General features: G+C 38.3%; 3 protein-coding genes across 11 annotated transcripts in view; all 3 read left to right on the top strand.

Annotated features, from left to right (window-relative positions):
• Window positions 1-6,297, top strand: part of EPCIP (exosomal polycystin 1 interacting protein) — a 16,283-nt gene extending 9,986 nt beyond the window's left edge. For 2 of the 3 annotated variants that reach the window (XM_081077473.1, XM_081077474.1), the window contains exon 2: window positions 5,377-6,291. In XM_081077473.1, coding sequence (XP_080933599.1) covers window positions 5,442-6,101 — 660 coding nt within the window. In that variant the 5' untranslated portion in view covers window positions 5,377-5,441 and the 3' untranslated portion in view covers window positions 6,102-6,291. Of the gene's footprint in view, window positions 1-5,376 lie in introns of all 3 variants that reach the window. The other variant, XR_013995190.1, reaches the window with a different exon arrangement.
• Window positions 6,298-25,768: 19,471 nt separating this feature from the next.
• Window positions 25,769-59,167, top strand: PAXBP1 (PAX3 and PAX7 binding protein 1). The gene is made up of 18 exons (XM_081026232.1): window positions 25,769-27,186; window positions 28,664-28,792; window positions 33,040-33,216; window positions 34,237-34,458; window positions 34,993-35,096; window positions 36,165-36,382; window positions 36,901-37,090; window positions 40,676-40,799; window positions 44,346-44,445; window positions 44,533-44,648; window positions 46,467-46,666; window positions 47,916-48,060; window positions 48,729-48,850; window positions 49,689-49,765; window positions 50,155-50,221; window positions 53,341-53,487; window positions 55,159-55,313; window positions 57,278-59,167. Exons 1-18 carry the CDS (start codon window positions 26,700-26,702, stop codon window positions 57,393-57,395), a joined length of 2,898 nt encoding a protein of 965 aa, XP_080882358.1. The 5' UTR covers window positions 25,769-26,699; the 3' UTR covers window positions 57,396-59,167.
• Window positions 59,168-64,334: 5,167 nt separating this feature from the next.
• On the top strand, window positions 64,335-143,107 carry SYNJ1 (synaptojanin 1). Of its 7 annotated transcripts, none has more exons than XM_081071224.1 (32): window positions 64,335-64,530; window positions 65,571-65,716; window positions 81,589-81,675; window positions 83,198-83,465; window positions 86,659-86,884; window positions 87,781-87,864; window positions 95,130-95,191; window positions 96,325-96,421; window positions 97,546-97,715; window positions 98,753-98,834; window positions 101,132-101,284; window positions 103,646-103,811; window positions 106,042-106,065; window positions 109,005-109,196; window positions 111,215-111,299; window positions 114,864-115,004; window positions 115,282-115,474; window positions 115,754-115,912; window positions 116,961-117,117; window positions 117,721-117,838; window positions 117,939-118,154; window positions 121,093-121,171; window positions 122,647-122,809; window positions 126,675-126,878; window positions 127,768-127,911; window positions 128,468-128,506; window positions 130,221-130,268; window positions 131,532-131,570; window positions 131,707-131,777; window positions 134,943-135,051; window positions 135,175-135,392; window positions 142,107-143,107. In XM_081071224.1, the coding sequence occupies exons 1-32, from the start codon at window positions 64,433-64,435 to the stop codon at window positions 142,914-142,916; spliced, it is 4,848 nt and encodes a 1,615-aa protein (XP_080927350.1). In that variant the 5' UTR covers window positions 64,335-64,432; the 3' UTR covers window positions 142,917-143,107. The 7 variants fall into 7 exon arrangements, with proteins under 7 accessions (XP_080927350.1, XP_080927352.1, XP_080927351.1 ...); XM_081071225.1 differs by having other exon boundaries at window positions 64,336-64,530; window positions 103,655-103,811; XM_081071228.1 differs by having other exon boundaries at window positions 64,513-64,644; window positions 103,655-103,811.
• Window positions 143,108-144,179: the final 1,072 nt, after the last annotated feature.

Here is a 144,179-nt window from a genome sequence, read left to right as displayed (position 1 = left end):
AGTCGTCCCTGTTTCTTCCTGCCCAATGCCTGATCTGTATCTTTAATAAGTATTCACCAATCACATCGTCGTATAATTAGTTGCTCAGTTGTTTGCCCTCAGAGTACAGGGTAAGCTTTTTGGGCAAATATCACGTTCCTTGAGGGCAGAGATGTCTACTTCCTTTTTAATTTCCCACTGCTTAAGGCCATTTCCTGGCACCATACAAGTGTTCTCTGAAAATGTTTGTTTCTCACTTTCTGTTGAAAAAAGAGGATGTCAAAAATCATACATTGCCAAAGAACATTAACACCTGCTGTATCAGTCAGGTCAGGTAACTGCTATGACAAACTTGAAAATACCAGTGGCTTAGGAGAGTCAAGTTCAATGCCTCCCTTATGTTACTGTCTAACACCATTTAAGGTGTGTGTGTGGGGGGGGGAGTAAGAATGGGGAGGGGTATGCTCTGTTCCTCACAGTCATTTAGGGACTTAAGTTTTTGTCTCAGGCCCTTGGGTTCTCCAGAGGATTTCCTGCCCATTTCATTGGCTGGAACTCAGCCACATGGTACCACCTCCCTGTAAGAAGCTGGGAAATGAAGTCCTGCATGGTGCCAAGGGAAGAGAGGAGAACATGGGTACCGGCAGGCACTAGAAGTTTCTGACATATCTAGGTTGTAAGACACAATGAATGGCTTTCTGCAACCATGGCCAAAGCTCGGGGGTGGGGAGGGGGGGTTCGATCCACCTAAAGTTTTCAGGCAAGACGCGGAAAACTGTGCATGATTATTCAATCTTTGAGCCTTTAAATCCCCGAACATGTTTAAAAGCCTGAGCTACTATTCAGAATATGTGCAAATATTATTTTTGTATTGCAGCTGAAGAAACCTTGATAGCAATTAAAACTAGCAACCAGCTGCCTGGAAGCAAAGGCGTTTGCATTAAGCAGATACAGACATCAGTTACTTCAAAACAAATTCCACACAGATTCCTCTCAATCTAGGATTACACCCAACATTTACATAATGTTTACACTTGGCTCCAAAAGGAATGTTTCAAACTGAACTAGTTCTGTTCATAAGAAGATATTATTAGTAAGGAGATACTGTGTCAGTGGGAGCACAGCATTTGGACCATGTGCCCCAAACAGATTTGAAATGTCATGAATAATGATATGTTGAACTCCACAGTCTTAACACAAAAGACAAGATTTTAGTTGTGGAACAATATAGTGACATTCTCCAAATCCTTACAGCAATTAAAAATCGAAAGCAATTTGAAATTTGAATTCAGAAATGAGTTTAACTTGAAATTAGAAGTGATTTTTATTTTAAAAGGAGAATGGCAGTTAAGGAAAAGGCTCAAGTGAGAAAACTGTGGAAATTAGAGAAGCCCAGAAGCTGATGAGATGCTGTCAGGAAGTAGATGATCTGACCTATCAATTTGAGCTACAGCACTGGAAAGAAAGGCACAAGAAAAACCAGTGTCTGAGCATCCCAAAATCCCACTTTGAAGCCAGGACTTAGGGAGTGAGGCCAGGCTGTCTCTCTCAAATGCAACCCCCAAAGTGTGTTCCTGCAAAAATCCTTGTAGATTTGGCAGAGGTGAAAATGAGAATTCCAGTGAAATAGGCCATTTGGAATCTTGGGTGTGTCCCACAAAGGAAGGCATATACTCACACTCCAGGAGTGTATTTTATCAAGAGGGTGCGCAATGTTTGCTAACCCTGACAGCAGTAAGAAGGCCTGGCTCCCCCATGGGTCTAATAGGCTGCCGTCATTATGACTACCTACCTTGCCTTTTTCTGGTAAAGCTCTCTGATTTCCTTTACTAGAACCAACCCATTGTTTCCAGTGTAGCTGATGCTACTCATTGGCTCCAGGGCTGAGCATGTGACTGAGCCCAGTGAATATTTGTCCAGTACTACAGGGAACCAGACATTTTTCTCTGGGGGTTACTTAGCTTGTAGAAGGGAAACCCGATCTACTGATGACCATTTGGTCTCCAGAAAGGGTGATTTGAGAATGAAGCCAACACAGAGGAAAACAGAGACAAGAAATGGACATTCCTAACAACCTATTTTGGAGCACCTGGATCAAGCCATACCTGACATCCTTCCATGTTTTTCAAAAATTATGTGACCGAAGTTTTTTTTTTTTTAACTTAAGACAGCCTGAATTGGATTTCCATAACAAGCAGTTAAAAGAGTCTTATTACACTGACATTTGATAAACTATGGTTTTATTTTTTTTTTCATTCAGTCAATAAACATTTGTTGAGTCCTTGCTGTGTGCAAGGCACTGTGCTGGAAATTGAGAATAGAAAGCCAGTTAGAGCTCCCTAAAGGGGTTATACCCCAGTGGAAGAGACACTTGAACCAATAATCACAACAATAACAATTTGTAGGGGGTGTTAAGTCTGCACCTAACTTTACCTGGGAGTAGAAGATGTCATGATAAGCTTTATGGAGAGATAATATCTGAGTAAGGGACTATCTCTTGAGTGAGAAAAAGAAAAGGAAAATTACCTATGTAACATGGAGTATCCAGAATTTGAAAACTCCAAGAGAGGTAGTCAGGCAGTGGGAGAGGGGAATTGATGGGTCTTGTCGAGCTGGAACCCTCTGGCTCACTCTGACATGTCATTTTCTCAGTGTGCTAGCTTGTGGTGTGCTCCATCATTGAGACTTTTCTCCTACACCCTAAATAAGCCCCTTCTTCACACTCAGGCAAGGACATAGCAAGGGGCAGAGGCAGCATAATGTATTTCTGCCCGTTCTGCTTATGCCATGATGGAATCTGCCCCCTCGTGGATAAACACATAGTGAAACTATGGTGTCACAACCCATGCTCAATAAACCTACAAAAAGAAGTTTGTGGTAATATTGAAGGAGAAAAATGTCCAATGGGCATGTCTACGGTCACCCCATAAACTGGTTCCCAAGGATATCTGTCCCCCTCTGTACACCTTCATGAGGTTCCTGCATCTGGCCTCCTGGCCCGCCCTGCGGGCTCCCTGGTGTCCAGAAGGCAGAGGCTACGCTGAGGTCCAGCCAGGGCCTTGGCTGTTGGGAATTTGCTCACAAATCCCTTTGGGGACTTCCAGCCCCACTCCTTCCTGCAAATCAATGTCGTTTCCTTTTTCTACCTGCTTTTTGCATGCATGCAGGTTTCTGTGTCTGAATGCAATGGACACTGTTCTCACCAGGTGCCAGTCTGGCCTGCAGATCTTCTTGCCTCCCCTCCCCCATAGGGCTGGGACCCAGCAGGCCCGTGGGACTGACAGCAGCAATAGTTCTGGGGTGGTAGTGGGATGATAGCGTTACCGGGACATGAAGTCCTAGAAACCTCCAGTGGAATCTGGGACAGCGGATCATCTAAAATTATCTTGTAATTAATAAATTATTCATTGTTCCTTACTAAATGGGCTAGTCACCACCACATTCTAACGCTGTTAAAACTGTTAAGCTTCTCATTGAGGGAGAATTCTGGTTCTATGAATTTTTACAAAATGAACCAATGAACAACTCCTTTAAGAGAACCCTGTGCCAACTGTAAAATAAATACAAAACACTATGAGGCGCCTTATTTGGTTCCAAAAATGGACTTTGATCTCCCCCTCTGCTGTGTTCCTATAGCCATATGCACGTTTGGTAGAGCCTTTCTCAGTTCAGCCTTATTTGTCTTCTTTTGCGCGTAAGCCCATAGAGAACAGGGCCTGGCTCTTGTTCCTCTTCATTTCTTCTGCTTGGTGTTTGGTACATGGCCCATGCGGAGCCCACTTGACTCCTGCCTTTGCCTCCCTCCCCGTCCCCACTATTGCAGGCTTTGTTCCTCACATGCAGGCCTGGCCCACCTTGGGCTCTGCAAGCAGAATCAAGCCCATTAGAACATAAGCTCTAGAAGCTCTTAGTCTTATTCTGGGCTGTATCCCCAGGGCCAGCAAAGGGCCTGCCACCTAGTAAACTTCCAATAAGCATTCGATGAATGAATGAATGACGTTCCAATGCAGTGCACCTTCCCTTCAAGTTTACTTGGCTGAGCTTATGTTTAATTTTCTGCTCTCCCACTGCCTGCTGCTGATGGCCTATCTGTGCACCTGATCTGGCATTGCAGCATGGTCCCCTTTGGATTTCTCCTTGCCTGGCCTTACTACCTGTCGCCTCATCTCGCTCCCTAAATGTTATATGTCTGCCTAGCCTCTTTCCTGCTATTAGTATCCTCTTTTTAATTCCCAAGACTGACGCCTCCACATATCCCTTCCCAGCCCTTCCTTCAGGGTCTCAGACCTCAGCTCTGGACTGTCCTAAACAGGAGTTTCATTCCAAGTTTCTCACCATACCCATCGGGCTCCATAAACACAGATGAACTGAATTGTATTATTTGGTCTCTCTCTCTCTCTTTAGTCATTATCTAACTCAGGGGAAATTTAATTATTTTTGTGAAACTAAAATCTGGCGCCCTGTTTCATAATATGTATCTTATTCCAATTCCATCCTAAGAGGAGACTGCACCCCTAATGTATGCCAGGAACAGTAGAGCGTTTTCCTCCCAAATTGGACATTGGTGTTGCTCTTTAAACTACGCATGCATGCCCACCTTATTGAGGTCTTTCAGCCGTGCCTGGTTTGGGAGCCCTACAGTAAATTATTTGATAAAATTTGTCCTGGAAAAGGAGTACATAAATACATTAATCAAGATTGTTGTGATTAACTGGCGTGTGACTAGTCTTTTCATTTCTAGTGACACAGTTAAAACTCACTCTAATCATTGTATTTCTAGGAGGCCAGGAAAAGTATGAATGGACCTATAGACAGATTAACAAGATGGGGGGGGGCATGTTTGTCTAGTTAGACATTAAAGTTTACCATTAACTAACTGCTTCACTGGTATTCATGTTATGTTGTTTAACAGGAAGGTCTTGGGCAGCTGAATCCAATAAGGAATTGTTTTGTCTGTGGTATTCCAGGAAATCAGATACGGAGGGGCAGGAGGGAATGTGCATGTTTATAGGGGCTGAGAGGTACTCAGTCCCCATAACTGGATGTTTGGAGAATGTGCACACTCACGTCACCCCAAATCCCTACCCACAGAAAGGATGAGCTGGGTCTCCTCTCCGGGGTCCTTTCCTGATCTCTCTTTGGTTTGTTAGTCTCACTGTCAGCAGACATCCCAGGGACTTTTATGGCCCAGAAGAGCAGAGGTCACGGGGTTGGCTGCCACCTCTCCCAGGACACAGAGAAAAGAGCGCCCCCTACCCTTGGCTCCTAGCATTGCCCGCCTGTGGTAGAACTGCAAGACAGAAAAGTTTACGACGGGTTATTCAGGGGGCGCCTTTTCCACAAGCTGCACATTTCTAATGAGAGGCTGTGGTGACAAAGCTGCATATTTTCTTTCAGGTGAGTTCCAATGAATTGGCTCACGGAAGGGGAACACGAGCACGCTGGCGCATGCTGGGACAAGAATGACACCACCTTCTGGGCATAGCTTCCTTCTGATCAGCCTGCTGGGCATCTTTGCATCCCACTGCTTCACAAGAGGTCAGAAGAACAGCACGCTAATTTTCACAGAGGAAAACACCATTCGGAACTGCAGCTGCTCTGCAGACATCCGGGACTGTGATTACAGTCTGGCCAACCTAATGTGCAGCTGTAAAACCATCCTGCCCTTTGCAATAGAGCGAACCAGCTACCGTGGCCACGTAACCATCTGGTTCAGAGACACGTCTGCACTGGGCTTTCTGCTGAACTTCACGCTGGTCCAGGACCTGAAGCTTTCTCTGTGCGGTACGAACACTCTCCCCACGGAGTACCTGGCCATTTGGGGTCTGAAGAGACTTCGCATCAACACGGAGGCCAAGCACGCCTCCCCAGAGCAGAGCTTACTCGTCCACGGCGCTGGGGAGGCGGAGCCCAGAGACAAGCCCTTGGCATCCCACACAGGCTGGCAAACTTGTACGTCTGTCTCATTCTTGGACATGGCCCTTTTCAACAGGGAGTCATCCCTAAAATCATTTAGCATTGAAAACGTTGCCGGCATGGCCAACAACTTTCCCTACTTTCCTTACTTGAACACCTTCCCAATTCTAAGCAACAAAAGCTATGTTGTCACGTTCATTTACTAACATTGTAACTGTGTCCAACCACCAGGAACTTTGGCCACCTGTGGATAAGTTGAAGGAGGAATGTGAAGATAAGGCCACGAGTATCTCTCCCCACAGCTTTGCCTCTCCCGCAGCCCCTCCCCCATCACGGCAGAGCCACACATAGAAATACCCAACCTACTCTACTCCTCTCCGTGCCCAACCATGGGAGCTGTTTAAAAAACAAAATAAAAAGAAACCAAAAACCAACTTGGTTCAGTCCAGAAACATGTCTTGAGGGCCAGGGAGAGGCTCAGTCCTCGCTGCTATGGATGGGTCTGTGTAGTAATGTTAGACTAGAAATGGAGAAAGCAGCGTACACCAGGGGCTGCTTAGTGGGGACTGGCATAGCGGATGACACCCCCAAGAAAGGTATCTTCCTTCAAAAGATGCCTGCATTATTTTCTGTGCCATGTTGTCACAGCACATGAAATACAGCACACTGATTCATCAAAGGGAGAATTGATAGATTTCAGAGGTTTCAGGACTGAGTCTCACAAGATAATTAGGTTCTCTTAGACTGATATTTTCCAAATACCTTGCTAAGAACAGATGTGTTGAGAAAGGAGAGTTTTGTGAATGTGTTTGGGGGGAGAGACGGAAGGGTAGAAGCTTGGAGACAGAACAGGCCTGAATAGTGTGGAAATTTAGGACCAAATGAGGGCACTGGGGTCTCGAGGAGGGAAAAATAGAAGCGCAATTGGGGGACACAACAATAATTGTGTATACCTTAAAATTTTGCTTAGAATCAAGAGACATTTTCCTCTTCTAGCCCTTCTCTTGTGTTTTCTTCTCTTTATTTGCCTCCTTCTAGCTCAGCTACATAATTTTCCCTACTTCTCTCATTTTCTTCATCCCTCTCGTCTTCCTTCTCCTGCTCCAGAAATCAGAACTTAGATTAATACCATATGAATGATGTTTAGGGGCTAGCCTGGGAATCTAATAATCACTCATACCGTGTTTCCCTGAAAATAAGACCTAGCCAGACCATCAGCTCTAATATGTCTTTCAGAGCAAAAATTAATATAAGACCTGGTATTATGTTATATATTATATTATATTATATCCGGTATATTATATTACATTATTATGTTATATTATATTATATTATATTATATTATATTAATCATATTATATTATATGACCTGGTCTTATATTGTATTAAAATAAGACCTGGTCTTATATTAATTTTTGCTCCAAAAGACGGATTAGAGCTGATGGTCTGGCTAGGTCTTATTTTCGGGGAAACACAGTAACATTATTCCTATGGGTTAAATGCTCATACTATTAATAGATAATTAACAAAAGAACTTTTAGGGCTCAGTCCATTGGGACGTTTCAGACTGGAAAGTTAAGACACTTGGTATGACATGGTTAACACAAAATGGTGTTATGTGTGTTGATACAAGGAACTAAAGCAACATTTTTTAAAAAGTTAAATTGATTCATCATTGCACAAAGAAAATTGTCCTCCACAGAGACCCAACATACTATTAAAGTGGAATATAAAGAATCGATGGTAATTATGGTACAGATGTCTAAACTCAGATTGCAAACAAATTGAAACACTATTGCATTCATGATCCCATTATGAAATAGCTTTCTTATGAAATAAGAGGATGGCTTGGGGTGGATGACTTTAGATGACATTCATCATATTTTTCTCTTAACCTTAACATGGGTTAACTGAAATAACCTGATATGTCTACATGTGGTTAATTGGTGAGGGATTTGGCCATTCAGGCTAATTGGCATGAGTCCATAAAGTCTGTGTTTTAAATAGGCCACAACTAAGACCAAAGTATGAATTTTAATAGAAAAATGTAATGACCTTATTACTGACATTCTCCTTGAGAGGTAAGATTAAGTGATAGAAAAAGACAAAGAAGGAAAGAAAAGGGAAGGAAAGGAAAGGCAAGAAGGACATAAGTGAAAAGATTAATAATAAATATATTTACTGTCATTAGTTACTGAAAATGTAAAAAATTGAATCTTACTGGATTTTCACGAGTAAAGTATAAAATTAAATGATGTTAGAAATTCCGAGTATCTTAATGTGCCTATCTTCCCTTTGGTGGCTTTTAATAGTGTTGAAGCCCTGTCACATATAATTTGAGTGATTCTTATAAGAAATAACTGTGAGTCAATGGGACTTAAGTCAATAGAAGAGGAACGTTAGTTTAATTATAAATCAAGCTTGAGGTTGCCAGATTTTGGACTGAAAATGTGGTTCAGGTTGCACTGACAGAGGATAAATAAGGAACAGAGAAAACTTTCCACTGTATGTACACAGGGAAGAATGGCATTTGGTGCTCAGCTGCAGAGCCAGGCAGTGGACAACAGGGAGTCGTGGAGATGGTGGCAAACTGAGAGTGGCCACTCTCCTTGAAGGGTCCATAGCAGCTCGGCTTTGGCTAAGTGTGCCATGAGAGAATACAATGGGGTCAGATCCAATCCTTCAAGAGAATTATGAATTCCAGGTTTTTATGAGAAATCTTAAAACTTGCAAATGTTGGCACACTGTTCCTCTTTTGGGTTTGTTTGTTGCTTTCAGTAACACTGTGTGGGTCAAACAAACTATGTCCATAGTCCCCATCAAGCCTGGGCCTAGCTGTTTGTCACCTCTGATCAGTGGTGTGCTGGTAAAAGTTTAACTACCAGTTCTCCAAAAAATTTTTAAAAAAACCAAGAATATATATGTATATGTTTATTATAAATTTTACTAATGTAAAGGATGTGTAGCACACAATTTACAAATGATAATAAAATATATGATAATCTTCATTATAAACTCCATGTACAGAATTCATTCTCAAAGAACTCTTTAGTTGATTTTAACCAAACTCTTTTATCCAAAGCCAACCTAGGGTGCAACTCATGAGTGAGTGTAGTCTGGCTTGAATGTTGGTTATTTTCATTTACATGAGGAGTAAGAAGAAAGTTAAACAAGAAAGATGTATGTGGGAATGTCACTTGCTGGTCAATGATGCAAACAAATTCTTTGCTGAATCAAATAATAGTTTTTAAGTACTGGAGTAATATTTTCTCGATTTGGGGGACTATTTACAATGTAAGAGCTGTAGACATGCACTTTTAAGTTTAATCTGCATGGGTAACATTTTCTGCATCACACTCAACAAAACAATAAAGCAAACCCTGATATGTGGCGTTGTCCAGTTTCAGTGGTGTGAATGTTGCCACCATCACCAATGTCAAGCTACCAAGAGAAGTCATTGAAGACAGAGTTGAGCAAAGATGCACAGAAGGACATGGTTATAGAGCATTTTGACCCTATAGACACCAAAGGCACAAGAAACCTCCGGAGCATAAATAATAGTAAAATGCAGTAGAATAATTAAGAAGTGATAAGTTCTGAGGAGTCCTTGTCTTTGTTTTTATAAAATTTATTTAATGGTAAGTTTATATAACTTAATTTTTAATAATGACTATTGAACAACCAGCTTGCAAAGTTCTTGAAAATTTAACAGTCAGCTCTGATGAGCAAGTACAAAGGTGTCTCAGCACACCACTAACTGGGATAGAAAGATGAAGGAACTGAGTGAAGACGATGACTTCAGGGTGTGGAGAGTCACTTGCAGTATTGAAATGCCCAATTTCAATTGCCAGAGTGAGAGGTGGGAATTTTAGGAAATTTGCATTCAGCATGAAGCAGCCTCACTCTTTAACATCCAGAGTCATGATCCTGAAAACCTGAGGTGGGACATGGGGGTGGGGATTGGTTGAGGAATTTAAGGTCTTATGGGAAAAATGAGACAGGGGTTAAAACCCTTAAGTGAACCTATTAAAGCCCCCTGAAAGTAAGGAAGAAACAAAGGAATGAAGAAAAGATATTAATAGCATTTTACACAATTTAAGTTAAAAATGGAAGTTGGGCAATCAATTTCCATTTCTCAGACTTGCTCACTAATAACTTCAGGATCTCTGTCTCTCTCTCTCTCTCTCTCTCTCTCTCTCTCTCTCTCTCTCTCTCTCCAGAATTTATAGGAGGATGTTTGTCAACTTGATATGATTTGTTATGGGAAAAAGCAATGTAAAAAGACCTTTCTGTTTTATGCTTAGCCTGTTCTCTTCAAATGTATAATGTGTTTTAAATTTGGCAGAGTCTCTAGTCACAACTCAGAATGATACACAAGTGATGTATGCTCAATCTAAACTTTAGGAAAGCACTGAGGGGAAGCTGGCTCTACAGAGTGGAGAACATACCATAAGTAATGGGTATCACCAATTCAAATGACAAAGGCACAACAACACACAGACAAACAAGTAAAGCAGTAAAGACAGCTCAAAAACAGACCCCAGATTTTTAAAAATTAGTATATGTTAAGAGTAAAATCACAAATCCATGGGAAAAAGGGAAAGTAATTCAATAAATGGTGTTTGAAGCCAATAAATAAATAAATAAAAAGATTAGAAGGACAAATACTAAAATAGTAACAGTATCTGGGTATTAGAAGTGATTTCTATTTTCTATTTCTTGAGCATCTTGATTTAAAACAATATTTTGGATAAACATAAATTCACTTTGTGATAGGGAAAATCCAATAAGATGTATTACTACATAAATGATGCTAGAAAAAGTGCTTACTACTTCAAATTACAGCCTTATCTCATAACAAACATCATAATATTCAGTCCGATAATATTAAAATGAAACTAAAAAACAACTTTAAAATATGGGTGTCATGCAGGGTATCAGCCCTTGCTCTTCGCACAAGAACACAGGACATGGTGAGACCAAATAGGAACACCAACGGAGCCATAAATAGGGGAGTCATACCATTATATTCTCACTGGTGGCTGGGTTGGAGACACAGGAAGCAGGAGCCACACTACCCTCAATCTGCCATCTGCTTCTCTGCCAAACAACCAACCAAACAACCCCCTAGCGTAGCCATGGCAATTATATCTGTGGCTAATGGCTCACTGGTTATAGCTGATGGTCACCCTTCCACAGCTGATAGCCATCTGATTACAGCTGATAGCCATCTAATAACCAAGCCAGCACGTTTCCACATGAGGCCAAGAGCCTGGAAACTGCTCTCTGGGACTCTGTCCCCACAGTGGGAAACAAAAATAAAAAGACTAGCTATTAGGAAAAACAAGGAATTGCATGTTCAAAACAGATGCAATTCACATGAAATGAAACCCAAATATCCAATAATTGAATAACAGTGTTACCTCTACAAGAGAAATGCAATGGAATACTAATATTTCATCCATTAGATTGGCAAAACATGTTACTTGATGTCAAGTTTTGTTATGCTTGTAGGCAAATAGATATTCTCATTTAATGTCGGTGGGAGAATAAAATGGCACAGCCACTTTGAAGCACACTTTAGGAATGTGTCTTCAAGTGCACACAAACTAGATCCAAGAGGACTGTATAGATAAACACTGTGCCCATGTCCTTCCGTGAACACATTAAAATTACGACTAAATAGAACAAACAACCTGGAGAACCATCTGAATTCTAGCCAACAGAAGTCCTATAATTGAAAATATAAAGAAGCCACGTTGAGACTGGCAGGAGGGGTGCCAAAGAGGCTCCAAACCTCTGTAGTGGTTGAGAATCAGGAGGGATATGTGGGCCATGAAGTTTTCTCCTGGAGGAGCAAGGGAGCTCCTCACACCAGGGTCCCCAGCCTGGAGTACTGGTGCCAGGAAGAGGAGCCCCCACAACATCTGGCTGTGAAAAACAGTGGGGATTTCAACCGTTTGGGTGGGATGGAGGCTACAAGAAACTCAAACATCCTCTTATATGGCCTGTCCACAGACTCATTCACGTGCAGACAATCACCTTGGGCTTCAGCGGAGGAACGGTGACTCAGGGGCCCTCAGAGACATACAGGGGGCAGAGTTAGGTGTGTGGTTTCAGGGGGAGGACTGGTGGACAGTTGATATTTTCTTCACGAGGGGTCCTTCTCTCAGGCAGATGGCAAGCAGGCATCATCTTTCCTATGTTAAGCCCACACTCACAGGCCAAATCTGAATCTGATTGGCCTGGTGAGCTTGGCTACTCTGCCCTGATGACTCAGCTGGGACACTTCCCACCCAACTTGCACACAGCTGGAGATACTTTCTCTATAAGCAGCCAGGCCCTCTCGAGTTGCAGTCTTTTTCTTGGAAAACTGTGGGAGTCCATGGACCCCTAGCTGGCAGCAACTGGCCTTGGTGTGCTCTGAGATTTTTGCTCCAGGCTTAGCACTAGCACCAAACGGGAGTCTATATTAACCTGATAACCTCAACTTTTCCTACTCTAGTGACTCCCTGAGACCCTGCCTCACCCAACTCGTGTACTACACAAAGCTTTATCAGTGGCTGAACCTTAAGGGAGCTGGCAGGTGGCAGCAGGACTCTGGGTATCCTGGTTTTTTGCAGAGTTACTCCAGGCCTGGTACTGATGGCAGCTCTCCTCAGTTCACATCACGGTGTCTCCCAAACACCTCCAGGGTTAGCACAGGCAGCAAACAACCACATATCACTTTGTAGCTCCTACTAGGTAGCCTCCAGCCAGTCATAGACAGTAACTGACCTGGGCCTGCACCAGAGTCCCTCCCAAGAGGCCCCAAAACCAACATACCTGAAGGTTACTTCAGACCACAGCAGAACACTGCCCCATTAGACCCAGAAATGGCACACATAAAGGACAGTCTCTACAGGCACCAGAGCCTGCAGGGGCAAATCCCATTCAGTGGCATAAACCTCCTACACAGCAGCCTGTAAGCTGTGGACATGGCCAAACCCCACAGCCAGTCAGACTGGGCGTCAATCACACCCACTGATGTGCTAATAGCAATCAAAGCTCAACTACAACAGGTAGCGACACACAACCCATATGAGGGACACCCCTGGAGTACCCAGAGCAGGTGACCAGGGAGACTGTGCCAGAGTCCCACAGGGTACCTATTACATAAGGCCACCTAGCCAAGACTGGGAGACATAGAAGATCTACCTAATACATAGAAGCAAACACAGAGAGGCAGCCAAATGAGGAAACAGAGAAATGCATCCCAAATGAAAGAACAGGAGAAAAATCCAGAAAAAGAATTAAATGCAAAGGAGGCAAGCAACCTACCAGAGACAGAGTTCAAAACAATGGTTATAAAGATGCTCAAGGAACTTAACGAGAACTTCAACAAAGAGATAGCAAGCATAAAAAAAGGTATAGAAACCACAAAAAGGACCAGTCAGAAGTAAAGAATACAATAATGGAAATGAAGAATGCACTAGAAGGAATCACTAGATGAAGCAGAGGATCAAATCAGTGATTTGGAAGACAAGGTAGCAGAAAACACCCAATCAGAACAACAAAAAGAAAAAAGAATCCAAAAAAGTGAGGACAGTTTAAGAGACCTCTGGGACAACATCAACCGTAACAACATTTGCATCATAGGGGTACCAGAAGGAGAAGAGAGAAAGAAAGCAACGGATTGAGAATCTATTTGAAGAAATATGAGTAATGACTGAAAACTTTCCTAACCTGGCAAAGGAAATAGACATACAAGTCCAGGAAGCACAAAAAGTCCCAAACAGTATGAACCCAAAGAGACCCACACCTACACACGTTATAATTAAAATGGCAAAGGTTAAAGTCAAAGAGAGAATCCTAAAAGTAGCAAGAGAAAGACAACTAGTAATTTATAAGGGAGCTCCCATAATATTGTCAGATGATTTCTCAACAGAAACTTTGCAGGCCAGAAGGGATTGGCAGGAAATATTCAAAGTTATGAAAAGCAAAGACTTACAACCAAGACTAATCTACCTAGCAAGGCTATCATTTAAAATTGAAGGAGAGATAAAGAGCTTCCCAGACAAGAGAAAACTAAAGGAGTTCATCACCACCAAACCAGTATTACAAGGAATGTTAGAGGGCCTCTTTAAGATGGAAAATAAAAAGATCAAAATTACGAATAATAAAATGGCAATAGCTACATATCTATCAACAATTGCTTTGAATATAAATGAATTAAGTGCTCCAATCAAGACATAGGAGGACTGAGTGGATAAGAAAACAAAACCCTTACATATGCTGCCTACAAGAGAAACACTTCAGATTGAAAGACACACACAGACTGAAAGTAAAGGGATGGGAAAAGATAATTCATGAAAATAGAAATGAAAAAACAAAACAAAAAAAGCAAAGCTGGGGTAACAATACTTATACCAGACAAAATAGACTTTACAACAAAGCCTATAAGAACAGACAATGAAGGACCTAGTAAAGCTCTTCAGGGTATTTATCTGAAGAAACAGATGGCCAAGATGTGGAGGTAGCCTGGGTGTCCATCGATGGATGAAGGATAAAGGGAGGTAGTACATATGCATACAGAAGGTGCCAAGAGGGTGACAAAAAATGCTCTTTCCAGGCAAAGAAGAAAACCAGATGAACTGCTGGAGGTCTTTCCCTTCACCACTTCTTCCATGCCTTCTGCTGACTGGGGTTGTAATGCTACAAAGCCCACTTCTGGATGGTGCCAGCACATCACGTGGAACTATATGTGAACCAGCTTTCATTTTTTTTCTGCCTTAATCAATTGATCATAGGAAACTCTTTAAGAGGCCATAGGTATGGTTTGAGAGACAGGTAGAATAAAAGTCACAACAAAAGTGAGAATGACAAAACACAGAGAGCAGGTGTTCCCCTCTAACTTGTTTGTGTCTTCGAGATCTGCTAGCATTCAATCACATATATACTATTCCCACTCATTTATAGAGGGCCGTTTTGCATGCACAACTATATATATGTATATATATCTATGTATCTATATCTATATATACATATATACATATACATATACATTTTAACATGGTAAGAGAAAAGTTTATTATAAAAGATAGTATACTCCAAAGAATTAGGAGCGAGCCAAGCACTAAGAAAAGCAGCTAAAGGCCACAACTTTATATTTTAATAGATCAAATAATTTCAGTTCATTTGGGGCAGCTAAGAGCATGTAGGCACTTGGTGTGCCATGTTTAAGCATTCGGTCTCTATCAGGGCTTTTCTGCAAGCCAGGAGCAATTTCTCAAAAGGAGACTATTTATTTGCCATTTGATTGAATTTAACCTTATACTTAACTGAATTCAACTTCGATTTACTACCTGATCCATATTGGTCACAGACCTAAGGTCATTCTTACTATGAGAGTATTTAAATCCACAGTAACACCTATGGCTAATACATAACACTCAACAAGAGAGTGACAAAGAGAGCCCAAGGTGAAACAATGAAGGACTTGAATACTTAGGGATTATTTAGAGGAGATCCACTAAAGGGCTGAGAGGTTAGTTAGTAAAGAAGTAACATGAGCCTGAGGTGTTTTTGAAGTAGTGGTATTCTGGTAAATAATCATCTCTCCAGGAAAAAGAATCCTAATTTAAGGTGTTTGTTGATTTCCATGGTGTAAATACTCCTATCATGGCCAATTTTAAGCTACAATGTGACATCACTGAACTAGAAGTTGAGAAGAGATGTGTACAATCAACTCTTGTAAGCCCAAATAAACCAGCTTCGGCACACCGATGGAGGGACAGTGTTTCAAGCAGGAGAGTGAGGTCAGTTGGGTTGAAGGCTGTAAATGAGTCAAATACGATGAACATAGTGTCCTCTGGATTTGCAAGAGGTGACTTTGATAAGAGGAGTGTTAGTAAAGTTGTGAGGAAGTCAGATTGGAGAGATTTTTAGGGATGAATGGGAGAGGCGAAATTGCTGGCAGTAGGTGGACACAAATGTGTGGAGAAGTTTGGCTGTGAAGGAGATCAGAGAAAAGGAGCAGTAGCTGGAGAGAGATATCAAAAGAAGTTCTAGGCTAGAACATACTAAAGTAGGTGTGCATGCTGATGGAAATGACACAGAAAGAACTGATGAGCCAGAAGATAGGTTGGCCAAAAGAATGAAGTTCTTGAAGGACTAGAATACTGAGCACAAATGGATGGATTGCTTTTTGATAGGAAGAAGGTCACTTTTTTCATTTCATGGATAGAGGCAAGGAAGAGGAGTACAGATGCAAGTAGGTTTGTAGATGTGGTTCCCTCTGATGGTTCTATCTTTTCAGTAAAGAATTATGTAGTTGGGGATAACATAAAAGGTTTGAGAAGAGGTGATATAATATCTCATGGTATGGGGAAGTAAACTTACCAAGGAAACATTGAAAACTGGATAAATTTCTTGCAATTCTTCATGTGCAGATGGCTCTCTCATGATCTTGCCACATGTGTATACATTTTAAAGCCTTGTTTCATTGGGGGTAAATGGAAAGGGAATTGATAAAACACATGGCCATTCCCACATCTTCATTAAAGTCTATTTAGCTCTGACTTAAAATCTTTCCTGCTTTTTTGCTTATTGGTTTAAGAGACATTAGGCTCTTCTAAGTCAGTTTTGTGAAATTTTTATTCCGCTAGAATACATATTTTCTGTAAATTTCAAATGTATTGTCACTGAATTCTATATAATATTTTCACATAATTATATTGATTCTTTCTTATCTCTGGTTATATCTAAAGTTGTGGGTGGTATGTGTGTTTTGTATTGTTTATTAGACTTAAAAAATAATTCCTATGTTTTGCATTTTACTATTTTTCTAATTTATTAATAAATATTTTATCTTTAAATATTCCTTCTCTTCCCCATTCTCTGAACTCTGTTGTTGGATTTTTTGTGTTCTTGTTTCTAAGGCTGGGTACTTTATTTCTGTTATTACCTTTGTAATTATAAACTTAGTTTGAAGTTATATATTATGAGTATCCTGTTAGCTACACACCACATATATTTATATGAAAATATCAACATTTTCATTAATTTCTAGAGTTCTTAGATAATTTATGTAATGTTTTTCCTCTTTGATTCAGAGATTTAGATCACCGTTCTTTAATTCCCAAGTAGTTACACTATTGTTTTTTTTTTTTTTTAATTAGGAAGTGTTGCTCATCTTTTTGAATTTAGCTTGTCATAAAACTTTTTCTTCGCTTGGAGAATGTGCCCTGTAAAATCTCCATTTTGAAGAATTTGTTAAGGTTTATTTTTGTTATTGCCAGGTTAATGATTGATATTTATAAATATTTCACAGATGAAGTAGATGATTAACTAGTCTCTGGAGAGTACAAATTTCTCTCCATCAAACTATCTATACATTTGAGCTCACTGTGTGTATTAAAATCCCATATAAACCTATATATTATTTGGTTACTTCATCTGTCTGAGGCGTATTAAAATAACACATAAAAAATTATGTATTTAGCATCCATTTGAAATCTATAATTTAAAACAAAATCAGGAAAGTTAGCTAATCATGGTCAGATACAGAAAAAGTCACAATCTGGATGAGTCCAATAAAGGAAGAGGGGTGAAGAGACTTGGAGTTGTTGCATAGGAAGTGTAATCTTGCCCCATGAAAGCCAACCTGGATAAGGAGGAAACAGAGGAGGAGAAAGAGGATGGTCAGTGAAGAGTGAGGGTTCTTTGGACTGGAGGTAGAGTAAGTGAACTGGAAGGAGGGAAGTGATGCAGGTACTTGAGAAGACACCTGGCAACTCTCCAGTAGCATGGAGAAGGTCCAAAGGCCTGTCATACGGAAGGAAGCTGGAGTGGAGAGGTGGAGATGATTATTAAATAAGAAGAGGTAGATAACAAACTCTAAGTACAATATGCACTGGAATGTTCAACCCACTAAGGATGAATGAATGTCCATAAAGAAATTCTAAAAGGAAATGCACCCCAAATTAAGTGATTCTTAATTAAGGGATTCTTATTATCTTCTGTGGAGACAGAGTCCCAGAGAGCAGTTTCCAGGCTCTCGGCCTCACGTGGAAAGGTGCTGGTTTGGGTAGTAGATGGCCGTTGGCTGTGGCTAGTTGGCCGTCAACTGTAACCAGTTAGCCAATTAGCCACTGATAGAACTGCCACGGCGGCGTTGGTTGGTGAGTCGGTCAGTTGGCAGGCAGAGAAGTGGACGGCAGGTTGCAGAATGTGTGGATCCAGCCTCCAGTGAGACTACAGTGGTATGACTCCCCTACCTATGGCTCCCTGGGTGTTCCTTTTTGGCCTAGCCATATCCTGCATTATTATGTGGGGAGCGGGCGCTGAGACCCTGCAGGCTGCCCCGCACGACAAATGGTGCAGCGAGCAGGGTACGGTGCTGGCCAAAACTTCCCGAAGGATGGTGGAGCAGTTTGTGCGTGTAAAAGCTCAGCTTTGGGAGGCCCGTGAGGAATGACACCGGGAGCAGGAGGCGCGGTCTGCCTGGGAGACTCAAGCGTCCAGCTGGCACACCACCCTCTTGGCCATGAAAGGCGTTGCCCTTATTTTGGTGATCTGCTGCGGCCTTAGGCTCCGAGGCTGGTGGACATCTTCTGTGGAGGCCTCCACCCACTCAGACACCTGGCACGGCGAGCAAGATTCCGACCAGGTAGGAATGGAGTCTGACTCTGGACAGGAGGACAGGTGGCCCCCACACAGTGTGTGGTGTTTGGTGGCCACTGTTCTCAGGAGTTGGACCCCCAAGGAGGGGTGGGAGGACGTGGACGGCTCTCCAGCCAGTGTGGAGAGGGTCCTGCAAGCTCTGGCAGAGTGGTTGCCGGAGGAGGAGAAGGCTACAGCCAGCCACGTTGGCTGGATGTTCCTCACGGCCTTGAGTTTCAACACGGAAAATGCGCTTAATGAAATGGCCCAGGTGCCAGACGAGGTGTCCCGGTTGGAAGCGCTGGAAGCTCGGGTCCACCTGTTAGAAGAAGGGCCCCACCATGGAGACTCTGAGGCAGAGGCGGAGGAAGCAAGTGGAGACAGTGTAGCTCCCAACCCCCAAGCCCAGCCAATCTTGAAGCAAAGGGTAAAGTGAGCAAACTTTGGGCCCCGGGGACGTTGCTGCCGGCAACCCAGCTGTGACTGAGTTCACAACCTACACCCCATATACTCCCACTGAGTTGCAGGAGCTGGGGGGGGCGGTACCTACAGCGCCCCGGAGAGCCCATCTCTGCTTGGCTACATTTATGGGATGAGGGAGCAGACAACATCTCTGCTCCCCAGGCGAGATGGAAAAGCTAGCCTTTGTGACAGTGCATCCGTCCCTGCCACAAAGGTTACAGAACTGCCATAGGTTGGCCCACAACCAGGGCAACCACTCTCTAATGGAGTGGCTCACTGCTGCGGTACACACAGTATGGGGACAGGCTGGAGAGCTGCCAGACACTGAGTCAATGGCAGTCATATACAGAACTTACGCAAATCATCCGTGAAATGGGTATGAGACATGCTATTTTTCAACCTTAACATGCAGGGGCCGGATGATGAGCTTTTTACAGCCAGCATGAGAGATCTGGTTTTGGATACTGCACCTGTGAGTGCTTTTGGATCCTTGGTTGCTATTGTTACACCCTATGTGGGGCGACGGATCCATGAAGTTACAACTACCATGGCCACCCTAGGAGATGTTGAAAGACGGAGGCAAAGGAAGTTAAGACAGGAGGTCCACACAGTTGAGACCTGGAAGCCCAAACCAAAGGTAAAGGGGCGAGGTCTCGGGCCTCAGAGAGTAATATGCACACAGATGTGGCATGATCTCATGGCAGCAGGGGTCGATTGGAAGAAAATAGACCGACAACCCAATGCACTCCTGCTGAAACTTTGGAAACAGTTGCGTCCGGAACAACAATTCCGGAGAAGCCTAAAGGAGAATCTGGGAAAGCGTGACCCGTGTCCCTCCAGGACTTCATGTAGCCGCCTGAGGCCAACTCCTTTCAGCTTGATTAGGGGTGGGGCCAAGGTACCTAGTCAGAGGGGACGAGCAGGGACCGGAGGCCCCACGTGGAACTGTCCATACATTGGTCCCTTCTAATGTGCAGAGGGTTTTGGCCCTAGTTGACATTGGCACAGACTGTAGTCTTGTTTATGGGAACCCAGAACTGTTCCCTGGACCAGCAATCTGCATCGATGGCTACCGGGGAAAGACTGTGACTGTGACAGCCGTTTCCTTACCACTGGGTATAGGAAGGCTTCCCCCTCGTACCTACAAGGTTTGTGTCTCCCCCATTCTGGAGTATATTCTAGGGGTGGACGTGCTACATGGCCTCAGCTTACAGATGTCAGTAGATTTCCATCTCCAGATCTGGGTGGTGAAAGCGGTGACACGTGGGCATGCTCACCACCCTCAAGTGTTGCTGCAGCCCCTACGCATGGTTACAGGGCCACAGTACCACCTGCCAGGAGGGGGCAGGAGGAGACTGGTGGTACCCTAGGAAGTCCAGGAAGTCTGGCTGTGCCCAGAAGGCTGGGTGGTGCCCTGAGAAACCCTGGCTGTGCCCAGAGAGCCTGGCTGTGTCCAGGATATTGCATTCACCTCCAGGCTCCTCACACAGGGATCCTCGGGGAAGATGCTTGTCGCATAGATTGTGAGGCGAGACCCTGTAGGGGTGGAGTGTGGGGACACAGTCCTTGAGAGCAGTTTCCAGGCTCTCAGCCTTACGTGGAAAGGTGCTGGCTCGGGTAGTAGGTGGCCGTCAGCTGTGGCTGGTTGGCCGTCAGCTGTAACCAGTTAGCCAATTGGCCACTGATAAAACTACAGTGGCTGCGTTGGTTGGTGAGTCTGTTGGTTGGCAGGCAGAGAAGCAGACAGCAGGTTGCAGATCGTATGGATCCAGCTTCCAGTGAGACTATAGTGGTATGACTCCCCTACCTATGGCTCTGTGGGTGTTCCTTTTTGGCCTAGCAATATCCTACATTCTTATGTGGACCAGAGATCCCGCAGGCCGCCTTGCACAACAAATGGTGCAGCGAGCAGGGTCCCCCACACGACATATTCTTTGTATTATTCTGCGTTTTCTAAATTTCTAAAATGTGTAGGTAGTGCTTTTATCATTAGAAAAAGGTTATTTTAAAAGTCCACTTAGTTTTTAAGGAATTTGAAGCTTGATTTGATTCTTCCCTCTGTAATGGTACTGTAACGTTACTATGTATTTATTGTACAACTTTGTTGCCCTCTAGAACTAAATAACACAGAAAAAAGAAACATTCTTACATCTTTTATAACCAGAAGAGATACTTATAACTGTTGTCTTAATAAAATGTATCTGCTTTTATTTCCCCCTTCACCCCCCCCCACAAGGATGGACACTATGTATGATATTGAGTGAAAATAGGTGAGTTCTTTCAGAAAGGATGCATTGCTATTTTTGCTTTTACACTGGTTGTATAGTTCTTAGATGTATTCATGAAGTACCCATTGTGAATATCATATAAATATCACATCGGTACCATGATTATGACTTACATTCTTTCACATATTAACACTAGAAGATGTGAAATACTGAACTGGATAAAATTATTTCAACTGCTCTTCATTTTACATAAAATATTCTAAGAAAAGTTTACTAAAGGAGACATCCTGGAGCTATTAATCATAATCACCTTGAAGGGAAATGTTGTGCCTCAATCCCAGAAATCTTCACATATTTACCAAGGATAAATTTAATTAAAGTTTATTGGGGTGACAATGGTTAGAAAAGTTACATAGGTTTCAAGTGTACAATTCTGTAATACATCATCTATGTATTACATTGTGTGTTTACCACCCAGAGTCAGTTCTCCTTCCATCACCATATATTTGATCACTTTTACCTTCATCTACCACCCTCTTCCCCCTTACCCTCTGGTAACCACTAAACTGTTGTCTGTCTGTGAATTTTTTCATCTTTATTTGTCTGTCTTGTTCCTTTGTTGCTTTCAGTTGATGATGATGATGATAATAATAATAATAATAAAAGATATTTAAATGGCCATTGGCACATAGGAAAAAATGAATCAAATTGAAATTTCTATCATTTTATATCTGTGGTTCTTAAGATGTAATATCCTATTGATGTCTTCATAATATTAACTGCCATTTTTGTTTATTCACTTATTATCTGTCTCCAGCACCTGACTACAGATTTAGGAGAAAGAACACATCTGTCTTGTTCACTATTATATTCCTATTGCCTAGAACATAGCATGCTCAATAAATTTTATTAAGTGGATAACAGAATTACCCAGTTTAAATAGCAGATATATTTTTAAAATACTGAATAAGTTCAAAATTTCCATGCAAGGAAATAAAACATTGTTTACTTCTATTATGACAGTCTAAATTTGGAGGAAGAAAAAAATTCCACTTTTTTTGTTGTTGGAGAAACTGTCCTTTCGGCAAATGAAGGAACAGCCATTACAGTTGAATTGCCAATACTTCATAAAAGTTGAGTAGCTCTCCACTGGGGATTTTGCAAAAATATTTTAAAAAATCAACTTTAAAAGTCTGAATTTTTAAAATCTGGATTCCATTAATAATAACAGTTTGGTAGAAAAGATAATCTTACTGAATTAGATACAGTGGCTAAATTTCAATGGAGTTCGAGAGAATTTAGAAATTTCACACCATTTTTAAATAGAACCATTCACATGCTCTGGATGAAGGTATTTGTCTCCCATTTTTCACAACAACTAGTATATACTTGCAAGATAAAGAGTTTTTTCCTTGCTTTTATCCACTGCTTAAATGCCAGTGAATATATCTGTATGGATATCTTTAAAAAAGAAAAAAAAAGCTCCTCTCTGAACAAAAGCTATAGCTGAAGAGTTATTAAGCTGTTAAATTTTTAAAAAATAATAGTATAATTGACACAGTAAAATTAACATTACTACAAAATTAAAATAACTTGGTTATTTTGTTAGAATTCTTCAGTTATTGTGTTCTTTGGTTCTTAACTAATGGAAACAAACTTAAGCTGCTTTAAGCAAATACACACACACAACAAATCATCATCATCAATAACAAAACAAAAAAGAAATTTATTCTAAGGATTCTTGGGGTATCCTGCACAGACAGGCACAGGGTCCTGCTTCAAGAAGAGTTGTGAACAAGAACTGGAAAGGCACGAGAATCCCACATGCTACTCTCTCGGTCCTCTTCTGCTTCATTCTTCTCTCCTGGTACACAGACTAATTTTCTCAGCTCCTAGATTGACATGGTAATTTATAGCTTTCCTTTGGCTTCTGAGTTCGCTGCAATTCCAGCCCCTCATTGTCTCTGTTTCAAGTGCAAAATCTTGGGAGAACCTGATTGGCCCACCTTGGATCAGGTGCCAATCCTTTGCCCAGCCAGAACCATTACTAGGCTTCCAGCCTTCTCACTATAGGAGGCAGTCCTAAAAGCAGAGGAAGGGTATTCATTACTACTTTAAAAACTAATCCACTGAGAAATTTATAACAAAGGTATTGTAATCTTGTGTTGGGAATAAAGGGATGCAAGCTGTAGAAAATGTTAATGTATATCAACATAGGGTAAAATATTTAGCACTAATTAAAGAAACAGATATTGTCCAGCACCACTCAATCAACTAATATTTATTGCCTATTGTGTGCCAGGCTCTATTGCAAGTACTGTGAAGACAGCAGTGAACAAAACATAAAATCTACTCCCCGACAAAGTGTACATTTTACCATAAGTTAATGCAGAACTGCTTTCAGCAAGGCAAGGTTTAAAATTTTTAAAATTAATTTATTCAGCTTTGTTTTCCAGAATAGAATTCTTGAGTTATAGTTTTAGAAAGAAAAGAAAAAAATTCCTAGATCAGGGATGCCTAGACTATCAGATTTTGCCTGCCAAATAAAAATTTTAGGTAAAATAAAAAATTGGGGTTAGACTCTTAGCTTTCATTATTTTTCAGTTTGCCAAATAAAGATGTAAAAACAAACACACTATCATCATTATTTCACAGAAGGAAAGAGATTTTAGTATCTTAACATGGAAAGAGAAAGACAATCTCAGAATAAAGGACTATTTTTTTCCCCAAGTAAGGACATCTGGCTACTCTACACAGACAGACTGTCCTTATTCTCATTTGGCAGCTGACTAAGGAAAACTTTTCATAGACCTGCATTTGGTAACCACTGTTCCAGACTACCGAGTCTAATACTGAGTCGGCAAACAACACAAACAAAACTGGTTTGGCTATTTTGTCTGAATTTATGGGTCAATTATTCCATGAAACTCTCAATTTAGTGAAAAAAATAATCAGAATTTTTGCTTGGAATGGTGACTTTTTAAAAAGAATTGCACCAACTTATTGATTCAAACAAAAATACTCTGTTTCCCTGAAAAAAAGACCTCGCCGGACAATCAGCTCTAACGCGTCTTTTGGAGCAAAAATTAATGTAAGACCCAGTATTATATTAGATTAGATTATATTATGCCCAGTCTTATATCATAGTAAAATAAGACCCAGTATTGTATCATATTATATTATATATTATATTATATTATACTACATTACATTATACCCGGTCTTATAGTAAAATAAGACTGGGTTTTATATTAATTTTTGCTCCAAAAGACCATAAGAGCTGATTGTCCAGGTAGGTCTTATTTTTGGGGAAACATGGTAGTTGATGTGACAGTTCTATGTAAGCAATCTTTGTCTTTCCAGAATATTAAAGACACTCCAATATTAAATGGTGATGACATACTACATTCAATAAACAAATCAGTTTAATACTTAAAGCACAGAAGTACTTTATAAAATAATGAATTTCTGATAATATACTGTTGACAAGCTATTCATTTTCAGGAATTTAATTTCCACAGGTCTATAACCTCTGGAAGGACCTCTGGCTTGCTTGGGCAGAAAGGTAACTTAAGTGTTTAACTTTGCCCTTTAATTATCTGAATAGGTAGACTGTCAAAATTATAACTACATTTGTTGTCTTTTAGTACCTTGGCTCACTTTAAAATGCAAGTGTTCTCCCCTATACCCATATTCAATCAACACTTTTACAGTGGAAGATGTTTTTGAAGTTTTAGGCCAACATATTAACATATTCTGCTTTGGACCTTATCTTTGTTACCTCTACCCTGATCACGTTACTGCTAATCTGTCTGTTGGCTCAGGTGTCTGCAGGCTGACCAGGCACAATTTGAATCTTTTGTGATGGGAATTGGAGTTCAATTTCACCAATGAAACACTTTGTTGGAATCAGAACTTAAATCAATGCTGAACAGCCAGAATATAAGAATTTAAGAGTAATGTGAATAGAATGGAAGTCAGATGTTATTAACTTTTCCTATTAAATAGAAGAAAATGTTACAGAGGACCAGTTTCCAAAAGTGAGTCCTGGTGGGCAGATCTCAAATCCAATCAAAGAAAACCAAAGAAAAAAGGCTGGTGTGTGTGACACAGAAATTCTTAGTGGGCTTAGGATTGTCTACTTCAACTTGGAATTTAACTTTTAAGTGAAATTTTGACAGGATGGTATAGGCAAATAGGCACTCTCATATTTGCCAGTGGAAATACAAATTGGTACAATTTCTATAAAGAGCAATTCAGAATCAGCAAAATTACAAATGCACACATGTGGATCTAGCAATTCCAATTCTAGTTCACTCTAAGGTTGTGACCATTTTTTGAAGCTTTTATTGCAACATTATTATACCAAGACTGGCAATAACCTTAATATCAATTTTTATGGGACTGGTTACATAAATTATGGTACATTGCAACAATGTAGCTGGGTAAAAGAAGAGGCAATGCTTTATGTATAGATATGAACTGATTTTCAATTTATATTAGACTAAAATATACATATGTATTTGCTTTTTTGTTCACAGAATATTCCCGGAGGATGAGAAACTTTTAATATTCCCATTGAACTGGAAGGCTTCTAGAGATGGGTGTTGTGTTTTTTTCTTTTTTTCACTATATGAATACCTTTTGAATTTTGAAACATGAACAAAAATTCACTTATACACGCACATGTGAAGATAAAGACCCCAAGCTTGGTGATGCAACGGGAAAGAAAGCCTGTGCGTTCAGCCTCAGAGGAAAGTACCCTATTCCGGCCTTGACAGTTAAGATTGTTACCTGGCCAGTTAAGATTGTGACGAAGTCTGAAATGTCACAACCACCCGCACCCCCAAGTCGATTTTCGTTTGTTTCTGAAATTGGCCATTTCAGAACTGCTAGCAAACTTGGCATTCTGTCGAAAGCAGTAAAAACACTTTTGCTTTCGTTGTATTAAAAGGAAGGGGGCTAAAATATCAGACCACGTAACATCTATCATATATGAAACACAATGGTTTTGAACGTACTCGGTAGCTATAATGCTGTAGAAATACTAAGTATTACTCAATATGGTTAGTGACAATCGCCATATCACACCTCAATTCAGTGTCGAGCATATCCCGCCCCCTGGAGCCCACGCTCCGGCTCCAAGGCCTGCGTCTCCCTCTGGCTCCGCCCCCTCTCCCTCTCCCCCGCCCACTTCTCTATTTGCTCCGCCCAGCGCTTGGCGGGAGGCCTCCTCGCGTGACGGCTACAGCTCTGCCTCAGTGCGGAAGACGCACTGCAGCACCGTCGGCTTAGGGACCACGGAGCTTACTCTTTCTTCTCGTCTCTATGATCCTCTTTGTGACCCGTCGGGTAGTACCGGGGTCCGAGAGTTCCGTGCCAATATTCCTCCACGCCAACAGAGGACAGCGCAAAAGCTGACGTTCTCGCGAGAGACGCGGAGTTCGCTTCAAGCATGGAGGGCGCTAGCGCATGCGCGCTCGGTGGTGCGCGGTAGCGGGAGGAAAGACGGGACCCGGCTGGAGCTTGGCAGAGCGCGCGTGCGCCGTCTGTCGCTCGGCGCTGCCGGGGCTGCCGTGTGGGTGCGGGTGTGAGACCGCCGTGCGGGCCGCGGGAATGTTCCGAAAGGCCCGGCGAGTGAACGTGCGCAAGCGGAATGACTCGGAGGAGGAGGAGCGAGAACGCGATGAGGAGCAGGAGCCGCCGCCGTTGCTGCCGCCGCCGGGCACTGGCGAAGAGCCGGGCCCCGGAGGCAGCGACAGGGCCCCCGGGGGGGAGTCGCTGCTGGGCCCGGGGCTGCCGCTGCCTTCTGCACTGACCCCGGGCCCCGGCGCCGAGGCCGGAGCCTGCTTCCCGGGCAGCGCGGAACCCGGCAACGGGCTGAAGCCGCGCAAGAGGCCGCGTGAGAACAAAGAGGTGCCCCGGGCCAGTCTGCTCAGCTTCCAGGACGAGGAGGAAGGTAGCCGCCGTGCTTCGGGCCCCCAGACCCGGGCATCCCGCCTGCAGCTCCCCAGACCCCCATCCCCCGGGTGCCCCGCACGCCCCGCCCCCGCGTCCCGGAACGGAGCCCCTTCCCGCCCGACCTGCTGCACATCTTTCCCCGCCTCCGGCCTTCTGCTCCTGCAGGGGACTCGTTCCCGCGCCGCCTTCACTAACCACCGCCCCCTCCCCGTCCTTCTGTGCATTTTCTACTCGGAGGGGCCAGAGCTCAGATCAGTCATCCCGAGTGTTTCAATCGGAAGTTCAGCGTCCCCTGTCCTGCGGATGTGTTTCAGGGACATCTGGAGTTGGGTCCCCTGACTGTTCTTGGCACGTTCTCCGTGCCCTCTGCAGGTCACTGTGCCCACGCCTCTTGGGTGCTCTGTCCAGACATCTTTGACCACCAGGCCTGGTTTGTAAAGAGGAGTAATACTAGGTCTGGAACAGAAACCTGAAGTTGAAGCTCTGGTTCTGAGTCACCTTGGGCCAGTCCCTTGCAATCGCTCAGCCTCAGTTTCCCCATAAAAGTAAATAGGGGTACAGATGTCCGTGTTTCTCATATCTACTTTTGGACAATGAGGAGAGACGGTGTGATAGTAATTCTAGGCAGTTTATCCAATCCGGTGTGAGAGGCCAGGTTGTAGGGAGTTTAGATTTCTGATCCTAAAGGAGCGTTAAATGTTTTTACTTTCTGACCAGTTGTTTGTGTGTTTGTATAACCCAGTTCAGTCATTATAAAAGAAGAAACTGAGACTTTGGAAAATCTCACTGTCCTCTTGACGTGAGATGCTTTTATGTTTCCAGTAAGGGAAACAGTGTATCTTCAGCCTTTCTGTGATTTTTGTTTGTTTGTTTAGGTTTCAGAGGAATGTAGCCAGATTTTTGTCTTTGATGATGTAAGAACTATTTGGTAAAGTTTTGTGTTTGACTTCAGAAGTTTGAAATACAAGACAATGGATACGTCATCAAAATTTATTTTGGAAAAGAGTTTTGTTCCCAGCTTCATCTTGAAATAACAGCATGTCAGTTTGTGATGATACAGCGTTACTAGGACTTGACAGCTGTGTTAACCAGTATCTTTCGATTTTGGATATTTTGTTTCAGATACCGTAATCATTTGGTGATTAAGTGCTCTTTCAATGATATTTTTTTCCCTCCTGAAATAGATGATTTAAGGAAGACAATAGGACATAGGAAAATTTTGTGTAATTTACATGTGTTGTGCCTTTTTAAAAAAAGTCTCAAATTCACATTATTTCAGATTAATTTATAAAGTTGACTTTAGTTTTTGAGAATTTATGACAGATTTGAGTTAACTTCAAATTATGTAATGCTTTGGAGTGTATGAGTATGTGTTTGGAAGAATTTGAAAAGCATATAACATGTGGAAGTTAGAAGGGAAGAAAAATATTGTCTGAAAATTGTTTCTACAGACTTTATTTAATTTCTTTTTTAAGAAACTGAAGAAGTTTTCAAAGTGAAGAAATCAAGTTATAGCAAAAAGATAGTAAAATTACTTAAGAAAGAATATAAAGAAGATCTTGAAAAATCGAAGATTAAGACAGAACTCAACTCATCAGCCGATAGTAAGTACCAAATTAATTGGATTCTTTTGAAATGAAAAAATGAGAACTCTCTCACAGCGATTGCATGGATTTGGTATATATATTGTGAATCCATTTAGTTTACTCTGTCCTTGTCAAGGGTCCAAATTGAGTTGCGATACATTTCTGTTATTTAATTGTAGCACAATTGCGTTGTAAATGTATTTTTTCAAAAGACAGAATCATCACACCTGTACTGTGTCTAATGCAGTGACGAAGTCCTCTCCCAATTTTCCTACTAGTGTTCAGACTGTTGTTGAACAGAGAAAGGTTTCCCACTTACACCTAAGACAGGTTTATTCCTGTTTGAGGGAGTACTGTGTAAATCCCTGTACTTAGTGTTTAATAGGACAGGTTTTCAGTTTCTTTGGTGGTATTTCTACAGTTGGTTCAATTCCTAGAGAATTTTTAGGAATGCCCTAAGTTTAATGTTGATACTCCCACTCCACACAGTCTTATTACACACCTGGATGAAGAGTCCCCAGTGCGAGGTACCTGCCTACATTGTATAGACTTCTCATGTTCTCTCACACCTAAGTTGAAAAATTGTAAGCAGTTAATTTGTCTTTGGGAAAGTGGATCCAGTATTCTATGTTATGGTCTGAGTTATTCTCATGCAAATAACCTAGTGAAATCTTTTTATTTCATGAAATTAAAGATAGAATGATCATTTCCCAGTTTCTCAGCAACAGGCTTAATGTGAAAAAGTATGTCATTATATCTCAAATTTACAGTCGAATTTTGGAGACAACATCACTTAAACGTATAATTGGACCCGGTGTTTGGCAAAATGTCCAATGAATTGTTTAAAGAGTAACTACACTTTAAGTGGTGGGAGAAGGAATGCTTCATAGATAAAATAGAATTTGAAGCTGGATCTTTGATAATTTGAATTCCAAAAGATAGAAGAGGGAGGGTATGGGGGTATTATTGCAGATTAAAGTGACTAAGGCTATTTGGGAAAAGAACAAGCACACCTGACAGGCCAAAGTAGGTGATTAGTAGACGAAGATGTTTAGGGAGAAAGGTCTGCTGTTGACAGATTGTGAAGGATGTTTAGTATTCAGTAAGGGGTTTAGAGTTGCTATGTTCGCTGGCTTGCCAAGATGGTGACATGATAAATGCCTTTTGAAATCTTAACCTGGTATTAGCATGCAGCATGGATTGGCATGAGGAAAGATTGGAGGCCTAAAAGCACTTTAAATGCAAGGGTCAGCTTTAATCCATTACTAGTGAGTTTTAAAAGGTCTCAGTTGAGCAAGACAGAGGCTTTTTTGGTCTTGGTGGAAAATTTTGGATGAATTAAAAATGTTTGCTGTGGGTCTATGAGAAGAAATGCAAAGAAAAGATTATTTGAGAAATGTCCCAAGGGTAGAATTGGTAGGCTCGATGTGTGCTTTAGCCATTGATTTAAAAGAAGTAGTCAAGTTTGAGCTTTTGTGCCAGGGTGACTGAGGGAATAATTATGTATTATAACAGAAATAGGGAGGGCATGTGGGAGGAGGAGTATTTTTAGGGGAACCAATGATCTTGGAGTCTTGGATACTGCTTCATTTTTTCCAGATTTCTTGAGAATCAACTTGTGTGATGAAATAAAACAAGAAAGGTCAGGAAAAGAGAGACCTGGGATAGGACCATTTAGATATTGAAGTAGGTATGAGGTTTATGAAGCCATCGTCTGTGACCCATCTTTCCACTTTCACATAACTCTCACCCGATAACTCAGTTAATATCCTCTCCAAAGGTGGAACCTCTATATTATAAATTGTCATCATTATACAAAAATGATGGTGCTTTGGAGTTCTTTCATTAATCAACGCACAAACCTGAACTCTTTCTACCCCAACCCTCCGTACATAGGCAGAGATGCATTAACTTCAAAACAAGGGTATTGACTTGGAAAACCTATTTGTGTGGTCTTCCTAAAATAATGAGTTCACTTTTAAACTTGAATTTGAATAGCCAGTGAACAGTTGGAGATGTAGATTTAGGTATGGTGCTTATTGAGATGATAATTAAAACACCAAAAGTAATGGAATTGATGAAGGAGCAGCATAAAGGAAAAATACCAGAAGACCAAAGACTTCTACCTGTAAAAAGCATGCACGTAGAGAAGAGAATTTACTAAAGAGATACAAGAATCATAAAGGCTAAAGGGGAAAAGACAGGAAAGTTTCAAGATGACGATGGTCAGGTGTATGAAATAGTTCTAGAAAGGTCAGGAAAAGTAAAGACCGAGGAAGGGCTAGCTTTTGGCAGGGTTGCTATGTTTTTTTCTGGAAGAGGACACGTGGCAAAAGAGACTGGTCCACTAGCCAAGCTCTGTGCCTATTTGGAGGAAGGAACATCTTTTGCTAAATTGTTCATTAATATTGTATGAATTAGCTGTGGCTGCAGCCATTGGGTTAGCTGGTGACCTTTGAGTGGGAGAACACAAAGGCCCTTTGCCAGGGTTGAGGCTTGCAAGTTGATGAGGAAGTAGAAGGCAGCCAGTCCACACTGCTTCTTTGGGACGTTTGACAGAGAGAAGTAGAGGACAATAGTTAGAGAGACCACTGGGATCAGATAGAAGTTATTTTGATAAAGAGAAGCTCTATGTGTCTTTGAAGACTAAAGAAGAAGAGAGGGAGAGCCTGATCAAGTTCAAGGTAATGAGAATACTTATGAGAGCAAGTTTCCTGAAGTAGTAGCAAAAAGTAAAATTGAGGGTGAAGAGGAGCCTAGAAAAAGGTTATTTAACATTTCTTTTTATAAAGATGTCTGGAGGCATTGTACGTGACCACCAACAAAAATTCAGCAGTCACTGTGTTTTGGACTAGTATTTGCTCAATCACAAGCAAATACATGTGAACTTAATGAAACACTGGATCTTTTAAAATCTTCGGAAATCATTATCTGAGCTTATCTGATTTGATAGACCTTTTGCAGTTCTGTTTTGTCTATTAAAAGCCATTGATTTAGCGTAGATTGAGAGCAGAAAGAAATGGGTAGTTTTTGACTCTAATTATATATGTCTGGTAAAATGAGTTTTCAAATCTCATAGCCTCAGGAAGCACTTCAGAAGGAAATCTATGGCTAATAAGGTAGGAGGGTAACTAGAAAAAGAGCCTAAAACAGAACGACCTAAATTTTCAGCTCAGTAAAGTTAAGGGGGGCAGCAGCATGGTTATTATCCCTAGGACTCTTGTTTAGGGGGGGTAGAATATGGTTTAAGAAGAATAGAGAACTTTGGAAGCAATATTTGGAGGAGAGCATGCTAGGGAAACAATAGAAGGATATCTTTCATATTTAGAACAGACTTTTTTAATTCTTTCATTATATTCATTGTGCCTCTTGTGTGCATTGCCAGGTTCAAGTGCTTTAAGGTGAAAAACATTTTGATTTTCTTGGTTTTATTTTGCCTGGGGTAGAGGATATAATGGGACTATCTAGTAAAGCAAACCACTTGGTGTAGATTAAAGGCTTAGGCTATAGGCTTCCTGAAAAGCAGGCCGGAAAGCAGTCTTGAAACTGGCCTGCGGAATGGCCTGAGAATTAGAACTGAGAGCTCTCTTCTCTGTCCACATGGCAGAATATGGCCACTGCACAGCTTCCTTCCTGGTATATGTGTGGCTGTTCTTAGTGCCCCTTGGTCTCTGACTTTGTGTCTCTGTCCCAGTTCTAGATTCCCAGAAAGAGCATCAGGTTGTCTCTGGTTCGGTCACAAATTTATTCTTAAATACTTAGTCATGGCAGTGGGTCAGGGTCGCCCAGTCTAAAAGTAACTTTTGGGTCTCACTCCTTCAGATGACAATTGACAAATGGTTATAAACTAAGAAGATACCTGGTCTGTAAACATTGTTCTTGATAAAAGCTGCCTGGAATGGGCTTAGAGTTTAATGAAATACTGACACATAAAATGAAATAATGCTTCAAGGAGGTAGGAACAGTTACCTATGGGAGTTTAGAGGAAGAAAGTTAATTTTGATAAATTAGTAAAATTTTGATAAAATTAACTAAAGGTGGGATTGAGAGGGGCCTCGAATGCATCTCTGTGACCCGTATATTATTTTTATATGATCTCCCAAATGTGTCTGTTGTTGTGATATTTCATTTTCATACATTAGTAGTTTGAGGTTTTTGTAAACAATTAAAGTAGTGCAAGCTTTAATGAATCAAACCCATAATCAAATAAAAAGTGCCTTGATGGATTCTGTTTTAAAATCATTTAAATTTTTCCAAAAATGTAGATGAACCACCTTTGGACAAAGTAGGACACGTTAAGGACAGCAGTCAAGAAGATGGAGTTGTTATTAGTGAACATGGTGAAGATGAAATGGATATGGAAAGCGAGAAGGAAGAAGAAAAACCAAAGGCTGGTGGAGCCTTTTCAAATGCTTTATCTTCTTTGAATGTTCTCCGTCCAGGTGTGTACTTGCGAATACTTCTCAACTGAAGTAAGCCCCCCAGATGGTTGATGGTTGTTAAGAAAGGAGTAAGTGGTGTTTCTTATGACATCCTTGTTCGAAGGCAGGGTGTTAACTTTTGCAGGTATAAAAAGTGAGAGAACTGGAAACTTCCCGACTTTCCAAGTCCATTGTCAGACAGGCGGTTTTTATCAAAGGGCTTCAAGTAGATGGATAAATGGTACTGAAGTCTTTTTTTTAACGTATTTCAGAAAAAGACTTGAACTTTTTTAGAACTGCTTCTAAGCAAAACTAACAGTTTTCTGTCCACACTTTCTTCGTTTTTACTTTTCTATTGGAAATAGTTTACATATCTCTTCAGTGGCTAATCGACTTTTGAATAAATAAGTGCTTAGTAGCCAAATTTAAATTATGAAGAGGTATCATTTAACTCATTTACGTTTGTAAAGTTTAAAAATGCTTACTTTGGGCTGGTAAAGTTGTGAAAAATTATATACGTAGATCTAGTAACATTCTAACTGGTGCAGTCCTTAAGAGAAGCTATTTGGCAATATGAATCAATAGATTTCAGATGTTCTTACTCTTTGACCCTGTAATTCCATATCTAGAAATTTATCCCAAGGAAATAATGTTTTCATTGTAACATCTTAATTTTTATTTTCTAGTTTAGTAATTTTCTAGTTTAGTAATGTGACTATTTTGATTTTATTTTTTTTAATGAAAAAAATTACAGTTAAAATAAAACTGCTTTTGGTGGCTCCCCCCCATACACACTCTTTCCCTTATATATTACCATTATATATTCTTATTAGTTTCCTTAGTGACTTAGTTTCCATTTAAAGTAAATTAAAAATCAGTTGGATTGCAGGCACAGTCTGGGAAGGGGATGTCACAACTAACATTAGAACTTGATTGCTGTGATAGGGATATGTTGGTGAGATTATTTCCCCCCTCATATTTTCAAGAAAGTAGAAACTTTATACTCTGACACATTTTATAATCCTTACCATTTGTTTCCAGGAGAAATTCCAGATGCAGCTTTCATACATGCTGCAAGGAAAAAGCGTCAGATGGCCCGGGAATTGGGAGATTTCACCCCTCATGATAGTGAGCCTGGGAAAGGCCGTCTTGTTAGAGAAGATGAGAACGACGCCAGCGATGATGAAGATGATGATGAGAAACGCCGTATAGTGTTTTCTGTGAAAGAAAAGTCACAAAGACAAAAAATTGCTGAGGAAATAGGTAACTTGATTTAATAAGATAATAAACCCATTACATTGCTAGTAAGAGTGATTTTATGTCAAAATAAATAGTCAAATAAAAAGTCCCTACATTTATTTAACTAATTTTCATGTTAGAGGACTCTTCTTGCTTGAGTAAAAGTGTCCTATTGGAGTTTTTTGAAAACCCCAGGATGACGGTGATAGCTAATGTTTATTGTGGCCAGTATTGTGCTAAGCACTCTACATGCATAGATTTGTGTAATTGGCTCAACGTTTTTAGGAGGCAATAGATTTTATTTTTCCCTTTGCTGAGTTGACGTCAAGCTCACTTAGACTGGGGAACCTCTCTAAGATTTTAACAATTACGTTAGTACTGACCTTTGCTTCAAGGGATAAGACAAGCAGAGTCAGGAGTATCGAATGAGAGAGAGGAGATCATAACAAATTTTAGTAAGGTTGAGTTAATATCAATAGTTTTGCTTAAGTTTTGTAAAATATCAGGTTAGCATCTCTCCCTGCTTTTCTGGTATTATTTTTTTGCTGCTTGCTGCAGGTATTGAGGGGAGTGATGATGATGCTTTAGTAACTGGAGAACAAGATGAAGAGCTCAGCCGATGGGAACAGGAGCAGATAAGAAAAGGAATTAATATCCCTCAGGTAAGAACTAAAGAATTAAACTTCAAAAATTAAAAAGTAAATAAAAAAACCTTTCTTGCTGACTTTGTTAAAGTAAAAACATTGCATGTTGAATGCAATCTTCGTCACTCATTCAAGTATCATAATTGAGAAAATTACATAAAGTTATGTATCCAGTAAGCTTTTAGAAGAAACTACTATGTTTTGTGTTTTTGTGTGTGTGGTGCTTTTTTTTTGTAGTCAAATAATGGAAGAATTTCTAGTTTCTTAGATCAGTGTTTCTCAAAGGGGTTCTTCAACCAGCAGCATCAGTATCATCTGGGAGCTTGTTAGAAATATAAATTGTCACCTTGCTGAGACCTAGAGAATGAGCCACTCTGGGGGTGGGGCCCAGCCATCTGTTAACAAGACCCTTCAGGTGATTCTCATGCACACTGAAGTTTGAGAACCTCTATAGAGAAAGTGTTTCTTTCCTGTATAACTTATTTTTCCTGACTTGGAAAATTATTTTGTAGAAGATGGATTTCTCAGTAATGCAAAATGTTACTATAGATGAAAAATAGGTTCCTAAGTAGTGACTTTTGTTTCAAAGAAGTAAGTAGTGCAGTGGAAATGTCGCATGAATGTAAACGTTTTGTTACTAGTGTTTTGATGCAGAATTTTGCACACCCGCGTGGGTTACGTTAAAGGGTGTAGTAGAGCAAGTCCTAGACAAGGTATCAGGAGTCTTAGATGCTGATCTCTGCTTATCTGTTTATTCTACAACCATGGCAAATAATTTATCCTCTTCCATTGATAAAATGGTGGCCTTGGATAGTTTTTAATGCCCCTTCCAACTCTACTGTGATAATTGTTTTTCTGAAAATTATTAGTAACAAATCCAGTAATCCCATAAGAGTTAGAACATTCGCCCAGCCCTACTTTTATTTGATTTTGAAGAATTATTTATTTTAATTACAATAAGTAATTGTAATTAAATGGGTATAATTTTTGCTGTTAGTTTTTTTTTCTTTTAATCCTAAAGGCATAATATTATGCTTTTCATAGTTTTAGCTACTAGTATTCATATACATCCTGTTTCTTTTGTAGGTGCAAGCAAGTCAGCCCGCTGAAGTGAATGTGTATTACCAGAACACTTACCAGGCGATGCCCTATGGCTCATCCTATGGCATTCCTTACAGTTACACAGCCTATGGATCGTCCGATGCCAAATCTCAAAAAACAGATAATACAGTCCCTTTCAAAACTCCCAGTAATGAGATGACTCCCGTTACTATTGATTTGGTAAAGAAACAGCTTAAAGACAGGTAGGGCAGATCAACTTCTTAAAGACCTGTCCTCTAGCTTTGTGTTCCCTCAGGCAACTTGTAGTCTGGGGTAGCAGATGCAGCATATCGGCAAAGAAGATTCACTGGCCCATCTTCAGACACTAAGCAGAGGATGACTTCATACTTTGTTCTGCTACCTTCTTGGATTACTTCTGTGGAAGCTGCGAAAAGTTTTTTAAAAATGTCACTCCATGATCTTGTTGAAGACGTTTCTGAGTTTGCACCTCTTGGACTCTGAAAAAAGTGTAGTCAAGATATGGGGGGAAAAGCAAAACTGAGATTTTGGTTAGCCCTTCACATAACTTTATATGGAGTCTGTAAACTGCCATTTTTTTTTTTTTTTTTTTGGAGAAAAAAGCAGTACAGATGAAAAGATGCCACTCCAAATCTTTTTATGTTCTAATAATGGAGCTAAATGCATTATAATATTGCAAGAGTCCTGACAGCATAGATTTTGGGGTGTAAATGTGTTATATTTATCCTTTTGTGTTCTTAAGGTTGGACTCCATGAAAGAATTGCACAAAACAAATCGACAGCAGCATGAGAAACATCTGCAAAGCCGAGTGGACTCCACCAGGGCTATTGAAAGATTAGAAGGGTCTTCTGGGGGTATTGGTGAACGGTATAAATTTTTGCAAGAAATGCGAGGGTATGTCCAAGACTTGCTTGAGTGTTTCAGTGAAAAGGTAAGAATGCAAAAATATTAATCTCTTTGAATAAGGCAAAATTAAGAAGGTCTAGATGGCCTTGCGTAGATCATTTCTGTATTTCTCAGAAAATATCCCTTGAATTCGACTTTAGAAGTGATGAAAAGTCATGCTTCATTTTCTTCACTTCATTAGCGGCATTCTATCTTGGGGGCAAATATACTTCCTTTGTTGAAAACAAAGAAAACTCAAAACACATTTAAATAAGACTTTGGCAAGTCCTACCTATAATTGTAGATTATTGGCCTGCCCTGGATTATTAGAATCTATAGGACTCATCTGATGGAATTTACTTTTTTATGGTTCAAGTCTAAACTTATCTTTAAACTGTTTGCACAAGTAATTCCAAATATGAATACAGTTGCAAAATTTTATTAGTTTTTATTTTTTACCCTAGATGAAGTTGGTCACCATTGCTGCTAATAGTTTTCATCTAAGTAAGCCTCTGCCTCATTCATTTCAGAAACCATTCATTGGCCATAATTTCTTTTAAACTCTCATTTCTACCAAGTTCATTTTTTTCAGTATGATAGATTTTTAGTATGAAGTTCAACTGCTTTATGTTTGCATTTTTAAAATTAGATGCATAGAGAATCCCTTTTTTCTCAAATGACCTCTTAATCAATTTTTCTTTAAGCGAAATGTTATTATTTGAAGAATTGGTTTATAAGCATTTGTGGACTTTGCAGCCTTATCTTTAAAAAAAGTTAAGATGGTAGTGCTGAACCTGTTGCCAAACTTTCAGTGATACAGGATTAGAAGACACTTTTTCCCTTATTCTTGGCTGTGTGAATTAGCATAGACTATAAGCGACTATATGTTTAAATGAGTATTTTAGCTTTCTGTTATCTCTGTTGATTACTTCAGTACCCTAAAGCCAAAGGCTGGCGGAGCACTTTGCCAGACTGTCTTCCTAATGGATTTTAATGGTTGCAGCCAGTCTGTGATTAGATTGAGGCTGAGATAGCATGTACCAGGTCCTCTGTAGGATTTATCACATTCTTGTTCTTATTACCTGATTTCTGGAGAAGTAACTGTAGGCTGAGCTATGGTGTATTCCTTGTGGCAGGTTAGTGGCTTAGGGTGACAAAGTACAGGGGTGGGAAAGAAACAGGTTTGCCTCTGTGCAGGGGTGTAGATGTGTCTGAGCTGGCGGTTGTGTCTTCTTCCTACTAGTAAAGCCCTTGTGAGCCTAGAGAGCATGGTGGGAGCTGGTCTAACCGTTTGTGACTAGAGAAGGGATCTTTGTCTTAAACCATACTTTGTAAGTGAGGTTTGTTCCTGTGGTGCTTTTTCTTGAAGCATCTTGGCCTTTGCTTTAAACTTGCTTGAGTAAACTTGTATGCTTTTAATTACAAACTGAATGCTTAGAAAATGCTGACAGTAATATGATCAACTAGATTATATAATTCTTGAGTTAAAGAGACTACTAGGACATCTAGTTCATGTAGTTTCCAATTTTGTATTCATTTTATAATCAGTTTTATAAACAACTAGTAGTGTACTTTATCTCTCCTTGATTACCCTGTTCCTAGAGAAGCCTACTTCAGATGGTGCTATTCAGCCTACTTCAGATGGTTTCACAGAGGCACTTAGATAAGTGTTTTTGGAGTGGATCTTAAACCTTACATGTTATACAGTGACTACATTTTAATTTAAAAAGGTAGATAGTTCCCTCTTTTAAAGATATTTTATTTCATTTTGACATTTTCATATGCATTCAATTTTATTAAGAGACTCCTGCCGAGTAAATAATATCATAAATTGTCATCTTGGAAATATTAGGAACAGTTGGATAGATTTAAATATTCATTTTAGTTATACTATGAAAATATTGTTTCAGAGTAAGTACATAAAAAGATAAACATTCCTTTGTTTTTTTCCTCTTGTAAAAGTTTAAGTGGTTTTGAACTTAGATTTTTAATTATTTGCAGATCATTTTAACTTTCCATTGTTTCATTTCCCTATGGTTGTCTTCCTTCTTGTGTTCTTCGCCTTATATTTGGTTTTGAAGTAGTAATAGTCAATAACAGTTTTGAGTTTGGAGACGGTAAAGAAATTGTTCATGGTGCATACTCTTGAGATAAATTAACGTTGTTAAGAAACATGAGTGAGCTGAAAATGTGTTCTGGAATTTTTATTCTCAGTAGAATTTTCCCTGGGCGTTGTTAAAGGCATTCCAATTACCTAAGCAGGAAAATGATATTATCAGAATTTTAACCAAATTGAATAATTCATTTCTGTCTGATGCAACCTTAGGTGTGTAGCTCTTACAGTAGAGGAATGTTAACGGTCTCCAGAATTAAAAGACTGCACCATAGGTACATCGGTATATTTGTCTTTAGTCCTGTGTGATTTGAAAAAACTGAGGGGGTGGGGAAGTGTAAGTCACAATGATTTGGTAGTAATCAGTTATGTAAATTTTAAAGATAGTCTCTGGGCTCAGCTCTTAAAAGATAATCAGTGCAGGTTTGGGGACATTGTTGCCCATGATTGGCATATTAAAGAATAAAATAACTATCAGTTTGACCTTTCTGTGAACATTTGCTGCTTTTACAATGGAATCATGCAAGTGTATAAAATTGTTTTTATTACAGACATCTTTGTATTCCACCTGCCTTTTTTTATTTTCCATTTGCAGTCTGTTCAGTTCAGGAAGATGCTATAATACTTGGTGCAGGTGTTCCCAAACTCTAAATAATGTGTTTTCCATTTGCATTAACCATCAGGAAACTAGAATTTCTGGTTTCCTCAGGTATGTGTAGTGGTTGTTAGTGTTTTGTGAAAGTTTTATATCTGTAAGCTTTGGTGTTCTATATAAACCAAGTGAATGCTTAGCCATTGATACTAACCTGGAAAAATTTATTGATTTTTGTAAAATGACATTTTATTTTATTACAAAATATGGAAAAGTTTAAACATTGGATAAGAGCTTTCTGAGTGAGTTTGAGCTGTATTGCTTTCAGACAGGTTAGTGATAGCTAGAAATTTTATTTGCCTTATTAATGTAGATGAGTGCAGTTTACACTTAAAATGTGTAATAGAGCTGCAAAACAGTAAGGTGCATATGAGTGGGAGGGCAATTTAAGTGTCAAAAATTGGGCAGTTAATAGACTCCTGTTCTTATCTAATAGAGTCATTGCATTTTTTTTTTTGGTATCACACAGTGGTAATAGTCTAATTAAACTATAAAAATTACGAGACAGATCATGCGCTGGAAAATTAAAAATAGACTTTAAAAGACTTCCAACTACTTTATTCTAAAAGAAAAGCACTAAAACTTTTCACTTTTTTTTTTTTAATCTAATATGGAAGTGTTAAGTTTTCTAACCAAACTTTTGCTCCAATAACTAGGCACTGGACATTTTAGCTCTAAATATGGATGAAAAGAAGTGATGTTTCCTAAATATTGTAAAATTGAATTGCTATTTGTGTGTTATTGGGGATTCATGATTATTCTGTCCATAGAGGGTACTTTTTCAGAAATCCGGAAATAGAATGGAACCCTCAAATAAGTAAGCAGCTGAGGAGTTTGGTGTTACGGAGTGTGTTGTATTTTTACAGGTGCCACTGATTAATGAACTTGAATCAGCAATACATCAGCTGTACAAACAGCGAGCTTCCCGCCTTGTCCAAAGACGACAAGATGATATTAAAGATGAATCTTCGGAGTTTTCAAGCCATTCAAGTCAGTCCATCTTGAAGGTTTTTATTATTCATTAAACAACCTTGTTTACTTAGCGCAGCCTAATTGAAAATTAGAGCTCTCAGAGCATCTTTTTTTTTTCTTGTTTTAAAATAAATGAGTTGTTTTGCTCTTGTGTTAGGTAGATCTGAAAAATTATAATGGCATGTACTTGGTTGTGTTTAAGAAAATACAGTTTTGCAAAGGAGCTCAAAAACATGCAGTAATATGCTATCAGCCTTATTCTTCTTTGTACATTTTTGTTTTTATTCTTTAGAGTTAGAAAAGACATCAGTATTTTATCTTAAAACCACTATCTGTTTGGTCCTAACTGATTTTCCCCCAATTTTCCTCCTGTTTATAACACCAGGACAAATGCTGTTATTGATTACAATGAAAGAGTGGGATTAGGGACAGGGGAATTTTGAAGGGCGGAAGGGGTTTTATTACGTAACAAATGATACAACTCCAAGATTAGGGGAGTTTGAGCTTCACCCCTTGGATAAAGTAAAATTTTTTTGTATTTAAATTTTTTTTTATATTTTCTAGTTTGTCTTATATGCTATACTGGGTTTTTTAGTAAGTCAGTTGATACCTACAGTTCTTGAAATATTAGTGTGAAAATCTAGAACTTGAATTTATATTCCTTTCATTATGATGTGTGTTATGGAAAACCAAAATTAATTGGAAAGTTCTTACTAAATAATTTAGCTGAGATTTAAGCAGATGTTTGCAGCCTTTTAATTCCATTTTTCCTCCATATTCTTGAATCCTCTAATGAATTTTTGTAGCATGGGTTTCTTGTGGCTTCTTTTGTCATCTCTTTGTTCCGTGTCAGCAATTCTCAAATGGAAGTGTGCATCACAATTACCCATGATAATAATTTAAAGTGCAGATTTCCTGGTGTTTTCCCCAGAGATTCTTGCTTGGTCTAATCAACTGGGCCTAGGTGTCCAGTCATCTGCATGTTAAACATGGATGGCTTGAGTGACCTCAGGTCATCTAAGTGCAAAGGGCCCTAGTGTTATTCTTTCGGAAAACAATGATTTGTCATACAGGGTGTCCTCTAAATTAAAGAGACATTGGGTTCTTGAGAAAGCATCCTTCTGTGTGCCAGGTTCGTTTTTGAGCATAATAACAAGGTGGTAATGTGGCCTTCCGAGCTGAGTCAGGCTGAGATGTGAGCCACAAAAACAGAGGCATTGACCTCTGTTTTTGCTATGGAAGTTTAAATTGCTTTGCCCTGTTGGGCACCTAAATGACGAATGCATCCCTCCCAGATCACTTTCGATCCCGACAGAACCAGAGTTCTGGGGCAGATTACAGGTAACCATTATACCTACGAAGGGAAGTAATTTCCTTTAAAGTTAAATGTTTTGTGTGAGCTGTACATTTCATCAAACACCGTTTCCTGCCTATAATCTGTTGTTTATAATTTGGAGCTATTTACTTACATGAAACTGGAAATGAGGGTTGAATGATATATGTTAATTAGGTTGAGAATTGGAAAGAAATTGAAAGGTAATGAGAAATTGAAAAATACTGCCCTAGTGGGAGTATTCATTAATTGCCAAAGATTTGAGGAAAATTACATGGGATTCTGAAGTATCATTTCCATTTCTGATCTTTTTAAAAAGAAACAAGCCTGAAATTCATGTCTCTTGATTTGTAAAAACTTACCACAATTACTGTATACAGTTCTCACAGAAATGAGGGAGGCTCTCACTTGATTCATCTACTCATGGCTTCTTCAGTATGTATTTTTATGAAATCTATAAATACAGCATTTAAAATTTTATAGTAATGAATAGTCTTTAAAATATTTCTTTAAGAATATCTCCTAAAGAGGCTAGAATCATTTCTGTAGTTTGGGACTTTTAGCTAATCTATGGCGTATAGTGAACTCACCGTTGAGGTTACGCTGGGACATCCTTCTTATGTACTGTACTACTCTTTATAATTTGTGAACTCTGGAACATACTGCCTTCCTAATATCTGAGCTATTTTGAAATAGTAAAAAACTCAGTAAGAAAGTCAACTTTAAAACTAGTAGGGTCTAGTGTAGTTAGGATACGCTGAAGTATAGAGACCTAATATTTGGTGTTACTTTTCCTGTTGCTCCTATTGCTAACATATCTTGGGGAAAAATACGCAAAAGCCTTTCTTTCGTTTTTACATGTGATTTCCCCCTCCTCCTATCCCTTGTTGTTTACTTCTCATTGCTATCCCATATACAACAGGTCCTCGAATAACATCCATTTCATTCGATGCCGTTCTGGTATAATGTGGATGAGATACTGTAGTAACCTAACTTTTGTTTACATGAATTAGCTTATGGTAAAACTTGTTTCACTTAAAGTCACAGAACCAATCAATCGATGATGTTAATTGAGGACTTACTGTATTAGAGAATATCTTCACAGTGTGGAACTAAAATGTAGAAATGAGTGGAGTATTGCAAACAAATGTTTCCCCCACTCCTCTGACCCTAGGCAAGAGATTAGAGGATTCTTCTGTAGAGACAGAGAATGAGTTCAGAGAAAAGACCCAGAGACAAAACCCTCTTGGAGCCAACCAACAAGAGTTGACTTTCTACCTACTGTTCTGATGGAGATGCCTCTGTGAGACAACTCCCACCATGTCCGCAGAACTTCCAGTCTAGCTTTTATATGAGGTAGTTACAATCACTAGACTAACACAAGCAGGTGAACCTAAGAAACTGAGGAAACAAAGACAATGCAGGTGGCAGAAGAAATTTTAACACATGATTGAGATCCTCAGGGAGATGATAGAAAATATTTTTCCCTCTTGGGAACTAAAAATTTGGTAACTGAAATAGAAATTTAAATAGGAAGGTTGGAAGTTAAAGCTAAAAAATGCCCCAGAAAGTTAAAAAAAGAGGGAGAGAGAGAAATGGAAAATAGGGGAAAAAAGAAATAAGGGATTTAAAGGAGTAATGCTTTAAAGGGGCAGTGTTTGAGAAAGCTTAAGTTGCTCATATTCAGATAACGGTTTTCAGTCTACATGTTGATTCTGCCTTTGTTCTAAAAATAGTAATAGAGAATAAATGTCTATAAAGCAAAATTAGAATTAGAAGAATAAATTATTAAACTGCAACAAAGCAGTTTTCTCATCCTACCTATGTTTCTTTCCTGTCATTTCATATCATTTAACATACGATGCTTAAGTTCTTCCTTTAAAAAGTAATATATTGTTTTTCCCTTTGCACAGGTAACTTAGATTTTTAATTTATTTGGTTGTCATAGTGGCATAAACTAGTTCTGTCACTTAGACATAAAAATAGTGATTAAGCCCAGTTGCCTTTGTGTAGGGTTGTTGAACTCCATTTGTTTTTCTATTCCTTTTCATGGGAACACAGAATAACACTGCTATTTACTCTAAACTAGAAAACTATCTGGTTTACCGATTATTGCAGAATCCTGATGTTGAGATTAGCAAGCAGTCTATCATTATGGCTTATTCTGTGCAAACTCTTTCCTCAAGATCGTTGAAGGAAGGTTTTTTATTTTAACCATTGTTATTTTACAGATAAAGCTCTGATGGCACCAAATCTTGATTCCTTTGGACGAGATCGAGCACTGTACCAGGAGCATGCAAAACGTCGGATTGCAGAGCGGGAAGCCAGGAGGTAAATCTCAAAATGCCTGCTGTTGGCTTGTTTGTGAAGGGAGGACTATCTTTTATCTGGTTTAGGAACTTGATGTTTGTCATTTAGGACTCGTCGTAGACAAGCCAGAGAGCAAACCGGTAAGATGGCAGATCACCTGGAAGGCCTTTCGAGTGATGATGAAGAAACTTCTACAGATATTACAAATTTCAATCTGGAAAAAGGTTAGACATTTATTTGGAAGTAAGATTTATTGTCAGTTTAGTTTCTGCTCGGGTGTGGTTTTTACTATGAAGTGATGGTTTGAAGTTTTATGATCTCTGTATTAGAACCAGACACCTTTTTCTTAATTGTAAAAACTTACACCCATTTTTATTACTGAATATCATGATATGTTCTCAAAAATAGTGGTAACACCTAGGACTTTCATAATAAATGACATTATTCTCCAAGGGCTACCATAATGCTGCCTGTCTGGCCTAGAAAGGTTAAAGCTTGTCAGTAGAGCACTCAGCCCTGAAGCAAACTCCTGATTTGGGGGAGCCCTGAATAATTTCAACCAAGAAGAATAGTTAGTACTGTTATGTGCCAGGCATTTCCAGAAGGATCCCTAAATAAGATTCTTCATTTCCCATTATTGGCTGGAATTATTTGGAATTATATTGGCTGCAAGCCATTTGGAACTTAATTGGAGAAGCTTATTAGGGTTCTTCTTTTTTATTGTGAACATCTCTAAACATATAGAAAATTTTAAAGCATAGGATAGCGATCACCCACATACATACCTGTCACCCAGATTCAGTAGTTCTTAACCATGATCTGACCAAGTTTGCTTAAACTCTTTATATGTGAATGTGTGTGTTTTGCAGAACCATGTAGACATCATGGCACTTCCTCTAAAAACTTTAGCATGTGTCTCCTAAAAACAAGGCTATTTTCTTACCTAATCACAATACCATTATCACACCTAAGGAAATTAACTCAATCTAAGGAAATTAACTTAATATCACGTCTGTGTTCATTTTTCCTCAGCAGCAGCCCTCCTTCCCTCCCCCAAAGTATCTTGGGATTGTTTTGATGGGTTCTGTGTTTTTCAAACCAGTATCCACACAAGGTTCCTGCTCTACATTTGGTTGTTACATCTTTTTATCTAGAATTAATGAATATCCACAAGTTCCTTACTCATACACACACCCCTATGATTTATTTGTTTAAGACATTAACTTTTTGAAGATACCAAGCCACTTGTCTTGCAGAACGTCCTACATTCTAGATGTCTGTTTCCTCATGGTATTAACTTGTTTTTCCATTCACTGTATTTCTTATAAACTGGACTTTAGTTCTGAAACCTTGATTAGATTGAGGTTAAACTTTTTTGTCAAGGATACTTCATACAAGATGCTGTTTCTTGCTGCATAATAACGGGTGATAAATGTTAAGATTGTCCCGCTATTAGCGATGTTAATTAAGATTGATTTTGAGAAGTAGGTTGTCACAAGTAGGTCTAGCCATTATTAAAATTCCCCTTTCCCAAGTCATCTGGGGCATCAGATGACCTTTTACTTAAAAATCCTACTAGCATCCATTGCTGATACTTGTCTATGTCCGTTATTGCAATCAATAACAGACTTTGAAAGAAGTGATATGATTGGTCATTGGTTATGATGTGTGTGTGTTATTTACACAATGATTTGTGAACTGAAGAATTACCAGCAAAGTTTGTACTTTAAGCAATTACTCAGTTAATACACCATGGTAACTGAAATTTGAACTGACTTAATTGGGGGACAGATTTTATTTAACAGAAAATGGTACAAAGGAAAGAGTGTCCATACTTTGGTTTGCATGATAGACGTTTGAAACCTAAACTTTTTTGTTTATCCTTTCTTTTAAATTGTAATTAACAATTAATTATTCCTTTGTTAATGAGCCTATCTCTAATTGATACTCAAGCTAGTAAGAAAATGCTGAAAATAATTGAACTGTTTTTTCTACCACATACTAAATTTCTCTGTGGTGGTTGTTGTTATTGTTGTATTTAGATCGCATTTCAAAAGAGTCCAGCAAGGTTTTTGAAGATGTCCTTGAGAGTTTCTATTCAATCGACTGTATTAAATCCCAATTTGAAGCATGGCGTTCAAAATACTACGTGTCCTACAAGGATGCTTACATCGGCCTTTGTTTGCCAAAGTTGTTCAACCCTCTCATAAGGCTGCAGCTTCTCACTTGGACTCCTCTTGAGGTGGGTGGCTTCTATCACTGTTTGAAAGCAGTATAATATGATGCCTGGGTAATTTTAATCTCAAAACTAGAGATGTAAGTGTAAGCAAAATATTTTTCAGGGGAGATAGTGCACAGGGCTATACTTGATACTATTGCTGGCTGTAATCTTAGGATCTTCCCTTTTATACTCCCCTCCTTTACAAGAGAGCTATCTATGGCTTTTCAATTTATATACAATGCCTTTCTCAGTCACCTAAATTATATATATATGTGTATCTATATATATTATATATACCAGGAGCCACACAAGATATACATATATACATGGAATATTACCATATATGGAATATATGGAATATATATTATATAATATATAATGGAATATTACCATTTTAATACAGTTTTTTCCTTTTTTACAATGTGTATACATTTCTTTGGCACCCTGTGTATATATAGTGACATTGGCATATGAACATGAATGAATAGGGAGAACTTGATCTTTTGATCCTAGAAAAACATAGAACCCCATGGGAAAGCTCAGTGAGGCAGGTATGAAATAGGGCCTGACCTAATAAATCAGTGGTAATTAAAATCGATAAATTCAGGAGATGGAGTCAGTGGGTCTTATTGGCCTTGTATTATATATAAGGGAGGAGATTAGAATTTACTCCATACGTCTAGTGGTCATATTTAGGATACAGTTTTGGAAGTTACCAACGTGGATGGAGCAGTGGGCGTGCATGAGATTCGCTGGGTTGGATGTGTAAGCTATAAGGAAAAGAGGGTTGAGGTTGAAGCCCTGGAAATGATTGAAAAAGAACATGAGCTCCAGGAACCATTCAGCTCCCAGCTCCCTGCTGCTCTTTGCCAGGCCTTGTGGTGTTTCACCCTGTACGTGTGTGTCTTATACAAAAGCCTCAAGGGCACTTCTGTGTGTTTTGGAGTTCTTTTTCTATGTAGCTCCTTTCTCTGCCCCATGGCTTTGGGCTGTCTCAACCTCCCTGAACTCCAATTTCCGTCTCCTCCCCTCAGCAAGCCTGTGCTCTGCGTGCTGTCCATGCCCTGCTCTCCTGATCAGCAGTTCACCTCATTGATTCCCTTCTTTCTGGGCTCATCGTTCTGTACGGCCCTTAGTCCATTGTGTGAAAACAGGCGTTTCATATGTTTTCTCCAGTTTTTACTTGTTTATGGCTAAATATTCTCTTGACTAGAAGCTGCAGTAGCCACTATTTTAAATGTGTTTGAGTAACCTTTTTAATATTTTCTAGGCGAAATGCCGTGACTTTGAGAATATGCTGTGGTTTGAATCTTTGCTGTTTTATGGTTGTGAAGAACGAGAGCAAGAAAAAGATGATGTGGACGTTGCACTATTACCCACCATTGTGGAAAAGGTGATTCTTCCTAAACTAACAGGTAGAGATTTCTGAATTGAACATTTAAACACATTGGGTTTCTCATGTCTATTTTTAAGAATTTTTAATCGGGGCATATTTCCTCATAGAAATTACATTATAAATGGAAAGTTGCTATTGGGCCAAAAGATGGCTAAATGCTAGATGTCTTTTAAGCGGGGATTTGAAGAACACCTTGGGGCGGGCCTGGAGGTGGGGGCAGTAATTGATCTCTTGGCGAATTTTAGAGACCCTTAAAGACAGCCTGAAGCAAAACTGAACACATAGTTTTTTGAGGAATGTGCATTTTTCTGGGAGCAATTTCATTACATCAATTTCTCACAAAAGATTGGGAATCATTGATACAGGAACCTATTTAAAATATTAAAAATAAGTTCCAAGTTTAGTTAGAAATTCTTAGTGGTGGGGCAATATCTCCTAGGATATTGAAATCTTCTTTACCACCCCCAGTCTTTATTTTCATTGATTAGCAGGAAATAAGAGGAATATGTCCCCCTCGCCCCGTTTGCCTAATGCTCGTCACTCCCACAGAGAATAGGACAAAGGAGACTGAAGTTTATACTCGAGAGGGAGAGAGAAATCAGGATTGGCATTTATAAGTTGAGGACTGCTGGACTTCTGATTTAAGTTATCTCTGTATCTCAACACATTCTACTTTTGTCTTAATAGTGATAGCTGAAAATATGTGGGACCCCTTTTCTACAACACAAACTTCCAGAATGGTTGGAATTACATTAAAATTAGTAAATGGATATCCTTCGGTGGTGAATGCAGAAAACAAAAATACACAGGTAATTTAATTATTATCTATGAAAGCTTTTTGTTTGTTTTTTTCCTCCCGGTCCTTTTGAAAATGAGCAAGACTTGAGAGATTGAGATTGATTATATTCTAAACCAACCAGAAAATCTGATTCACCAAATTGGGCCATATGGTCCTATATAAAAGCCTGAAATATAAAAATTTTGAGATAATAGATTTCAGTTTTAAAAATCGCTCCATGGAAGGATGATATTATTAGTCTAGATAGCCTCTCAATTTTTACTGTTCTCACCCTTTTTACCACCACCCGTCCCCCAACTTCCAATCAGACTAATCAAATATCCCTTTAAGAACTGTATTTTTTAGGAAAAAGAGACACGTAAAAGTGGTAGAATAAAAGTGTAGTAATTGATTATTTAAATGCTAAAACATTTAAACAGCCTATAAAACAGCAAAGTATTTTATAACTAGTTTCCAAACTTCAAATTGCTGTTGTCCCTCAGTGAACATTCTTATAAGCCATGGAGACTTAGGAAAGGTGTTCTTTATCATTGTTCTGTTTTCACTGACCTCATTTTAAGAAGAACCAGGTTATGTGTCTGACCTTAAAGCTTTACATATTAGGTTGAAGGGTTGAAAGATTTCTAAATAGCTTCATCACTTTGTAGTTGTTGACGGGTGAACTAACAGTAGTAAGTGTTAAAGACCTTAGGGCCTTCAGTAAGGAAAGGGAAAATTTTGAGAAGAGGGTTCCCTCAAAATTGAATACTTAAGTAATTATATGATTTGGAATATGGGTTTTTATTTCTTAAAATTTTAGTTTTATCACAACCCTTATTAAAATGTATGATTTATTTTAAACTCTTTAGGTGTACCTAAAAGCACTTTTATTGAGAATGAGAAGAACTTTAGATGATGATGTATTCATGCCCTTATATCCCAAAAAGTAAGTAACTCCTCAGAACATTGAAAATGATAACATTCTCCATTATCTTCCAGAGAAGGCTTCTTAAATTTTGGAAAAATGAATGGTAGCTTGAAATACAGACTTTATCTGTGTAGTGTACACCTGTAGCCTGAAGAAACTAGCTCAGTGGGGACATTGATCCCTAAGCGGAACAGAGCAAACAGTGCTCTTTGTTCTCCCTTAGTGTCTCAGAATAAGTTTCCATTACTTTTTAAACTTAATATCTTCTGGAACATAGTTGTTTGAAAATTTGAAAAAGTTACTTAATTCTTTTGTTTACCTATTTTATTTGTAGACATCTTTTCTTCTGGAAATCATGTGGTACTTACACATAAAAAACGTTTGATCATGGTGTGTTTCTCTTTTAGTGTCTTAGAAAATAAAAATTCTGGGCCTTATTTGTTTTTTCAACGACAGTTTTGGTCTTCCGTTAAGGTATGTATCTGTAGAGTATCTAAAAGACTTCAGATTTGGTTGACTTTATATATTTTTGAAAAGTATTTATATATATATACATATTACAAAGTCTCCATTTTGCAGAATAATTTTATTTCAGAAGTTTATATAGGTGTGATGTTTCCATAGGAGAAAATGAATTCTGAATTCCAAAGTAAGGTCTAAGCTAGTCAGCAAAATGCCTTGCTAAACCACAATTTACTCAAAAAATAGAGTACCAGTTACTCTTCTAAGTTTTGGGGAATAAAGCGCTGAATGATAGAGAAGTGGAGCCTTTGCGGAGTTTATAATCTAGCACAGTTCACAGATAGCGAACAAGTAATCCCAGATTGTGGTGAATTATGAAGGGAGAAATTCAAGGTTGTATGGGAGCTTGTGACCAGGGGCACAGAGAACTTGACTGGTGAGTCACAGAAGATCCGCTTCCACCCTGAGGAAGTGATACTTAGATTATTAGACCAGAGGAGTAAAGAGGAGTTGGCCCTGAGGTGAGGGAGAGCAGGGCACACTGCTCTCCCTCAGAACTGAGAAAAATCAGAACTGAGAAAAGTCCAGGACCGCTAGAGTTAGGGACGAGATAAGCAGTCCAGATGAGACAGCAGCTACTTACTAGGTCATGTGGAAAACTTTGGTCTTCATCCTAAAAGTTGTAGGAAGCCACAGAAGGATTTTTTTTCATTAAGATATAATTTACATACAATAAAATTCACTTTTTAAAGTACAGTTTTGATGAATGAATACAGTCATGTAATCACTACCCAAATCAAAATATATAACACTTCCATCATCCCTCCAAATTCTCCATGCTCCTTTGTAGTCAGGACCAGCCCTACACCCTGGACACCCCTTTTTGTTGTCCTGTGGTTTTCTTTGCAAGAATGTCTTAAGAATGGAATTGTGTAGGTGCCTTTTGAGTCAGGCGTCGTTCACCTAACATAATGCATTGGAGATTTCTCAGTAAGTTGTCAGTAGTTCATTGCTTTTTATTGCTAAGTAGTATTCCACTGGTTAGTAGACAGGCCAGTTTCTTTGCTTTGATTTTTGTTCATTCCTCAATTGAGGGTCATTTGGATCGTTTCCAATTTGGGCTAATTATGAATAAAGCAGCCGTAAGTGCACACAGTGTGTTTTCTGGGTCTATAAGTTTTCATCACACTTGAGCACATAACGTAGGCAGAGCTGTTTTCCAAACCAGCAGTATATTAGCGTTTTAGTTATTCGGTTAGTCCTCATTCTCACCACACACCACATTTGTTATTGTCAGTTGTTTTGGGTTTTTTTTGAAGTTATTCTATTAAATGTATCGTGGTATCTCAGTATGGTTTTAATTTGCAGTTCCCTAACGACTGATGGTGTTGAGCATGTTTTCATGTGCCACATGTGTTTGTTGTTTGCCACATGTGTATGTTGTTTGGTGAAGTACCTGTTCAAATCTTTTGCTCATTTTTTAAAATTGGATTTTCTTACTCTTGAACTTTGAGTTCTGTATTCTGGATACAAGTTCTTTGTCAGACACATGATTTGCAGAGTTTTCCTTTTTTCCATAGTCTGTGGCTTGTCTTCATTCTCTTCACTGTCTGTCAAAGCATAGATGTTCTTAATTTTGATGAATTCCTATTCATTGCTTTTTCCTGTTAAGGTTTGTGCTTTAGGTGTCGTATGTAAGAAATCTTTGCCTAAAACAAGACCACAAAGTTCTTCTCCTGTCCTTTCTTCTAGAGGTTTCATAGCTTTAGGTTTTATATTTAAATCTGTGATCTGTTCTTAGGTAATTTTTATAGAGGATGTGAGCCTGGTTTGAAGCTTGTTTGTTCCAGCACTCTTTGTTGGAAAGACTATCCTTTCTTTATTGAATTCTTCTTGTACCTTTGTTGAAAATAATTGGCCATATATGTGTGGATCATAAGAGGGTTTTTAGAGCAGGAAAGTGATGAATAACCCTATGAGCATGACACTATTATTCTCACTCGACTGGTGGACAGTGAGGCACAGAATAGAACCTGCTCAGGGTCATTCCATTGGTCAGTAGTGGAGACGGGAACCTAACTCAGACCAGTCTGATTCTTGAGCCGCTTTCCTCAACAGGGTAAAAGGATTATTACCTAATGCTTTAAGGCCTCCGTTGTATATAGTGAATTCTATCCTTTGCATCTAGAATGGCACTAACTGTGCACTATCCTTGGGGAAACTAAGTAATCACTCAAATTATTTTCTACAGATTTAATTCACTCATGCAACCTTGCTTGAGAAAGACTATTCCAGAGCTCTTAATCACTTGAATAACTGCAGGGTCCAGAAAGAGATACTGTATTTTGCCGTGTATAATGCGCTCCCATGCTTGCAGGGAAATGGAATTAGTACTACCCATGTATAATGTGCATCCTTATTTTCCCCTCACAAATTTGGGCCAAAAATGCACATTATACACGGCAAAATACGGTAATGATGGCTTAGATTGGGGAGGTGGCATAGGAAACTGAGAAATACACAGAATGATGGAGATGGAGTCAAACCCCATCTTGAGGGAGAGCTCAAGAATGACACCCAGGCTTCCGACCTGATCAGTTGGTTAGATGGTGTTATTATTTGCTGAGTTGAGAAATAACTAGGAAGCAGAAATTTTATGGTGGGATGTACTGGGGTTTCTCTTTTGTGTGTATTGAGCTTGAGTAGCTTGGGATGTCCAAGTGACATAGCTCACCAGGTTCTTGACGTCTGGTAAAAATGAATATTGTAGTTAAAGTTTACGTCTTTTGGGGAGGTCATAGGAGTAGCTTAGTCATGATTTTGAAAGGAGGACATTTATCTGAGAATCCGCACTTGCCCAATAGTACTTTCTGTGATGGTGGAAAATGTTCTATATGCATTGTAGCCACTAGCTACTGTGGCTATTTAAATTTTAGTTAATTAATTAAAATTTAAAATTCAAAGCCTCCATCATTCTAGGAAATATTTGCCCTTTAAAAGTGCTTATTAGTACTTTGGCAAGACAGGGTTCACTATATTTCATAAGATATTTTACTGTGTAACTGATTTGTCTCATACCTAATTTAATTGCTTAACCTTGCCTTTCAGTAATTTTTTTTCCTTCTTTCTAGCTATTAGGGAATTTTCTTCAATGGTACGGCATTTTCTCAAATAAAACTCTTCAGGAATTATCAATAGATGGTTTATTAAATAGATACATTCTCATGGCTTTTCAGAATTCAGAATATGGAGATGACAGCATCAAAAAAGCCCAAAATGTGAGTTAAATGACACATATCTTAGTTCTCAAAGCACGTAAGTTAAAATGAACTGTTTTCTTTGTTTGAAGAAAGATATGGGATTTTACAGAATCCCTTTTGATTATTGGACGTGGTGCAAGGTTGACCATCATTTTGACTACTCAGTAGTTGCATACCCCTATACGTAGAATTTTCTATGTAAAAATTTGTACTGTTGTATATTTGTAGATCTATTTATCTAATATCCATATATCTATATATCAGTATTTTTGCAGGTGTTAAAAGTTTTAATTTCAGGATAATTTTTTAACAGTCAAATGAATGGTATTTTGACTGTTATTAAGGAAATGGTTTCTCATGTAAGGAATACTTTTCTTTAATATTGTTTTGTTTTCTACTTTATACATAAGTTGCATAATTCAATCTTTTTTAAAAATAATTTTCTGAAACACAAAATTGAAAATTTGCAAGTGCAGTACAGTGTTTTTCCTGAACCATGTCAAAGTCTCTGACATGATACCCTCTCATCCTCAAATACTTTTGTGCTCTTTCCTAGAAATATGTATATTCTTCAATAATATAACCATCAACATCAGGAAGTTAACATCTGTATATTACTATAACCTAATCCATAGACCCCTCCTCAAGTTTTGTCAGTTATCTTCAATAGAATCCATGATTGGCAAAAAAATTCCCAGATCATCCCTTATATTTACTTGTCATGTCTCTTTAGTCTCCTTTAATCTACAGAGTTCTTCAGTCTTTTCTTGACCTTCATAACCTTGACATTTTTAAGAGGATAGACTAGTTATTCTGTTGAATATCACTCGATTTGGGTTTGATATTCTCGCATTAGATTCCAAATCTGCGTCTTTGGCAGGAATTGCCTCAGATTTCATCAGTGCCAGTCCCTTCCACTTCTGTGACCTTGCGACATGTCCTTTCATTCTGGGGGAGTACTTTCTTGCTTTGTGGCACACAATGTTCAGGCTCAGCTGCTACTTGCTCAGCCCCAGCCCCGGAATCAGTCATTTCGCCAACCTTCCATGGGTTCTTTAGTGGGGTGCCTTCTCTACCCACTTGGACTGACACCCCCGGTGGGCTGTCCTCCCCCATGTGGGAATCAGTCTCACCTCGCTTGGGTGTTGTACTTGCACCATGCCCTTTTCACCCTGCTTCAGCTCTTGCCCTCGGCTGCCCCTCTGGTGTGAGGCTCTCTTCACCCCACCCTAGGCCAGCATAGCTCCCACTGCCAGCATGGATGCCTGCTAAGTTGTTCAGTATGGGGAGAGGCTATAATTTGATATTTACACTACACATGTTTTTAAATCAAAAGCTGCTGATAAAGAACTCAGTTCATTCAGGGCTTCCTGGAAAACTGGAAAATGAAGCAATTGGTTATCAGTTTTATGTCTCTAATATTTTTAAATATTGGACAAATTGCTTATCTTTTGCTTTGAGTACCTGACCTATGTGTTGAAGTAAAAATTCAGATATATTGAGGAAAAATGTATAGTTAATGTAGGAAGTCAGGTTGAAAATAGTAATCCCTTCAAAGTGATTGGTTATGCAAAGCCCAGTAACAAGTCTTCTAGTTAAATGCATTGTACCTATTATCTAGACTCACCTTTTCGATATTTTCATTTATTCTGTTTTAACTCTTTTATTTTGCATCTTTATTCTCCATAGGTGATCAATTGTTTCCCCAAGCAGTGGTTCGTGAATCTGAAGGGAGAAAGAACTATTTCTCAGTTAGAAAACTTCTGTCGATACCTTGTACACTTAGCAGATACAATTTACAGAAACAGCATAGGATGCTCTGATGTGGAAAAAAGAAATGCAAGGTAATTATTTGTGATTATTTAATGAAACAGTGATCCAGAGTCTTTAGTTGCCAGATATAGTAATGTTAAAATGTTTTAAGTAGAGACATGTTTGTCTTTTAGTTTAAACTGTACATTGACTCAGTATTGATAAACATACCAAAAATACAGTTTTTATTTTGTGGTTTTACCTAATCTTTTTCAATAGGCTATTTATGAAGGTAGTAAGAAGAGACTTCTGGTAAGGACCAGCCCTAAGGGGAATGAACTAATCATTGTTTTCTGTCTCCTCCTTTGAAGAGTTGGGGAGATCTCAGGCCCTTAGAATGTCATGGGTCTTGGTCTCTGGAGATTCATTGTATCCATATAAACCCTGGAAAAAACAGTCACTGAAGCCAAAGTATATTGAAGGTTATATCCCAAACATCTGTGCTCTATGTGGAGTTTTTCTGTATCCACATCTTACACTAAAGGTCATCACTCAGGAATTTTGGGGAGCATCTTATACATTATTTCTGTCAAGCATTGGAAAGAAAGGGAGGAGGAAAGGAAGGAATCATTCCCTTTTTTTGGAAATTGTTTTGGCTGTTCACGTAACTTGGGGACAAATTGCTAGCATAAAAAGTAAATAATAACTAGTACAATTTGAAAGAATTTTTAAAAAATGTTTCCTTTCATATAGTCTTCCTAGTATATTTTCATTTTCATTTAGATCACACCATTACTATAACAAAAACTTTTCCTCATTTCCCTTCCATGAAAAGAAAACCTTGTTTTCTTAAGAGAATAATTTGCTATTTTTTATGGTAAAATGAAAAGCAAAGTAGATAATATAGATTTTAGTGGTAAAATCTTTGGCAAATGATTTTGGTTTATCAAAATTTTAATTTCATTCTTAATATGTCATTATGGTGTTGGCTGTTATTTATTGCCACTAATATTTCTTCTCATGGTGTTGTATCTTCTTAGATAAATCCTGTTGACTTTTTAAACTTCGATTTACATATATTTAATACTGTTTTTGTTTGGAGCTTGATATCAACAAACATATTTACTTTTCTACATAAAAGAACTTTAGCACCTGCCATGTGCAAAAAAACATTGCTTGCATTGGTTGCAAAGTTTTCCAAATTATAATCCTTCCCTAAAAGATAGTTAACTACAGTGTTGTAAAGAAGAAGGCAACTAATAATGTCACATTATGTGCTGTTTCTCACAAGTGGTTCGAATGAAGTGTTAGAATAGTCTATCTTAAAGTGCAGTCCTGGACCCGCAGCTTCTCTCAGCATCACTTGGGAGCTTTGTTATTATAGGAATGCAGATGCTCAGGCCCTACGCCAACCTACTGAATCAGAACTCTGGGGATGGGGCCTGGCCACATGTGTTTTAACAACTCCTAGCTTGTTCTGCTGTTTGCTAATACTTGAGGATTACCTAATGAGAAGGCAGAATTACTTCTAGCAGGGGTGATAAGGAAGCCAGGTTATGCTTCACTAGTGAATTTTGGAGGAATGGAACTTATGCTGAGTCTTCGTGGATTGGTGATGAATGATGAATCCTCACAAACGTAACCAATTATGTTCTAGGTATATTCTGAAAGAACTGGGACTCTGCTTTGGGAAGGAGTGGAAGGCAGGGCCTTGAAGTAGTTTGGAAATAGATTGCTTTTTTTCTTTTCTGGGTATTAATGAAAATTATTTATCTGAATGAAATTTTGGGGTGGTTTTGTTTTTGAAAGTAGGTCCTCTGTCTAGGGGCTGGTCATTTAAACATACACAGTTTTGTTTTATGTGGATAAATATCTTTTTGTTGTTGTTAACATACTGTAGCTTGCTTATCTGTTTTCCTTCTTTAAAAATGTGTGCTTGGAAAAATTGATTGCAAAACCTCAAATATAGTCATAAAGTCAATAACAGATTTTTCCCCTCTAAGGCTTTTATACTAATTAATGAGATGCTGCTACATTTGTTTTTTTTCTCTTTTAGGGAAAACATAAAACACATAGTAAAACTTCTTGCAAGTGTTCGAGCTCTGGATCATGCTACGTCTGTTGCAAGTGACCATAATGTGAAAGAATTTAAGTCTTTGATTGAAGGAAAATAGATCTGTGAGACTGAAAAGCCTGTTTGCTTTAATACCATTCCCCGTGTGTAAATTTTGTATATATGTAAAGTTTCTTAAACTGTAAAATACTGATTCTTGTTTTAATACAAAGAACTATTAATATTCAATACTGTGTCCTTAAATGCTATTTCTCGAAATGAAAGGAATTCAGACTATTTCTAGGAAGTTTCTGAATGTTTTCCTTACTGCCTGTCATACTTTGTTTACAGAACTATTTTATATGGTCATTCAAATTAACCCTCAGTTAATTGTTCTCTGTAAATGATGTGTGCAGTGTAAATTGTGTAATTATGCATATATATATTTATACCACCATGGAATTACTTTCGCACTGGAAATTTGTGGTGTTTTTCTACAGAGTAAGCCTTTTAACAGCAGAAAATTATTCAGTAGCAAATTGTCTTAGGGAAATTACTACACTGTTGCAACAAAAGGGCTGGCAAGTGACTACTGTTCATCACCTTTTGGTTAGCAGTTGCTATCACTAGCTGTGCTGCCTTAAAATTGAGAGTTGAGTGTAGACTTAATCATTGGGTGAATGGTGAACTTTCTTCCTTGAATCAGCATTACAGTCAAATGTGGGTTTAATGTGAACTCTAAATAATATATGCAACATAGGTTTTCGAACAGAACATCGAAGTTTAATTTTTGGAAATAATAGACCCATAACCTAACTGCATGGTTTGGGGCTGACTGTCCTGTCTCATTCATGGTTTTACTCCCTGACCAGCTTACACGTACATGCATTTGAATTTTAGTAGTCTGTCATTATATTTAAAATCCCACATATGTGAGTTATATATGCAATAAAGAATACGCCTTGCTAATTCTCCACACCCAGGCAGTTTAATACCCATGATCTTCTATAATGTTTATACCACATTGTAAATATTCAGAGAACTTGTTTTAAAGTTTATGCTTTCTGATTCTGTGATTTTCAAGAGGAACTTTTGGAAATTAAGGACTACTGTTTGATAATTATATATGTAATTAAGCTTTAGCCAAGCATTAAATTAATTTTTAATTAGACTCTTTGTTGTATTTTGCTGGTGACTAATTTTAGAGCATTTGAAATGAGTCTAATATAGTGAGACTATTAACAGGTGTATTCTTGGTCAACTGGAATAATATTTAGAACAGTGTCATATGCTCTGATTGCTTTGTCACTTTGATTTTATTGTAGGAATGTGGCTTATCCCTACATACTCATTTTGGATGAATTTTTTTTACACATTAAGTGGCCTACTAAAATGAGAACACTTATTTTCAACTTCAATGGAATAAGACATAAAATGGATATATATGTATATGTATGCATATATATGTATATACATATATACATATGCATATGTACACATATGTATGTGTGTATATTATATATACATATATGTGAGTGTGTGTGTGTGTGTGTGTATAAATATGCACAACTTTTATGCCTTAAATTTGTGTTTCCAAACCCACAGACTGATCACTTCTGTATCTACTTTTAAGGACTCTTGCAGTGAACTTTGGGACTTTTTATCCCATGCAATCCACGAGGCTGCTTTGGTTTCAGGAATGGGTTTGAACACCACACTAGATTTTGATGTAAAGTAAATTTAGCATAGACTCATGTATAAAAGAAGTGGTTTCCATATCTTTTTAAATTTTATTTCTGAAATAGCTGCAGGACATCCTTTCTTATGAAGGGAACTGTTAGAAGATAAATTCAGTGGGTGACATTTTAATAAAGCTGAAGTTTTGTCTTTTCAGTTTTCTTCTTTTGGAGCAGTCTTTTGAATTAATTCCAAAATAGGTGAGGAATGTTTTTGAAAAGGAAAGTTATTTTATTGGGACAATATAAACTAGTCGTAAAGACTGATTACTGCTGTTGTACCAGGTGATGGTCCCTCACCCATGTCCCTGTTGATGCCATGATGTCCTACTGTAATTCTGTCTGAGGGCTTTCTCTTGGCCTGTGCAATGGGCTGGAGTGTCCACCAGATAATGTCCCTTTGAGCAGCCCTTAACCAAAGAAAGGAAGGAGTGGGAGGATGAATGCGCCTCATGTTAGTCCAGGTCCCCTGGGGAGTGGTCACCAACGGAGAAAGCATTAGATACAACAGATTCATTGGTGGGAACGCCTATTAGGGCAAAAAGAGGGGGAGCTGGGAGGCCGGGAGCTGAGAGATCTGAGGTGTGAGGTAAGGTGGGACCTGTGTGAAGGAGTAGGGAAAGAATTAAAGGTCTCAGACGAGGGTGCAGGTGGAAGTTTCAGCAAAGTCATTCTTCTGAGGAGCCCCATATCTCCAGGAACAGGCCTTCCTTTGTGTCCCCACCACACTGAGTCGGTGGGGGTCAGCTCTTGGGGAGTGTGCCTGGTACAACCAAGGGCCCCTGAGCGGCATAATTTCCTGTCTACCCCACCCACTACCTAATCTCCCAGGAAAACAGGTGTGTTCCACAGCTTCTCCAAGAGCACTTCTGTTCATTTGAGCATAGTTGTCTGCAGTGATCACCTCATTGCCCAGAATTGGCCCCAAATGACACAATTCTTAAAGCAGTACCTTCCTCATGAGAATATACTAAAATGTGGGATTTCGTTAATTTTTTAAAGCCAGGTTTATTGAAGTATTAATTTATAAACAGTCACGTTTACTCTGAGTATGTATAATTCAGTGAGTTCTGACAAAATGCCTGATTTTTTTTCCAATTTTTTTTTTTGTTGGGGGAACAGTGTGTTTTTCCAGGGCCCATCAGCTCCAACTCAAGTCGTTGCCCTTCAATCTAGTTGTGGAAGGCGCAGTTCAACTCCAAGTCCAGTAGCCATTTTCAATCTTAATTGCAGGGGGTGCAGCCTACCATCCCATGTGGGGATCAAACCAGCAACCTTGTTGTTGAGAGCTTTGCACTCTAACCAACTGAGCTATCTGGCCGCCCCTCCCGAAGCTCAGCGGCAGCTCATTGTCTTCAATCTAGTGGAGGGCGCAGCTCACTGGTCCATGTAGGAATCAAACTGGCAACCTTGTTGTTAAGAGCTCGCACTGTAACCAACTGAGCCATCCAGTTCTTCCTCCCCCCCCAATTTTATTTTAAATGCTAATTTCCCTTGAAATCATGAAACCCTCCTAAAAATGGTCAAATGTTGTAGGGTTGCAAAATACAGTATGAAAATGTAAGTTGCTACATTGTAGTGGTTCTTTATAGTTATAAGAATGCTTCTCATCTCTAACAGTCATATTCATAGAGTAAAGGTGTGTTGCCACTCACTGATTATGTCAGACCATTTTGGTCATGTTTCAAGTGAAAATGAGAACAATTAACAGAATTTCTCCATGTAGTGAGAATCACGAATATGTCTGAATGTTTGAGAGGCTTCAAACTTCAATAAGACTGTCGTCCTGAATATTTTGGAGATTGCCGTCCAGAACTGAAACTGTCTATGGATATTAAGTGCATGGCTACTGAGAATGGCTTCGACCACCCAGTAAAGGCAGACAGGCTAACGATCGTGTGGGATCGGTATTGTGCAGCACCCGGCCTGCATTGGACCTCCGGGCCCTGCTGATTTGTGCTGGCTTTCCCCCAGCCCTATCAGCCCCAAGTTCAACAGACGCTTAGAGGTGAGGATCATTCAGTACAAAGACAATGACGTGCACAGCATTTCTCTGAATATATACTGTGGTCCAGTTAAAAACGATCTTTAGGAAAATGTACCCTATATCCCATGCTTGGTGATTCAGACCACATAGTAAACAATAAAAGGTTTGACATATCCTATAGAAACCATTTTAAGGTACTTGAGAGAAACACTTGAGCCACAAAAGCTTACCTTTTACATTTAACCTTAGGTGTTGCAATTCCAGAGATGCGGGCTGCTTAGGGACCAAGAGCCAGGTTGAAGAGTGAACGTTCTACAGCTCTTAACGAGAAGCCATCTCTTTCTGTATACTAATAGATCTCTGCAGATCCTGAAATAAGTTAGCTCTAGCCTGTGTAACCCGACAAGAAGCTGCTAAAGATAACTGGAGCAGACTGTTAATATTCTCCAGATTTGCCAAACGTTTTCTAGCATTTTAGGTAAGTCAGTGCAGGCTATAAGGAAAGTGGTAAACATCTGTCAAAATTCATAGTCTTGTAACATACAGTGTAGTGTTTTTTTTTTGATTTTTGTTTTTATGTCATTGGGATAATCATTATTTTTAAATTAATATCCTAGCTATGGTTTACTGGGGACATAACCTTAGATTGGGCCATGTATAGTCGCTATGTGACTTTTTGACCTATATAAATGACAATTGCATGTTTCAACCTGATAGAATTTGCCCACAGGAGAACTAATTTGGTCAAAAATCAACATCTAAAAATCAGGGTGTTTGCCTTCAGTTTGTTGACGCTATGGGAACTGATATCTGAAGCACCTATCTGGGGCTGTTCTGCTGATCTGTTTCTCTCATGAAAAGTCACATAAGCCTTGTATTAGTTGTCTGTGGCTGCTGTAACAGATTACCACAAACTGGGTAGTTTAAAACAACAAATTATCTCCCAGTTCTGTAAGCCAGAAGTTCAAAATCAAGGTGTTGGCAGGGCCATGCTCTTTCCAAAGGGCTCTAAGGAAGAATTCTTCCTGCCCTTTTCCATCTTCTGGTGGCTGATCGATTCCTCGGCTAGTGGCTACATTGCTCCAATCTTTACCTCTGTTTTCACATTGCGTGTGTGTGTTTCTGTGTGTGTGTGTATCATCTCCCTCTGCTGCCTCAGGAGGTCATTGATGATTGCCATTTAGGGCTTACCCAGATAATCCAAATTAATCTCAAAAATCTTAATCAATTCTGTAAAGACTTGTTTTCACAGTATTTTAACACTCATATGTTCCATGGATTAGGACATGGATATCTTGGGGGTGGTATTTTGCAGCTTACCATAGATATTACTCATTTTCAAGGGTCAAGAAAGTGTCTGCCCATTTCTGTAGGCCCTTAGGACTTCACTAAGAAATTTGTGTATGCCACTTAACCTGTATTTTAAGTCAGCCCATCCCAAAGACACTTCAAATTTGGTGAAAATTTGGCCAGCTATTTCCAAGTGCTGTGATGAACAAGGAAGTATAAAAATAGGAAAGAGAGGACAAGAAAAAGAAGGAGTAACGGTTTTTAAACATCACTAGTAAAATAGCCTTTAGTGTTTCCAAACCTTGGACATGTGCTTATTTCATGATAGATTAATAAAATGATAAATTTTGAAAGCTATAGCCTTCTCTTGACAACTCTATGAATGAGTCCTGCTTACCATTCAGTTTAATTTGAAGAAAGAAGCAATTCAAACCCAGAACCAAGAAACTTTGACTTCAATCTCCTTAATCCAAAATTAAAAGAAACCAGGAGTAGGCAGAATACTTGCTTCTAGAACAGCCTAACAACCACACTTCCCTCTCTGAGAAAGAAAGGGTTCCTAGTGTAACTTCACGCAAACACAGGTGTGGAGGAAGGGATCTTAGGTTTGAGGTGGGATAGTTGGGTTTCAGGTCCCAAGTCTACTTGAAACGGAGTAATTCTTAACAAATTAAACTTTTTGGCTCTTAGTTGTCATAAGTAACCTGCTAGCGATGTACTCAATACCATCAACATCTCTCCGAGAGCCATGACCTTCCATATTTTTTCTGGTGCATAACTCCGGCACTCCTTCGGGGCCTGAAAGGCACATAAGAAAAATTCTATTCTCACCCACTCCCAGGTAGTTTTCTCTATCAAATGCAATCTCCAATTGAAATGGATTCTTCCAGAAAGAAAACTAAGCAGTCACACAGGTCAGTAGATTATCCTCATATGAGTTTAATTCTGAGACTGCTGTCAGTCACCACGACAAAGAGCAAGACAGTTTTTCTGAGGAGAGAGTACTAAATGAGCGAGAAATCCCTTCCAGTTCTCAGAACTACGTCTAAGTGCCTTTGCACAGAAAAGAAGCAGCTTTTCTAATGAGAACTAGCTGCTGCAGTATCCTGAAACCAGGGTGGGTTCGACTTCTCTAAAATGAAGAAATGTGACAGCAAGCCACAGGACGGGGCCGGGCGGGGGAAACGATTTTGTGCAAAACGCCAAATTTAAATTCTGCTTTTGCTGTTAAAATGAAAGCTCGAAGGGGAAGAAGTAAAGGAAAAGCAAAGGCAAGAGGACACAGCTTCTCAGAGGGCTGGGTTCTTCAGGTTTTCGATTCCTTTTGGCCCTGCTGCTTTTAACTTCATTCTCATATCGAGAGATACTAAGGAAACAGAATGAAAAGTCTCGAACACGGATACCAGCCAGGAAGCATGATTTGTTGAAGGATGAGGGTAAGGTGAAAGTGGTCGATTCCACGCTGGCAGAAGCTGTTCGCCACTCGGGGGCCATCGCCGCCCGGGCCTCCGTGCAGCCAGCCATGCTTTCCCTCCAGCTGGAGCTCCTGGCTTGTGCCCTGCCCCTCGCCACCGTGGGCACAGCGGAGCACGCTGTCCGGTGGCGGTCCTGAGAGCTCCAGAACACGCCAGGAGGAAAGGCAGCGAACAGTTGTTGCAAAGCCGCCGACTCGGAAGCTCAGCAGCAGCGCTCGCGCCGCTCGCGGCCAGACACCATGGACAGCGCTCCAGGCGCCGCCGGGTTGGCCGTGTGCTGACTGCGCGGAGCCCTCCCCCACGTCCGGCAGGCCGGCAGGGGCGGCTGGGGGTGGTCCTAACAGCGTCGTGGGCGCGTGCCGGTACTCAGCTCCCAGAGCCGTTCCCCAGAGTCCCTGGCGTCCCGGGGGCGGGCTGGGTAGCTCAGAAGAGCCCACGCGAGGGGCCCGGGGAGGCCGGATCCTCCCTCTCCCGGCATCGCCAGCGGCGGGCCCTGCGGCTGCAGCCTGGGGACTCGCCGCCCGCAGCCCAGGTCGCGGCGCGTGGCGGCGGCGGGCAGTGCCCCCCTGCACCTGGCTCCCGGGGCGGCCCGGAGTGGGCGGGGCCTGCCGCCTGGCGCCCCGCCCTTTCCCCCGCGAAGGGCGGGTCTTCCGCCCCCGCCCGCAGCGCAATGCGGAAGAGATGGGCCTGCTGGAGCGGAAGTGACGCTTCCGGCGGCTGTGGCGGCGGCGGCTGCGGGAGAAGGAGGAGGAGGAGCCGGAGGAAGAGGTGAGCGAGCCGGCGGGGGGGCGGGGAGCGGCCCCGGCCAGACCCACCGAGAGCCGGGAGCGCGGGCGGGCGCTTCCCGAGGCGGTCTCCGCGGTCGCAGCCTGGGAAGGAGCGGTGAGGGGCGACCGCGGGCAGCCGGGGTCCGGGAGGGCGGGCGGGGCTGTGTGGAGACCACGGGTTGGCGGGGCGCCGCGCCGGCCGGGGGGCTGCGGTGACAGCCGCTGTCAGCCCGCCCGCGGGAAAGGAACCCGGGCGGTTTGGGCGCCGGTTGGGAACCGAGTCTCTTCTGGCGCATAATGGACGGATTGGGCTGCTCGGCGCCTCCGTCCCCCTGGGAAGGGGCCGCTCTCCCGGGCGGGGGACTGCGTGCGACCCCCGAGGAGCCCCGGTCGGTCCGTGTCCCGAGCCGTGACTCTGCCCGGGTGGCCATTCACATTTACGGTCTCCCGCCTGCGGTCCCTCCGGCCGGCGGTGGCCTGGGGCTGGGCGGGTGGCGGCGGCGACCTGTGCGCTTCCCAGCCCTTCGCCGCCGCCCCCGGGAGACCCCGGCTGTCAGATGATCCCTGCGTCCCCCGCCCGCGGAGGAGCTGTGAACCGGCGGCCTTCACCCTCCCTCCTCCTCCTCCCCTGTGCTTCCAAAGGAACGGCTGGAAGTTTCCGAATTGGGTCCCTTTCACCGGAGTGGCAGGTACTGGAGCAGGAGGCTGATAAACAGCTCCGAACGAAACGGGCTCGTTTGCCTTTCGGTAAACGTCAAGTGAACGGGAAACTCGTCTTAGCCAAACCGCCCCTGGACTTGGAGTGATGAAACCTTGTCTTGCCTTGCCCAGGGAATCGGTAGCTTTGCTTTCCTGTCTTGCTTTTTGGTAACATTAAACGACGACTTATCTTTTGGAATAAACCGTTCTCTGTCTGAGCGCTCTTTTTCCATCCCCCCCACCCCCACCCCCCCATCAAAACCTGGCAGGCAGGGACTTGTGGATGCCTCGCAGTCCTTGCTGCGGAAGAAGACACGAGCTTCGTGTGCTTGGTTTTCACAGGGCTGCCTCTGAAGAAAGGAGAATGGCGTTCAGCAAAGGATTCCGGATCTATCACAAATTGGATCCCCCGCCTTTCAGTCTCATAGTGGAAACTAGGCACAAGGAAGAATGTCTCATGTTCGAGTCTGGGGCTGTAGCCGTGCTCTGTAAGTCATCGGGTAGTAGTGCGACGGATCGTGGTCTCTCTTTTGATTTGGAATAATTCAGGCGAAACCATTTTGTGAAAGACCCTGATCACCCCCTTAACTGTATTTCCTCTAGCAGATTATGCTTTTATTGGCTTTTAATCAAACCTTATTTTACTTTAAACTTGAATTTTCTTTTCTTCCCCCTGCGGCAGCCTTTTTGTTGGGGGTGGGAGAAGATGCCCGTTTTGGTTACAGGTTTTTGCGTTAGTGGATTCTTCAGTTTCTGAAAGTAAATCAATCTTTCCAAAAAAATATTGCTGCAGCTCATATCACATCACATATACCTATAAAATGGCTTGCTTGGCATTTTTACTGGAATGAACAGAATTTCTTATTGGTCAGTGATAGTAATGAACTATAAGAATATTTGTTTATCTAATATTTTGGGAGTGTCTTACGGTGAGGACTTTGTTTTTTTTGAGATAATTGTAAATAATTTCTAAAATCTTGTGGGATATATGATTGATTTCATATTATTAATATTTTAAAAATCATTTTGACAGTCTGTTTTAAAGAAAAGGACTACTGCACCGCACCGCACCGCACCACACAAAAAATAGTAGACTAGTTAGTATGGTTTGGGTTATTTTGTGGGCAAATGGTTGAAATTAAAAATAAAAGGATTAATTTGCATATTACTTTTCTTTCTTAATATAAGACCTTGGCAGATTAGTCCAGTTTGGGGCTATTTGAAATGTGATTGTGCTTTCAAAAACTTTGTAGTGATAACTACTTGTTGTTTATCATGTTTTTGTTATGTAGGGATATACAGGAAGGAGCTATATGTGTTCTAAGAAGCAAGTATTAATAGTATGGATTATCCTCAATCAGTATGGACTTAATTCATTTAAACCATTTTTTATACTTAAATAAACCAAAATATAACTTGGCTGTTACATTAATTTGCATACCATTTGTTAATACTACAAATATAATCTTTTTTTTCCTCCCCTCTGTTTGAACCCCATTATTTTTTTTTATTAGTTTCAGGTGCACAAAACAATGTAATAGTTAGACGTTTATCATTTATATCCCTCACACTGTCATCCCCCCTTCCCCCATCCACTGTCCCTCTGACATCGCACACAGCCATTACATTTCCACTGTCTCTATTCCTAATGCTGTATTCCACTTCTTGTAACTATATATATATAATTGTAGTTGACATTTATTATTGTTCAGCTTCAGGTGTACAGTGCAGTGATCAGGCATCTACATCATCCCTGAGATGGTCTCCCTAACAGACAAGTGTCCATCGGATACCCTACAAAATCTTCACAACATTATTGATTACATTCCCCAAACTGACTTTCATATCCCCGAGGCCATCTTGTGGTTACCGACTGTGCTTTCTAATCCCCTCACCTTCTGCCTTATCCCCCCACCCCCATCTAGCAACCTTCAGTTTTTCCTCTATGTCTCTGAGGCTGTTTCTGATTAGTTCGTTCGTTTATTCTTTTCTTTAGATTTCACATAATATAATTCTTAATACTGAAGAATTTGTAATTAAAAATATCTGGGAGAAAAGGTTTAAATTCAGCTGCTTGTGTTTTTTGATGACAATTTCCTAATTTTTCTAAATTCTAAATGTTTGTTTTTTAATTGTGGTGACAGGTAAGAATGGGGTTCCAAATTTTCAACTACATGCATTAGCTACAGTTATTAGGGTTATTGCTGTACTTCACCCCAAGGTCAGGAAACCTAAGGATAATCATACTTCCAGACCTCCAGTAGCCCTCCTTTATGCCAAAAAATGATTAAAAAAAAAAAATCCCTGAACCATCCATTTTGACATTAACATTGATTTTTGAAGAAAAAGACTATCAAAGATAGTGTCTTAACTATTAGGTTGGTGCAAAAGTAATTGCAGTTTAAAGGGTTAAAAATAATTGCAAAAACTGCGATTACTTTTACACCAATCTAATATTTATTAATTCTGTTTATTTTCATCAGATTTAGACTATGTAGGTAACGCTTTCAAGAGAAAAAAAGTTTGACTGTTGCCTCTCTCTGTAAAGCTAGCATAAATGGATGTATAATCTCTTGAGAATGTTATTAGCTTTCCTGTTATAGACTTTACACGATACTTGAAATGTTAATGTTTAAGAGTTAACAGCCTTTTTTATAAATCTTTTGACTTATAAAATTAATTTAACTTTCAGTTTGGAGTGATACCAAGGTGTGTACTGTGTTGCAGAGTGTTCATTTTTAAACCCTTCATGTGTTTAAAATGCTTGCTGCATTCAGGGAACTGTGCTTGGAAAATAACGAGGTGTTCTCTGTATCTTCAACCATCCCAGCCACTTGAATTTCAATGCATCCTGCATGTTAATGTATCAGAAGAATCTCCTAAAACTTTTTTGATATTAAGCAGAAGTATAACCCCCTTTTTCAATAAGATTAAGTTCAAACTCCACAACGTGCTAATCAAGGCCTTCCATGATTCGGTCCTACCCTGTTCGTCCAGTGTTGATCTCCTTTAAGGAGACTCTGCTGTTTCCTCAGTGCTTTCCCAAAGTACCATGCTTTTCCCAACCTTCATCGTGCTGTTCCTTGTTACGCCCTTTCTCCAAGACAGCGAGGATACTTTTTCTGCCTGTCCAGTCCAAGTGTTCTACTGGTCTTCCTTCATGAGAGTCCCCCACCCACCTCCTCTAGCTCACTCACGTCTCTTCCTTCCCTTCCCTTTGTAAAACAGTCTGTATCAAAGATGAACACTTTTTACATGCTGGTTTTGTTGCTCTCTACATGCTTGTATGCAGGTATTTTTCTTGAAAAGGAGATGATGAAAGCGACTAGCAGGACTCAGTCTTCATGTACCAAGGGCTTATGATTTCTACAGGCTCTAGTCGCCCCGGCTTTAAAGAGTAAAGTTAAAAAAAATTAGACATCTTGGGCAATACCCATTGGTGAGGATTAGCAATCACTTAATTTTCTTGGCTTATGCCAGAGTGCCATGAGATACTCAACGTGAAATCTTATCTTTCATATTATTAGCACATATCAAAAAATGGGGCATAAGTGAAAATACAGTGAAAGGAATCTCAGATGGTGGATCCTCTGAAGGACCGAGTGTCCACTGATCCAGGCTCAGGACTCTGTCTTTAAGCTGATAGGATTCGAAGCTTAAATCAGTCATGATGCTGTGACTAATTCAATCAGTGAGCCAGTGGTTTTCAGCCCTGCCTACCCATTATAATCATCAGGGGAGGTTTTACGAATACTGGGGCCTGGGCTCCCGCCCCACGAAAGATTCACTTATAATTAGGTTTGGATGGTAATTTCTGATCGGAATTTATGTAGGGCTATCTATGATAGATTATGGGATAACTTTTAGCTTGCAGATTTTATCCAAAATAACTCTGTTTCTAGAATCATAATGTTATTAGTGCCTTTTATGGGGCCAATAATGAGTTTTTGAAACCCTCAGCCTGAACCAAGTGCCGTGGTCCTGTAACACTTTTAGTAGAGCACTTTTGCATCATGTGGCACTGTGTTTAGGTATTTGATGCTGTACTCCCTGAGGAAAAGGCCCATGTTTTAGTAGTAATCTTTGTTTCCCGAGTGCTTAGTACAGTGTTTTTCTCGTACTTGTTGAATCCATGGTTATTAAATAAGTGGCACGGGAAAAGACTAATCTAAACTAGATTTCAAAGTTGACAAAAATGCAGTATTCTGTACTTGAAAATATGATACTTTTTCCTATCAAATGTATTTCCTGTCTTTTAAAAAATTGCTATTTGACTGAACTGCTGATATAGAAGATGTATATTATATATTGTTTGGATTTGTTTCTGAAAAATCCTAATAGAAATAACTATAACCATATTGTTAAGGTCTGTGAAATGCCAGTTAAAATTGGTGAACATTATTCGTGACTTCTATAAATAGTATTAACAATTGGCTTTAAAAAGACTTTAAATGGAAAATAATTTCATTATTGATTTCTTTTATTGAATGTATTATTAAAAAACCTGAAACATTCTTATCCTTAGATAAGTTAATATGTGTTTTCATGTGTACCCATTTTTAATGTTATTCATTTTTGAAAATAATTATTAGTCCAGAAAAATGTTCAAACTCAAAATTGGATGTGTATGGAGCAGTGGTTCAGTGTAGCAAGTGGATTCTCCATGATTAGTATCTGGACCAGTGCAAGCAGCAAGCGTGATGGCCAGCAAATTATAACACTACATATTTTTTTATTGGAAACTAATTTATTAAGAGACAAAAGAAGACATATATTAATTTTGTGTAGGGTTTAGTTTTCCTGTTCTTTCTACAGTTACAGACACAAAAAGACAGAGGGAGGAGAACAAGTAGCCAGTCAGACAGATACATGCATTAAATTCACAAGCTATCTCATTATTTTTCAACCCATTTTCTGCTTCAGTAAAGGTAAATAATTTATCTTTTACTGCATAATTAAAGAGAAAGTCAACACATTGGAAATGGAGGATGATTCTAAAAACAGAACTTATGGATTACCTGTTTAAAAGACGGGGATGTATGGTGTGTAAATTCCTCTTAAAGTTAGAGCTTTTGCTCTTTTTAAATACCACATGGTAATAAGGATTACTTGCTTTTATATGTCTGGTAGTAAGATTATTTTCAGGCTTTCCAAGTAGCATGATTTGAGTCAAATTAGCAACCAAATCATGTAGTTTAATAGACAGCAAAGCCACGTCACTTAGTTTTACTGTAGGTTGTCCATCTGAGATTGTCTACCTAATTTTTTCTTTTATCATGGAAATATGAGCCATAAAACTATAGGATAGTATACTGGACTTGAGATCTTTGTCACGGAATAGGAATAATAATAGTGCCATTTACTGGAAGCTTCCTCTGCCAGTCGCAACATTAAGCCAGAAGTTTCTAAACTTCATTGTTTCATAGAATCCTTGGTGTCTCATTAAATTTTTCATAGCACCCCAAGGCCACAGTTCTGTTTATTAAATAGGTCCAAACAATAAATATTTCTGTTCTAACAACTTTAGTAGGTATTTGAAAAAAATAATGCAAACAAGTTGAAATTACTTCATTTCCTTTGTAAACAACCACAGTTATTTACTAATGGGATGTGTATGCTTGGTGAGTGTTGGACAGCTTCTCAAACCTTGGACTCAGATTGCACAGTGCCATCCTCATTTCCTGTACTGCATTGATTTTCAAACGGTACTTGCTTAGTATTACAGCAATCACTGAAAACCCAGCTTCAGAAAGATGGAATGTCACCAGAGGGCTATACTGCAATCTAATGTTAAGACTCTGAACTACATCAAGCTAATAGTTTGGGTAGTGATAGTGTCCAGCATACGTCGACTATCTCCATGTTTCCTTCAACTCCGAATATCTGGCAGGTCTCCTGGGAGTTTGTTGACGTGTCATGGAGCATCTCAGTATACTGTTTAGATGTGGCATTAGACATGCTTCATTTCATTTAATTCTGTGGGTTTTGCTTTTATGCGGTTTCACAGATGTGGAAATTTAGGCTTGGAGAGATTAATGGCTCCAATGACATAGTCTTATCATTTGGTCTTTTCTCACTGTAATTATTATTTGTGCTGGTGTGAAGATAGTGGTTATTATTTTGGTGGTTCGAGAATGAAGAGTGAAAAGAAATGCCAGTGGAAGACTAAAGTTAGTAAGAGTGAAATTGGTAGCATTTTCTAATGAGGGAAGTGTCAAACTTGCTGTGTTTTTGCCTATAAACTATTAATATATTGGAGAGGAGACATGGTTTGATTTAGAGTGGTCATTGAAAACAAAAGTTTCTTGCTGGGCCAAGTTAAATGTCAGGTTGTAGAATTTTAAATGACAAGTGTAAGTGATGATGACAAGCAGTGTGCATAGGTTTGTTTTTTGTGGTTGTTTTTTTATTGTCAAATGCTGCCAGTCAGCATGATTGCCCTTTAGTTAAGTTGCAGTATCCTTTCTCTTTTTAAGAAAAAATTTCAAGTGGAGGGAAAAAGGGAACTTAGGCGGAAATGATGAAATTTAGACTTGTTATGTATCACTTTATGTTAGGGTTGCAAAAGTTTATTTTCGTTTTGTAAATAATTTTTGGAATGTTCATATTTAATAGAAATATCTTAAATGTCAACTTCAATATCAACGCTTTAAAAAAAAAATCAACTTCACTCTTCCATTCTGAGCCAGGATGAGCCTGTTAAGGTAGGGCCAAACTAGTAGTTCCTAATGCTTTTATTTTTTTTTTACCACTTAATTTTACTATGAGGAAATAAAAGGTGAAGGCAGCATTTCTCTTTTCTCTCTCACTGAACAGTAAAACGCCGTTTTGTGACTTTTTATTACACGATTTCTCGTCTGTCAGATGTTCAAACCGTGTCCTATAAAATATAACTAGCCCAGAACTATAACAGGATGTTTTCTTCTGACCATGATGGTGTAACAATAACCGGATTTACCCTTCTACCTTAAATAACAGCAACAACAAAACAAATTATATGAAACAGTTTTCAGACATAGCAGAATAAGCAGCACAAGACGCTGATCCCTGAGAGAAGGGAAGCAGATGAGGGGAGCCTTGTGATGACTACCTTGGGAGCTTCCAGGCTGCACCTCCTGAAGGATGAGCCCAAACAAAGCCTGCAGTCTCCCAGAACTGAGGAGACAGAGGAGGGACTTTGGGGGAGCCATGGCAGCTAGAATTCTCAGGGCTGCACAGAGAGCACCAGAAATGTGTAGAGGGTTCCACTCGAGACCTCAGCTGAATACTGATCAGTGCCAATCTGTGAGGAAGCTACCAGAGGCAGGGAAAAAACCACCGGGAAGAAGCAGGAAGAAAAATTCCTGGAGTTCACACAGAGCTGGGAAGAGTTCATGTTCTAAATAACCAGGATGAAGAAATCTTGTTAATACTTGGGGAACTGGATTAATACTCAGAAGGGTATATATATTGCTTCAGTAGTGGGGCAGAGTAGCCTTCAACTAAATGCTGCTCTGGTTCTGCCTGACATTTTAAAAGCAAGACCCAAAGGGATCAAACTGTTTCCAAAAAACTTAACTTTATCCCAGAACAAAGTTTAAGAATATAGGAATAAAAAATATAAAAATACATATATCCAGCATTCAACTCTGTAAAATTCACAATGTCTGGCATTCAATTAAAAATTACCATGCATGAAAAGAAGCAGGAAAATAACACCCCATAATGAGGAGAAAAGTCAATCTGTAGGAGCAGATGCTAAAAGTAATACACAAAGACATTAAAACAGCTATTAAAAATGTGCTCCATATGTTCAGGAAGTAGAAGAAAGAATGAGTATATTAAGGAGAGACATGAAAAAATGTGAAAAGTTCAAACTTGTAGAAGGGAAAAGAACAGTATCTGAAATGAAAAAATACACTGATAGGGGTTAATAGATTAGACACCTGCAGAATAAATGTGATGAATTTGCAATAATAGAAATAACCCAAAATGAAACACAGAAAAAAGACATAAATAAACAGAGCATCCGTGGGCTGTGGGACAAGTTCACATGGCCCAACGTATAAGTGTAATTGGAATCCTAGGAGAAGGGGTTGGGGCAGAGAAATATTTGAAGAAATAACAGCTGATGGTTTTCCAAATGTGATGAAAACTATGAATCCACAGATCGAAGAAGCTACGTAAATGAACCCCAAGCAGAAGAAAACATGAAGTAAACTATGTATATCCAAATACATAATCAAATTGGTTAAAACCAGTGATACAGAGAAAAATCTTAAAAACAGCCCTAGAAGAAAATGATATATGTACAAAAGAGAAAAGATACAAATGGTAAACTTTTCTTTAGAAACAATCCAAGCCAGAGAACATAGAACATATTTTGAAAGTGTAAACCACTGTTGTTCATCTGTAATGTTGCATAATATAAGCACATGCATTCACCTTGGAGTGCATTTCGTAGCTACTGAACTAGTCAAATTGCTCCGAGTAAATTTGGCATTTGGAGAGACTAACTCTTCTTGGTCAGTTGGACACTAATTACCCTTCAGTTCCGGTTGAAAGAATTTATATGTCCTTTAAATTCCTAGATGATCTTGACATAACGAGTCAGTGAAAAGAAAAAATAGGAAAAAAAATACTTCTTATTAAATTATTGGCTTAAACATTAAATATTTCTATAACATATATTGGATGTTATACTTATTAAAATACGCTTCCATTTTATTATTGTCACATATAACTTCTTATATATAAAGTGTATTTACCTGTATAAACTAGCTCTTAGTAGTAAATATTTATTATGGGTTGTGTTTCCTTCTGTTTACTAGTAGACCATAGGATTGCTGTAGTCTGTTGAATCCCTCACTGAAATGTAGTTAGACAAAGTCTTCCTATTCTGTGGACCATGGCGAAGTACAGGCAGGATGAATCTTATAATTAAGTAAATTCTTAGCTGGTTGGTTGTACATGAGTGCTCATCAGCGGTCTGTCCTTGGTCGGCATCAGGAATGTGTCTTTGGCCTGTCTTGTTCATCAATTTCATCATTCTCTTGGAGAATGGGGATAAGTACAGTTATCAGATTTATAGACATTGCGAAGTTGTGTGGGATTGATACAGAGCTGGGTACAATAATTATTTATTTTGGAGGACACAATTGAAATCCATCTTTTTCAAACTGAGATAATGGGCTAGAACCCACAAAATGAAAATGTACTTCCCCTCGCAGCGGATCAGGTTAAGTTTTGTGTCCATTCGTGATCCAGCTGCTATGGCTATAGGCATATTGTGTGCTCTTTGGATCAGGCAGATGACTGAGAAAAGAAGGTGAAAATTACTGTGATTGTCTGGGTTCCCACAGTCCCCCCACCTGTATGGTGGCTACACGACGAGGAAGGGTTGGGATAGATGCTGGGTCGGTCGTCACCTGGATCACTGCATCCCTCCACGCCTGCTCTTCCTTCTTCCTTCTTGTCGCAGTGGACTCCCTCTATCCACCTATACCGGAACCTAAGAATCATCCTCCATGCCTCCTCTCTCACTTCACACATTCACTCCATTACCAAGTCCAGTGAACTCAACTCTTGATTTCATTGAGAATCCATGCAGTTCACCGTTTTAGCTGGTTCTAGCCCAGTCACGCCACTGTAGTCCCTCTCGCAGGCCGTTGCAATAGCCTTCTTAACTGGTCTCCTGCTTCCACTCCCCCTACCCAATCTCCAGACTTTTTAAAAACACAATTTAGTTCATATTCCCTTGCTTACTCTACACTGATTGACCACTGAACTTAAAATCCAAAGTCTTTAAAATGACCTACAGCAAAATCGAGTCCCAGCCTCGCTCTTCAGTCTTACACTGTTTTACTTCTTGGTTTCTGTGTTCCAGCCACACTGGCCTTTTAGTTCTGAATGTACCAAATTCTTAATGGTCTCAGAGTCTTCACATATGCTGTTCCTCTGCTCAAATTTTTATTTTTAAAAATAAACTTATTCACACATGTAGAAAAGTACATAAATCATAAATGTACAACTAGATGAAAAACTACAGTGAGCATACTCATGTTACCACTCCCAGGATGAGAAATAGAACATTATTACTGGCTTTCCAGAAGATTCCCTCATGTTCCTTCTCATTTATTATCTCTGTCGTGATCTACAAAGATAATCACTCTTCCAACTTCTTACATCATAGATTAGTTTTATGTGGTTTTCAACTTAACGTAAATGGAACCATTCTATTGTGTCCAGCTTCCTTCAGTGTTACACATGGGAGATCCTCCAGGTTGTAGCATATTAACAGTAGTTTTTAAATTTTTATTGCTATGTAGCATTCCATTGTGGGAATATTCCAGTATTTGTTCTGTTGACGTTTCCCTGATTTCTAGTTTTTCCTATTATGAATGACACTAGGGTGAACCTCCTTGTAGATGGCTTTTGGTGCACATATGTACACATTTCTGTTGGATATACTCTTAGGAATGGAATTGCTGGATCATAGGATACCTGTATGTTGCCCAGAACATTTTTATCTCCACTTTTCATTTGGCTAACTTCCCATTAATTCTAAAGGTTTCAGTTTAAAGGTTACTTCTACAGGCAGGCCTATTCTAACTACCATCCTCCCCCTACAAACAATTTTACATCAGGTCCTCTTGTTGCAGTCTATTGGCACTCCTTCATAGTACTTAACATAATTAATAATTCTGCATTTGTGTGATTATATAATGCCTGTCTCCCTGCTAGAAGTTATTGGGGCACTGACTTTTTTATTCCTATATTCTTGTACTTGGTAGGCATTCAGTAAATACTTGTTACAACAATGAGTGAAAGGTTATTTTTGTTTTGCATTGTCACCAAGATTGGAGTATTTAGTTTATATAGAACATACTATAATTTGGATTGTTTAATGTCTTTCAGCTGGATTTTTAGTTATTTAATTATACAAAGAAAACCTTTTCCTTGTAAAATAATATTTCTCTTTATGTATGATGAAATGCAGAGGCTTTACTGCCAGCTAGTTACATGCTCCTGGATGAATCACCTAACCTCTAGCGTTTTCCTTCTGAAAATGAGTAGCTTGGATTGCATGATCTCAAGGATCCTCTGACTAGAGGCCCTCTGGTTCTACCCCAAAGTGCTGCCTACATGCAAATCAGCTGACCACAAACCCGTGCTGCATGTAACCACAGGCAAATTGTGATTCTAGGAAGAGCAGACTAATTTGTAACCCCGTTTTCACATTCTTACTGACTTTCTTTAGCTTGGTCTTCTGTATCAGCTAAGAAAGACAGGCTGTTCCCTATCTGGGAGGTCTGAGCCGCAGCAGAATGTTGCCATTAGAGAGCAGGGTCTTCTTTGGGCAGCTTAATGATTAGTTTGAATTACTGTAATTTATCAGAAGTTAGAGAATCACATTTAAATTTAATCTTCAACATCACATTTAAGTTCAAAACAATTTTGTTTCTTTTCATTCAGATGGAGTTAGCAATGCACGTGTGATCACCGTGTTACAATTATTCTGTTTAATAAGCCTCTGTTTTAGAGTCACAGCTCATGAAAATCAAGAAATATGTGTATGATTATGTTTTATCTGAATTCCTATAGTTGGATCTTGTACTTCATTATTTGCCTTAAATTCTAATTTGAGAAGGGAGAGTGTAACACCAACAATGCTGGATAATGTCGGTTATGTCCTATGTCATAGTGCTAGAAAAGAAAGCCACTCCAGCAAAAAAGGATGTCAAATACTGTGATAGAGAACAATTGATGTATTTATACTCTGAGTGTTTTTTTATAGGTTATAAATAGATCATCTCTACAGCTTCAATTTTCATTACTTCCTCATAGCTAAAATAGCAAACGTAGGTTAGGCCTGCCTACGGTCATGAATTTGTTCAGTTAAAAGAACTTTGAAAACATGCACTGAGCTAAAATAATGAATGAGTCAAGTTATCGAAATTAAGTTGTAGGATATTATGACTTCATGGTTTTATATCGCTTTGACTATTTCTTAACCTCTTCTGTCATGAGCAAAGGTGAGCTCATTTTCCAAGGATAGTTTCAACAGAGTAGACTATTACAACTAAGTAATTTAGGATCAATGTAAAGAAAACATTGTGACAGAATACAGCAGTATTTACCCTTCCTGGAGTCCCCAGTCTGGAATTGTCAAGCCTTCTTCTTTCCCAATTTATTATATATTTATTTTTTGGTGAATATGTGATAGCCTTGGGGAGAGTACGCTATCGGGCCATGCTAAGGACTTATTGTTCCCTTTTGAGTTATAAAGTTCAGATACCCATTGAGCTTTTGACGAATTTACCGCTGCTCCAGGATGATTGGAGGAAAGTTCCTCTCTGATCACTTAGAATTCCAGTAGCCGCAGTTCTCTCACTGACTAGACAGAGTTATCCTGTCTCCTCTCCTTTGAAATTTATCCAGTATCCCAAAGAATGTTGTCGGAATAAATTTTTTTTATCATTTTATTTTGAGAAGTAGCAAACAGGCATCAAAGAAGAGTGGACAGTGTCGCTGACTCCCCTGAATTTGTCACCCAGACTCCATGATGGACAGCTCATGGACCCTTGTGTTTCTCTGTATCCCTGTCCACTCTCTGCCCCTCTCTGCTTATTTGAAGTAAATCTCAGACATCATGTAATTTCATCCATAGATATTTGTATGAGAATAAATGTTTATAGCACATACTTTATTTTGCTTCAAGTTCTATTCTATGACCTTATTCATATTCATATATTCACTAGGAGTAGAATCAGAGGGCCTTCAAATTATTAGTTCCAATGATGTGAAGATATGTTTTAAAATATAGCGATAATTGCAGATTTGATATATAAAATAGCTTTGTGTTCTCAGGAAATGTTTGTTCACATTAGCTTGAAAACTCAAGAAAAGATTTAAGGCATGAATGAAAGATAGTGTTGATTGTGACACGGGAAGAAGAGTTTTCCTCTTTAAAGTAAGCTATTAAGGGAGTTGGGTACTATTTATTCCTGAGGTATTACGGAAATAACTTCAGAAGTTGGGCTTTACCTTAGTTTAGGTGTTTAACGGGTAACCTAAGGTACAGACCTCTTTACCTTAGTTGAACTGCTAAAGATCTTGATTGGCTCAGAATTACTCCTAAAACAAAGGTCTTCTTGGACATTCATACCTACTTGTGGTTAGAAATCAGCTACAAGTAAAAAGAGAGGTTTGTTTCTCCTGCCATCTTGTTTGTTTAATAACACCAACACAAACAGGAGGGAAAAAAATACAAATGCCTTTACAAAAAGCAGTCTATTCCTCTCATTGAAAGCACAGTAGATACCTTGAAAGACTACACTTCTGTATCACCATGTCCCCTGAACTTTCATTTCCGCTCATTGTTTTACTGTGTTTTCCTGTGAGCTTTCCGCATACGCTACCACTTAATAAACTCCACCAGTCTGTCTGATGGTTTCTTAAGCCCAGATTCAGTTTATGTATCTTGGCAGGAATATTTCAGATGTGGTGCTGGGTTCTTCCATTGTGTCCTGTCTGGGCACACACAGACTTGTCCCATTCCTGTTGGTATTCACTTCGATAGCCTGGTTGAGTTGGTATCTGTGAGGCCTCTGGCAGACTGTTTTCCTTTATAATTGATGTATGTTTTGAGGGGAGGAACTTTGAGACTAGGTAAATATCCCATTCCTCATCAAACTTTCAAGTTACAGGCTTATTCAGTGGATGATATTCTGTCACTCTTATAATTTATTTTGATGCTTGAATTGTCCCCGATTTCTCCTACAGAAGTCCCTTCAAGCTGGCTTCTGTATTTTTGTGACATGTCTCCATTATTTTGTGAATGTTCCTGCCCTCGGCCTGGAATCAGCCATTTCTCCCTGGTGTCCTCCTTCCTTCTGGTGGAGAATGGTATGAGAATGTAAGGTCTGGGTGCTAGGTGTGCTGATTGCTTCTGGAGTATTGCCGACCCCAGGTCCTGTCAGTGGGTAGAGCTAAGGAGAATATGTAAGTCTGTATGAATATGTATACAGTTATACACACCCATTTATATCTATGTCTTTTTGTCTGTCTATCTAGAACACTGTGGGTTCAAGCTGGTAACTCCAGTACCAGTCAACACTGCAGTGTCCATCCTGGTTTTCTGTCTCTCCGTGTTTGCACTCCCCTGTCTGACAGTGGGAAACCTGGCTCCCATTTGGGCTGGTCCTTCTCCCGTGTGCTCAGCCGCTCTCCTGTTGCCACTGCAGCCTCCTTCACCACACGGTGCCCTCCTCAGCCCCCTGGGGCTCTAGCAAGCTGCCCACCTTCCCTCCAGTGCACCCTGCCCCCCAGCACCCTTCTCAAGCTCCAACACGCCATGCCAGGCAGCTCCCGAGACCCCTCGGGGGCACCACCTCCTCATCCCACTCAGACCCACTCAGTGGCTCAGGCCAGCCCGCCCCTCCTGCCAAGTGGCTGCTCCCTTTCCCCGCCACTGGCTTCAAGTCCATGCCCAGGGCATCCTTCTTATTCTGCCTGGGCTCTGACAGCCTGCAAAGGACCGCCCTCTGTTCTACCCCAAACCTTTGAAGCATATGTGGAAGAATAGGAAAACGTTTACAGCCCTTGACATAAGTAGTATGTAGGAAAACACGTGTCTAGATTTTCTCTTACGAAATTGGAAGTGTCTGGAGTTAAGAGTGCACGTGGCTGTGAATTCACTCACCGATTCATTGAACATACAATTAGGGAACTGCCGAGTGCCGGGCACTGAACTGGGCCCCGAGGCATGAGGCAGTGAACTAGACAGCCCCTTCCTTCCGTCCTGAAGCTGCTTTCTCTGACTCTGGCTGTCAGAGAAAGAGTGGATAGTCTGAAAAGAGTGGAAGCAGGCAGGGCAAGTGAGATGATCTATAGAATCCCACGGAAGGGCTCTTGAGGCAAAGGGAAAGATTTCTAATGCCAGGTACTAGGGAGGATTGTGCAAAGCAGTAGGCTGAGAAGATAGCCCCTTTGTTGGCAATAAAGACTGACAAGAAGTGGGAAGGCCAGGAGGATCTGCTTACATGCTTTGCTGATGTGGAACACAGCCCATTATGTACTGCACTTCTGTACCGTAGATGAATGAGGAAAGGGAAAAGGGAAAAGGGAACAAGGAGTGAACCAGTCAGCCAATAGGTGAGTTGCGGAGTGAGAGTGGAAGAGGGAGGGCAGCAGGGAAGGAAAGAAATTGGAAAGGACAGAATGAGAATCTAGATTTGCAGACTTGAGAATGTGCACTTTGTCGTTGTCCGTTGAGATACTAGCTATGGTTTATATTTCTTTGGTTCATTGTCAGATTTTTACTAAGTGTATCTGGTGATAACTAGGAAGATTTCTTTTTCCCTTAAAGTTTCAGGATTTGTTTTGTTTTTTCTTAATAGAACAATCACAGTAGTCTGCCTTAGGGAAATGATTCTTTGGGCTATATTCATTAGCAAGATAACATTAATTTTATAGCGTAAAAAATAAGACAAAGGCCAGACTAAGACTTCCTGTTCCTGTGCTAATAAACGTTGTAGTCATTAGCTTTCATTATTTAAATGTTTTGTTAGTCTTCTATGTGTCAACCACTAATCTCAGTGTCAGGGATAAAAGGATGAATAGGACAGCGTTGCTGCCTTCAGGAAACAGGCTGGCTTATGGGAAAGACAGGTGATGAATGAGCACATACAAACTGTTTTGGCAACATGAAGAAGGAGCTCTGAAAGCACTGTGCTGGAGAAGTAAAGAAAGCCTTCCAGATAGTCACCTTCTACCTGTGTTTTTATAAGTGGAATAGAATTTTGCCAAGAGGCAAAGGTTGGGTAGGGCCTTGCAGACAGAAGGCTAGATTGCTGTGCAAAGGCACACAAATGTAAAAGAGCGTGTTTGGGCAATAGTCAAAGTTTAATGTAATTAAAGCATAGGATGCAAGGAGTGGATGGAAGCAGTGGGTAATAAAAAATGAAACAGAGTATGTCGAGGCGATATTCTAAAGGATTCCTTGTTAGGGAGTTGGGTGTTGTCCTGTAGGGGATATCATAACGCAGTGTGGCTGGTACTGGTAGGAAAAGTAGGCAAACAGATCGATGAGGGAGAGAAGAAAATTCAAAAACAACCCCCAGAACATAGGAATAGTATTAAAGGTGGTACTTCAGATAAGTGGGGGAGGATGGATTAATAGATAGGGCCAGAACAATTAGTTAACTCTTTGGGAAGAACAATTAAGTTACCAGTTTGGGAAAATATTTTATGTAATACATTTATGTTAAGAATATCAGATTTAGATTTAGAAATTTTTGGTTGAAACTCCATCTTTATAGCTAAGTAGAACCTGATGTTCCGGGTCATATTTCTTACCCTACACCTTTTTTTTTTATAGCATCTGCAGAAAAAGAGGCAATCAAGGGTACATACTCCAAAGTCTTGGATGCGTATGGACTCTTAGGTGTCTTACGATTAAATCTTGGTAAGTTTATTGTCAATGCAATTAATCCGTTTTTCATTTCTATTTTTGTAAGTCTACAGATTTGAAAGAGATTGCTTATACATCATTTCAGACTCCACATTTGAGCTATAAGTGTGGTAACATCTTTTAAACCCTGCTTAAGCTAACTTTGGGACAATGTTTGTTGACCAAAAAGGCATGCTGCACGCTCAAGGTCTTGCGATTTTAAGTTCCAGAGTCAGTGAACACTTGAAGAGATTGGTACCAATTGTCCAAAGAGAAAATCAGGGAATTGCCTTCTTACTTTGTTCCGGTGCATTTAGGAAAAGATGTCTTAGTGGGAACCACACTGATTTCCCTGGTTTATAGTGGAAAGGACATCTGTTTTGTATTCAGAAGGTCTCAGTTTGAGTCTGTCTCTGCCACTTAATGTCACCATGGGCTGCAAAGTAACTTTTGTGGTTACCAGTTGATTGTCTGTAATAGTGTGACTGAAATGGTACTATTCCATGAACTGTTTTGTTATTGGTCTGTGCAGAGAGGAGGAGCGTGCACCATCGTGCATGTCAACATATGGCTTCTTTCACTAATAAAGTTGTACTATGAAAAAAAAATCAACTAAACCAGTAGTGAATTGAGTGATGTAGTTGATTTCCATTCTGGAACAAGCATCTTTTCTCATTGTACGCTGGTAACATTTCATGGAACATACTTTGAGGAGAACTGGTCTTTAAAATGGAGATTTGCCTTTTGTTAGGAATTTCTCACGTGCACCCAGGTGCTTACCTAATACTGTCTTAGGTATTATAATAATATTTTCTTAATAATAATGTCTTAATCTGCATAGCCCAGTAAGATTTGTTTTAGTCCTGTTTTATAGGGAGGCTGTCTCAGTCTGGTTATGTTAACACACTGAAGTTGGTCTAGATAATAAGTAGGGGAGCCAAGACTCAGGGCCACCTCTGCCTATATCACAGCCCATATTCGAGCACACTCTTGCTGAATTCCACCTTCATGATAATTTCATAGGATTTTTGTCAAAATTAGATGAAAGAGCTCTATGAAAGTTTCTGTAAACTAAATTGCTTTATAAATTGTTACCAAGGACTCGCTGCCCATATATCATCATCATGATCAGTTCACATTTTATACCATTTTTTCAACTTTACTATTTACAGAGAACTCTCACATTCATTATCTTATCTGAAGTTCCTAACAAACATAAAGGAAAGGTAGGGAAGACAACACTTTTTTTCTTTTCTGCATAAATCTTGTATACCCTCAGATTAAGTAGGAGAATAGTTTCATAAATGTGAGATTATTCTGCTAATGTTTAAATGTTTCATTATACTAAATGTATTTAAACAAGGATTTTTCCCCAATTTTTGCCAAAATCTAGTTGTAAAACACGTCAGTGATAAGTTTAAAATAACCAGGATATCAGATTTAAAATGATGGAGACAGGAAAAAAGGTTGGAAGAAACTTTGAATCGCTTGAAAAGCATTGGAACTTTTCATCCAATTAAATATTTGGTTTTTGCAGGTGATACCATGTTGCATTATCTGGTCCTAGTCACTGGATGTATGTCTGTTGGGAAAATTCAAGAATCTGAAGTTTTCCGAGTTACTTCTACTGAGTTTATGTCCCTACGCGTTGATTCTTCAGATGAGGATCGCATTTCAGAAGTGCGAAAAGTTTTGAATTCAGGAAACTTTTATTTTGCATGGTCCGCATCGGGGGTCAGCTTAGATCTGAGTCTTAACGCGCATCGCAGCGTGCAGGAGCACACGACTGATAATAGATTCTTCTGGTGAGTCTGCCAATTCTCTTTGTAATCATGTACTGTGCAGTGGCTTGGTGAATTGGGGCAGAGTATGTTCAGCAGCTGTTTCCCGAGATAGCAGGGATGGGCATTACCGACCGAGCTCATCGCTCACTCTTCCTGCTTCAGAATCCTCAGCGGAGCGAAGCAGGCCTCCCCTGTCAGCTTCTTGAAGTGGTCGTGTTACATGCAGCCCATTTGCTCTCCCGGATCTCGACTGACCTTTCATTTCCAAAATATATTTAAAATCTTTATTTTAAAATTAGGAATGAATTAGTTGTAATAGAATTGGGTTACTTGTATTTACTGTCCTTAGTTTTGGGATGTTGTCTGGCAGTATTGCCTTTCTAAGCCAACATTTCCATATTATTTTCAATTTTAAGGTTGTAAGTAGATGATTTTGATTCAAGAGCAACAGGCAGTGAAGGAATAGTATGCTGGGATAAAGTTCAGTACTATAATAAAATAAGACAAAAGTAAGTAGCTGTGATCCAGTCCCTTATATGCATAATGTCCTGTGTTGTAAGTGCACAAACGGCAAGCAGAACACGTGACCATCATTAGTATTGCTTTATTGGAGCGGACCCAGTTTTTAGTACAGTGGTTTTCTTATCCACAGCCAGTAGCGATGTTGACTTTTTTCCCCTTAATACCAGGCACAAACTACATGTCATTATATTTGCGTATGTTATAAGGCCAAAGTCCAAGACTCTGCTCTCGGCCTCCCTCAGTAGTTCAGATTCAACCTGTTCCCTCCTGTATATTTTCTCTTCCTTACACTTTCTCCACTTGTAAAGTGCTTGAGTAGCATATTCAGGTTGGACCCATTTGCCCTGGTTGTCAGAGGGCCCAAAGTCAACAACAGCCTCAGGATAGAAAACTAACTTGAGAGCAACAGCTTGGTCACCTTGTAGCTCATCTAGAAGTTTCTTGACCCAGAGTAGTGGCATGGGAGAGGAAAGAGGCCAGAATGGACAACAGCTTCAGAGCCCTGGAGTCAGAGACTTGGAGCCTAGCAAAGGAGGAGGTGATGGGAAGGGGAAAAGAGGGCAGGGGAAGGGAAGGGAGGGGAGAGTTGATAGGGCAGCCGAGAGGACAGGGTCCTGTCTGCTCCCATCAGCCCTGCACTTTCTCTGATGGAAGAGACATTGAAGTCCTGAGAAATGGTAAAGGCCTTGCCGCTGGGCTGAGGGCAGCTGTCTGGACTTTTCCCCACCCCTGCTCATTCTTACCCCGCAGTCCTCAGATTGAGAGAAATGTTTTCCTTCCTTAATTAGAAGTCCAAGCAGGTACAGATACATTGAGCAGCAACCAAGCACATTTGCTAAGCTTAATCAATAGGAATAATTTCATTTATCTTCTTATTCAGTTAAGGGTAACTGTAAATCACAGATTGAAGGGGTTTATCCAGTAGTTTATCCAGAGGTGGGGCAGATGTAGATAACACATTGAGGGGCTTACCGGTCGGAACCACGTTAAACAAAGAGGGGGCCAAAACACCAAAGGTAAGTTTTGCTATTTTACACTGTTTACAGTTTTGCTAAGGGTTGGCATTCTTGAGCTTCACTTTGCGTAGAAAAATGAAAGCTTTAAGAATTCATATTCATTACACATACCCTTGCAGCTTAGTAGAAATATTTTCCAGGATACTGCCAAGTAAGTTTTGTAGCCAGAGTGGCAAATACCTATCACAAAACCCATGTAGTTTTACTCCATTGGAGCTGTTGCCAGTCAAGTTGTTCATAAATTTAAATAGAATTAAAACAGCAACATATTGACAGCAAATAAAAATGAAAACTGACAGCAGAGGGAGAAACTCTACCTGAAAAACTGCATAGAATTCCACCTACTTCTATTTAAATGGGGACAAGCAAGTCTCTCATACCTGTGCTGTGATATGGAACTCACTGTGGTTGGTGTCTGGATACACTTGGTCACAATCCGTTAGAGCTTTGCTGCAGATCAATATCGGTAATAGTAAAGTATGGAAGCTTAAGTCATAGTTTAAAAATACTTAATGGTCATTGGATTTCATGTTACTCCAGTACGAATTTCACCACTTAGTGTTACACCCTAGTATATTTTCTTGAATGGATAAGAAGGGATGGGGTTATAGGTGGTTTACCGGAACTTCACATGACCAGCATCTGTTTTGTTTCTTCTGCAGCCTAAATCCTGAAGAGGAGGGGCTTGGGGACTACTGCTCTAGCAGTATTGTTGTATATTATTGATGTTAATGACTGTGAGGCTTCAAGAAAATGCTGTTACTTTTTTTTAAATCCCTTTAAGACGGCAAGATAGGACAGAACACTTAAAGATTTCCACATAATATAGAGAATTTTAAAACTCAGAGAACCAAGTTTCAATATTATAAAAAATCCACTTTTGTAAGGCACCTTATCTGAAAATACCAGATAGAAAGTTTTTCTGCAAAGCATTATATTTTTCTTGGTGGTAGGTTGGTTAGGAGCCTCCACATGTATTCTTTGGAGGACTAAGTGTGTGGTAGAGACCCCCGAGGAGGTGATGAGCAGGATGAGAAGACGGCCAACCTGTCAAGACTTCAGCCCCCATCTCTGCTTTAGCCATAGTGACTCTGCTTTTATGTTTCCATATTTCCTAATCATTGTGTTTCTACATATGTGAATAAAACATTTTGCCCTGAAAAAGTTTGGAAACCAGGCCCCATCTATTAAACTAGAATGCTAAAAGTATTTGGAGTAATGGAAAACTCTAGGCATGCCTTAATACACTAGCCCGGAACCTGCCTGGCTATTTAAAATTAAATTAATTAAAATAGAGCCTTGTAAAAGTCAAGCCTTAAAAGGAGAGCTTTATAAAGTGGGGTGAGGATATGTGTATGTAATACTTTTGGGAAAAGTTAGATTTATAAATACATTATATAAAAAGACAACAGGAAAAAAAAGACAATAGAAATGGGGCACAGCTATTAAAAACATACATAATATGCTGCTTTTCTATGGATCGTAGATCACAAGCCCAAGGATCTCATTTTATAGTGCTATGTTCTGATGCCTAGCTTAGTAAATTAATTGACTTATTTTGGGTAACTTTTCATATACTAGCATTAAATTAATGTTCCAGGAGCACCATTGTAAAATTTGTCCTGTGTGTTATCTAGTACTCAATAAGCCAATGCAGTTCTTTCTTTTTCTGTTAGGAATCAGTCTTTGCACTTGCATCTCAAGCACTATGGTGTGAACTGTGACGACTGGTTATTACGCCTCATGTGTGGGGGAGTAGAAATCAGAACAATTTATGCTGCTCATAAACAGGCCAAGGCTTGCCTCATTTCCAGACTAAGCTGTGAACGAGCTGGGACCAGATTTAATGTCCGGGGAACAAACGATGATGGTCACGTCGCTAACTTTGTAGAAACAGAACAGGTATATAGGGTTTTATTTTGCTTAATTCACGTATGAGATGAGAGGCACAGAAAATCATAGAATAACAGACTTTGACTCAGAACTCATTTTGACATCTGTAATGTCATTCTTCTGGTTGTTCTCGGCTACTTACCGGCCTTCGGAAAGGCTGCCCTGAAACAAGCTTACTCAGGTATGGCTCTTCAGGAGTAAGATTTGCCATAATCACTGTGGCACATCAGTGCCTGGGTTTTGGTATTAAATTAAAAATCCTCAGTTACAGAGCTAGACAACTTAAGTGTTTTTTTGTGACATAAAGTCAAACCTAACTTTTAAATATAGCTATATGTACCATCTGAAAGTTATATTTTTGGCTATGAAACTATGTAGTTGTAAATTTAGGCCATGCGCCCAGCCCAACTCAGATCTTCAGATTAGTTTTAAACCGACTCTGGATGGTGAACACAATGCAATATATAGATGATTTATTATAGAAATGTGCACTTGAAACCTATGTGATTTTACTAACCAGTGTCACTCCAATAAATTTAATAAAGATTAAAAATATATATATTAAACTGAAAAAAAATTAAATGAAGATATAAAGGTATATGTATAAAATATTGAGATTTAAAAGTTGTGATTCTTATCACAACTTCTTATCACAGCTTCTATTTTTATTTTCCCGGCTAATATATACAAAATACATATACAGAGTTATCACTGAAAAAAAATCAAACGTATTTAATGGCCTATTTTGGGTCTTTTGTTCAGATACTTTGTATATGAGAGCTGGGTCATAAGATATAGCCAGTGTGCCACAGATGTTAGTAAATTTGTCTTCTAATGTAAAGGTAACATTATGTTATAATATTACCCTTCTGTGGAAATACGTTTTACACTGTTTTTCTCCATAGGTGGTATACTTAGATGACTCTGTTTCTTCCTTCATACAAATTCGGGGGTCTGTTCCATTGTTCTGGGAGCAACCAGGGTTGCAGGTAGGTGTTTGACTTTCAGGTGTTTTTCGTGTTTTGTTTTTTTTTCTCTCTTGAAAATTTCCAGATTTCTAAATTTTCAGGATAGTTTATTAGTTCATTGAATAGTTCTATTATTTAATCTAATCACATTAGCTAGATTCTTAAATGAGGCTCTAAGTACAGAGTTCTTGGAATTGTCTTAGGTGGTTTTTTTCCTTTAATGTTCTTTCAAATATCCATACAAATTAAGCTGCTGTGTTTAATAGTAAAATTTTGATGTTTTCATAGTACATTGATTTTCAAAGTATTTCCATATTACTATCTCAGTATCTTAATATATAACAATTTAGTTTCTGCAGGCAGAAAAATGTAGTAGTCAAATCAGAGCTTCTGAAACCAGACTTCCCAGTTTGCATCCTTACTCTCCCACTACCAGCTGTGTGATCACGTGCAGGTGATTGAACTTTCCGGTGTCACAGTTTTCTTATCTGTAAAATGGGAATAATAATATTAGTAGTACATACTTCTTCGGTACTTGTAAGGATGAAATGAAAAGTACTTAGAATCATGGGCCGGCCCGGTGGCTCAGGCTGTTGGAGCTCCATGCTCCTAACTCCGAAGGCTGCCAGTTCGATTCCCACATGTGCCAGTGGGCTCTCAACCACAAGGTTGCGGGTTCTATTCCTCAAGTCCCACCAAGGGATGGGGGCTCTGCCCCCTGCAACTAAGATTGAACACAGCCCCTTGAGCTGAGCTGCCTCCCGGATGGCTCAGTTGGTTGGAGCGCGTCCTCCTAACTACAAGGTTGCCGGTTTGACTCCCGCAAGGGATGGTGGGCTGCGCCCTCTGCAACTAGCAATGGCAACTGGACCTGGAGCTGAGCTGTGCCCTCCACAACTACGACTGAAAGGACAACTTGACTTGGAAAAAAGGCCTGGAAGTACACACTGTTCCCCAATAAAGTCCTGTTCCTCTTCCCCAATAAAATCTTTAAAAAAAAGAAAGAAAGAAAGAAAGAGAACATCATTAAAAAAAAAAGTACTTAGAATCATGCCTGGCACCCATGGTCAGCACTGTATAAGGGTTAATTACTGTTGTTATTAACGATACATCTACTGAAATTTTGCTTTGTAATTTGTAGTGATCTGTCATCTTGAATATGTTCTCTGACTTGCTTTCTGATCTTTTTTTAAAAACTTTCCTTTGTTGATATAAATGTCTAATCTTTAAAATAGAAGACTTTTTTTTTCACGCATGCTCATAATATTGGATTGCCCATAATAGTGTGATTTTGCATTTTATTTTTATTCAAAAGTCTTTAGTACTTAAACAGTAAGTTATATTCAGTTTAGGCTTCTAGTATATACTTCTAGTTTAATAAATTTCCTGCCTCAGTTTGGAGTACTGAGAAAATGGGCAGAAAAAAATCTTGTCTCTTTTTAGTTCACAGATGGATTTCTCTTACACAATAACCATAGGATGGTTATTGTGGAAAAAAATTGCAGACCACTTGAACCTTTTCAATAATGTAGTTTATTCAAGATAGGCCTAGAATTAACAAGGATTAACACTTGTACTGCTTTGCAAAAAATTCTTGAGATTTTGTCAAGACCGGTCTGACTTGTGTGAGTTTTATCTTTGGCATCTGAGGGTAACTTAAGTAGCTGTTTCTCTCCCCAAGTCTCATGGGAAAGGATCCCATCCCCATGCCACTTCTAACGAAGCTTTGTGATCAGAGAATTGTGTTTGGAGTATTTGCTTTAAGAATTCTTAAAGCCTGCTTTCAAGCAGGGCGATTGCTTTTGCTTTGGAGACAGGCTAGTGTTAAGACAGCCTAATAACATACTTACAGGCCCTCTGTTATACTGCTTTCTGTGTTATTTTATTAAGAAGTTCAGAATTGCAGTATCTGATTATTCGATAAGGTTGAATCCTGAGTAGTTACATTGAGGGATCCTCTTTGGGTGGGACTTCCTTCCTGCTTCCTTCTGTGTTCTGTGGCAGGCCTGCCACACAGATAGTCTGGCTGGCTATTGTCATGTGATTATGGACTGAAAACTACAGATTTTTCAGTCATGCCTTTCTTGATGGAGAAAGTAATATTTGAGACAGCAAGACAGTATAGCGATTCTGCTTAACGGTCATTGAGCTGGCCTGATGTTGTTGCATGGGGTTGAGGATTGGGTCAGTGGTTCTCAATTATTTAGCTTAGTAGTTTTGAAAGTCAGCCTTTCTTTGAATAGGAACGGATTAGTTTCATGAGTATCTTTTATCATTTCCCCCACCACTCTAAAAGAGTAGGTAATAGAGGGATGAAACCATGTAATTGATTTTTTCAACTGAAAAATAGATATGATTTTTACAAATGAAAATAATAAGTCCAAAAATTAATTTTCTCATTGAAGACAAACAAGGACTTTTGACTCAGAGTTGTTATAAATGGTTGTTAGGTACTGTGTGTATTCTGGGGACTGAAAAGTGTTTTAGGGGGTCCTTGGAATTAGTGAGATGTCCCACTTCAGAAGTCATAGACAGAAAATCCTTAGGTACTTATCTCCTGTTTTACCTCTTATCCTCTGTGATTAGTTCCTCTAAGGTTTTTTTAATGGAAACATTTTACAGTAATCATCTGACGTGACTTTGAAACATAGATTCATGGCCTCAACTTCACATCAGCTGAAATAGAACCTTTTGGAATGGGGCCAGGAATCTGCATTTTTTAAACAAAGTTCCCTTCCAGTCAAATTTGAGAATTTCTGTCGTACAGGATCCTCCTGTAATGACCTTGAAGCATACGCAGCCCTTTCTGCTCCAGCAGCCGATCCTGAGCAAGCAAAAGCTTCCCTGTGACACTTAGCCCCAACATTCTCCCAGGCATTCTCCCTTTTTTTTTGAGACCCACAGGACACCTACTACATAAGGCCACTCTACTAATACTGGGAGGCATAGCAGCCCTACCTAATACATAGAAACAAATGTCAGCCAAAATAGGGAGACAAAGAAACATGTCCCAAATAAAAGAACTGAACAAAACTCCAGAAAAAGATCTAAATGAAATGGAGACAAGCAATCTACCAGATGCAGAGTTCCAAACACTGGTTTGGTTCTCTTCAACAAAGAGAAAGGAAATATAAAAAATGGAGATAGAAAACATGAAAAAGAACCTGTCAGAAATAAAGAATGCAATAACTGAAATGAAGAGTACATTAGAGTGAATCAACAGTAGATTAGATGAAACAGAGGATCAAATCAGCAATTTAGAAGATAAGGTAGCAAAAAAACACCCAATCAGAACAGCAACGAAAAAAGAGTCCAGAAAAATGAGGAGAGTTTAAGAGACCTCTGGGACAGCATCAAGCGTACTAACATTCACATCACAGGGATACCAGAAGGAGAACAAGGAATTGAAAACCTATTTGAAAATATAATAACTGAAAACTTCCCTAACCTGGTGAAGGAAATAAACATACAAGCCCAGGAAGTGAAGAGTCCCAAACAAGCTGAACCCTAAGAAACCCATGCCAAGACACAACATAATTAAAATGCCAAATGTTAAAGACAAAGAGTCTTAAAAGCAGCAAGAGAAAAGCAGTTACTGTGTTTCCCCCGAAAATAAGACCCAGCTGGACAATCAGCTCTAATGCGTCTTTTGGAGCAAAAATTAATATAAGACCAGTATTATGTTATATTATACCTGGTGTTATGTTATATAAGATTTGGTCTTATAATAAAATAAGACCAGGTTTCTTATATTAGTTTTTGCTCCAAAAGATGCATTAGAGCTGATTGTCCAGCTAGGTCTTATTTTCGGGGAAACACGGTAGTTACCTACAAAGGAACTCCCATAAGACTGACAGCTGATTTCTCAACAAAAACTTTGCACACCAGATAGGATTGGCACAAAATATTCCAAGTGATGTAAAGCAGGGACCAACAACCAAGATTACTCTACCCAGCAAAGTTATCAGTTTAAATTGAAGGACAGATAAAGAGCTTTCCAGACAAGAAAAAGCTAAAGGAGTTCATCACCACCAAACGAGTATTATAAGGAATGTTAGAGGGACTTCTTTAAGACGGGGCAAAAAAAAATCAAAATTATGAATAATAAAATGACAAGAGCTACATACTTATCAGCAATTACTTTCAATGTAAATGGATTAAATGCTCCAATCAAAATGTAGGGTGACTGGGGGTGGCCAGGTGGCTCAGTTGGTTAGAGTGCGAGCTCTGAACAACAGAGTTGCTGGTTCAGTTCCCACCTGGGATGGTGGGCTGCGCCCCCTGCAACTAAAGATTGAAAATGGCAACTGGTCTTGGAGCTGAGCTTTGCCCTCCACAACTAGATTGAAGGACAACTACTTGGAGTTGATGGACCCTGGAGAAACACACTATCCCACCAACATTCCCAATTATAATAAAAAAAAGGATAGGGTGGCTGAATGGATAAATAAACAAGACGCTTAGGTATCCTGCCTACAAGAGACTCACTTCAGATGAAAAGACACATACAGACTGAAAGTAAACGGATAGAAAAAGATATTTCATGAAAATGGGGGTGGGGTGGGAAGAAAGCTGGCATAGCAATACTTATACCAGACAAAATAGACTGTAAATCAAAGGTTATAACGAGATAAAGAAGGACCCAGTGATCCCACTTCTGGGTATTTATCCAAAGAACCCTAAATGCTACTCTGGGAGGACAAATGCTTCCATATGTTCACTGCAGCATTGTTTACAATGGCCAAAATGTGGAGGCAGCCTGGGTGTCCGTAGATGAATGAATGGATAAAGAGGAGGTGGTACATATATACAGTGGAATATGGACCATGGAAGGGAATGGGTTCTTGGCATCTGTGGTGGCATGGATGGACCTGGAGGGTGTTGTGGTGAGTAGAATATGTCAGATAGAGAAAGTCCCCCTTTCTTTTTATTCCCACTCTTTATCATCCCAGTTAAGGCTTTCATAATTTCTTCTTGCCTAGAAGATTCTCACAGTTTTCTGACCAGTCACCTTCTAGTTCTCTGGCAGTTCTTCCCACTTGTCACATATTATGCTCATCAGATCTACTGGGCACCTGCTTCTTCAGATCTGGCTTCTTCTACCCATCCAAACTGCGTGTGCTGTTTTCTAACAGGAATCCTCTGCTCCCCAAATTAAGGTTTGTTGTCCTTCAGTAGCCAACTCAGATCTCACTGAATGGATTCCAGTCACTCCTCCACACTGATCTCTTCATTAAATCCTGGAGTTCATCCCGTGTATGTTATTCTGTACAAGGTGTAGGTACAACCTTGTACACTGCGCTGTGAGAAATTCAAAGACTATAATGATGCTTCAGAGAGAGCTTGCAGTCAAGTCTTTTATGGAAAAGGTAAATGTCAGTACGAATTTCTCTGAGGCATCAGAAGAGTTGTCATAAGGTTCTGCATAGGTAAGAAGGATATTTCAAGTGTTGGCAACCCAGGCCTTTTACTTATGATTTCCTCTCTCTAAAGTCACTTAGCATTTGTGATTTATTACTCGGACATTGTATTATTACATTATATTGTAGTAGTTTATATTAGTCTTAAAAGATAGTAGGCTTCACGAGCCCTATGCCCAGTATAGTGCTGCACACTAACTTTTTGGTCAGATTGAAGTTCCAGAAATATGTGAACATGACGCAATAATATTATTGGAAAATGATGTTTCATATCACCCAATTAAGTAGTTTTCTAAAAACATCTTTGATGTAACTTTATTTTTAATTGGGTAAATTTATTTAAAGCCTTGAAACGTTCTGGAGTACTACTTTTATCCAAACTGACATAACAACTCTTATTACAAAATGTTTTTCTTTAACATTGAGCGATGAAACCTAGTGTAGTCTAACCAATATATTGCTGTACAAGTTATCACCTAACTAGCTATGTATATGTTGTAGGGAACAACCACAGGCACTACCTGGAAAAGACAAAAACTTCTGTTTTTTCACCTTCTTGACAGTGGGGAGTGCTGTACAAGATAAATATTAATAAGTAAACACAATGCTAAATCTTGGACGTTTATAGAGTTTTAAGTAATTATCTGAGATTACGCCAAAGAAAAGTATTGACTTCTGCTGAATTTTCTGCTGTATAAAATGCCTAATGTCCTGGGGCACATGTCTTTCAAAGTTTGAAAGTTTATACCGACTATTAAGCACTGTAAAAGGAAATTGGTATAGATGTGACTTTAGGCTAATCAATTTCTTATTCAAAAAAACATGAAGGAGAATCTACCAATTTATTAGTATAGTCTTTAGATTGTCTCACTTCTCAGGACAGAGGGCACAATGCTGAATGAATGATAGTATCATTATTCAGTTTTGGAATTGGAGGAGCATATTAGAGCTTATATTTGTCGAACTGCATCACCAGTTTGGCAACCCTTCTCCCTTGCCTATTTCAAGTCTTCACCGTGTTCACAGTGTGGTTAGGAAGAATGGATTCTGGTGAACTTTGAAAGTCTCAGGGAAATGTTTAAAAGTGGAGAGAAATAATATGGTCTCACCTTTGTACTTCTTCTTGGCATCTGTTAATATCTTTCTCAGTCCTGCCTCGTCTCTCTGCCACTCCTATATGAAAAAAGAACACAATAAGTAGATACTTCGCATCTTGTTTAATTCTCTTAACCTAAGTTTTCTGATTCTGCAAAATGTGTTGTTATATAGTTATGTGACTGAGATTGACTTTGGAAAATCTTTTTTTCCGGGAACACTATTTTTAACTTGTTGGATGTTTGGGTGAGGGAGAAGAGAATATTCAGCATAACAGACAAAAAAATATAACACACTTGTAGGCAGCTTGGGAGAGTAGAAATTTAGGAATCTTTTTTTGGAATTAGTTATATTGGCCTAAAAGGACAAATTATTTCACTTGGCTGTATTGTTTGTTGATTTCCCAAATGACAGTAATATCTGTTGATTTACACAGAGCACGTAGTTTGAGCTTAAAATAAGGTAATGTATATGAAAGCATTCTTAAAAATATCTTTCATAAATAAACATTTCTGTTAGTTTACAAGTGTTTCATAATGGTCTAGCCTCTAGCTTATTTTATTTTATTTATTTATTTTTTAATGAGGTTGTGTTTTAAAAAATAAAAGGGGGGAGGATAACTCCTAGAACTTGTTTTTTTTAAAAGAATATCATGGATGACAATCCATTATCTGACTTACTGCTTTGTGTTCAGCAAATGAATTACTGTGTATTGTGAAGAGTGATATATTTTTTATCTACGTGTTGCTTTTGGTATTTTTCTTGTCGTAGGTGGGATCTCATCGTGTCCGTATGTCGAGGGGATTTGAAGCCAATGCACCTGCTTTTGACAGGTAAGACTGATTATTTTTACATAGTGCTGTAAGTTTTGATACTGTTAAACACTGTGACTAGTTGTAATTATAAATACTAATTCATTTCATTTTTTTTGGCTCTAAGTAAAATTTCTTCTGATTCTTAATTTAACTGGAAGATAACGACACCAAATGTTACGACTTCTAGAGGTGGTAGCACTAGGTGTGTAGTCGTGATCTCTTGGCCTTAAAATTACCTGCCTAGGTGGCTGTCCAGTGCAGTAGCCGCTAGCCACGTGGAGCCTTGGAGCACCTGAAATTGACAAGTCCAGTTGAGATGTGCTGTAAATGTAAAATACCCATTAGATTTCAAAGACTTAGTGCCAAAAATGCAAATTAGGATTACCTTATTAATATTTCTTTTATATAATGGTTACATGTTGAAATGATATTTTAGCTGTATTGGGTTAAATAAAACATGTAAATTAATTTCATTTGTTTATTTTTACTTTTTTTAATGTACTTTCTAGAAAATTTAAACGTATATCTATGGCTCATGTCCTAATTCCTTTGGATGGCATTGTAATGGTTAGAATGTACATGGTTAGAATAACCATGTAATGGTTAGAAGCTGGAGAGTAAAAGGGCTCTTATTTGGGACTTATTCCCCCCCCCTTTTTTAACACTTTATTATTTATTTATTTTGACATTCAATATTTTATATTAATTTCAGGTGTACAGCATAGCGCTTAGATATAAGGCTAAAGCTATTAAGGAAGTCTCTGAATAATCACGGGGGGATGTGATGTCCTCAGGTGTGAGGTGCAGCCCTCTGCCCCCTGCCCCAGTTTCCTCCCAGCCAAGTGGATGACCTGTGCGCTGGGCTTGTCTGCCACCACCCTCACAGAGTGGAGAGGAAGCTGCGTGACTCTAGTCGCTCCAGCATAGGTGACAGGCTTAGCATTGATGATAAGTCAGAGAGGAAATTACATTAAGTGAGTTTTTATAAATTCAGAGTTTTGAGACCATGTGGAATGAATTTGTATCCAATTTTGCCAGTTCCATCAGTTTAAGCTACTACCATATAGGTTCTGTTTAATAATGGATTCCTGTTTATTGGGGGAAAAAATTAGCTTATCACTTGACATATGCTTATTTCCTTTCTTTAATAGGCATTTTCGAACACTTAAGAATTTATATGGTAAACAAATAATAATAAATTTGCTTGGATCTAAGGAAGGTGAACATATGCTAAGTAAGGCTTTCCAGGTAAGAATGGTATTTATAAAATAATATAATACAGTAATCAAATTCTTCCAGGAAGTAAATGCCTTCCTAGAAAAAGGTTGGGTACTTGTTGGAACCATTAACTCTTTGGGACTATTTGGAAACAGTTTAGGGTAATGTTGCTCAAATTTGGATTCTGGAAAGCTTTCAAGGCAATTGATAGTTTTCTAAAATGGGCTTATTTATGTTGTGGAGAAGCAGAAGAATACCTCTTTCCCCCGCAAAAATGTTCATCTGTCATTGGTAGCAAGATACCAGGCAGTGTCCGCCTTCATCTGTTCAGGGCCATGTCTATTTCCTAGAAACCACAGTCATTGTTTTAAACCTGTGAAATGGTGAATAATGTATTTGTGTACATGCAAGACTATGTCCTCTTGTACTGATTAGAGAAAATTTGAGAATTTCAAGTAAAAACCCAAAGAAATATCTGACTTCTAAGAAAAAATATTCTCTGTAAACACTTATTGGATCAATAATTAATTAACAAATTACAGTGTTACATAAATTATACACTTAAACAAAATGTTTAGAAAACATTTTCTTAAATTCAATCTAATGAAGTCCAGAATTAACTTAATTTTTTGGCTATTTTGTTTTAACCTTGTAAAATAAATATTGTTAATAAAAGATTATACTTTAGAGAATGACTTTTTATGGTAAGTTTTTAAAACATTTGTATGCCTTGAACGACTGTATAAAGAGTGAGCTTTTAAATCTATGATAGGCTTTGTCTTAAAAATAAACTATGTTGAGATTTTATAATAGATATAGTTACTAAGTTTGTGTTGTAATAACTGAAATGCTAGTGGTTGGAAATAATTTTTCATTTTTTAACCAGCTGAAAATATTATTTAAGTTCTCTGATATTATGTCACCAAATCTCCCAGGTATAGTATATGAGGTTCTAGGAAAAATATTCCATTAGATATCAGCCAGTAATTTTCCATTTTACTGCCATTGTTGATGAAAGCTTTGTGAGATTAGTAAGATTTCAAGGAACCGTACTGAGGTTTTAATTTAAAATATATAAAGTTCCATTTATAACATATATTACTAGGATCATATTTAGTTAACATTTAGATGAACATTTATTTTTTTACTTTCAGAGTCATTTGAAAGCTTCTGAACATGCTACTGATATCCAGATGGTGAATTTTGACTATCATCAAATGGTTAAAGGAGGAAAGGCAGAAAAATTACATAGTGTTCTTAAACCTCAAGTCCAAAAGTTTCTAGATTATGGATTTTTTTATTTTGATGGAAGTGAAGTTCAAAGGTTTGACTGCTCTATTTCTCTTTACTTTAAATTGGAACTTTGCTGTAATTTAAAAATTATTCTTAACATAGAACTCTTAAATTTCTTTTCTAAAATCAAAGTTTATAATTAAATATTTTCCTTTATTATATTTGATTTTAGGCTTTTTTTCTTTAGAATCCATCAAACACCAATAATCACTTACATTATTGGGTACATCCCATGGGCCACCCAGTGTACTTAGTCTTTACATGTAGCAATAACAACAATCGTAGGGCTGGGTTCTATTATTATCCTGTTCACATCTGAGGAAATTGAGGCACAGGCTATAATCTGCCCAAAGTCATATAACTAGAAAGTGTTAGAGCTAGGATTCATGGGGCCCCAGAATAGGGGCCCCATGGGGTTGCCTACGAGGCTGTTCCACTTCTCTCTTAAAACTAATGTTTTAATATTTCTTGACCTCAGTAAGGACAGCTAAATACAAATAGAAGTAAAAGGTATTGCTTATTGTCTGCTTTCGAATAATGTAAATCTTTAGTTTTTGCATATGAAGTAGAGGAGAAAAGTTGAGTTTTAAAAGACTAAAGTTCAGAATATAGATTGAGGTAAACTTTAGTAAACAAAGCTCAGATTTGTAGTTTTTTTTCAATGTACAATAGAGATAACTAATCAGTAGAGATAATAGATCTTGGGTTTTTAAAATTCATTCCATAAGTATTTGATTATCTTTTATGTACAAAGAACTATGGTGTTACAAATCTGAATGTATGTTTAGCTCCTAACTACTGACCTAATTAAAAATAAGTAGGTGTGGATGAATAGATATGTGATAAAGAATCCATGGGAAAATATTAACAGTTGTAGAATCAAGATGGTGGATCAGTGGATGTTCAATGTAAAGTCATCTTTTTTGTATGTTTGAAAAGTGTAATAATAAAAAGTTGGTGGGAGAACATGGATGCTACCTTTTAATGACCTTAATTTTTCTCAGTTTGTTTTAGTTTTGTTGCTTTCGTTTCGAACGAGCTGTTTAACTTTACTGACTTTGTTAACAGATGCCAGAGTGGTACAGTTCGAACAAACTGCTTGGATTGTCTTGATAGAACCAACAGTGTGCAGGCATTCCTTGGCTTAGAGGTAAAGAATAAATGGAAATGTATGTTTGTGACTTGTGTCAAATGCCTGTTCCAGTGGCTTGTCATTTGTTTCTGATTAGTTAACGTTTTATGAAATAAAGTTATGTTTCATTAAAAGCATTCTTCTCTTCTAGTCTTTTTTTTCTCCCAAATCCCTTTTCATTTAAATGTTTCCTTTACCTCTAGATACTCTCTTTGTGTAACTATCTATTTCCTTCTGTTGTTTCTTAACCTTCCCTAAAAAAACCTGCTATTTGTACTATGCCAGTAATTGCCTCTTTTTCCTGTCTTTTGGAAGAAGTAAATTATATGTATATGTGTACGTATATGTATATGTATATGTATCTATATATATGTATTTGGCCTTCATTCTCTGTGTTGACTTAAAAGTCTCTTCGGAATTAGGGAGGATCTGTTTTCACATGTACAATTCTATAGGAGTATGTTTTGACAGAGCCTGTAACCTAATGCAGTTTATGTGACATTTGCAAATCAGTAGGTATAAAAAAAAGATCAGATGAAAATGCCATTGTTAGTAAGAATGAAGGTGAATGAGGTTCAACTTCTCTCACAGAGTTTTTGTTTAAACAAGTTTTTTTCTTTACCACTTATCCATGAAACTCAGTCTAATGTAGACACAGTCTCAACTATTTGGCAAACTGTAACAATGCTGAGCTTTCTAAGTCTTTCTGTTATGCAACAGTTAGGGTCATAGGCTGCGGTGAGTCTTCATTTAATTCCATAGGAACTTCGCCCAGTTCTCAAATGCTATGAAAACAGGAATACTAAATAACATGTTCTTAGTTCCTCTGGTTAATGATCTCAAATTTGGCCAGAATATGGGTTAATTAGTTACTCTGCAGCTGAGGTTCTTTCTATCTCAAAAATGAAAGTACAGTGTATAGAATTGTCTGCTACAGAAATGTACTTTTCAAGTAACTAAATAAATTTTACTGTTTTGCCTTTTTTGAAATCTGTCATTGAAGTGCATCATCATAATTTATTTAGACAAATGACAGAGACAAGTGAAAACAGGAATTTAGAGTTGATCACATGGCTTAATTAGGTTTGTTTCTAGTTCTGTTTTTAAGTGGTTGAATACATTTACTTAGAATCTGAGAGTAAGCATATTGAAAAGCTTGATAGTCTTCATTAAAAATATAACAGGTGTTAGTTTTCAGAATATGACTTAGCTGCGTATCCACTGTTGGCAGTTAGGGGTGAGAATACTCCCTTGTATAAAAATTGGTTAACTGCTTACCATATTTACTGGTAAAGTAGGCAAAACCAGTTTTGCCCAGGTCCTTGGAGAGGTCTAAATGATAAAAAGGATTCTGAAGCTTATTTTGCTGTGTTCTTTTGCCATACTAGCGAAGAACAGCTCTGGAATAAGTCCCTAGATATTCATATAAATCCAGGTTAAGGTTTTTAAAAATATTATTTTAGTTTTTGATCCTTCTAGAATTATGGATAATCTTTGTATTACAGATAAAAGAAAACAAATGGGAAGGAGTTAAGTAAAACTTCAAGGCATAGAATATGACTGGATTCCAGATAAGAGAAACAGACTAGATCAGGATTGTGCATTTCTTTGACTTGGCCAGATTTCAAAGCTAAAATTCATTCCAAGGAAAGATGAGTGGCTTTTCTAAACACTTTTATTGTTATATGTGATACAGGAGTTGTGGTGCCCAAAGGTCCTGTGTTCCTTGCGTGCCATGTTCCCTCTAGTTCTCCTTTATACACATTACCAACGTAGATGTTATTCATAAAAAACTGCATGGCTTTATCCAGCAATGTGGCTTAGTCTTTATTTTTATGACAATTTAAGAGCAGCTTGTTTTTCCTCATAATCTTCTGACCTTTACCCACACTTGTAGAACCAAGTCCAAAAATGGAAGAAACTTAGTTATTTTTATATATATTTAGATTAATTAGGTAAATAATTTTTCTGCTCTCATGCATGCTGTTGAATAATTAGTTCTTTTAGGTGAACAAGGTAACTAGTATGATTTATAGGGATATTTTAATAAGATTATTTTATCATTTAACCAGAAAGATGTTCTTCTTACTGCACGGGAGTATTAAGTTGCTTATAAGTTTCATTGATATGGTATTTACTTTAAAAATTGAAATGGTGGGAAATAATACAACCTAGTAAACTTGTATGTTTTCAGAATCCAGTCCCACCTGGTCCTATAACCACAGATTTTTGGTGTGCTTCTGGTCGTTCTTAAAAATTCACCTCATAATAAAGGTATTAATATACTTATAAAAGTTTCTCTTTTGCTGTTTTAGATGCTCACTAAACAGTTGGAAGCTCTTGGCTTGGCTGAAAAGCCTCAGTTGGTGACTCGCTTTCAAGAAGTTTTTCGGTCAATGTGGTCTGTGAATGGTGATTCAATCAGTAAAATATATGCCGGAACTGGGGCTCTGGAAGGAAAGGCTAAGGTAAATGTAGGTCTGTCATAAAAGATCCGCTTTTTCCTCTCTTGATACAGCCTCTAAATGGTCTCTTGTTTAAATTCATAGGGTTTCTTTTAGGTATTTGTTTTAGAATTCTCTTATCATGCTTTTATTCCTCTTTAAGTCTTCCTTCTGTAGTGGCACTAATGATTGAAGATAGTTATTTCCCTGGTTTGAGGGCTATGTGTGTATGATACCTAATCCACGAGGCCTGTGTATGTATTGCTTACATTGCCCATGATTTTCCTTTGCATGTTTGTTTTACTTTTTATATTTATTTTGATTATGAATATGATTTTTTTAAAACCATAGTCTTCCCCACAAAGGGTCCTGTCTCATTTGGCTCTGTGTCCCCAGCACTTGACACAGTACCTATCATTTGAGAGACATGTGACAAATGCTGGATGGATGAATAAATCAGTGAACAATTTATGCAACACCTGTGAACCCAACATGATTAGGTCTTGATTTTTAAGTTTTTATTATTTTATTTAACTTACCTTGAAAAGGAGGTTTTTAAAATGTGCAAAAGAAATGTGAGATACGGACTTAATTATAATTCTGTGCCTCATCATTACTTCATAATTGCTGGTATTACCTACAAACTATGTTCCACTCTAGTGTTTGGCCCTTATTGTGGGACCCTGGAAGTGTGCTTGAGATAGTTTTCATTATTTTATATACAATGTTGACTTTTTAAGTTGAATTTATTAATAACATTTTAAATCTCTACAATTCCTCAAATTACTTCAGAAATAGAAACAAGAACATTTACCACTTTTATGGTTCTCCTTCAGCCTCTTCAGTATAGCCCCTGAAATTCTTTAAAGGCCATTCATCATCTCTAAGTCTTTTTTTGACTTCCAAATCTGCTTCGTCCTCTGTGTCCAGAGGTATTGGCCTTGCCTGCAAAAGTTCCTTTTGTTCAACTCATAAAAACAATAGGTATTGACATCTACAATTATTTCTTTCTTAAATGGTTCTTCCTTTTAAAAACCTGAAATTATTAAACTTTCATTTATTCCTTTTAAATAAAGAACATAATTCTTGCTATTAAAACCTGATTCCCTACAACTGTTCCTTAAAATATTCTTTTATGTTCTTTTGCCTTTTTGTTTCCACAGTGACTAATATATGTATAGACATTACTTATATTTTCAGTGGTCTTTCCTCTCAAACCTGATAGATATAAATTTTATGTTAATATACTAGTCCCTATTGAACTAAAATCTAACATCTGAACTGTTCTTTCTTCTCCTTTCTCTGGGTTCCTTTTGATTAATTGCCTGATAATGTGAATGGTAAGTGTCTTCAAATAATGTTATTTGTGTATGGTATCATATGGAAGGGAATAACATTTTAAGCCTCAAATTCTTGTTATTTTTTTAACAAACAAAAATTATATATTGCAAACCAAAGTTATTTTCTAAAAGGCAAAAGGTTTTTTTTTAAACTATCATCAAAATCTGTAAGATCAGAATAAATCTTCACAGTAACTAACATGCCTAAGTAAATATATGTTCATTAAAAATTAAACTCTCTCACTCTAGGAATTAGCCTAAATTTATTATTTTTATTATTTATATTTACAAAGGCAGTAAAATGACCTAAAATATACAGACTATAGTTTACATGTAATATTTATTTATGAACTGTAATTATAATTTTCTTTTTAGACTAGACCTTCATTTTTATGTTCAATTATAGCTTTAGCTAATGAAGTTTACGAACAATTTCAGTTTTATTTTTCTACCATTAAATGTACTTTGAAGTTTTTCTAAGAGTGTATAAATGAGTGTATCCTCCTTTATCTCCCTTGCGTCTCCTCACCCATTCCATCCCCAAAGTCTAAAAGTTATGATGTAAGTAATTTCCTTGTTTTAAGTACACTTCAGTTTATTTTCTTCCACCCCTCTCTCCCCCCACTTTTCTTCCTCCTCCCCCTCCCACTCCAGTTCAGCCTCCTTGAAACTCCGGTTCAAGCCGTTTTTTCTAAGTGTAGTTGTGTAGGACACAGCTCCCTGGCCCATGCTGGTATTAGCCTTGCGCTCCAGTTTGTTTTCTTTATAGTAAGCAATAAAAAGATTTAGTGCTCTAAATATCATTAGTGGGTGCAGTTGAGACACTGAGCTTTTTCCCATCTCTTTGTGCAGAGCTGTTATCCCAACGAGGAAAAGAAACAGTGACATTTTGAGCCATTTAATGTGATAATTAGATATTCAAAATAGAATGATTAGGTCATTTATATTACAGTAAGATTATATAAAACTTCAAGTTTCAGAATACCTACTGAGTAAAAATAACAATATTTAGAATGAAAGTACATGCTCCTTTTCCCCACGACAGGCTGGAAAGTTAAAAGATGGAGCTCGTTCTGTTACTAGAACGATTCAAAATAACTTCTTTGACAGCTCCAAGCAAGAGGCTATTGACGTTTTGCTCCTGGGAAATACTCTAAATAGTGATTTAGCTGACAAAGCTCGAGCACTTTTAACAACTGGAAGTTTGCGAGGTATGTGTACTTTATATTTTACTTTATGCTATTCCTTCTAAAAATTCAAGAGGTAAATGTAAACTTATTTACATAAATAATTTTAGATTGAGTTGATTAAAATAGTTTTGGAAGGATATTCAAAATAGTTTTGGAAGGATATTCTATCAATGTAATTTTTCAAAATTGCCTTCTGCAAAGGAAGTTTATCTTTTTCAAAATGTTTATATCATCAGTAGTATAAAGCCATAAACTGAAGCCCATGCATGTTTTCTTTTATAGATTATAATTTAGAGGGTGAATGGTTTAAGTATTGCTAACTTTATATAAGGCAGGATATCATAGAAAATTCAGCTTGCGGAGCATTCGGTAGCCTAATTATGTAGAAAACAAATGCTTTACTGAAAAAAACCAATACCTGTATTGATTATTTTGCTAATCACTACCCCAAAGGTTTTCTGTAACTTGGTCTTACGTTTTCATTGCTATTGAATAAATATTAAATCATATTAATAATTTAAAATATTGCTTATTATTGGACACTGTTGTTCTCAATTTTAATATTTGACATAAATATATGGTTTTCAGGATGGCTTTTATCTTTCACTGTGTCTTTTATTAAAATCAAAAGAATTTGAACTTATATCAGGGAACATATATTAAGCAGGATCATGGAAAAACGCAACAGTCATTGTGGAACTTAATAAATTAGACTTCCTTAGTCCATATTTTTTCTATTTTAACTTTTCAGCATTTTAATGTCTTCTGTTATCTCCAAATCAAACCTTTCAATTTTTTCTATTCAATTAGGAGAACTTGTTCCTCATCAAGTAATGTACTCTTGGATAATTACTTGGTCAAATAGGTTCTCCTGGATTCTTTCAGAATTCTGAATGGTGCTGAAGGTGGTTGATTACAGTCAGCTCCTCAGGGCTCTGGAAGTAGGTTAGGGGACTGAGACCTAGAGAGCTCTGAAACACAAAACCTGGTCTTAGTGACTGCTTTTACCTTCAGGCTTTCTTTCTGGTTTCCAACAGTAGAGACTTACTGATTTGCATCATGTCACCTCTTTCCACCTGTGCCTACTTTGATACGAAGGTATTAATGAGCAACAATTGCAAGTAAGCAACTGAAGGAAAGAAAAGAAGTGAGGGACCTAAGAATTCCCAAACTTCATCATCAGTTTTTTAGTTTCCTGCACATATTACTATACGTGTGAAATATGCCTTAAAAAAAGTAGTCAGTTCTGCTATAACACTTGTTCTAAGAATGGGAATTTGTTCCAACATGGATGATATATTAGGGAACATTCTGAGCATAATGCCAATTCTGCATTAGTTTCTACATTAGTTTCCAATTTTGCCGGCAGTAACACTAGGTAAACACAGAGAACTGCACCTGTAGAACTGAGATGAATAGAAATAACACAGACATACACATATGCACACACGTCAAACATCTCTCTGCCTCAGTTCACCAGGTGTTGTTATAAGCCATACCCATCTACAGCTGGTGTTGCCACTTTCCATCCAATTTCAGAGAATCCTTCTTCCATCACTCAAAATTACTCACAAGCTGCAGCCCTCCTGTGGCCTATTTCGACAAGCAAACTTCAGGTCTTTGTCAAGATGAAGTGCCGTATTTAAGGAGTATTCATGCACTTCTTAACTATTTAACTTGTGTAAAACTGTGCTATTGTTTTTACTGGGTTCCTTACTTTTTTGGTCTGGTACTGCCTGAAGTATTTGATTATTTTGATTGTTTTGCTCTAATCTCATTTTCGCTGTGGCTGTGGGAATTTGCACAATTTTGCAAAGCATGGTTTTTTTGGAATTCATTTGTTTTGTTATAACTAAACTGATTGTACTTATCAACTGGTGAATCCTAACAGATGTATATTAGGACAGTATCTTTCATATGCTCAATATCCTCACGTGTGTGCATATACGTGCACATACACATACACACTACAGGAGCAGCCTGAAACGCAGGCCTAAGACCTTCTGATTGTGTAACTGACATCACTGAGTCACGGTAGGATTTTTCCTAGATGCAGAACGTTTGCATCAGCTATTGTCATTTATTTTTAATCTTTGGTGTCCTATAGCCATAAAAAAAAAAAATGAAGTCATCAAATTGACTCAAAAGAAAGAAATGAGACCATTTAGAATGTTTTGTCTTAACACTAGATTTTAACTGTAACTTGATGTTTTACTAATGATTCTTTGTTTTCTTCTTAATGCATCCATAGTTTCTGAACAGACATTACAGTCAGGTACAGTATAGAAAATCAATCTATAAATAAAAGCAACTTTTTATTTCTCTAAAGTTGGTATTGCAAATAAATTAAGCCACACAAATGGAAACTTTCTCTTATATTTCCCTCAGATTCTAACAGCATAAGTTGATACCTGTTTTGATCTGAGAAAAAAAATTAAGTTTGAGAAAACTAAGTCACTTCATTTAGAAGAAAATATGCAATGCTCTTTGTCATCCTGAAGCAAACGCTTAATTCCAATTAAGTGTAGCTCACCTAGTTTTAATTTCACTCTTATAATTTAATGAACAAATATTAATGGTATACTTGACTCTTAATGCACTGATGGAAAAACCCAGATATGACTACTGTGGATGAATTTTAGGGTACTGCCTATGACATTTATGAATACTTGGCAGTGTTTCTCACACATATGGAAAAGGCACTGACTCATGCTCTCATGCTGTGGATGAAGTAGTCTCTGTAGCTATAAGACCTGCACTAAAGTATGATCTGAAATCTTTTACAAAGCATCCGGATTGCTAACAAAGTTAGAAGAGCTAAGTGTGTAAGACCTAAAGGTCATTATTTTCTTGCTTTCCTATTCATAGGTATCTCCTGCCTTCATTTTCTGGACAAAGTTTATGATCTGGTCTTTAAACATGAATCTGTGGCGAAGGGAACAAAAGCTAATCTCTTGCCACAAATTTAATGGAAAAAGACACCTTTTCTTCCCTTCACTTTAGATTTGATATCACTTAAGATTTGTTTTGCTTAGTTATTGTTCTGAATGTTTTGAGAAACTATTGGATATTTTTTTTGAGAAGAATGTAGGAAGAGAGCAAGCACTTCATATAATTTTGAGTTACATAATGAAATCCATTTTCTGAAATGATATATGGTGTTTAGGGATGGACATCTGTTTGAACGTACACTCCTTTCTTTCTGCATGTTACGGACCAACCAGTTAAGAAAAAGCTAGGATTTTTTTTAAAAAGTTTTTATTCCATTTGTAAACTGACTTTGTTAGTTCACACAAGTGACAACATGTTTTTGTTCATACAATTCATTATTTGTCTTGCTGATTATTTTAAGCTGTTAAATCATTATAGAACTTCTGTTTTGATATAGGAAGGATTAGAGAAGCTATTTTCATAGTAGTAACAATGGCAATGACTCCAGTTATAAACATCAGTGATTCTTTATATAGGTACAGCCAGCTTTCAGTTAGCTACACCAACATGCCAAAACAAATAATCTGCTTTCATTTCTCCCGACACCTCTATACAAGTAATCAAATCAAATAGGAAGAGGGCTAAAAATCTGCATGTCTGCCTCTAGGATCACAGATGGTACCAAGATGCTACTTGTCTTTTTGTTTTCATTCTCTGACAAAAGTGCTGTATCTTGGTGTCATAAAATAAGTAGTACCATAATAAAATAAGGTCATGTGGTGAAAGGTGAGGATCATTTTGAGTTTCTTTTCCTCTTGCCAGTTAACTGCCAGTTAAGTGCATGTTCTATTTTTAGATGAAAGTCCTCTTAAGGTTCCATCCACTTTAAGTGCCGTAATTTAACTTAAGCAAGTTCAGGTGTTGTTTAGAAGAAAGAAAGATACTGTGCTTCTCCAAAAATAAGACCTAGCCAGACAACCAGCTCTAATTCGTCTTTTGGAGCAGAAATTAATACAAGACCCTCTTATTTTACTATAAGACTGGGTCTTGTATAACATAATATAATATAATACAATACAAGACCAGGTCTTATATTAATTTTTGCTCCAAAAGACACATTAGAGCTGATGATGCGGCTAGGTCTTATTTTTGGGGAAACACAGAAGGTGGTGGTCAAAAAATATGCAGAACAAGAGGTTGAGGATCCAAAATGTATCGAACATTCGTTCATTTAACAATTATTTATTGGTCACTTACTATGTACCAGGCACTCTGGTCACTAAGATGCTACAGTTAACAAAGTAGACCAACATTTCTGCCCTTGTGGAGCTTTCATTGTTATGAGAGGAGACACATAGTTACAGGGTAAATAAATAAAATACATAGTTTATATTTGTAAATGGTGATAAATGCTATAGAGGAAAACAATTCAAGGAGACGATATGGAAGGTAAGGGACAGAATGCAAATTTTAATAAGATGGTCAGGAAAAGCTTCCCAGGAAAGTAAAGATCCAAAGGAAGTGAGGGAAGGGTGGTGCAGGCAGTGGAAGCAGCCAGTGCAAAGGCCCCTGGATGGGAACACGCCTGGCTCCTTGTGAAACAGCAGGGAGGCCATTGGCTGAGCAGTTGGGTGAACAGGGAATGGGGGGCAGGTGAGGGCAGAAAGGCAAGGCAAATCGTGTAGGGGACAGTTAAGGCCTTTGCTTCCACTCTGAGAGAGGTGGGAAGCATTTATCAGTGACTTCATTTTCTGACATCTCATTGTCATCTATAATGTGTACACATTTTGTCAGGGAGCCATAATTCATGAAACCACCTCTCAGTAGCTAGAATCTTAAATGGAAGTGTTCTTAAATGTTTTTGTTTGGGGAGAAATAAAACATGTATTTTTGCCAGCCTTTGAATGAAAGTTACATGAGAGTCAATCGCTGTATTCCTTAAAGTGTTCCTTCTCTAATTTTGTACATTGTAAAATAACGTAGCATTTCATTGAAGCAACTGTTAGTTCTGCATGTTTTATGTTGCTACAATAATTTTGTAATAGCTTTTCTTACTTTGGTTATTGTAGTTAACGTGGTTGAATTTTATTTTTTAATTGTGTTGCTTAATTGCATCGTGCTGGGCTTTATGTTCAAGGCTGATCTCTTTTTGTGCCTCTGCATGTATCTTATGCTTGTTTGTGATTATGCCAATTGTACTTTCCAGACATCTCACAGTTATGAAATCAATTTTAATCAGTGGTTTAATGCAGCTAAAATTCTGTTGTGTTTTGTTTTGATTAGCCTCTTCTAAAGTATTAAAGAGCATGTGTGAGAATTTCTACAAGTATTCAAAGCCCAAGAAAATCCGAGTATGTGTTGGAACCTGGAATGTGAACGGTGGGAAACAGTTTCGCAGTATAGCTTTTAAGAATCAGACACTCACCGACTGGCTTCTTGATGCACCCAAGTTAGCTGGCATCCAGGAGTTTCAAGGTTGGTTTTTGATAATATGGGTTTCATTAATAAATCCTGACTGATTTATTAATCTAGAAAACAATGTAGCACTTCACAATATACATTGCTTTATAAAAAAAGCTTCAATTTATACATTGAAGGCCAACATTTTATAGACCAAATCTATTAAAAACTTACATTTCTTTTTATTCCTACATCTTTATTATATACTTTAGTAAAAAAAGGTAAAATATTTCTTTCTTTGAAATTTGATTCTCAGAAAGTAGGATCCATACATAAATAGATATCTTTAGAGGCAACCACACATATAAGAAAAATTAGTTCTTTTTTTATTCTTTTAACCTGGCACCAAGCAAGCTTATTTTGTAATTGGTCATTTGAGTTTCATTTTTCAAATCTAGTGTGTGCCATTTTTCAAATGTAGTCCTCAGTTTAGTTACTAAGATAAGAAATATTCAGGGTGGATCATAAGTAGTCTTATAAAACTTGTTGTAACTTTTGTTGTTACTTCATAACTTAACAGTACTTCACTTGGCTGTCATTCAGTTTGGGTGCTCTGCCACCATGCTATTAATAGCCAAAAACAAACATTAAAATGAGGATGCTTTTATGAAGATTTTGCTTAGAATCATGAATTCCAGTCCACTTCCGTTTTTGAAGTCAACTTTCACTTCCTTTTTAAAATGGAACACATTTACCAAGTATTATGTATGAAGGTGGTGTGTGCAGGACATCTTGTGAGATACACAGTTTACTTTTTTTAGTTATCTTTAATCATCACATCTTAAACCCTGAGTTTTTCCCCAAACTTTTATTAACTTGCCCCTTTTCGCATTTTGCATTGAACCTAACTTGAAGTTGTCGTAGCAGTAGTTATAATAGTAATAAACAGCGAACACTACAGTGATAAGTACTTCATACCTGTTCGTTTAATCCTTATAACAGCCCTACTACATAGACACTATTACTATTATTCCAATTTCACAGATGAGGAAACTGAAACATAGTAAGGGAAGTGGGCTGCCCAAGTCATGCAGCTGGCAGAAACAAAGCCAGGGCTTGAATTCAGGCAGCCTGGTTCCTGGTTCCAGCGTCTTCATGCCACGCTGCGTCTGTTGTGTGAGCTTGGGCAAATGGCTTAGTTCTTTAGGGCCTCATTTTCCTGTCTGTAAATAACAGGCAAGAATCATTTGTCTTACAAGGTGTTTGTGTGGTAATTTAATGCCATGATATATAATAAGCATTGCCTATAATAGCAGTCAATAAATATTTTTATTTTTATTTTTTTGTTTCTCAGTATTAGTTCATAGTATTTATAGCCTCTTTCTAGCTATTTATCCTCATTTCTGAATATTTAGGCCACCCAAAGTACCCCTGGTCGGTGTATCTCAAGCAGCTTCTATTCTCTTTTAGTCGTAGTCCGCTGTGAGAGAGCTGATGGCTAGAATAGAGGGGTGTGTTTTAACCACTGAATCTCTTCTGGTTTTCCTGGATTTCTTCCACTTACGAAATAGCAAAAAGATCAAGCCTGTGGTTTTCAAATGTGAATGAAAAATCCCTCCCAACTGTTCTCTAATTTGAAATGGTTTCTCAACCACTTTATTGTTTGTGCCTTTTTTGAAGATTCCGTTTACCTCTCCAATTTTTATTTACTTTAGCCTTTTAAAAGTGGCTTGTTTCTGTGTTGTCCATGGTACAAACTTTGGCAAGAATTCTTTCAAAATGATTTCTGAAAGGACTTAAGAATAATAGTCTTATTATTAGTCTTATTAATAGTCTTATTACTTCTAGAATAGTAGTCTTAAAGAAGCAAACTTAAGATACCTGAATAGAAAGTAAATTTAAATTAGTTTTGTCCCACTCATGGGTTTTTGCCATTAATTTGAATTTGGTAAAAATTAAAACACAAAAGTGGATTTTTGTGAGATCTGGTGTTGATCTTAGTTGTGTTGACACAGGGTAGGGAGGGGACGAGGGAGAGGTGCCATCTGACTAAGGCTATATTCTAAAAGTCTCCTTTGGATGCTTAATTGTAGATAAAAGAAGTAAGCCAACGGATATATTTGCAATTGGTTTTGAAGAAATGGTAGAGTTGAATGCTGGAAACATTGTGAACGCAAGGTAAGCCAGAGAGGTGACACATGAAAAAATTTCTAGTTCTGGGACATGGAGGGCAGATAAATAAGTAGTTGTTACAAAGAGAGATTGCGATAATATATGTGAAGGTCCTCTTTAAACTATAAAATAGCAGTGCTCAAACTTTCGTTTCAGGATCTTTCTACACTCTTACAAATATTGAAAATCTTAAAGAACTTTTGTTTATATGGGTTCTCTCTCAATATTTATCACATTAGGAGTTAAAAGTGAAAAATTTTAAACATTTAATCAATTTAAAAATAACAATAATAAGCCCTTTATATGTTAACATAAAGAACACTTTTCTGCACCATAAAGAATGCTTTTTCCCCCCCTGAAAAGCAACTATTTTCCTAAACAAAAATTTACCGAGAAGGATGACATTGTTATGTAGTTTTGCAAATCTCTTTAGTATCTGGCTTAAGACAGCTGAATTCTCATCTACTTTTGCATTAGTCTGTTGTAATATGTTGTTTTGGTTGAAGTATATGAAGAAAACCACATACATATGTAGTTGGAAATGGAAATATTTTAATAGACTTTTCAGATAATTTCTTCTCTGAGATCACACCAAAGCTCAACAAATAGTAGTTTCTTAAAGATTAGTTGCAATACGGAATCTAAAACCATAGCAGTGAACTTTTTGTACTGTATTATATTGAAATTTATTGGTCTGTCTTTTATTCTTGCCTGATTTTGAAACATCGTGTATTGGTCATTTGGAAAATATTAGTTCACTGAGTTATGTAGACCTTCCAAATGTTGACACGTTTCATTATACAGTATCAAAACATCATTAGTTACTGTCATCACTGATCTCATCAGCAAATTCCTTTAAGTATTTGGAAGCTGTCAAGATCACAGCAGATACAACTTTTTACAAAATTCTCATTTTTGCTTACAAACTCAAATTTTATTATTAGAAATAAATACTGTTGTTGTTTCCCTTGAAAAGACAGGATTGGTCAAAAAAACATTTGCCAAATAACCTGTCTGAATAAACATGTCTGTCTGTCATTAGTTCTTTAAAGTAAAAATTGTATCCCATGAAAAAAGGAGCAGTTTAGCTCTCAACTTAAAACTGTCAGGTGCTACTCCGTGAAAACAGCCATTATACTTCCGTGTGCAGCAGACGTGCTTTGTGTGTCTCCCATTCATCACAGAGCATCAAAAAGATGTGATCTAAGGATTGAACTTTGATAAAATTAACAATGTTTGCTGCTTCATCAAGGATATTCTCAGGTGAAATGACATTTCTTAAACTGGGTGCATGACAGTGACAACCATAATGACTGCTCATACAGTTTGGTGCCTGGATTCCTGCTGAGGCGTCGGCAGTTCTACTCACTGTTGCTTTTGCACTATGAGGCGAGTGTCAGTCAACACAATGAAAAAGGCACAATATCTTTGTAGTAGTATGAAAATAGTTTTGACCTCATGGATTTGGGGGACCCGCAGGGATGTTCCCAGACCACACTTTGAGGACTACTGTTCTGAAGCCTTATTTATTACAAATACAAATATTTGAGTGAAATCTAAACTTTAAGTGCTTTATTTTAACAAAGTGTGTCTGCTTTAAAGCTGAGCAGTTGCCCATCTTTTATGACATTTTTAAAGATTTTCAGAATAAAATTATAGGCTGAAATAGTATGGTATCAATCCTGTGGTATGATGACATTACAAAAATCAACATTTTGCAATCCCTAATGAAATAATGGATCTAGGCAATGATCAATGGGTGCTAAAACCTTAGAAGGATTAAAAGGGGGGACTTTTCCTTAGAGAAACAACATAGTACACACAGAGAAAAAATATTGAAAAATCAATGTCAGAGATGAACCACAATAACGTAGAGTCAGATCGTCAGAAAATTTTCAAGTTTTATGTTCTTTATGGAGAGGATGTTGATTGTCAAAATGACCATGAAGATCCTGCCTAGCTTTTTTGTTTCTTAAAGAAGACTTATAAACTTTAAAATTGAAACTGTGATTCTGTCATTATTTCATGTCGTTACAGTGCTTATTATTACCTCCTATAGATCCTGCCATCAGTGAGTACGTTAGTTTTCTGAGAGACTGCTGGAGTCTTATTAATTCAATTGGAGCAGTAATTGACTCAGTAGATTGCTGGTGGTCTCAAAGAGTTAAAGTACCTTCTAAAGTGTTATATGTTTCTGAAAGGGATTTTTTTTTTTTAAGAAACAATAAACATCCTCAAAATAGCTAAATATACTTTGAGGCAAAGTATATGTACAAAACACACATCAGATATTTGGAGAGATATCCAGGAACATTACATTTTGAAAGGCAAAGTAAGGAATGAATACAAGTAACTTTAAAACAAGGCGGAATATAAACATGTAAAAAAGGGGAGGGTGTACTTTTTATTGTTAAGAGTTGATTAGATTGTCACCGTCTGAACAGCTTATCATGTTAACATCACAGAGATGATGTATTTCCTGCTGAGATGCAAAGGGTGATTGTACCACCCATGAGGTTATTTTTGCCAAAACAAATAAAATTGAATGTGTTTCTTAAGCTTCTACATTAACCAGTTTAAAACAAGTGTGAGGGATAGAGGGATAAGTTAAGATACCATGAGGACACATCAGCCAAATCCAGACTTGAATATTTTACAGACAAATGCCCCAGCTTCTTAAAAACAAGTGGCATTAAAAAGCGGGTGGAGAGAGTTGAAAGACAAAGATTAAGAAAGATTCAAGAGACATAATAAGCAAATGCAAGGTGTGGCCTTGTTTGAACCCTGTTTTAAAGAAATCAGCTGTAAGAAGATGTATTTTAGATAATCAGGGAAATTTAAATATGAGTTGAGTATTAGATGATCTTAAGGAATTGTTAATTTAAGTGTGATAATGGCATTGTGATTATGTAAAAATAAAAATGTCCTCTTACATTAGAAATGCGTACTAAAGTCTACAGGTTAAATGGTATGTGTCTTAGATTTGGTTTAAACTATTCCGGGTTTACCCCTACCCCTCCAAAAAAAAGGGAGAGGATGAAGACATAAAGATTGGTGAATGATGATAATTGTTGAAGCTGAGTAATAGTTATATGGTAGTTTATTTTATGATTGTCTGTTTTCTCTGTATATTTAAAATGTTTCTATAGTAAGTTTTTAAAAAGATAATTATAATCCAGAGAAATAAGGAAAAGGGGGGAAATGAATCTGGATGCACGTACTTCTCTATTATCCTAATAAATACTTAAGGAAAAAGTAATGTGTACAAGCTTGAGGTTACTTACATGGTGAGTACTCATTTAAAAACAAGTATGCTTAAATTTCTTTGTAAAGGAGTAATAGCTTAGATTTTGAAATGTATTCATTCTTCTGGCTAAATTTTGGGTTTTCCTTTTTAAAGGAAACAAGAAACCAGCCTACATAAAAATTTCACTGTTGGTACAGATTTCATGACTGTTGGTTAGTCTTATTGAATTGGGGTATATAAAGGTGTAATTGACAGTTGTCATAAAATATGCCATATTGTCAATATCTTTATTTAAAGATACCTTTTTTCACATGTTCTGGTAGCACAACAAATCAGAAGCTCTGGGCTGTGGAACTTCAGAAGACCATCTCCAGAGACAACAAGTACGTGCTGCTGGCTTCTGAGCAGCTGGTAGGCGTGTGCCTGTTTGTTTTCATCAGACCTCAGCATGCTCCTTTCATCAGGTCAGTGACCAGCACTAACTCTTGAGGCCACTTCCTACCATCAGATAACAAGGAGGAGGCTCCAGAGAAACGCTTATCCGTGGTTCTTGTTTTTAAATGTGGTTTTGATTAAAGAGTCATTAATAGGAATTGTGAAAATAGTACAGTTTCACAGCCTTGCCCTCAAATTGCCACATGATGCGTAGTTATTTAATTATGTAACATGTATCCGTAATTTCTTATGCACAGGCAGCTATTGAAATTTCAGATCTTTGATTTAGAGTTCTTTGTTCTAAAGGGATGTCGCAGTTGATACTGTGAAGACCGGAATGGGAGGTGCCACTGGAAATAAGGGAGCGGTTGCCATACGAATGTTATTCCACACGACAAGCCTTTGCTTCGTCTGCAGCCACTTTGCTGCGGGACAATCACAAGTCAAAGAAAGAAATGAAGACTTTGTAGAAATAGTACGGAAACTGAGTTTCCCTATGGTAAGTCCCTGCTGCTTGTTCTTGAAGATGGAGCTCAGAAATGTATTTTAATCTACCCCAAATTCTACATCAGCTTTTGAAAGTTTAAGGTAGTTCCTAGAAAATTTAAGGTAGTTCCTAGTGTTTACCTAAATAGCTATTTCATGTGTTATTAATATTGGGTTAAATAAGTAGGTCATAGCCTGGGGGAGGCAGGCATATCTGAGGCAAAGAGATAGTTGTAAAACATTTTTTTAAATTGATTGTTTTGAATTTAAAGTCCCATCCCCTTGCTTCCAGGGAAGGATGCTGTTTTCCCATGACTATGTATTTTGGTGTGGTGATTTCAACTATCGAATTGATCTCCCTAATGAAGAAGTTAAAGAGCTCATAAGACAGCAAAATTGGGATTCTCTTATAGCAGGAGATCAACTTATCAACCAGAAAAATGCTGGACAGGTATATACATACTTAAAAGGATACTTGCATTGAGAAGGAAATCTTGTTCGTGAAACGTGCTTTCCTTAATCATAGTATTGCCTTTTCTTATAATCTCTAATATATATAATCTCTAATATATATATATATATTAGTTTGATGCAAAAGTAATTGTGGTTTAAAAGGTTAAAAATAATTGCAAAACCACAACTACTTTTGCACCAACCTAATATATACATACATACATATATATATGTGTGTGTGTGTGTATATATATATATATATATATATATATATATATATATATATATAGTTTAACAAAGACAGAATTACTTTTCCTTTTTCCAAAAAATAAAAACAAAAAAAAGGAAAGGAAAACCCATGTTAATTTCTAGCATGAAAAATATATTATGTCTCTATAAAATTCACTTTCAAGTAGAAAGTGTACTTTCAAGTAGAAGAATATGTTTTGTTTTGTTTCAGTAAATTTAGAATCTTATTCTTTAGGGCTACTGTTTTTTGACTTTAAAATCCTATGGTAATAGGCTTTATTTTTTCTTCTCTCATTTCTCATATCATCTGCCTTTTTGAAACATTTCTTAAAACTTATGGCCACAAAATTTTGAAAGAATTTATTTAAAAACTATTTTCTCAAAGTATAGGTGATGATGGCCACTCAGTATGGTGCTCTCGTGATCATCAGACTTACATTCCATCACTTTGGGCACCGTTTAACCTTTTTAGGCCCCGGGTCCTCATTTGAGAATAAGACATCGGACCGTATGATTTCCAAAATCCCTTACAATTCAGTTCAAACGTCTGGTGAAATTCCCTTATTCATGTTTTTGTACTTGGTTTAATGAAAGGTCGAACAAGTGGCGTGAAAAAAGGCCATGTCTTAGGTTATTTTTTCCTAGGCTTTGTTCCATTCAGTTAGAAGTGTTTATCAGATGCACACAAATTCCCTGTGAGTCTCCAGCACATAATAGACATTTAATGAATGGTTGCCTCAATGTAAACAGAATTCTTTTGCTTTTCAAGTAACTTACTTTGTATATGTTTATTGTAGATTTTTAGAGGATTTTTAGAAGGAAAAGTAACCTTTGCTCCGACATATAAATATGATTTGTTTTCTGAAGACTATGACACGAGTGAAAAGTGCCGCACCCCTGCATGGACAGACCGTGTCCTCTGGAGAAGAAGGAAATGGCCTTTTGACAGATCAGGTGGAGAAACTGACTTCTGCATTTCTATGAGTTAACGCAGATTTTATGAGGACGAGGGAATGGTATAAATATCAAGGAAGGAGGGCTGTTTTTTCAACTAGGGTTATCTAGAACAGAAGAAATAAAATTTAAATACAAAACAGATTTTTAAAAATATCCTCAGACTTCTTTATAATAATTTATTTAATTTTTCAGTCTATTTTCTTTCACTGACGTAATTTCATATAAGAGAAGCAAGGAAACATTTTTATGAAATTTTCAGTTGAATGCTAGCTAAGGTTTTTAATATGAATAACTAAAGTGGTTTGCAAATGTTATGATCTGTCTGTTGAATTATTTAGGAAACACTGTTTGGTCACAGGCCTTTAAGTAATCTCAGAAGTAAAACCTTATCTTAATTCTTACTAAGTAAAGCATAAAATGATAAGGTTACCCAAAAACCTTTGTAACTTAAAGGTGTCTAGACTTCCTGCCTATTAACAAGTGTATCCGGCATCCCAGCCTCAGACAACTGAAGCCAGTGAAGCAAAGGAGGGAGCTCCTTGCTCCCCTTGATCTGTCATCACGTAGCTTCTCTTGCATGTTGTTTTATTCTCATTGCAGCTGAAGATTTAGATCTTCTAAATGCTAGTTTTCAAGATGGAAGCAAAATCCTCTACACGTGGACTCCGGGTACTTTGCTGCACTATGGCAGAGCAGAGCTGAAGACCTCCGACCATAGGTTTAAACAGTCTCAGTCTTACTAATGGTGCTTGAAATTTATTTTGAAATATGTCTTTTCTTAAACGTTTCTAACACATGTGTCTTCCCTCTGCCTGAAGGCCTGTCGTTGCCTTGATTGATATAGATATATTTGAAGTTGAAGCTGAAGAGAGACAAAACATTTATAAAGAAGTAATTGCAGTTCAGGGTCCACCAGATGGTACGGTATTGGTGTCAATCAGAAGTTCTGTACCAGAAAATAATTTCTTTGATGATACTTTGATCGATGAGCTTCTGCAGCAGTTTACAAATTTCGGTGAAGTTATACTCATAAGGTGAGTAAAATATTTACTGTTCAAAAGTAGCTCATGATTCATAAATAATATTTCCTATATTAGAAATGACTTATTTAGTGTTTGAATAATATATGAATATTTTTATTTTCAAACTATGGGAAAATCATACTGTAGAAATGTTATTCAAAGAGCTATCAGGTTTTAAAACTGAATTCTCCACTTAGAAAATTATAGTTCAATAGTGAAACTTTACAGGAACAGTTGATGACAAAACTATGTGCAAGTTTAGATGTGACCCTCCAGATTCCTATATAACGTATAAGCCCTACGGCAAAATGAAGATGTGATGCTGTTTTAGTTTTTTAAGGAGAGGTAAAAGTAAAGCAGAGTGATGTTTTTTCCCTCCTCAATTTAAGAAATTTGATGTTTTAAGTAATTTGAACTCATTTAATTTCCACCTAACATCAGTGGCAGATGAACACTCAGGAGTCATCCGTGCCAGTCTTGGTTTCCATTGTTGACTTAACCATCTGCCTTTTGCAGAACCAGGTGCCTCTTCCGTTATTTAAAAAAATGTTCTCTTCCAAGTGTACGGCCGTTTTGAAACGTTGAATAACATGGATGTGTTTGCGTTCCATGGGGAGAGGTACTATTCCATTCCTGTCTTTGTTGTTCATCCGCTTCTTTAGGCGTGTTTTATAGATATTCAGTGGGCAAATCTCTGCTGAGGAAGAGCAGTGGAGAAACTGAAGACTCACTTCCTGTTTGTAATCTATTTGGGAAGACTAGCATGCGTGTACCTGCCTCCCTGGAGCCTAAACACAATAGAAGCCAGAACGAAGATGGTATGGTTTCTTGTAGCGGGAGAAGCAGGCCCAAGAAACGTAGTCCATTCAGAGAGTAAACAAAAGCCCCTCAAATCTTTTGACAGAGATCTACCCCAAAGCTTTAAAATACAACAAAAATTCTCTGAAACCCTTCAGGCCTTAGGGAGTACATAGTGAAATCTCCAAGTTTGCAGATGACAGGAAGCTTTGCCAAGTGCAGAAACGCCAGACCCCAGGAGCATAATGTGGGCTGTGTGAGTGGGCGACAAAGCAGCGGATTAGTGTCCTCGTGAGAAAATGTAAAGTACTGCTCTGGGCTAGAGGAAACCGAAGTGTGCGTAAGGGATAGAAGATTGCCTGTCATTAGAACCCAGTCTCTGGAGCCAAAAGCTTTCCCCAGTGCTATCACCATTAGGAACAGTACGGGTAACAAAGCAAGGCATTGCCCTTAGATTATAAAACCAGGAGGTGCCTCCAGACCTGGAATATTCTGGTTGTTACACCTTCAGACAACAAAGTTAGAATACAAAAAGCAGACGATGAAAGTAAACAAGGAAAGGACTGTCAACAGTAAGGCTAAACTGATTATCACCTTTTGGTCTAGAATAAGACAGCCATTAAAGGAGTGACAGAAGTTTATAACCCCCCTTATATATAAATAAGAGGCTCCCTGGAAATGTAGATGGGACAAATTTAGATGCATGTAGATACTTAATTGAGGGGCTGAGGTGGAATCTAGAAGGTTTTACTCTAATGAGTGAAAACAGGAAGAGAATACAGCTTCTAAAAGGACCTCCACAAATCCATGGATATTACAATCAGAATATCTTGTTAAAGTTAGAAATGTGTAAGGAGCACATTGCTAATTAAGGATAGGACCAAGAAATCTGCCTTGCCATATGACCCCAAATGCTTTGGTACCACTATAAAAGAACAGATCATATTCAGGGATAAGTACAGGATAAGTACAACCTTATAGTAGTGATTAGAACCTTTGGAGGAGGGATATTCTCCATTGCCCACAATTTGAAAAAGATACTCTTACAGTATTTAGGTATGAACCATGTCCCTATATCTTTCAAATGATAGTATCCTACAACTTAGAACTTTATGCCAAAGAAATTGAGTCACTTACCTTCGTCATATTTGAGTGACTGTAGAAATCTCTTCCAGGCCTTTGATTTAAACTGGATAAAATATTTGTGCATACTTTGTTTTTAGCCTTTTCCTCTTAATATCCATAACGCATACTTTTGAATCCGAGAGAGAGAGAGAGAGAGAGAGAGAGAGAGAGAGAGAGAGAACATCTATACGTGTACACGTTTTCTTGTCTCTCACCTTTGGAAAATCTAAGGATTTCTGAACTTGATTTATACAGTTGGGAATAGTTCAACTCATAAAATTCTTTCTGTAAATAAGACTGATAACAGTATAATTTGTTTTGTTCTTTTTTGTGTGTGATAACATTACATATCAGTGACCATCTTCCCCAGAACTTGTCTTAATGTCCTTTTTATTTTTTACTTTTGTGGTTTCTTACTATAAAATTATAAACTTAGAATCATAGCAAAGGCCACTGAAGTCCCAAGAGAGTAGATGGCTGTCAGTGAATAAAGACAAGAACCATAAGCTAAGGTTCCCTGGGGGAGGTCTGAGATACACAGACAGACAGACAGACAGATTTTAATGACAACTCTGTCTTCTTTGTTCATCAAAGGAAATTTACTTAAGGAAAATAAAAAATACATAGTATTAAATATGGGTTCAGGACACTTGGATTCTAGCCATGTAACTTATTCACCTTGTAAGGTCACTTTGAACAAGTCACTTAACCTCTGGCCCTTTTTTCCCTTGTCAGTGAAATAAAGGACTGGATTTGCAAGGATCATAAATGGAGAACCACGGCCCATTTCTCCTGCGAGACTATTTTATGAGCATAGTATTTGAAAGCCCTTTGAATTTGAACACGTTGGGGGAAGAGTGCCCTCTCTAGGTCACCACGGGCCATACGGCTCTCCGGCTCTCCATCTTGGTTTTTACTTCCTGGCCTCTATAGGCCCTCATTAATCAATAATTATTAGATTAGTCACTGGGCTAACTGGCTAAGGTATTAATTATGTTTTTTTATTGTTTGTTTTTCTTTCTTGAAGATTTGTAGAAGATAAAATGTGGGTTACATTTTTGGAGGGAAGTTCTGCCTTGAGTGTTCTAAGCCTAAATGGTAAAGAGGTAAGTTAGCATTTGTTGATTCTAAACCATTCTGCAGTTAACTGTCTCAAGATTATATTTTTATCAACATGCAGCAAGATCATCTAAGTGTGTTTCCAGTTCAGGAGGATAAAAGACCTTATAGTGTGCTTTAGTATTTATTATTTAGACTAGGTTCTGACTGCCCAGGATTATATTGGTCCCTCCCTAGAGATAGTAACCATTGACATAGACTAAGAAAAAAAACATGTTTACCACCTAATTTGATTTTAATTATATATTTATATAAAAGTTTTTAAATTCTTAATTGGGATAGATATTTTCCATAGAGTAGAAAATGTTTCTATCAAATGAAGAAAATCCTTTATTTACATAAACGGGGGAGGAAGGTGCTCATTATTCCTAGGAACTGGTTTTATGGGCTTGAATAGTGGTACTCAGGTACCTTTTTCAAAGCATAGGTAAAATAATTCCCATAGAGAATATAGTCAGTAATATTGTAATAACTATGTATGGTGTCAGGTGGGTACTAGGTATATCAGGGTGATCAAGAAATTCTAATATGAGTAGTACTTTGAGCCAAGGAAGATCTGTTGTCACAGCATGTTGGTCATAGCCACCCACTTCATTTGGAAATACTAGAAACGCTCACATATTATATATACACCAGAAACTCTTCAAACAAAGGAAGTTAAAACTGTAGGAGAGAGCTTACATTTTAGAAAAAAAATTTGTTTTAATATGAGTTGTAAATGAGAACGTCTTTCTAGTGTACAATCTATTTTGACCAAGGTGTCTTGTGGCTATCTGCAAGTTTTTTTAAAGTATTTTTTTAATACATCAATAGGACAATGTAACTTGATTTAATGTGTTGGTTATTTTAGATTATACTTTTGTCTAAAAGCACTCAAATTTATAGCAAAGGCAAAATGCTCTTTCATGATAACAGTCCTATTTTCAGAATGATTAACTTTCGTTGAAGATTTTAAGTAGTCTCAATATTCTTCTAACATTTGAAATGCTGAAACTACTTTGACATTATAGCAGTTTTTAAGACCATATGCCAAGCTGGGAAGGTCTAAATGATCAGGAAAAGTATTTTAAAGATTTTCTATTGTCTCTTCCATAGTTATTTCTATAGGAACAATTATTTAATCTTGCATCAGAGTCATAGGAAATATAAAATTATGTAGCACAGTTGTCAGCAGATTTATATCTGGTTAGGGAAAGATACTGACTGCAGCAAAGGAAACTTGAAACTGTGCATCCTAGAAAAGAAGACCTTTGACTTAGCAACATGAGTGTTTAAAGGGCGATTTGGAAATGTTTAAACTAGTTAAAAATTCAGAATGTGTGAAACAGTTATGTTGAATTGAGTCTAGCTTTTAAATTAAGCCTATACTGTTGCACAGTGTAACTAAGGCAGTCACTTTATTCCAAGATAGTTAATTTTCATGCCAATGAATTTTTATTTTCTGTGTCTTTTACTCAACTAGCTGTTGGGTCGGACTATAACTATCACTTTAAAAAGTCCAGACTGGATCAAAACTTTGGAAGAAGAAATGAGTCTAGAGAAAATTAGTGTTCCATTGCCGTCGTCAACAAGTTCTACCCTGCTCGGTGAAGATGCGGAGGTCGCAGCAGATTTTGATATGGAAGGTTCGTTTATTGAACACATTTGACTTCTGTCCTCCTAGATAAATTTCCTTCTCATCAGTAAAGCCTTGGTCTCCAAGTTTATACTTCTCTTCTTATAACACGCATAGCAGTATTAGATTGTTTTGCATTGTATTGTGTTTATTTTGCTTATATCTAGACTTCAGATGTATTTGCCATTCTGCTGTTCAAAGGTTAAGATCTTTACTAATGTTCGCTTATGTCCTTATGTGATAGGAGCACAAGTTGGTGTTTTTGGGGAGTGGTTGGTCTCACTAGTTGCAGTTAAGGTAGAAAAGGAGAAATTCAGAGTGGGTATTCTAACAGCGGAAATGGGTTCAAAATAATTACTATACAAAATGATATATTTAAAGTAATTGTAAAAGATTCTCAAAGCTAAGAATACATGCATTTGAAACTGAATCCACCCATCTAAACAGCCATTTCAAGTGTAGAATATGGGACAGGTTATCTGGATATAATAATTTCCTTAAACATGATTGAGAAATGCATTTGCTTTCTAGTATTATATGCATATTATTCTAGCATCTTTTCCATAAAAAATGCATATCTTTGTTTATAAAATGACATACATCATATTGTGATAGCCTGTACATGTAGATAATGCATTTAAGATTTGAACACCTTACAAGATTATCTCCAGTTTTCACATTTCTCTGTTTGCTTAGGCCACACATTTCTCTAGTACCTTTTATGTGCCAATACATGCTAAATGCTGGAAATTCAACCCATGTCACCCTTGCCCCACCAGATCTCAGCTCAGTGGGTATTGCAACAAGTAAGCAGGCAGTTATAATCAAGTGACGTAAATGCAGGAATGAACCATGCTGGGGTAGTTCATGGGAGAGTCGCCTAACTGTAGATTTGGGAAGTTGGAAAAGGTATCCCAGAGGAATTGAAATTTAAATTGAGAATCTGAAGGCTGAGAGTTAGATTAGAGGGTCAAGGGGGTGAAGGAGAAAGAAAAAATGTTCAGGGGCCTAAGGGGGAAGAAAGGATCTAAGCTGGTTATGCAGGTATGCCTGTGAGGGAGTAAGGGAGAACAAAGAAGGCAAGCCAGGAGCAGGTGTGGGATGGAAGGTGAATTTGGCTTTGAACATGTTGGATTTGAGGTGTCTGGAGTCTGTGGGGCTCAGATGTAGGCTGTGGGTATGTGGGCCTGGTGCTCAGCAGACAGCTTTGGGCTCACAGGGTGGCACTAATGACACTTAGAGCCAGGGTTGTTTCTTAGCTTGGCCAGAAGGATGATACGATACAGAGACAGGAGAGAACTGGCTATGGGACTGAAAACAGAGAAAAACAGACTTAAAGGTAGGCTGAAGAAGGCTGCCCATAAAAGGAAAGTGAGAAGAAACAACTAGAAATGTCCAAGAGCCAAGAGGATAGAGTGGCTTAAAAATCAAGGAAAGAAAATAAGTCAGACGGAGAAAGGCAAATAGCATATGATCTCACTTATATGTGGACTTTAGAAAATAGAATAAATGAGCAAACTAAACAGAAACAGTCTCAAAGATACAGAGGAAAAACTGAGGGTTGCTAGATGGGAGGGGGGTGGGATGAGGGAGAAGGTGAGGGGATTAGAAAGCACAAATTGGTAACTACAAGATGGCCATGGGATATGAAAGACAGTTTGGGGAATATAATCAATAATGTGAAAATTTTGTAGGATGTCAGATGGGTACTTGTCTTATTAGGGAGACCTCAGGGATGATGCAGATGCCTGATCACTGCACTGTACACGTGAAGCTGAAGCTGAACAATAATGAATGTCAACTATAATTACATACATATATATATGGTCACAGGATGCGGAGCACAGCATAGGGTAGAGAATCAATGGAATTGTATTATAACAACTGCATACGATGTCAGAGGAGTAGTAGATTGGGGGAGAGGGGTTATCACTTTGTGAGGGGTGTAAATGTCTAACTATTACATTGTTTTGTACACCTGAAACTAATTTAAAAAAAAAAAAGAAGGAAATGGTGACGAGAAACAAATGGTCAGTGGTGTTCTGTGTCACTGAGAGATGAGGAGAAACGAGGACTGCAACTTGTCCTTTGGATTAAATAACAGGGAAGGAGGCTGTTGGTGACATTCATGAGCGTGATTTCAGTGGAGTGGTGAAGCCAGATGGTGGTAAATTGAGGTGTGGATGGAATGTGAAGAAGTGGAGAGAGTGTCTGTAGACAGCTCTTTAAAGAAGATTGGCTAAGGGCGAGGCAAGTGCTCCGGGGGGCTGGGGGTGCAGGAAAGGTTGTTTTAAAATGGCTTCAGAATGCCTAGTGCTGATGGAAAGGGCTGGTAGAGGGAAAAGGACTGATGGCGTTGGGGAGGGCGCAGTGAGTGACAGAGCAAGGTCACTGAAGATGTGCGGGTGGGCAGAGCCCCACTTGTTCCATCCACAGGCATGAGTGCTACCCGTGTGAGCAGACTCCAGCATGGGGCCCAGTGGTTGGAGAGGAGGCGGGCATTTCCCATCCGATGACTTCTCTTCTCCCTGTGCATTTTAAGAGCTGAGGTTATCTGCATGAATAGGGCAACCCACAGTTTCAAGAGAGTTGAGAAGTTTCAAGACGAAGCTCCTGAGAATGGGGAGAGCCACCCAGAAAATTGTGGAGTTACCAGGCAGCTTTGGGAGCCCAGATGAGGCTGAAAATGACAAATCTGTGACTGCCCTCCTTGGGCTGGTGGTTTTCTCCAGCTCTCGGCAGCCCACGTGCTGTTACGGAGACTAAACAGTGTAATTGACGCAGATGAGACAGAATAGTTGACAGAAAACAGCAGAGGGATGTCGACAACAAGAAACATGGAACCTGAAGACAGTACAGAGAAGCACAGGAATCAAAGCCTGGAGCCTGGTGAAGTCAAAAGAAGGAAGAGTAACTGAGGGAGAGTACAGGTGGTCAGAATGAAGTGTTCGGAGTTTCTTGTTTCAGAGGCCGCACAGTTCCGAGGGGGGGTCGGGCAGTGCGTGTGTGTTTGGAGTGTAGGAGTGTCAGCAGGGATAAGACCAGTTAAGTTGTTGATGCATTGTCCACGTGGACTTTGATGTCATCCAGAAAGGTACCACCATCCTGCTCTCTGGTTAGTCCTTGGTGAATAGGTTCAAGTGACCAGAAGGATGGAGCTTGCATGTGTGGCAGCAGGGGGGTGTAAAAGATTTTACGTAAATTCCTGATGGCATAGCCTCAGAGAAGTGGCCTTTTTGTTCAGGGTTGGAAGATTAATGTTCTGGAATTGGAGTTAGGTTGCAAGGGAGGCACTCTGGCCTCACTTTCCAGCCCTGAGATAAGGAGACATGAGGAAACCTTAGGGGAGGGCCAGTGTTCGGTTGCAGCAAAGAAGGGGTGTGTGGGTAGGGAGCACAGGGGAAGAAGTAGTGAGAAGGCTTCCAGGGAAGGGTGTGGCTTCCCAGAGCCTGTTTACCCCAGAACCAGACCTGTCTGTGGTGAGGGCAGTGGGAACGGGGCAATTCCGCAGAGCAAACAGGAAGGGCTGGAGGGAGAGCATAAACTTTTGAGCCTGCCAGCACGAGATAGCTGCCCTGTGGAATATAGAAAGCCCTGAGTCAACCCAGCTCCAAATGTTGTCACCACTGGCATCCTGTTGCTCTGAGATAATAGAATATCTTTCATTACATGTTCTGTAAGAGCATTTGTACTAATTCTGGTTTTATACATATGAAAATTTTTATGTATGCCTGCATGCTTAATCTGTGCATGTTTTCAGTGTCATAATAGTAACGTGTTTATTTTGTGTATTTAACCCCTTACAGTCTAGATTGGTGGAAGAACTCTAAGAAAGCTAAAATGGTGGTAACTTGGATAACCTTGCATTTCCCTAGGGGATGTTGATGACTATAATGCTGAAGTAGAGGAAATTCTTCCTCAGCATCTCCAGCCATCTTCAAGTTCTGGCCTTGGCACTTCCCCGAGCTCTTCACCCCGGACGAGTCCCTGCCAGTCACCTACAACTTCAGAGGGTCCTGCCCTCCCCATAAGACCAAGTCGAGCACCATCAAGAGCTCCTGGGCACCCAACTTCACAAAGTGTGTATTGTATTTAGTTTTGTATGACTTTCTCTAGCCAGTGTGTTTGATTTTAGGTGGTCAAGTCTCCGATGCCTTTGGATCTCCTTTGGTGAGCCATTTTCATTTAACTTTCATTCCTATATGCTAAAATGTGCTGTGGCTTTTGTGTGTACAGAAGAGAAAGCTTTGTAGGTGGTAAGCCCTAAATGGAAACGAAACTCATTGTCACCGTCACTAGATGAGACTTTTTCCTTGATCCTTTCCTCTGTGTTCAGGTTTGTCTCTTTCTTACAATTGATGATTTTCTACGGTATAGTAAGAACCCATAACTATGTGGGCTTAGCTGTACATCTCTACATTACCCATATTGTTGAATGGAGCAAGAAGACACAAAACAAATTTTTTTAATTGAAATTGTAGCCATTACTTCTCCAAACTTGGAAGGTTTGTCTTTGGAAGCTGTTATGTTACATGATTAAGTCTGTTCCATGCTGTCTTCAGAAAATATCTTCCATTTCACAAACTTCTCAAGTTTACCCCTACTACTCTTAGAGGACTGGCGTCATTAAATAAATTCAAGATAAGCTAAGGTAGAGAGAAAGTATAGACTACAACTAACTTAAATACTTTGTGCTGTCTTGACAGGGCCACTCAATAAATTCCCTTTAGCCCCTGCGACCTCGGTAAAAAGTCCACATAGAGCTAGCGTTATTGCTTCCATGGTACCAAAGGGTAATGTAATGGCAGAACTGCTTTTGTTAATGATACTGAAAATGTGTGCCATTATGCTACGGTACAAATTTAGAAAATTAGCAAAATAGAGAATTTATCATATGTATATAGGAAGTTCCGTACCTCTGTGCTCACACCCACTTGAAACCTGATCTTACCTAAGGTACTTTTCCAGGTTCTCCTAGTGACACTCTGCCAGCCACACAGCTACAGCAAAAAGATTCTTCCCAGATCCTGGAGCCCAAGCGGCCACCTCCTCCCCGCCCAGTCGCTCCTCCCACACGTCCAGCTCCCCCACAAAGACCACCTCCACCTTCAGGTAACAGACCACTTTATTTCCATTTCTGCTAGATTGAAAATCCTCCTCCACACTATTAAAAATGTTTTGCATGTTTTCTAACCTCTAGATTCTGGATTGTATTGTTTTTCTATTATTGTTGCTACTTCTTCAGCTTTTTTTTAAAAACATGGTAGGCACGACAGAACAGGTAAAAAGAGTGTACCCCATTAGATTTCTGTGTTCTGTTTCCATAGATGCCTTCTTACAAGTGTGCAAGAAGTGTTTTTTTTCTGCTTATTTGATGTAGTTATACTAACTTCTGTTAAATGTGTAATCGATCTGAAGGACAAACATATACTTATTTACTATAAAGTTTTACATATTTGTTTAAATGTTCTTTAAATAAGTATAATGTTGTTACTTGAATTATAAGAAGTACTTGCATTAAATAATAGCTGTTTTATAATACCAAGATACTAACATATAGTTCCTACATGATATTTGATATCATGAGTACTATAATAAATCTTTGACATTTCAATTCTTTATTTAATGTCATTTCCTTCCTGCTGCATCTTTTCTTATGAACTATAAGGGGCTAGGAGTCCTGCACCTGCTAGAAAAGAATTTGGAGGTAACCATTTATATTTGTCATAATATATGCACCTTGGTTCATTGATGTTTTGGAGTTTGATCCTTGTAACTGAAGACATTTTAGGTTTGTTTGATAAAAGTCAAAATGAGTGACATTTATGTGCCCAGTTAAAAATAGCTCCAAACTTCCATTATATTCCTGTTAAGTAAAAGACTAGATCTTGGTTTTATTAGAACTAGAAAAAGCCTCCACTTCCCAAGTAGACATAGGTGAATTACTCATCAAGGTGTGATATACTTTTCCTTAATAAATATAATCAGTTTGGTTACAAAGATTTAATCTCCCCAAAACATATTAATTTCAAAAGGGATTCAGGTACAGTGAATATAGAACATCTCCTGAGTATTTGGTTAGTGATGCTCTAGTACATTCCTTTGTCTAGTTGCTTAACAAATTAAGTGATTAGCAAAATTTCGTAGGAGTGCAAGTTAAAGTTATAATAATTATCTGAAATGCATCTTTCATTTTGCATGGCTTTATCATAACTTGTCATAAAACTCATGCCTCATTATTTTAAATATAAGAATAATTTTATTTTCTTAATAAAGAAATTTTTATCAATAAAGAATTACTTTTTGTTTAAAGTGTAGTTTATTTGATTTATGAAAAGTCAACAAAGCTCAGTTGGAGGTATATATTTGACAAGTTTATTTAACCTAATTCTCAAGAAAGGATGAGACAGGTTATCACAGTTCCACAGAAGAGCTTTTATAAATCCAGTTTTAATATTATTAAGGCTCATTATACATGTGTAGTTGGTCTCTTTCTACTCTAGTTGCCTAGTGACATTGCTGACCAATTCACATTATTGTAGATTGACTTTGCTTGTGTTTGGATATTGATGACTTTGTATAATAAGGATAGATAAATTATTTTAGCATTATAGCTTCTGCAAAATGCTGCTAGATGATAATTTTTCCATTAACTTACAGAGAAAACATTAATTTCTCCTGTTTTAAACACTTTTATTTATATTTTTTGATAAAGTCTATTTATCTTCTCCTTTAATTAGGAAAACAACCTGTAGAAAATAAATTTTTAAATGAAATTGTGAAAAGTTACAAGTATATCATATTACCGACTCAGTGGCTTACTTAGAAATCTGATTTAATTTTTTAAAATTACCTCTCTTCATAATTCTTTTATAGGCAGTGTTTGTAGCATGTATATATATTTTTTGCCCTACAAATCAACTCCTTTAAGGCAGTAAGCTTAAGAGAAAGTCATTATAGTACTTTCAGAATTTTTTAAAAATAGTGCAGCAGCTAACTTCGAAGAGACTAATACAGTCTCATACAAATTTAAAATAAAATTCAGACTTTGATTGTTTTTCGTTTTTGACTGTCAAGTATTGGAGCGCTTATTTGTGATTTAACTCTAAATATAAGGAATGAGATAATCATAACAGCTTTTGTTACATATATTTTTAAATTTCCTACTGCTAGTAATGTCAGATGTAGAAAGAAAACTGTTGTTCCCTTTCTGTTTTTCTTTTTGAGCAAAGGGAGGACTGAGGTTTGGGCTAGGCATCTCAAGTCATTTGGTTTGTATTGATATATTTGAAAAAATTTAAAGTAGAAAAAGAACCTTTTTGCAAAAGTAAATCTAACACAGAAATTGTCTTGTGTGCCTGCATTTCATTCTTTGCTGTGGGCCCTGAACAAAATACAGCTTCTGTTCTTTTTCTAAAAAGGTATTGGAGCCCCTCCCAGTCCTGGGGTAGCTAGGCGAGAGATGGAAGGTAACAAGACTTTTGCATCAAAGATATGGATCTCTCATTTTATTTCTAAATGTCAGCCTCTCCAGTGTGTAAAAGCATACTAAATCTTTTCTTACTCCAACTGTAAACTTTCCTTCCCCCTCCTATGTATACCTTGTAACCTTATATTTTTTCTCTTTTCATTCTATGTTGTGTATAGTTTCTAACAGATATCCATTTAATTTCCTTGCAATTCTTAGATGCTGTTTTACAATGTGTTTTGTTTCACATATACTTAGGATGTGAAATTACTGTACAATGTTATTTTAAGAAGAATGCCTTCAAAATCCTTTTCAGAATAAGTCAAATGTTTAGAAATGTACTATACTAACTCTGAAGTTTTGAAAATTAATAATTATAATTAAACCCTGTTAATTCAGGTCCAAGAATCACTTGTGAATGATTTCAGATTACTTAAATGTTTTTATGTGTAGTGATGCCGAACTAAATTTGCTTAAAAGACCATTAAGACTAGAAGTCATTCATTAAGCTGATAGTCATTAAAGGACTGATACATTTCACATAACAATTACACTTGAACTTTCTTCCCAAAAGAGTAAATCTTAGATGCTACATTTAATAGTTGCCCCTGCTCCATTTGGCCCCAAAAGCAATTTATTCATTTCATCCTTCCCCTGCCTTTCTAATGAGTGTGAACCACAGTTTAACACTTTCTTTCACAAGGCAGATATTTAGCAATAAGATGCATCTGTCTTCTACCTTAATCATAGGATTTTGTTATAGAAATCCAAAAGATCTCATCAGATTACTTTATCCATAATGACATCTACAGCATGAAGCCCTAAAATAGAATTAGGAGCCTCTTGTGTAACTTGGAAAATGCAGCTCTGTTTATATGCTCAGGACAAATTTGTCGGCCAAGCTCTGAGAGGCAGTCATGCCACATCTTGTGACCAGTCCCACAAGCTGGTCATATGTTTTCAAAGTTCCGGGAGAGAGCTCTGTTGGGAAAGTCATCTTAAAAGTGACCCTATGAACAAGGCATCAGACCAATGGCTAAGTTGTCTCCCGAGCATGTCACTATTAAGTATTCTAATTTTTTTCACTTTGGGGATATATCATTCAGGACTGATAATACCCTTCATCATTATCCAAAGCAAAGTGCTTCTGCTACCATCTCATGCCCCCATTTCTGCTGGTTATGAAACAAAATAGCCAACTGATGTTATGCAGTATTGCTCTATTGCTCACTTATGACTAACTGTTTTTCTTCCTGCTTCAAAGCACCCAAAAGCCCTGGAACAACACGGAAAGATAATATAGGTAAAAACACTTGAATTGAGCTCCTTAACCTTAAAACTGGACCATGAATAGATACTTGGGATATAAGTGCATGGTTTCTTGTTTCCTGTTTTGAAACCAAAACTCTTATATATATGATGTGATGTCTTCATTCCAGGCCGCAATCAGCCTTCACCCCAAGCAGGACTCATAGCCCCAGGACCTACTGGATACAGTGCACCCAGACCGGTAGGCAGCACCCAGCCCGGGGGACAGGGGGTCTAAGCTCTAAGTCCTAGTGTGCTACTAGTCAGATGTGTTACTTTGGAGAAATCATGTGACCCATCAAGGCCTCAGTCTCCTCAACTCTTAACATTGCACTTGAAATCTCCAAGGTACCTTTCAACTCTAACATTATGTTAACTAACAGACGAAGTGTGATCAAACAATACAGTGACTGTTTAAATTTTAAAAATTTATTACAGTAAAAGACACATTGCCGTTAATCCCCCTCAAAATATCCCGTTGTTCTTGGGACCTGTTCTGAAGCAGTTCTGGAAGTCCTCTTTCATGAGTGTCTTTAGTTTTGCTGTCATGGCTGCCTTGATGTCCTGAATCAATTCAAAACATTTACCTTTCATGGTCATTTTGATTTGGGGTATGAGCCAAAAGGCACAGGGTGCCAGACCTGGTGAATAAAGAGGATGAGGACACAGCGTAATGTTTTTGACAGAAATTTCCAGAAGCAATGTGTGACAAGGAGCCTTTTCGTTATAATCACAAAATACGGTGAATGCTGCTGCCGAGTGCCATCCAACGGAAAGGCAGGGACCTTCAAAACAGGAAGCAGCACGTCAAACCTTACTAACAGTGTGTGAGAAGTTTCAACTTGTTTGGTGCAGTCAGTCGGGTGTGAGCTACAGCTGAGAGAAGTTTTAAAGTGTGCCATACATCATCCTTCATCATGACAGTGCTCTGTGTCACACATTGCTTCTGGTATATGGCAATTTCTGTCAAAAACATTACGGTGTGTCCTAATCTACCTTATTCACTGGATCTGGCACCGTGTGACTTCTGACTCTTCCCCAAAGTAAAAATGATTCAGGGCATTGAGGCAGCCACCACAGCTCAACTAACGACAGTCACGAAAAAGGACTTCCAGAACTGCTTCAGAAAGTGGCAAAAACAATGGGATAAGTGTGTTTGAAGCAAGGGGAAGTATTCTGAGGGGGATTAATGGCAATGAGTGTTTTACTGGAAAAAAAAATTATTTTATTTTATTGGGGAAGGGGAACAGGACTTGATTGGGGAACAGTGTCTACTTCCAGGACTTTTTTCCAAGTCAAGTTGTTGTCCTTTCAATCTTAGTTGCGGAGGGTACCATTCAGTTTCAGGTTGTTGTCTTTTCAGTCTTAGTTGTAGGGGGCGCAGCTCAGTTCCAGGTCCAGTTGCCATTGCTAGTTGCAGGGGTCGCAGCCCACCATCCCTTGCGGGAGTCGCACCGGCAACCTTGTGGTTGAGAGGACACACACCAACCAGCTGAGCCATCCAGGAGCTTAGCGGCAGCTCAGCTCAAGGTGCCATGTTCAATCTTAGTTGCAGGCAGCAGAGCCCACCATCCCTTGTGGGACTCGAGTTGAACTGGCAACCTTGTGGTTGAGAGCCCACTGGCCCATGTGGGAATCAAACCGGCAGCCTTCGGAGTTAGGAGCATGGAGCTCTAACCACCTGAGCCATCAGGCCAGCCCGGCAAATTTTTTATTTAAACATTCACCATATCGTTTGATTACACCTCATAAATATCTGATTTCATTTTTATCTTATTTTTGCTTTTTGATAGTAATAGCAACTTGAGATATGACTTCAAGAAATGAGTGTTATTTGACATCTCAAACTAGTCAGATAATAAATACATGGTTTAGCAGTTTTTTTAATCATGTTTTCTGAGTATGTAACGAGGACATAAAGCCATCCTTCCATAAGAAGAATTTTAAAATTAGATTTCAGGAAAAACAATTTATGATGGAGTTGGAATACTAAAACTGATTCTAATGGTATTAAAAGTAGGAGAGCAGGTGGTGTGGTGCTGGGCTTTTCCCTTTGTTGTGAATCTGGTTTTCTGTATGTTTATCATATATTGTTTTATATATATAATTATTCTATTACCCAAAGGAAAGTTTTCTCTGGGATATAAATCATTTAAAAAGAAAGAAAGGAAATGGAAAACAGTTACTATCAGTAACTTGGGCTTGTCTCGTGCAGCCTGGTACTGCTGGGAGGCCTCTAGCTGAAGAGTGGGAACTGGTTATAAGAAATTAAGAAACTACTTCTAGTTTCTAATAAGGCATTTCCATAAAATTTCTAAGATAGAAATATTTTGTCTTTTCTGTTGTAGCTCTCTATTTAATTTCCAAGTTAAAGGTCCTTTTCTATATGTAATGTTACACTAATGTTTGTGGAATATTCCTGAAGATACCTATTACCCACTCTCCTTTTTTCAAAAAAAGGGAAAATTGCTGTTCACTGACTCCACCACCACACTCCCCACAGTGCTTTTTGAAATTCTACTTAATACTGTAAGAATAAGGAAAGAAAGTCAGGATTTCATGAGATTACATTCGTAACTTTTGCTTCAAGTAAGAAGTTTTGGGGGATTAGAGCCTTCAGCAAACGTATGAAAATAGAAAATACATTTTTCACCAGTGTGTCTTCCAGTATATTTAACTTAGCAGATTGAGTAGTAATCAGAGAGTGTTTACTTCTGTGTTTAGAAAAAGAGTCAGGGTGTAGTTTTTATAAGACTCTCAGTTGCTCAGCGTGTTGCTCTGCATCTCCTCGTGAACTTTGGTTCTGTCCTCATCTCCCATTAAGGCAGCTTTGCCTGCGGTCAAGAGCAACGTCAGCTCAGCAGACCTGAGTTTGGATCCTGGCTTTATTTTCCACCTTTGTGGTCTTGGGAAAGTGATACACATTTCTTCATCTTAATTTAAAATAGAGATGATAAAATAACACTTACCTTTGATATGGTAAGTGGGACTCGAGGAGTTGAACCAGGAACCTTGTGGTTGAGAGCCCACTGGCCCATGTGGGAATCGAACCGGCAGCCTTTGGAGTTAGGAGCACGGAGCTCTAACCGTCTGAGCCACCGGGCCAGCCCGATATTTTGAAGATGAAATGGAAATACTTCTACAGTGCTTAATTAACATAGTGCCTGGCACATAGTAAACAGTGAAAAATGAAAAGGAAGATTTTGAAACTTATGACTATATTGCTATGAGTAGAAAGCAGTTAAAATAACAGATGGGAATAATACCAGAGAGGAGATTTAATGAGATGCAGAAGCAGTGGTTTTCACAAAATCTTATCTGTTGGAGATAAGTTAAATGTCTCAAATGTTATTTGTCCCATTTGCAGACCATTCCGCCCCGCGCTGGCGTGATCAGCGCCCCGCAGAGCCATGCTCGGGTATCTACTGGAAGACTGACTCCTGAAAGCCAAAGCAAACCATCAGAAGTACTGAAAGGTAGACACTGTATTAGAAACACCAGTTGAAAAAACCCAGAACCTTCTGACATTTTACTAAAGGAAGGAAGTCTAAAACATGGTTTTCTAGAAAACACCTAACATCCAAAAATGATTTTTTCAGGTTCACCTCTTCTTCCTGAACCCCTGAAGCCTCAGGCTGCCCTGCCTGTGCAGCCTACTCTGCCTCCACCTGTTCAAAAGATGCAGGAGCCTCTTGTCCCTACGGCAGCGCCAATGCCTCCAGCTGCCCCTCAGCCAAACTTGGACACCCCCCCACAAGCGCCACCGCGGAGCAGGTCGTCCCACAGCTTGCCTTCAGAAGCTTCACCACAACCGCAGGTAAGTCCAGCTAGTACACAAAGTGACAGCTTTGATGCCTTTGGCAGAGTCTTCGAACGTATTTGTTTTAATTAATGGCTTTTCTAAGAAATAAATACCCGATTCCATTTTCTTTTTGCGTTTTGATAGTAATAGCATCTTGAGATATGACTTCAACAAATGAGTGTTATTTGACATCTCAAATTAGTGAGATAACAAATTCATGGTTTGGCTGTTTGAGGGTTTGTTTTTGTTTGTTTTTAATCTGCTGCTCAGATCAATGATTCTCAGAGGGTGAGCCTGAATGAGGGCTCTTTAGGAAACTTTCAAGTGGCTCCCAGGCTGTTTTATTTTGTTAACCTTTTAAAGTATTTGTGATCTTTTTTATGTATAATTTACTTTGGATAGTAAATGAATGAGGATGAACAGCAATAGTTTATTTTTCTTTTGCTCACAGCTAATAAATTAGTTTGGGCTCTCACTTCCTGGAGAGAGAGGCAGTCAGATCAATCCCTGAGCACTGGCCATATGGTTAATTTCCCATGAACAGAGAATAATCCTTCTATCCTTCCTTGATGCACAGTTCTCTCCTCTGGTGGAGCTGGCACTGGGGTTCCTCAGGTATCTCGAACAGTTTCAGTCATTATTGAATCAGTTTAGGTGGCTTGGGTGTGTAGCAGTAGGGTTAGTCACCAAAGTAAAAACCATCAAAATGTCACCCCATTAGTATCACACAGACAACAATGCCATTGCCTGAGTGGGTGGAAATCATCAACACAGGGGCTTGCGTTCTGAGTCCAGCTCGGCAGACCTGAGTGTGAGTCCGGGCTTTATTTTCCACCTTTGCGGTCTTGAGAAAATGGTATACATTTCTTCATAATTTAAAATAGTGACAACAAAATAATACTTACCTCTGAGGGATATTTTGAAGATGAGGAACTTTGTTATGCCAGAGTGATCTCACGTTGGAAAGACATCTGCTATGTATATACAAAGGTATTTTAGTACAGGAATAATCATGCTAGTTGTTTTACTTTTATTTGGGTGCTGTTTTACTTAGTTTTTGTTATATACACTTTAGTAAAATTACTAAAATAAAATATTTAGTAAGTACATTTTTTGTTGTTACGTTTTATTTTTGTCCTCAAGTATTAACTTGAAAATGCCATCAAGGCCAAAGAAACGTGTAAAGTTTTAAAAGTCTGTCTTTAAACTTTGGAAAGATCTAAAATACAGAAATGTCACACACTGGCAATGTCCCTTAAGCACATTTATAAATACTAGTTTGCATTTATTTTTACAGTTATCTGAGTATGTCCAGCTAGTTGGCAGAAGATAGCAGTTCCCTATACTTCTGCTTAGTGAAAAACAGATATTAAAGTAAATATGACTTACAACAATAATATTGTTAGCAGTTAGCACTTACTCCTTAGACTATTGGTCACGTTTTTAAAAGCTGATGAAAGATGTATAATTGAGAAAAATGTTCTCTTTATTAATACCAAACAATATTCTACTTTTTTTAGTTTAGGAAATTGAAGATATATAATAACTGTAGAAATCCTTCAAACACTCTATGTCCACTATTCTTTCCTTTCTGCCAATCTACTTTTAATGGGTCATGAATTTTTTTCTCATTTTCTTGTAAAGTGTACTATTGTATTTTTTAAAATGTAATTGAAGGGCAGAAAACTTTCAAATTAGCCATGAAAGTGAGCATCTATTTCGTAGTAAAAGTGAAATTTCATTCCTAAAAATGGCTTAAGTATTCTTAGACCAATATGAAAGTAGATACTGTCCTCGAATAACGTCATTTTGTTCGACATCATTTCATTATAACATTGATGAGATTCCGTAGGAACTTAACTCTTATTTATATCAATTAGCCTGTGGTAAAATTGGTTTCATTATACATGGTTTCACTTAAAGTTGAAGAACCTATCCACAACGTTAAGTGAGGACTTACTGTACTCTGAAAAACTTCAGAAAGAGCAAAAACTTCATAGAAAGTCATCTTATGACACAAAAATACTATCGGATGAATATTCAGTGACTGCCACGTATCATTTTCTTAGGTCATTTTTATTGTTTTGAGTTCTTATTTTTAGTGGAATGGGTGTCGTGATTGGTGGCGGGTAGCACGTGCTTTGTGTGTGACCTGGTAGATTGTGTTCTCGAATTGTGTATTCAGTTCATCGAACTATCAGATGTTTATTTTAAAGTCTTAGTGTTCTATTTTTGCCTCAGTCATTGATATCAAATTCCTCTGAACGTTATATACACATACATTTTTCTTTTTGGGGGTGAGGGTCTTGTTCATGTGGAAACTGTCTTTGTGAAGGACCACAAGCCATTAGAGTGCTGGGGAGCCAGAAGGAAGCGGAAGTGTTTTACCTTTTTGTCCCTTTCGAATTTTGAACCATCAGAATAATGCCTATTCAAAAACTAATAAACATTTAAAATTTTAAAATCTTCTGCTCTGGCTATAAGTTGAAAAGGATGAGATTTTAAAATATGACATATTTGATATTTTGGTAATAACATAAAATAGTCATAGAATTGAACTTCTGGTAATTTGTACATGTCGTTTTAATTCTGCCCAAAATCTACAAGGTATTTAAAATGTAAAAACATACATGACCCAGCTTTACTTTTTATTCCTATTTAAATGTTTTTCAACTCTCTTAATTCTACATAGAAAAGATTCTTTCAATTCAAATGATTATATGACATGTTATATATCCTTTACAAAATGTAAAAATGTCTCACTTATCTGTCTGACTTCCAACAGCTTAGTCATCTGATTATCAGCTAAGAACCGGAAGTCAGGAAATCCAACAGGAAGTAAAGTAACAGCGTCACTGGCATACTATTGACATGATAGCTGACAGTGAGGGCAGAATCCAAGTAGAAAATCTCAGCATTCTGGATATATTTAATACCACTTCTGTACATCTTAGTATAAACCTTTGCTTACTCTCCTATCTAGTGCCAAAGCTGAGACCCAAAACCCTGAGCTTATCGAGAAAGTATTAACTTAAATTCAAGAGTCTCATGTTTAGACAGGAAACTCTAATACTATATTTTAGAATGGTGTTTCTCTAAATTGTCAAAGTGAGTTTTGGTATTTTAAAATAAGGGAAGCTTTAGATATTGGAGAAGATTTGCTCAAAATGGTTCCTTAAAAATACTGCTGTATTATAGCAAGATTATGATTTCATCATAAAGGAGGGCACAGCTCACAGTGGCCCATGCAGGGATCGAACTGGCAACCTTGGTGTTATTAGCACCACGCTCTAACCAATTGAGCTAACTGGCCACTCCTATGATTTCATTTTTAAACAACAAAAATAGGATCCAGTTTCTTACCATGTTGCATCTTCCAACTAATAAATTCTGAGGTGAACATGATAGTGTCCTTCAGAAAATTTGAGTAATGTAGAACAAGCCTGGATCCTGACCATTTTTGTTTGAGTAAATATTTTCATTTTTTTGCCAAGTTATGCCATTTTGTTTATTTTCTCTAATGACAATAAACCCACAGGCTATCTTACGGCTGTATCCTGCTCTTTTTGGCTGTCATAACAAAATATAAACTGAGTGGCTTTAACAGTAGAAATTTGTTTTCTCACAGTTCGGGAGCTGGAAGTCCAAGATCAGTATGATAGTGTAAGGTTGGGTTCTGGTGACAGCTCTTTTCCTGGCTTGCAGACGGCAGCTTTCTTGCTGTGTGCTCACATGGCCTTTCCTCGCTGCTTCATGGGGAGAAAGAGAGAGCAGGCTCTCTGGTGTGTCTTCTCCTTATAGCCACTCATTCCATCTTGAGGGCCCCCACCCTCATGACCTCATGTAACCCCGGTTACCTCCAGAACGCCCATCTTCAAATACCATCACCTTGGGGGTTAGGGCTTCAACATATGAATTGGTATGGTGGTGGTGGTGGTGTCAGGGGTACAAACATTTCGTCCGTACAGTCTGCTTACAATATTTCAGAGCTCTAGGAACCCATTTCGATTATAACTTTTGGAATAACAAAACTTTGAACTGGTTAGCAATCAGCCTTGGACAAAATTAAAGTTTGAGTCCTAATTCAGCTCTACAGTTTTCATTCAAAATTACAAAAGAAGTTGGAATTGTCACTTGAACATATGCTATGCCCTGCAAATATCACTGCTCTCAGATTCTGTATATAATCGAGAACTAAGAGTATTTTGAAGACTGAATTGTTAGGGTTGCTGGTTGGTCTCAGATTGTCCTCCTAACTCTTTCCTTTGATGTCTGTGTTCCCTTTCTCAAAGCAGGAGCAACCATCAGGGTAACAGGTACTGGATTATTTCTCAGTCTTCTATGTGCTTCTCATCTGTCTTAGCTCATTAGATGTATGAGTCTTGTGCTTCATACATCTAAAGTTTCACCCATTTTTAAAACCACCTGTCCACATTAATAAATTCTGTTATCATCCTGTAAAACCTGCTTTTTCTTTTTCTTAGTGTTTTGAATTTTTAGGAACCGTTTTGTTCTTGCTAATGCTTTACCATATTTTTATTTTTATGAAAATTAACAAAACTAAAAAGTATAACTTCAGTAAGGTAAGCTTTACGTATATGAAAGTCTATTTGGCAAAACCAAATTGATTCTTGGCATACTTAAAACATAAATACAAAATTCAATTTACTTTATTAGGTTTATTTTGGGAATTTTTTTTTCAAATTTTAGTTGCAAGGTTTTTTCTGATAAGGAAGGACTAATGATTTAGAAAGATGAAATTTCGTATTGTAACAGGATTATTTAAAGGTCTTTCCAACACCTTTCTCTTTAAAAATACCACTGTTTTGAATGTCAAGTTATCACAAATGCTTCTTAGGTTATAAATTAATTCTAATGTAATAAATGGTGGTGTGGTTGTCATTTTAATTTCAAGTCTGATTGAGCAAAATGATCCTGCTTCTACCAAATTACCTTTAACTTATTTTGGAAAAAAAAGTTTTAATGAAAGAAAATAAGTATACTTAAATATATAGCATTTATCTGGCAAGGGCCTACTGTTCTGAGCTGTGCAAAGCATAAAATTCTCCTTTTCTATAACGTCTGTGTTGTGGACTATTCTGTCTGCCATGGGAGAATTGGGTTCCAGACCCCATCAGGTACTTATGTTTTGTTATATTAATCATAAATAATCCAGACATTATTGGTAACATAGACTTAACTTTAATTTCATGATATCCATAATAAATTTGTCTCTCAAGTAGATGTTCACTTATATAGGTCTGTTTACCTTTAATACACTTAGAATACAGTCTAGAATCTGTGACATGTTTACTCTTTAGTTTTGTACAAATTTATTGTCATATTAAGTTTGAAGAAAAGTATACTTGTTTATTCAATTATAAAGTATGTTATAGGACAGTTGAATAAAACAAACATATACTTGAAAGTTACTCACTTACGAAGTTATCTACCCCATTTCCTTTTGCAAGTAAACAGCCTTCCCTGTTCTTAAGCATCAAGTTACTGTTTGGTAAGACTCATTTACATTTATTGGGACTGCTGCTCTTTATTTCAACATATTTCATGAGCATTTAGTTATTTTGCTTTAAAAACCATCTAAATTCATTTTGGGTAGTGCTCCCTTTTGTTACATGGCAGGTCTTGAGCTGAAATTCTCCCTGTCTTGTTCTTTTTCACCTAATTTTTTTTAATTTGGCATAAATATCCAAGTTATCCACCTCGTTTTAATAACTGTAGTTTTTAAAAATTAAAATGAAATGCCTGATGAACTAACTTTCTCATAAGGCCAGGCTCACAGTTGTGTTTAAGTGGGCTGAGCTCCACTCCAACAGGCTTCTTTGTGAACTAGGCACAGAGTGTCAGTTTCTTATGACTGGAAAGTAATTTGGAATACTGCTGTGCCAGTAACACAGGTCACAGACAGGGTGTCACATACGAAGGGCTGTGCACCACTTGGGCCACAGCTTCATTTGGGTTTTGGAATTACTGTACCAGATATAAACAGAACTTTCCCCCCGGGTTTTAAATAATCACTGTGTTTGGTTATTAATAAGCCTACATGTTTGGGAACATTTCTACAAGATGAGGAAGGTCAATTAAGGAATATTGTCACATTATTCACAGTTCATTCTATGAAGGAGAACTTCTATTAGAAGGCAGAGAATGCTTTAAACATTCACTTTTCCAAGCAGAAAAGGAAAAGACATATTGTCTTCAGCTTATGAATACAAATATTCTAATAAAATTAATTTCATCCATAAAGTTGAATTTCCATGGTAACATTAAGTAAAAATATATTCTAACGAATAATGAAATCACATCATCATCATAGATGGGTGTTGGAAGTTTATTTATACAGATTTAGCATAAGTTCTGAAAATGTTTCTTAAGTTTGTGCTAATACCTGATACGACTGGGCATAAATAAAACTCATTTGCTAATTCTGTGCAATTCCATTTTACCACATCAATACTTGCATGAATGAAATGAGCTCTATTTAAAAAATGGATTTATTTAGTAGGGAGTTTTTAAAGTATAAGATTTTAGCTGTTTTACTTAATCCATTAGATAATAAACTGCACAAGCTCCTTTTTACTTCCTAAAGTTTGTATATTTGACCCCATAATGAAGAAAAGTTGAGACAGAAAGCAGCATAAGGGAGTATTAAAAGTAAATATATTTCTTGAAGTTTATTTTTTTTTGATTATTCAGTGCTCTCTTTTCTAGGTAAAAACAAATGGAGTTTCCGCTGTCAGACTGGAATCACCATTAAAGAGTGACCCATTTGAAGACCTGTCATTTAATCTGCTTGCTGTATCAAAAGCTCAGTTATCTGTTCAAGCGTCACCTGTTCTAACCCCAGACCCAAAGGGGTTGATTCAGTTCCCTTCTGCAACACAAAGTAACATTAATACTTTGAGTTCTGTAAGTTGCATGCCGACATTGCCTCCCATTCCAGCCCGGAGTAAATCCCAGGAAAACATACGATGTTCTCCAAACCCATTCACTACGAGCTTGACCAGCACAAATCCTTTCACAGACAGGACTGCCGCTCCTGGAAACCCATTTAGAGCCAAGTCTCAAGAATCAGAGGCGACTTCCTGGTTCTCCAAAGAAGAGCCTGTTGCTAACAGTCCTTTCCCTTCTCTGAAGCCTCTTGGTCGTACCAATAGCAAGCCTTCATCTTCACTTGATGGCGTTAAGGACAGTTTTGATCTGCAGGGCCAGTCTACAGTACCAATGAACAACCCAAAAGGATGGGTGACCTTTGAGGAAGAAGAGGACCGTGTGAAAGGGAAGCCCTCCTCAGCATGTCCAGACGTACTGGGTAACCAACCAGGCTCGTCTTCTGGCTCCAGTGTGACCTTTGGTGACTACTGGGATAAAGGTACAGAGCTTTCTTTCTGTGCGTTGCCCTCAAGAAGGCCACCTCCACCTCCTGTCCGTCTGCTCCCACCTGCCACTGCGCCTCCAGTCGATCCTTTCGCAGCTTTGGCGTCTAAGGCATCACCCATACTAGACTTCACAGAAAGATAATGCTCGACAGTAGGAGACACTTGTTTTTCAGTTTTGGCAGGCTAGAGCCAAAAGAATTGGGCATTAGTTATTCATTATGTGCAATAAGTCATTGTTAAGTGCACTGATGTCGTCATGAAATACCACTATTTAATGTGTACAAAGTTGGAATATGTGTATATTGGAAATAAGGAAAAGCCCTTTTCATTATTAACTGGAGTTTTGATGTGTTTCTGTTTGGATAACGAAGAGAGTAGTAGCCATAAAAAGTGCTCAAAACTACTTTAGAACATAGTCCTTATTCAGAAATTCTTTGTTGTTAGTCTCTAAAGAATCTCAAAAAGCCCAAACAACTTCTAGCTGACATTACTGCCAGCCCTCTCGTACTTGTTGACAATTGGAATTTATAAGTATTTACCAAAGAGCTGTCAAAGTGATACTGAAACCGAATTTTGGAAAGCATTGCTTTAAAAAGTGTGTGTGTACACACACATGCACGTGCGCTCACACACACACACACACACGCATATGTGTGTATATATATATATATATATATAAATATATACACATATTCGTAAAACTTATTTAAATTCTAGGATATAACTCAGACAAAATTTTTACCTAAAAGTTCTAACAGTTCTTTTTTTAATATTTCATTATCAAAGTGATGACTGTAAATAAAATTTGGACTTTTCATTAATTTTCTTTCCAAAACTAGAATAATCCTCACTACAGGACCAGAATTTTCTGCCATTCCACACCCCACCCCTTGAAACACACACACAACACACCTTCTAGTTAACTCTCCACTCCAGTGCCCCCACATGCTTTTCTCTGGGAGAAGCTTCTTGCAGCTGGAAGCAGCATATTTTGTGGTCACTGTCATGTAGACAGACACTCCAGCCCTTTCAGAAAAGCACTATGGCCTTTTATGTCGGGAAGACACATACCAACGAGTCCAGTGAGAAAAGTTAGAGCTGGATGTACTCTTCTCCGTACATGAAGGCATGTGTTGCCTCTTTCCCTCCTTCACATTTCTCTTTGCTGCTTTTGCTCTGGAACTTCGTTAGCAGGAAAAGCAGTAGTTGTCTGAGTGCTTTGAATTGGGGACCCACTCAGTGTGTGTTCTCTCTGCCCTTAAGGCCACAGAACACATCTGTGATGCTGCTTTCCGTCTTTAGAGGCTACACCTCAGATTAGCTGTGGATTTTGTCTCCTGCACTGCCAATATACAGCTGATCCTGCTCTTATTAATTTTATGAAGTACACAGGATTTTTACAGAA

This window comes from Rhinolophus hipposideros, assembly GCF_964194185.1.
Source record: "Rhinolophus hipposideros genome assembly, chromosome: 2".
Classification (NCBI taxonomy): domain Eukaryota; kingdom Metazoa; phylum Chordata; class Mammalia; order Chiroptera; family Rhinolophidae; genus Rhinolophus; species Rhinolophus hipposideros.
Note: the sequence above shows the minus strand (reverse complement) of the source record. Positions and strands in the feature narration are given on the sequence as shown.

What these genes read in the sequence shown, in the direction of transcription:
- PAXBP1 (XM_081026232.1), top strand. Translation starts at nt 26,700, where the DNA reads ATGCGCGCTCGGTGGTGCGCGGTAGCGGGAGGAAAGACGGGACCCGGC. An exon ending in ACTCAACTCATCAGCCGATA is followed by an intron (nt 28,793 to 33,039) that starts GTAAGTACCAAA and finishes CCAAAAATGTAG; the next exon opens with ATGAACCACCTTTGGACAAA. An exon ending in GCAGAGCGGGAAGCCAGGAG is followed by an intron (nt 44,446 to 44,532) that starts GTAAATCTCAAA and finishes TTTGTCATTTAG; the next exon opens with GACTCGTCGTAGACAAGCCA.
- SYNJ1 (XM_081071224.1), top strand. Translation starts at nt 64,433, where the DNA reads ATGCGGAAGAGATGGGCCTGCTGGAGCGGAAGTGACGCTTCCGGCGGC. An exon ending in GATGGAAGTGAAGTTCAAAG is followed by an intron (nt 97,716 to 98,752) that starts GTTTGACTGCTC and finishes CTTTGTTAACAG; the next exon opens with ATGCCAGAGTGGTACAGTTC. An exon ending in AGCAGATTTTGATATGGAAG is followed by an intron (nt 122,810 to 126,674) that starts GTTCGTTTATTG and finishes GCATTTCCCTAG; the next exon opens with GGGATGTTGATGACTATAAT.